Source organism: Prionailurus bengalensis, chromosome X (assembly GCF_016509475.1).
Source record: "Prionailurus bengalensis isolate Pbe53 chromosome X, Fcat_Pben_1.1_paternal_pri, whole genome shotgun sequence".
NCBI classification, from domain to species: Eukaryota; Metazoa; Chordata; class Mammalia; order Carnivora; family Felidae; genus Prionailurus; species Prionailurus bengalensis.
In genome coordinates this window covers 83903913-84048091 of record NC_057361.1, presented here as the reverse complement: position 1 = coordinate 84048091, position 144179 = coordinate 83903913, and the positions used below count along the sequence as shown (strand labels likewise).

Genomic DNA, 144179 nt, shown 5'->3' with positions numbered 1-144179 from the left:
TAATCTTTGATGAAGGATGCAATGGGAAAAAAAATTCTTCAACAAATGGTATTGAGAAAACTGGACTGCTACATGCGAAATAATAAAGCAGGACCACTGTCTTACACCATTCAAAAAATAAACTCAAAGCGGATTAAAGACCTAAATGTGAGACCTGAAACCATAAAAATCCTAGAAGAGATCACAGGCAGCTTTCTGTGACATCAGCTGTAGCAGCATTTTTCTAGATTTGTCTCATGAGGCAAGGGAAACAAAAGCAAAATAAACTATTGGGGCTAAATCAAAAAGCTTCTGCACAGCAAAGGAGACAATCAATAAAAAAAGAAAAGGCAACCTATTGAATGGAAGAAGATATTCACAAATGATATAACTGATAAGGTGTTAATATCATAAAGAACTTCTACAACTCAACACTACAAACAAAACAAAACAAAAGAATCTAATTTAAGTGGGCAGAGGACTTGAAAGGGCATTTTTCCAAAGAAGACATATAGATAGCCAACAGACACATGAAAAGATGTTCAGCACCACTAACCATCAGGAGAATGCAAATCAAAACCACAAACAGATATCACCTTACACCTGTCAGAATGGGTTGAATCAAAAATACAATAAATAACAAGTGTTGGCAAGGGTGTAGAGAAAAGGGAACCCTTGTGCCCTGTTGGTGAGAATGTAAATTGGTGCAGCCACGGTGGAAAATGGTATGGATATTGCTAAGAAAATTAAAAATACAAATACTTTATGATCTATTAATTCTACTAGGGGTTATTTACCCAAAGAAAATGAAATCACTGGGGCACCTGGGTGGCGCAGTCGGTTAAGCGTCCGACTTCAGCCAGGTCACGATCTCGCGGTTCGTGAGTTCGAGCCCCGCGTCAGGCTCTGGGCTGATGGCTCAGAGCCTGGAGCCTGTTTCCGATTCTGTGTCTCCCTCTCTCTCTGCCCCTGCCCCGTTCATGCTCTGTCTCTCTCTGTCCCAAAAATAAATAAACGTTGAAAAAAAAATTAATAAAAGAAAATGAAATCACTAATTCGAAAAGATATATGTCATTCTATGTTTACTTCAGCATCATTTACAATAGCCAAGGCATGGAAGCAACCCAAGGGTTAATCCATAGATGACTAGATAAGGAAGATGTGATACAGATAAAAATAGAATATTATTTAGCAATAAGAAACCAATGATATCTTTTGTGACAACATGGGTGGGCCTAGGTGGTATTATGCTAAGTGAAGTAAGTCAGAGAGAGAAAAATACCATCTGATTTTACTTATAAGTGGAATCTAAAAAAAAATAAACAAAAAGTTAAAACAAAACCATAAATACAGAGAACAAACTGTTTCCAAAGGGGGACTGGAGAAAGGGCAAAATGGGTGAAGGGGAGCAGGAGACACAGACTTTTAGTTGTGGAATGAATAAGTCACAGGGATGAAAGGTACAGCATAGGGACTACAATGAATGATAGTATAAGTGTTCTATGATGACAAATAGCTACACTGTGGTGAGCATAGCATAATGTATACATTTGGGCCATCACCATGCTGTATACCTGAAACTAATATAATACTGTGTGTCAACTTTTTTGGATAAAATAATCAATACTGAGGAATCTCATAATCATTGAAATTAACATTGTGTACTTCCATTTTTTTCTTAATGAATGTATGCACATGTATTATATATGCATTACATATACAATTCATATAACTATTCTTATACCATATGTGCAGATTAGATCCTGTGTTTTTGTTGGTTTTGGTTTTTCTTCTTTCTTAGCTTTTATCTAAAATACTAACAAGTAGATGAAGCCTCCTGATTAAGTGACAAGAATAAGATATGATTTAACTTTGCCTTTTAACAAACCCTTTACCATCTAACCAATTCTTATTCTTTATCAATGCATCTGATTGGAAATGCCATACCTGTACCTTATGAAATAATGTTATATGTGTGGGTCTGTTCATGAACTTATGTGTGGGTCTGTTCATGAACTTTCTATAGAACTCCCTTTATCTGTATGTCATCCACTCTATCCACAATTTATAAAATTATAGGCTCATGGAACATTGTAATACCTGGCAATGTAGTCCTCACTCCTAAAGCTTATACTTTTTATGAGTGATATAAATACTATTATAATTAATATAGGTGATAAAAGATACCAAAGATTATAGGGAGCATAGCAATTAAATTGATTGTGCCAGATCATGCAACCTGCATGCTTCCCCGTGTCAAATCCTCATCCTTCTGACCCCAAAGCCCACACCCCTTGCCACTGTTTCTATTGTGAGTATTCTGTGCTAGGCTGAAGGCCAACAAAAAAAAGGGGGGGAATCCATAAGGTTCTGTGGTCAGTTGAAGGTTCTGGCCACTGGGATATAGGTTTGATGACTACCATGTTATATATAGCTTACTCTTTATTATTCTTTGCTCTACTGAACTATTTCTTCTTCCTGAGGCTCAATAACAAATTTCTTCACCCATGTCAACCTACAAGGAAAGTAAGAGACCAGAAACTACGTGGAATGAAGGGAATGATTAAATAGGACCAAACTTCACCTCTTGCTGATACATTTGTACATGCATTCTGTTTCAAATATTCTACTTTATGGGACAGAAATATTTTCTCTTAGAATCAGGAATCTCTGTTCTAACAATCTACCCTAAGTTATCCTGTAAAAATAAAAGAAGTCATAAGCATAAAACCATTCCTAAGAGAACAAATCCTAACAGCAGACCAGAAATAAGATAGATGTCCAGCAATAAGGAACAGGTTGAATATTCTAAGGACATTTACATATTATATTACTACATACCTGCAAGAAGCAAGGAGGACTCCCTCCCTATATTACTATGGAGTTATCTCCAAGATATACTGTTCAGCTAAAAGCAAGGTACAGAAAAACGTGTAGCTGCTGTTGTCCAATACATAGGTACCAGACACACGTGGCTATTTACATTTATGTTAATTAAGTTTAGGTGAAATTAAAAATTCATTTCTTCAGTCCCACTCAGCACATTCCAGGTGTTCCACAGCCACAGGTAGCTAGTGGCTATTGCATTGGACAATGAAGACTGACAAAACCAGAACAAAATCTTTAATCACTATGGGATGACTACAAAAGGTGTAACTTATATGTCATGGAAATTCTATAAAGGGAAGGAAGAAATAGAAGACATATTTGACACAACTGAGAATTTACCCAACTTAATGTCAGACAAAAACCACATACCCAAGAGGAGCAGAGAATACCAACCTGGATATATGTTCAAAAATTGTACGTTGGCACCTCATTTTCAAACTATGGAAAATCAAAGATAAAGTCCTTAAAGAAGCGGTGGGGGGGAGTCCCTTACCTATAGAGGATCAAAGATAAGAATCATATCTGACTTCTCAAAAAACATGGAAGCAAGAAGATAATAGAATAAAATATTTAAATATTTAAAGTGTTAAGAGAAAAAATGAACCAACCTTGAATTCTATACTTGTCAAACTATCCTTTATAAGAGACAGAGATATAAAGATATTCTCAGACAAACAACAAAAGTGAGGAAATGTGTTGACAGTCAATTTGCATTGTAATAAGCTCTTTAGGGAATGAGTGAAAGTATTTTTTCCTATTCTTTTAAAATCTAATTTATTGCCAAATTGGTTTCCATACAATACCCAGTGCTCATCCCAACAACGTTGCTGCAGATTGCCAAGTAGTATTCCATTGTATATATAAACCACATCTTTACCCATTCATCAGGATCAGATAACTGGAAAACTATGTTTTATATAATGGGCTTTCAAATGAAGGACACATTTTTTCTGATAGGCCTCATACTTTTTGCTTCACTGAAAATTATTCCTGGGCAACCCTTAACTATGTGTCTGCCAGCAACTGTCCTCTCTTCCTTCTCATATAGATATGTGACTCTCATCCAGAAATGAGGTCTTTTTTTTTCAAATGAGTATACATACACAGTACAGCACCATTGATTTTTCAATAATTTTGATATATTTTGAATACCAGATAAAGACCTCACATTATTTAACCTGTCTTTCATGATCCTAAGGGCACTTGAGAACCTGGCAGTGTCTCAGAGTCACTGATTGTCACTAGACAGTATTAACTGACATAGAAGTTTTGCTAAGTCTGTGCTGCTCTAAGTATTCATTCTGAAAAGGGTTTATTGAATACAGTTTTGACACATTTATTCTTATGTTATTCTGTAGGTTCAAAATGAACAACACAGGGAGCTTCACTTTGCTCATCTATAGTTGCTACATTTTCAGTAATGAAAATGCATTATTTGGGTAAAGGAGTTATAAAAACACTAATAAAAATTAAAGGTAAAAGACAGGGCATTTGGATCTCAAGAAAACAAGAGTTTACCATAGTTAAAAGTAAGGTTGACTGCACATAGAATTTATGAATAATTGATAATGCTTTTTCCATAAACTAAAATTTTTCTAAGTTCTGTATATTATTAAGCCCCCATTTTTCTGATTTTCATTACTAGAGTCATAAGAAGGAGAATGTAAACTATTTTTTTTAAATAGCAATTTCAGGTAAGTTACTCTGCACATAGTCCTCATATTTTTTTTTTTCTAGATTCAAACATAAAGGGAATCCCAGCTCAAACAAGAACAATTTTTGATGCACACCCACCAAGTCATGCATCCTCATTTTCATTCTGGGAGGCTCCATCTCACATGAAACCTAAAATGTTAAGCACTATTCTGAACCTAGGAATTCAATGAGGCGGGTGGATTTGTTTGGGAATAACAGAAAATTCCACAATTAAATTCTAACCACACCAAAAAAAGTTGAAAGCTACTGAACTAGTTCATTTTAGTGACTGATTTTCTGAAGATAACATATAACATTTTCTATGGGACATTGTATGGCTTGAGATTAGTACATTGTCAATCACATCTAACAGCTAATAGAGAAATTTAGGCAAATAAATATCGTGATGATGTTTCCACTTGGCAGGGACATAGTACTCAGACATTTGATCAAACATTATTCTGGATGTTTCTGTGAGAATGTTTTTCAATGATATGTACATTAAAATAGGTAGATTTGGGGTAAAGCAATTAGTCCTCCATAAGGTTGGTTGGCCACATCTAATCAAGTGAAGACATGCATAGAACAAGGAACCATTTCCTCTTAGTGAGAGGGAATTCTTCCAGGAGACTGCCTTTGACTTCACTACAACATCAGTACCTCAAGAAGACCACCAAGCGGCCTCTGCCATCAGATTTTGCCAAGGCTCCCCACTCTCATAAGTCAATTCCTTAAAATATTTGTCTATCCACATATCAACATCTTATTGGTTCTGTTCTTCTGGAGAACCCTGAATAACATAGGTGTTAAGTTTCAAGTATCTTTTCTCACTTAGAATAACTTGTGCTTTCACCAAAAAGAATCCCCTGCAATATTTGGCTACTGATAGTTCAGTAAAAACTGTAATAAAAATACAGCCATTGACAATAGCAACAAAAAGTATGAACTATATACAGATAATATATGTAGCACATGTAGGTACACAGATGTGCAAGGCCTGTACTCTTAACACTGCAAAACATTGCTGTGAGAAATTCTCACACATATATATGCCATATCTTTATTCATCCATCAGTCGATGGACATTTGGGCTCTTCCCATAATTTGGCTATTGTTGATAGCGCTGCTATAAACATTGGGTTGCATGTGTCCCTTTGAAACAGCATACCTGTATCCCTTGGATAAATAAATACCTAGTAGTGCAATTGCTGGGTCACAGGGTGGTTGTTTTTTTTTTTTTAATTTTTTGAGAAACCTCCATACTGTTTTCCAGAGTGGCTGCATCTGATCACATTCCCACCACCAGTGCAAAATGGTTCCTCTTTTTCTGCATCCTCGACAAATCTGTTGCTTCCTGAGTTGTTTATTTCAGCTATTCTGATAGGTGTGAGGTAGTATCTCATTGTAGTTTTGATTTGTATTTCCGTGATGATGAGTGATATTGAGAAGTTTTTCATGTGTCTGTTAGCCATCTGGATTTCGTCTTTGGAAAAGTGTCTATTCATGTATTCTGCCCATTTCTTAACTGGTTTGTTTGTTTTTTGTGAGTTGAGTTTGGGAGTTTTGGGGAGTTGAGTTTGGTTAAGTTATTTATAGATTTTGAATACTAACTCTTTATCTGATATGTCACTTGCAACTATCTTCTCCCATTCCATCAGTTGCACTTTAGTTCCGCTGATTGTTTCCATCGCTGTGTGGAAGCATTTTTTATATTTATTAGGTCCCAATAGTTCATTTTTGCTTTTATTTCCCTTGCCTCCAGAGACATTTCTAGGAAAAAGTTGCTGCGGCTGAGGTCAAAGAAGTTGCTGCCTGTTTTCTCCTGTAGGATTTTGATGTTTTCCTGTATTATATTTAGGTCTTTCATCAATTTTGAATTTATTTTTGTTTATGGTGTAAGAAAGTTGTCCAGTTTCATTCTTCTGCATATTGCTGTCCAGTTCTCCCAGCACCATTGGCTAAAGAGAGTGTATTTTTCCATCGGATACTCTTTCCTGCTTTGTCAAAGATTAATTGGCCATACGTTTTTGGGTCCAATTCTGAGTTCTCTATTTTATTCCATTGGTCTATGTGTCTGTTTTTGTGCCAATATCATACTGTCTTGATGATTACAGCTTTGTAGTCCAGGTTAAAGTCTGAGATTGTGGTGTCCCAGCTTTGGTTTTCTTTTTCAACACTGTGGCTATTTAGGGTCTTTTGTGGTTCCATACAAATTTTAGAATTGTTTGTTCTAGCTTTGTGAGTAATGCTGGTGTTATTTTGAGAGGGATTGCTTTGAATGTATAGATTGGATACTATAGACATTTTAACAATTTTTGTCCTTCCAATCCATGAGCACGGAATGTTTTTCCCATTCTTTGTGTCTTATTCAGTTTCTTTCCTAAGCTTTCTATAGTTTTCAGCATACAGATCTTTTACCTCTTTGGTTAGGTTTATTCCTAGGTATCTTCTGGTTTCTCGTGCAATTGTAAATGGGATCAATTTCTTTATTTCTCTTTATGTTTCTTCATTATTGGTGTATAGAATTCCAACTGATTTCTGTACATTGATTTTATATCCTGTGATTTTGCTGAATTCATGTATTGGTTCTGTTTTAGTGGAGTCTTTTGATTTTTTCCACATAGAGTATCATGCTGTCTGTGAAGAGTGAAAGTTTTATGTTTTCCTTTCCTTATGCTTTCTTTTCTTTTTGTTTTCTGATTGCTGATGCTAAGACTTCCAACACTATGTTGAACAACAGTGGTGAGAGTGGACATCCTTGTCATGTTCCTGACCTTAAGGGGAAAGCTCTCAGTTTTTCCCCATTGAGGATATTAGCTGTGTGTCTTTCATATATGGTCTTTATGATGTGTTGGTATGTTCCTTCTAACCCTACTTTTTTAAAGGGTTTTTATCAAGAAAGGATGCTGTATTTTTTCAAATGCTTTTTCTGCATCTATTGAGGGAATCATGTGGTTCTTTTCCTTTTTTTAATTAATGCGATGTATCAAATTTGTTGATTTGCAGATACTGAATCAGTCCTGTAGCCCAGGAATAAATCCCACTTGATTGTGGTGAATAATTCTTTAATGTATAGTTGGATTTGATTTGCTAGTATTTTGTTGAGAATTTTTGCATCCATGTTCATCAGGGAAATTGGTCTGTAATTCTCCTTTTTAGTGGGTATTTTGTCTGGTTTTGCAATCAAGGTAATGCTGGCATCCAAAAATGAGATTGGAAGTCTTCATTAAATTTCTGTTTTTTGAAACAGCTTCAAAAAATGGGTATTAACTCTTCCTAAGCGTTTGGTAGAATTCCCCTGGGAAGTCATCCAGCCCTGGACTCTTGTTTGTTTGGGAGCTTTTTATGATTCAAATTATTTACTGGTTATTGGTCTGTTAAAATTTTCTATTTCTTCCTGTTTCAGTTTTGGTATTTTATGTTTCTAGGAATTTATCCTTTTCTTCCATATTGCCCAATTTATTGGCATATAATTACTCATAATATTCTTTTATTATTGTTTGTATTTCTGCAGTGTTGGTTGTGATCTCTCCTCTGTCATTCGTGTTTTTATTTGGGTCCTTTTTCATTTTTATTACTCTCACTAGGAGTTTATCAATTTTGTTAATTCTTTAAAACACTCAGCTCCCAGTTTCGTTGATCTGTTGTGCTGTTGTTGTTTTTTTATATATATCTTTGATTTCTTCTCTAATCTTTATTATTTCTTTTCTTCTGCTGGTTTTTGGCTGTATTTCCTGTTCTTTTTCCACGTCCTTTAGGTGTAAGGTTATGTTGTGTATTGGAGACATTCCTTCCTTTTTTAGGAAGGTATTGATAGCTAAATACTTCACTCTTATGACCGCCTTTACTGCATTGCAAAAGTTTTGGACTGTCATGTTTTCATTTTCCTTGGTTCCCAAGTAATCTTTAATTTCCTCTTTAATTCTTAGTTAGCTCATTCATTCTTTAGTAGGATGTTCTTTAATCTCCATGTATTTGTAGTCTTTCCAATTTTTTTCTCGTGGTTGTCATCAAGTTTCATAGCATTGCTGTCTGACATATGCATTGTATGATCTCAATCTTTTTGCACCTGTTGAGTGCTGATATAATCAATACTTTATCTATTCTGGAGAATGTTCCATGTATACTGGAGAAGAATCTGTATTCTGCTGCTTTAGGATGAAATGTTCTGAATATATCTGTTAAGTCCATCTAGACCGCTGTGTCACTCAAAGCCATTGTTTCCTTGTTGATTTTCTCCTTAGATGATCTGTCTGTTGCTGTAAGTGTGGTGTTAAAGTCCTCTACTTTTATTGTATTATTATAAATGATATTCTTTATGTTTGATATTAATTGATTTATATATTTGGGTACTCTCATGTTGGGGGCATAAATATTTACAATTAGAGCTTCTTGATGGATAAACCCCTTAATTATGATATAACGCCTTTCTTCATCTTTTGTTACAGTCTTTGTTTTAAAATCTCATTTGTCTGACATATATGGCTACTCCAGCTTTCTTTTAATGTCCATTTGCATGATAGGTGGTTTTCAATCCCCTTATAATTTGCAGGTGTCTTTAGTTCTAAAATGAGTGTCTTATAGGCAGCATATAGATGGGTCTTATTTTCTTATCCATTCTGATACCCTATGTCTTTTGATTGGAGCATTTAGTCCATTAACATTTGAGATGAGTACTGAAAGATATAAATTTGTGCCATTGTGTTGCCACTAGAGTTGGTGTTTCTGGTCATGTTCTCTGATCCTTCTTAATCTTTGTTGTTTTAGGTCAGTTTTGTTTTGTTTTGTTTCTACACTCAGAAAGTCCCCCTTAAAATTTCTACACTCAGAAAATTCCCCTTAAAATTTCTTTCAAGGCTGGTTTAATGGTCATGAACTCCTTTAGTTTTTGTTTGTATGGGGAAATCTTTATCTCTCCATCTATTCTGAATGACAGCCTTGGTGGATAAATAACTTTTCTTGCATATTTTTCAATTCAGCATGTTGAATATGTCCTGTCACTCCTTTATGGCCTGCCAAGTTTCTGTGAACAGATCTGCTGTGAACCTGATCTTTCTTCCCTTTTAGGTTGGGACTTTTTTTCCTTGCTGCTTTCATGATTCTTTCCTTGTCTGTGTATTTTTGTTTTTAAATTTGACTATGATATGCCTTGGTAATGGCTGGGTTCTGTTGAATCTGATGGGAGTTCTCTGTGCTTCTTGGCTTCTAATGGCTGTGTCCTTCCAAAGATTAGGGAAGTTTGCAGCTATAATTTGCTCACATAAATCTTCCCCTTTTTCTTTCTTTTCATCTTCTTGGACTTCTATGATACGAATGTTATTCATCTTTAATAAGCTGCTGAGTTCTTTAATTCTTGCATCATGATATTTTGTCTTTGTTTCCCTCTTCTTTCTGCTTCATTATTTTTCATAATTTTATCCTCTATATTACTGATTCACTGCTCTCTTTCATCCGTCTTTACTGTCATGGCATCTGTTCAGGATTGCATCTCAGTTACAGTACTCTTATTTTACATAATTAAAGTGACTCTCCGGTGTCTTTTTTTTCAACCCCAAATATTATTCTTATAATCATCGTTTTAAATTCTAGTTCAGACATCCTACTTATATCCGTGTTGGCTGTCATTTCTTTCTGTTCTTTCTTTTGGGGTGAATTCCTCCATCTTGTCATTTTTCAAGGAAAAAAATTATAGAATAAAAAAATCAAATAAAAGAAGCAAGATCCTATGTAGGTTTCAATGTGCTACTTGAGAGAAACTGGAAGATGTCTCCCTGAAATTATAGAAATTGTTACATTAATCCTCACAGCAATTTCCCAGGTGTTCAAAATTGTTTAATGCTGATGTAGGTGTGTTTTAAGGACTAGACAATCTCACTGTTCTGTTACTACTTTGCCATCTTAACTCCCAGGAACTTGGCAACATATTTGAAAAAATACCACACCTAGGACACCTGGGTGGCTCAGTCAGTTAATAGTCCAACTCTTGATTTTAAATCAGGCAATTATCTCACAGTTTGTAGGATCAGGGCCTAAAATTAGTCTCTTTGCTGACAGTGCATAACCTGCTTGTGATTCTCTCTCTCTTTCTCTCTCTGCTCCTCCTCCACTCACAATCTTTCTATAAAAATAAACTTAAGAAAATATACTACACCAAAATAGATATATACATGTTAAATAATCACATGAAAAGATGCAGACTATCATTAGTCATTAAAGAAATGTAATCCCACTACACTCCTCTGAGAATAGCTAAAATAAAAACACTGACAATACCAAATCTGGTGGGGTTGTATATAATGGAACTCTCATACACTCACTGTTGGTGGCAACATAAAATGGTGCAACCATTTTGGAAAAAGTTTGAGCACTTTCTTATAAGGTTAATTTTATAACTCTTCTGAGTATAAAGAATTCGAAAAAGAAACAATATGTCCAAGCAAAAACTTATACCTAAATGTTCATAGTAGCTTTATTTACAAGATCCCCAAATTGGAAACAACCCAAATATCTATCACCAGATGAATGGAAAAAATAAATTGTGGTATATCCACATAATGGAATATTAATCAATGATAAAAAAGGAAATATTATTACATGTAACAAATGTATATATCTAGAAATAATTAGGTTGAACAAAAGAAGATGGACAAACAAGAACACATTGTAGGATTCCATTCACATAAAATTATAAGAAAACTTACCCATAGTGACAAAAGATCAGTGATTACTTAATAAGGAGGTAAGGTGACATAGACAGGTACATTAGAAAGAGGCAGATGGGGATATTATAAAGGGGTTGAAGAAGCTTTTTGAGGTGACTGATACATTCATTATCTTGATGGTAGTACTAAATTCATAGATATATATATATATATATACACATATGTGTATATGTACACATGCATATATAAACTTATTAAAGCATATATACTTTAAATATTTACAGTGTATTACATGTCAACCATATGGTATAAATTATTTGACATATATTTCTATATCCATAATTCTTTGATGGATTTAAATCAATTGTGTAAAACTTAACACAATTGTGTTCTACTATTAACAAACCCACACTACTTCCAATAAAACTGGTCCACACTACATATAACCAAAGTAGAAACATTCATTTGCAATGAAATTTATCCAAATTTTTGGAGAAAATTGATTCCCAATTCCTTCCAAAGTGCTGAAATAATATTTATTAGGAAAATAAATCAAAGATATTTAAGAGAACTGGATATTTTATGGAAACAGGTTGAATATCATTATACTAGAGCAAACTCTGGGGAAATAGGTTTTTTTAATATTAAATTTCAAAAAGGCATGGGAGGTATAGGCTTCCATTGATGGAATAAATGTCATGAGGATGAAAGAACATAGGGAATATAGTCCATGGTATTATAATAGGGTTGCATGGTGGCAGAAAGTAGCTATACTTGTGGTAAATATGGTATAACTTACAGACTTGTGGAAACCCTATGCTGTACATTTGAAACTAATGGAATGTTGTTTGTTGACTACACCTCAATTAAAAATAAATTCTCGTCAGTGACATTTCAAACTAATATTTGGTAAATTATCTCGTTCTTTAAAAAACGTATTATATAATGGAAAAAAACTGCACTGGGGAAGAATCTATGTTACAATGTCAAATTGCCAGGATGATCTAACAACTACACATGCACACTCATCTATGAGATATATGGAAATTGCTGATTATTATTTATACTGCAAGAACAATTTAGGTATATTTCTTGTAAATGAATATTAAAGACCAACTTCATTCACAATTTAGACAATTTATTGCTTTTCAGTACAAATAGGTATCTCTAAGATGGGGCATATGTTTTTCTTCATATCTATGAACTCACTTGAGCCAGGATTCATATTCCACCAGGGATGTGAAATATTGGTATCTCCTGAGGATTACTGTCATTGAATCTGGAATAGAAGCTTCAGCAGCCATCAGGACACAGATCCTCAGAACCTCCTTCAGACACATGATATGAGCTCACCTACCAGCATGAAGATCTTCACAGGCAGCGACAGATCCATGAATCACTATGCTTTCCTTACACATATCTGCCTGGAACCATGCTAAGCACTAGGTTAGTAACAATGACAGTGGATACTATTGTGTCCTGGTTATGACATGTTACAATGGACTTCTCACAGGGATTTTTCTCCTCCTTACTTCCTTTATCCCTTGACGACAAGGAAAAGTTGTAAATAGCCTGAATTCATACAGACATTCATGATCCCACAGTAACCACAGGTTCATGGGCTTGCTCATGTGCATCACTGAATGTTCTGAGAGATCTTGTGGGTGAAGCATTCTCATCCTATTACTGAGGGGGAAGCTGGGGCTCAGAGTCGTTACCTGTCTTACCTCCTGCAAAGCTGCCTTTAGAGAACAGCAGCTACAAGACACGCCCCTGGAGCAGGACCCATACTCACCAGGGCTGGGGGAGGGACCTCAATGGCTTTACCTATGAGACAGGTGGGGCACCAAACCGCAAATTAGGAAAGAGGTGACCTGGATCTGGATCCTTTGTCTCCTCAAACCCAGAATGGTTCAGCTCCCACCGCGGGGACGCACACCCTTAGGTGAGTTCCAAACACCTGAAAACGGGACCCTGAAATCCCCCCCCCAAGTCATCTGTGCCTCTGTGGATGGAACTGGAGAGTGTTATGCAAAGTGAAATAAGCCATACAGAGAAAGATACCATATGTTTTCACTCTATGTGGATCCTGAGAAACTTAACACGAACCCATGGGGGAGGGGAAGGAAAAAAAAAAAAAGAGAGGTTAGAGTGGGAGAGAGCCAAAACATAAGAGACTCTTAAAAACTGAGAACAAACTGAGGGTTGATGGGGGGTGGGAGGGGGGGGGTGGGTGATGGGTATTGAAGAGGGCATCTTTTGGGATGAGCACTGGGTGTTGTATGGAAACCAATTTGACAACATATTTCATATATTAAAAAAAAAAGTTGTCACAATCACCCTGTTAACCTCCGGTTTCTATGGCAACCGGGACGCTTAAGGTGGTCCTCTATCCTGGAAATGCCAGAGCATAGTCATCCACCCCCTGCCTTTCCCCTAAAAGCAAAACACCTTTGCCCTTTAGGCTACCCATGAGAAAGCATAGTTATTAGAGGTTCAAGACTCAAACCTGATAATTGATGGAATTCTGCTCTTGTTGATGGAACAATGTCCCAGTGGTCAAAAATTGTCTTTGCCTTAAAGAGACAGTATTAAAGGGATATAAACAGCATGAAGCTGCCTCGGAGCCTCCAACTAACCTAGTAGTCTAAACTTTAGCAAACATATTTAGCGCATGTGTGGTGATTAACCTTCCTTTGTGTATCTATAGATCATGCATTCTTTCCTAAAAAGAACAGAGCACTCCTTCACATCAGGAAATAGGAACCCAACCCCCTTGCACAACTTCCTGGCACTGAGGATGCACCATTGAGTCTGCACATAATCAAGAAATGTTATGGGCCACAGGTTCCTGGGTGGCTCAGTTGGATAGGCCTCTGACTCTTGACATTGGCTCAGGTCATGCATGATCTCACCATTTGTGGGTTCAAGCCCCATATTGGGCTCTGCGGTGACAACATGGAACCTGCTTGGGATTCTCTCTCTCTTTCCCCCTCTCTCTCTGCTCCACCCCCCTCTTATGCTCTCTCTCTCTCTCAAAATAAATAAACATTAAAAAAAAGAAATGTTATGGACCACTGTACTCCCCTTACTGATCAACTATTCTAAACTCCTTTAAAAATTGTTGGGACAGACAAAAACTTCAGATTTGGACTTTGGACAAGAGTCTGCCTTTTCCCCAGGCAGCTAGCCTCCTGAATAAAGCTCATATCCTTTCCAATCAAAACTTGTCTCTTGAGTATTGGCTTTTCCAGTAATGGGTGGCAGAACTTGGGATTTTGTTACCAAGCACAAAGAGCCCCAGAGAGATATCTTAGGTTTCTTGGAGGTGAGCTAACCCTCCGAGGGTGAATATGTGAAATCAAGGCCATGTTAAGCAGTTAGCCATGTGTGGCAGAAAACAAAGATAATCATGTGACAAACATCTGGATATATACACAGAAAATGTCATTTAAGACGTCTCAGAATTATTTCAAGGATACAAGCCTAAACTATAGCCCTGGGTTCCAAGTATTTTTCAATATTCACAAATCAATCAACATACTACATCACATCAATAAGAGAAAGGATAAAAACCATATGATCATTTAAATAGATGCAGAAAAAGCATTTGACAAAGTACAACATCCATTCATGATAAAAACCTTTTGCAAAATAGGTCTGGGGGAACATACCTCAACACAATAAAAGCCTTATATGAAAAGCCCACAGCCATCATCATGAGAGTTTTTCCATAAGATCAGTAACAAGACAAGGATGTCTACTCTCACCACTTTTATTCAACATACTACTGTAAGTCCTAGCCACAGCAATTAGACAACATAAAAAAATAAAGTACATCTAAATTAATAAAGAAAAAATAAAACTCTCACTATTTTCAGATTCCACATAGATAATCCTAAAGACTCCACCAAAAAACTACTAGAATTTATAAACAAATTTAGTGAAGTTGCAGGATACAAAATCAATGTACAGAAATCTGTTGTATCCTTATACACTAACAATGAACAGTAGAAATAAAAAAATTAAGAAACCAATGCCATTTACAATTGCACCAAAAATAATAAAATACATAGGAATAAGCCTAACCAAAAAGGTAAGAGACCTATACTCTGAAAACTATAAAACTCTGATAAAAGAAATTGAAGAGGACACAAACAAATGGAAAAACATTCCATGCTCATGGATTAGAAGAACAAATATTGTTAAAATGCCTATGCTACACAAAGCAATCCACACATTTAATGCAATTGTTATCAAAATGCCACCAGCATTTTTCACAGAACTAGAACAAATAATCCTAAAATCTGTATGGAACTGCAAAAGACCCCAAATAGCAAAAGCAACCTTGAAAAAGAAAACCAAAACTGGAGACATCACAATTCCAGACCTCAAGTTATATTACAAAACCATTACGTAATAAAATGGTATGCTACTAGAATAAAATAGACACATAGATCAACAGGATAAAATAGACAATCCCAGAATAAATCCATAACCATATGGTCAACCTTAAACAAAAGAGGAATGAATATACAATGGGAAAAATATGGTCTGTTCAACAAATAGTGTTGGGAAAACTGGACAACTACATGCAAAAGAATGAAAATGAGCCACTTTCTTATACCATACACAAAAATAAACTCAAATTGGATTAAAGACCTAAGTGTGAGACCTAAAACAATAAAAATCCTTGGAGAGAACACAGATAGTAATTTCCCTGGCATGGGCTCATGCCACATTTTTCTAGTTATATCCTCTGAGGCAAGGGAAATAAAAGTAAAAAATAAACAACTGGGACTACTTCAAAATAAAAAGTTACCACACAGGGAAGGAAACAACCAACAAAACTAAAAGGCAACCTACTGAATGAGAGAAGATATTTGGAAATGATATATCTGATAATGGGTTAGTGTTTAAGTATATAAAAAACTGATACAACTCAACACCCAAAAAACAATCTAATTAAAAAATAGGCAGAATACATAAACAGACATTTCTCCAAAGAAGACATCCAGGTGGCCATCAGACACATGAAAAGATGGTCAACATCACTCATCATCAGGGAAAGGCAAATCAAAACTACAATGAGACATCACCTCACACCTGTCAGAATGGCTAAAATCAGTAATACAAGAAATGACAAGTGTTGGGGAGGATGTGGAGAGAAAGGAACACTCTTGCACTGCTAGTGGGAATGCAAACTGATGCAGCCACTATGGAAAGCAGTATGGAGGTTCCTCAAAAAATTAAAAATAGAACTACCCTATGATCCAGTAATTGCACTACTATTTTTACCCAAAAAAACACAAAAGCACTAATTCAATGAGCTACATGCACCCTTAATGTTTATTGCATCATTATTTATAATACACAAACTTTGGAAAGAGCCCAAGTGTCGATCAATATATGAATGGATAAAGAAGATGTGGCATGTATATATAATACAATGGAATATTATTCAGTCAGAGAAAAATAATGAAATCTTGCCTTTTGCAATGATATGGATAGAGCTACAGAGTATAATGCTAAGCGAATTAAGTCAGTCAGAGACAGACAAATACCATATAATCTCACTTATATGTGGAATTTAAGAAACAAAACAAATAAACAAAGGAAAAAGAGAGAGAAAAACAACCCAAGAAACAGACTCTTAACTATAGACAACAAACTGATGGTGACCTGTTGGGGGATGGGTGAAATAGGTAATTGGGATTAAAGAGTAAAGTTATGATGAGAAAAATGAAAATAATATAATTTTTTATTTAAAGAAAATTGTTTAAACTTCTCTTTTTTCACTCGTATGATAGCCCCAGATATTTATTTGCAGCCCTTTATGTTTTTAATGTGACATATTTTTAAAAGTATAATTAGCATGTATATTGCTTGTTATATGACTCATCTTCCCATATCATTGACCATTTCTCTATTCATTAGTAGGAGTTCATTCCATACAAGGATATTAAGTAAGGTATTTAAAGATTAGTATAAAAGCACCAGTAGAACAAAACCACTACTATTCTAAATACTAAATAAAAAGACATGGGAAATGAAACACATTGTCTATTGTAATAGTTTATTATTTCATGAGTTTGTAAACAATGTGACAGAACTGAACACATATGATAAAACAAATTGATCAGGTCAGTAAGAGTAAATGTGCTTAACTCCCCTAGTAAAAGTGTTTCCAAATTGCCTATTATAGAAAAATCAAAAACTATACTTTTTTTCAGAAATATAACTAACATAAGGGCATTCAGCTAGGTTAAAAATTATATAATAAGGAAAGTTATACCAGGTAATTTCCAATAAGAAATGAGGGGTTATAATCTTACTATCAGAGACAGTTGAATTGAGATAAAAATAGATTTACAAAGACAAAAAAAAGCAGTTTCTAAAGCTGAAGGCAAAAATTCACAAGGAATATGTGTGATATTAATACTTATACACCCAATCACACACCAAAAATATTCACAGAACAAAACTACAGTAAGTTCAAGGGGAAAAAAGAAGAAAATCACTAATAATAGATGATTCTAACACATTTCCCTTGATCCAAAAATGTTCAAGTAGAGACATATGTAGTTATTGTAAAGAAGACATAAAAAACAATCCCAAAAGTGATGTTATAAAGATATTCTGAATTGTAATTCTTAATAGACAAGACACTTATTTTTCAGGAGAATATGGAACATTCGTGACAATTGATTCTATCAGAGGCTGTTAAAAAAATCTTGAGCCCAAATGGAAATACAGATTAAAATTGCCAAATTTTATGAAGATAATGATAATGAAAACACAACATATCAGAATCTACCTAAAGCAACAGTCAGGGGATATTTTGAAGCATTAAATATCTATACGAGGGGTGGGGAGTAGGCAAAATGGCTGAAGAGAGTCAAAAAGTACACATTTCTATTTGTAAAATAAATAATTCATAAGGATATAATGTTGAGAATAGTGACTAAAATCAATAATCCTGTGTTGCATATTGAAAGTTACTAAGAGAGTAGAGCTTAAAATTCTCATCACAAAACCAATTTTGTACCTATGTATGGTGACAGCTGTTAATTAGACATACTGTGGTGGTCATTTCACAAAATAAATATAGAATCATTATGGTGTCCACATGAAACCAACATACTATTAAATATCAATTATATCTCAATAAAGAAGAAAGAAATGGGTAGACATGGTCAAAATTTATAAACTAATTATAAGATAAATCAGTTCTGGAAATGTAACGTATAGCATGGTGACTATAGCTAACAATAGCGTATTATGTATTTGAAAGTAGCTAAGAGAGTAGATCTTAAAAGTTCCTATCACAAGGAACAAAATAGTAACTATGTGAATTACTATGCTAATATTAGCAAAACTTTTGCTCTGTATATCAAATCATTATGTTGTGCTCCTTAAACTTTTACATTGTTACATGTCAATTATATCTTAATAAAACTAGAAAAATAAATCAAAAAAACATTTATAATTAGAAATGCAAATAAAGGAATTGAACATCCCATTAAAAAAGCATGACCAAATGAAGGAATTTAGCATTCCATTAAACAAGCATGATAGTCACAAACTAAACTATAGTAAGGAGATGAAAATAATAAAGGTAAAAACAGAAATTACTGGATTAAGAAACAATATCCCTGTTAAATCTCCATTTATATAAAGAGCCCAGAGAGACCCCATTAATATGCAGTACCCAAGGAATCCCCCATTTCCATTCTGACCTCCAGAAAGCTCCATCTGGAGGGTTTGGTCACAGCCTCTCCCTCTGAGTTCCCTTCCTTGTGATATTGAAGCTGCAGTTCATGCTTTTTTCAAAAGCATGTCAACATACCACCATCATCAAACTTCTCTCCTAGGAAGTGTCAACAAGGCATGAAAACATAACAATAATCTCTCTCAAACAGAGGAATTGAACCTCTAAAGAATGGTGCTAATTCTGTCTGAAAAACTTATAGGTATAAAAGAAGATTGTGAAATCACATACTCAGCGGCCAACAGACAAAAATCTGGTTGCAGTGGTCCACTTTGGCAGTCATTGGTGGGTTTGCAAAAGGCAGTGCAGGGCTGAACAGGGGGTAGGTTACTGGGAGAAAATGAGGCACACAGTGGGAGGGAGGTGAGAGAAGGTTTAGGTAGCCTATAAAAGGGTGGGATAATGGAGGGTGAATGCACTGTTCTCTAGTAGGGACTGTCTATACAATCCACAATGTACATTAGCTGACAGTGATGAGGGAAAAGATAAGTCAATGAACATAATGTAGTTTAAGGTCAACAAATAATGGATCTGCTTTATTTTTTTTTTTTACCACATCTTCTTTTTTTTTTTTAATGAAATTTATTGACAAATTGGTTTCCATACAACACCCAGTGCTCATCCCAAAAGGTGCCCTCCTCAATACCCATCACCCACCCTCTCCTCCCTCCCACCCCCCATCAACCCTCAGTTTGTTCTCAGTTTTTAACAGTCTCTTATGCTTTGGCTCTCTCCCATTCTAACCTCTTTTTTTTTTTCCTTCCCCTCCCCCATGGGTTCCTGTTAAGTTTCTCAGGATCCACATAAGAGTGAAACCATATGGTATCTGTCTTTCTCTGTATGGCTTATTTCACTTAGCATCACACTCTCCAGTTCCATCCACGTTGCTACAAAAGGCCATATTTCATTTTTTCTCATTGCCACGTAATATTCCATTGTGTATATAAACCACAATTTCTTTATCCATTCATCAGTTGATGGACATTTAGGCTCTTTCCATAATTTGGCTATTGTTGAGAGTGCTGCTATGAACATTGGGGTACAAGTGGCCCTATGCATCAGTGCTCCTGTATCCCTTGGATAAATTCCTAGCAGTGCTATTGCTGGGTCATAGGGTAGGTCTATTTTTAATTTTCTGAGAAACCTCCACACTGCTTTCCAGAGCGGCTGCACCAGTTTGCATTCCCACCAACAGTGCAAGAGGGTTCCCATTTCACCACATCCTCTCCAGCATCTATAGTCTCCTGATTTGTTCATTTTGGCCACTCTGACTGGCGTGAGGTGATACCTGAGTGTGGTTTTGATTTGTATTTCCCTGATAAGGAGGGACGCTGAACATCTTTTCATGTGCCTGTTGGCCATCCGGATGTCTTCTTTAGAAAAGTGTCTATTCATGTTTTCTGCCCATTTCTTCACTGGGTTATTTGTTTTTTGGGTGTGGAGTTTGGTGAGCTCTTTATAGATTTTGGATACTAGCCCTTTGTCCGATATGTCATTTGCGAATATCTTTTCCCATTCCGTTGGTTGCCTTTTAGTTTTGTTGGTTGTTTCCTTTGCTGTGCAGAAGCTTTTTATCTTCATAAGGTCCCAGTAATTCACTTTTGCTTTTAATTCCCTTGCCTTTGGGGATGTGTCGAGTAAGAGATTGCTACGGCTGAGGTCAGAGAGGTCTTTTCCTGCTTTCTCCTCTAAGGTTTTGATGGTTTCCTGTCTCACATTTAGGTCCTTTATCCATTTTGAGTTTATTTTTGTGAATGGTGTGAGAAAGTGATCTAGTTTCAACCTTCTGCATGTTGCTGTCCAGTTCTCCCAGCACCATTTGTTAAAGAGGCTGTCTTTTTTCCATTGGATGTTCTTTCCTGCTTTGTCAAAGATGAGTTGGCCATACGTTTGTGGGTCTAGTTCTGGGGTTTCTATTCTATTCCATTGGTCTATGTGTCTGTTTTGGTGCCAATACCATGCTGTCTTGATGATGACAGCTTTGTAGTAGAGGCTAAAGTCTGGGATTGTGATGCCTCCTGCTTTGGTCTTCTTCAAAATTCCTTTGGCTGAGAGTTGCGGCAAGATGGCGGCTTAGGAGGACGCTGGGCTCACCGCACGTCCTGCTGATCACTTAGATTCCATCTACACCTGCCTAAATAACCCAGAAAACCGCCAGAGGATTAGCAGAACGGAGTCGCCAGAGCCAAATGCAGACGAGAGGCCCACGGAAGAGGGTAGGAAGGGCGGCGAGGCGGTGCGCGCTCCACGGACTGGCGGGAGGGAGCCGGGGCAGAGGGGCGGCTCGCCGGCCAAGCAGAGCCCCCGAGTCTGGCTGCCAAAAGCGGAGGGGCCTGACGGACTGTGTTCTCACAACAAGCGCGACTTAGCATCTGGGAGGTCATAAGTTAACAGCTCTGCTCGGAAAGCGGGAAGGCTGGAGGACAAAGGGAGGGAGAGCTGCTGAGCCCCCTGAAAACAGAGCTCAGTTTGGTGGGGAACAAAGGCGCTCGCCAGCGCCATCTCCCCCGCCCATCCCCCAGCCGAAATCCCAAAGGGAACTGGTTCCTGCCAGGGAAATTGCTGGCTCCCCGCAAACACCCAACTCTGCGCTTCTGCGGAGCCAAACCTCCGGCAGCGGATCTGACTCCCTCCCGCTGCCACAGGGCCCCTCCTGAAGTGGATCACCTAAGGAGGAGCGATCTAAGCCTGCCCCTCCTGCCCCCGAGCACCTTGCCTACCCACCCCAGCTAATACGCCAGATCCCCAGCATCACAAGCCTGGCAGGGTGCAAGTAGCCCAGACGAGCCACACCACCCCACAGTGAATCCCGCCCCTAGGGGAGGGGAAGAGAAGGCACACACCAGTCTGACTGTGGCCCCAGCGGTGGGCTGGGGGCAGACATCAGGTCTGACTGCGGCCCCGCCCACCAACTCCAGTTATACACCACAGCACAGGGGAAGTGCCCTGCAGGTCCTCACCACACCAGGGACTGTCCAAAATGACCAAGCGGAAGAATCCCCTCAGAAGAATCTCCAGGAAATAACAACAGCTAATGAGCTGATCAAAAAGGACTTAACTAACATAACAGAAAGTGAATTTAGAATAATAGTCATAAAATTAATCGCTGGGCTTGAAAACAGTATACAGGACAGCAGAGAATCTCTTGCTACAGAGATCAAGGGACTAAGGAACAGTCACGAGGAGCTGAAAAACGCTTTAAACGAAATGCATAACAAAATGGAAACCACCACAGCTCGGCTTGAAGAGGCAGAGGAGAGAATAGGTGAACTAGAAGATAAAGTTATGGAAAAAGAGGAAGCTGAGAAAAAGAGAGATAAAAAAATCCAGGAGTATGAGGGGAAAATTAGAGAATTAAGTGATACACTAAAAAGAAATAATATACGCATAATTGGTATCCCAGAGGAGGAAGAGAGAGGGAAAGGTGCTGAAGGGGTACTTGAAGAAATCATAGCTGAGAACTTCCCTGAACTGGGGAAGGAAAAAGGCATTGAAATCCAAGAGGCACAGAGAACTCCCTTCAGACGTAACTTGAATCGATCTTCTGCATGACATATCATAGTGAAACTGGCAAAATACAAGGATAAAGAGAAAATTCTGAAAGCAGCGAGGGGTAAACGTGCCCTCACATATAAAGGGAGACCTATAAGATTCGTGACTGATCTCTCTTTTGAAACTTGGCAGGCCAGAAAGAATTGGCACGAGATTTTCAGGGTGCTAGACAGAAAAAATATGCAGCCAAGAATCCTTTATCCAGCAAGTCTGTCATTTAGAATAGAAGGAGAGATAAAGGTCTTCCCAAACAAACCAAAACTGAAGGAATTTGTCACCACTAAACCAGCCCTACAAGAGATCCTAAGGGGGACCCTGTGAGACAAAGTCCCAGAGACATCACTATAAGCATAAAACATACAGACATCACAATGACTCTAAACCCATATCTTTCTATAATAACACTGAATGTAAATGGATTAAATGCGCCTACCAAAAGACATACGGTATCAGAATGGATAAAAAAACAAGACCCATCTATTTGCTGTCTACAAGAGACTCATTTTAGACCTGAGGACACCTTTAGATTGAGAGTGAGGGGATGGAGAACTATTTATCATGCGACTGGAAGCCAAAAGAAAGCTGGAGTAGCCATACTTATATCAGACAAACTAGACTTTAAATTAAAGGCTGTAACAAGAGATGAAGAAGGACATTATATAATAGTTACAGGGTCTATCCATAAGGAAGAGCTAACAATTATAAATGTCTATGCACCGAATACCGGAGCCCCCAAATATATAAAACAATTACTCATAAACATAAGCAACCTTATTGATAAGAATGTGGTAATTGCAGGGGACTTTAACACCCCACTTACAGAAATGGATAGATCATCTAGACACACGGTCAGTAAAGACACAAGGGCCCTGAATGAGACATTGGATCAGATGGACGTGACAGATATATTTAGAACTCTGCATCCCAAAGCAACAGAATATACTTTCTTCTCGAGTGCACATGGAACATTCTCCAAGATAGATCATATACTGGGTCACAAAACAGCCCTTCATAAGTTTACAAGAATTGAAATTATACCATGCTTACTTTCAGACCACAATGCTATGAAGCTTGAAATCAGCCACAGAAAAAATTCTGGAAAACCTCCAAAAGCATGGAGGTTAAAGAACACCCTACTAACGAATGAGTGGGTCAACCAGGCAATTAGAGAAGAAATTAAAAAATATATGGAAACAAACGAAAATGAAAATACAACAATCCAAACGCTTTGGGACGCAGCAAAGGCAGTCCTGACAGGAAAATACATTGCAATCCAGGCCTATCTCAAGAAACAAGAAAAATCCCAAATACAAAATCTAACAGCACACCTAAAGGAACTAGAAGCAGAACAGCAAAGGCAGCCTAAGCCCAGCAGAAGAAGAGAAATAATAAAGATCAGAGCAGAAATAAACAATATAGAAACTAAAAAAACTGTAGAGCAGATCAACGAAACCAAGAGTTGGTTTTTTGAAAAAATAAACAAAATTGACAAACCTCTAGCCAGGCTTCTCAAAAAGAAAAGGGAGATGACCCAAATAGATAAAATCATGAATGAAAATGGAATGATTACAACCAATCCCTCAGAGATACAAACAATTATCAGGGAATACTATGAAAACTTATATGCCAACAAATTGGACAACCTGGAAGAAATGGACAAATTCCTGAACACCCACACTCTTCCCAAACTCAATCAGGAGGAAATAGAAAGCTTGAACAGACCCATAACCAGCGAAGAAATTGAATCGGTTATCAAAAATCTCCCAACAAATAAGAGTCCAGGACCAGATGGCTTCCCAGGGGAGTTCTACCAGACGTTTAAAGCAGAGATAATACCTATCCTTCTCAAGCTATTCCAAGAAATAGAAAGGGAAGGAAAACTTCCAGACTCATTCTATGAAGCCAGTATTACTTTGATTCCTAAACCAGACAGAGACCCAGTAAAAAAAGAGAACTACAGGCCAATATCCCTGATGAATATGGATGCAAAAATTCTCAATAAGGTACTAGCAAATCGAATTCAACGGCATATAAAAAGAATTATTCACCATGATCAAGTGGGATTCATTCCTGGGATGCAGGGCTGGTTCAACATTCACAAATCAATCAACGTGATACATCACATTAACAAAAAAAAGAGAAGAACCATATGATCCTGTCAATCGATGCAGAAAAGGCCTTCGACAAAATCCAGCACCCTTTCTTAATAAAAACCCTTGAGAAAGTCGGGATAGAAGGAACATACTTAAAGATCATAAAAGCCATTTATGAAAAGCCCACAGCTAACATCATCCTCAACGGGGAAAAACTGAGAGCTTTTTCCCTGAGATCAGGAACACGACAAGGATGCCCACTCTCACCGCTGCTGTTTAACATAGTGCTGGAAGTTCTAGCATCAGCAATCAGACAACAAAAGGAAATCAAAGGCATCAAAATTGGCAAAGATGAAGTCAAGCTTTCACTTTTTGCAGATGACATGATATTATACATGGAAAATCCGATAGACTCCACCAAATGTCTGCTAGAACTGATACAGGAATTCAGCAAAGTTGCAGGATACAAAATCAATGTACAGAAATCAGTTGCATTCTTATACACTAACAATGAAGCAACAGAAAGACAAATAAAGAAACTGATCCCATTCACAATTGCACCAAGAAGCATAAAACACCTAGGAATAAATCTAACCAAAGATGTAAAGGATCTGTATGCTGAAAATTATAGAAAGCTTATGAAGGAAATTGAAGAAGATTTAAAGAAATGGAAAGACATTCCCTGCTCATGGATTGGAAAAATAAATATTGTCAAAATGTCAATACTACCCAAAGCTATCTACACATTCAATGCAATCCCAATCAAAATTGCACCAGCATTCTTCTCGAAACTAGAACAAGCAATCCTAAAATTCATATGGAACCACAAAAGGCCCCGAATAGCCAAAGGAATTTTGAAGAAGAAGACCAAAGCAGGAGGCATCACAATCCCAGACTTTAACCTCTACTACAAAGCTGTCATCATCAAGACAGCATGGTATTGGCACCAAAACAGACACATAGACCAATGGAATAGAATAGAAACCCCAGAACTAGACCCACAAACGTATGGCCAACTCATCTTTGACAAAGCAGGAAAGAACATCCAATGGAAAAAAGACAGCCTCTTTAACAAATGGTGCTGGGAGAACTGGACAGCAACATGCAGAAGGTTGAAACTAGACCACTTTGTCACACCATTCACAAAAATAAACTCAAAATGGATAAAGGACCTAAATGTGAGACAGGAAACCATCAAAACCTTAGAGGAGAAAGCAGGAAAAGACCTCTCTGACCTCAGCCGTAGCAATCTCTTACTCGACACATCCCCAAAGGCAAGGGAATTAAAAGCAAAAGTGAATTACTGGGACCTTATGAAGATAAAAAGCTTCTGCACAGCAAAGGAAACAACCAACAAAACTAAAAGGCAACCAACGGAATGGGAAAAGATATTCGCAAATGACATATCGGACAAAGGGCTAGTATCCAAAATCTATAAAGAGCTCACCAAACTCCACACCCGAAAAACAAATAACCCAGTGAAGAAATGGGCAGAAAACATGAATAGACACTTTTCTAAAGAAGACATCCGGATGGCCAATAGGCACATGAAAAGATGTTCAGCGTCGCTCCTTATCAGGGAAATACAAATCAAAACCACACTCAGGTATCACCTCACGCCAGTCAGAGTGGCCAAAATGAACAAATCAGGAGACTATAGATGCTGGAGAGGATGTGGAGAAACAGGAACCCTCTTGCACTGTTGGTGGGAATGCAAACTGGTGCAGCCGCTCTGGAAAGCAGTGTGGAGGTTCCTCAGAAAATTAAAAATAGACCTACCCTATGACCCAGCAATAGCACTGCTAGGAATTTATCCAAGGGATACAGGAGCACTGATGCATAGGGCCACTTGTACCCCAATGTTCATAGCAGCACTCTCAACAATAGCCAAATTATGGAAAGAGCCTAAATGTCCATCAACTGATGAATGGATAAAGAAATTGTGGTTTATATACACAATGGAATATTACGTGGCAATGAGAAAAAATGAAATATGGCCTTTTGTAGCAACGTGGATGGAACTGGAGAGTGTGATGCTAAGTGAAATAAGCCATACAGAGAAAGACAGATACCATATGGTTTCACTCTTATGTGGATCCTAGAAACTTAACAGGAACCCATGGGGGAGGGGAAGGAAAAAAAAAAAAGAGGTTAGAATGGGAGAGAGCCAAAGCATAAGAGACTTAAAAACTGAGAACAAACTGAGGGTTGATGGGGGGTGGGAGGGAGGAGAGGGTGGGTGATGGGTATTGAGGAGGGCACCTTTTGGGATGAGCACTGGGTGTTGTATGGAAACCAATTTGTCAATAAATTTCATAAAAAAAAATTCCTTTGGCTATTCGGGGCCTTTTGTGGTTCCATATGAATTTTAGGATTGCTTGTTCTAGTTTCGAGAAGAATGCTGGTGCAATTTTGATTGGGATTGCATTGAATGTGTAGATAGCTTTGGGTAGTATTGACATTTTGACAATATTTATTTTTCCAATCCATGAGCAGGGAATGTCTTTCCATTTCTTTAAATCTTCTTCAATTTCCTTCAGAAGCTTTCTACAGTTTTCAGCATACAGATCCTTTACATCTTTGGTTAGATTTATTCCTAGGTATTTTATGCTTCTTGGTGCAATTGTGAATGGGATCAGTTTCTTTATTTGTCTTTCTGTTGCTTCATTGTTAGTGTATAAGAATGCAACTGATTTCTGTACATTGATTTTGTATCCTGCAACTTTGCTGAATTCCTGTATCAGTTCTAGCAGACATTTGGTGGAGTCTATCGGATTTTCCATGTATAATATCATGTCATCTGCAAAAAGTGAAAGCTTGACTTCATCTTTGCCAATTTTGATGCCTTTGATTTCCTTTTGTTGTCTGATTGCTGATGCTAGAACTTCCAGCACTATGTTAAACAGCAGCGGTGAGAGTGGGCATCCTTGTCGTGTTCCTGATCTCAGGGAAAAAGCTCTCAGTTTTTCCCCGTTGAGGATGATGTTAGCTGTGGGCTTTTCATAAATGGCTTTTATGATCTTTAAGTATGTTCCTTCTATCCCGACTTTCTCAAGGGTTTTTATTAAGAAAGGGTGCTGGATTTTGTCAAACGCCTTTTCTGCATCGATTGACAGGATCATATGGTTCTTCTCTTTTTTTTTGTTAATGTGATGTATCACGTTGATTGATTTGTGAATGTTGAACCAGCCCTGCATCCCAGGAATGAATCCCACTTGATCATGGTGAATAATTCTTTTTATATGCCGTTGAATTCGATTTGCTAGTACCTTATTGAGAATTTTTGCATCCATATTCATCAGGGATATTGGCCTGTAGTTCTCTTTTTTTACTGGGTCTCTGTCTGGTTTAGGAATCAAAGTAATACTGGCTTCATAGAATGAGTCTGGAAGTTGTCCTTCCCTTTCTATTTCTTGGAATAGCTTGAGAAGGATAGGTATTATCTCTGCTTTAAACGTCTGGTAGAACTCCCCTGGGAAGCCATCTGGTCCTGGACTCTTATTTGTTGGGAGATTTTTGATAACTGATTCAATTTCTTCACTGGTTATGGGTCTGTTCAAGCTTTCTATTTCTTCCTGATTGAGTTTGGGAAGAGTGTGGGTGTTCAGGAATTTGTCCATTTCTTCCAGGTTGTCCAATTTGTTGGCATATAAGTTTTCATAGTATTCCTTGATAATTGTTTGTATCTCTGAGGGATTGGTTGTAATCATTCCATTTTCATTCATGATTTTATCTATTTGGGTCATCTCCCTTTTCTTTTTGAGAAGCCTGGCTAGAGGTTTGTCAATTTTGTTTATTTTTCAAAAAACCAACTCTTGGTTTCGTTGATCTGCTCTACAGTTTTTTTAGTTTCTATATTGTTTATTTCTCCTCTGATCTTTATTATTTCTCTTCTTCTGCTGGGCTTAGGCTGCCTTTGCTGTTCTGCTTCTAGTTCCTTTAGGTGTGCTGTTAGATTTTGTATTTGGGATTTTCCTTGTTTCTTGAGATAGGCCTGGATTGCAATGTATTTTCCTGTCAGGACTGCCTTTGCTGCGTCCCAAAGCGTTTGGATTGTTGTATTTTCATTTTCGTTTGTTTCCATATATTTTTTAATTTCTTCTCTAATTGCCTGGTTGACCCACTCATTCGTTAGTAGGGTGTTCTTTAACCTCCATGCTTTTGGAGGTTTTCCAGAATTTTTTCTGTGGTTGATTTCAAGCTTCATAGCATTGTGGTCTGAAAGTAAGCATGGTATAATTTCAATTCTTGTAAACTTATGAAGGGCTGTTTTGTGACCCAGTATATGATCTATCTTGGAGAATGTTCCATGTGCACTCGAGAAGAAAGTATATTCTGTTGCTTTGGGATGCAGAGTTCTAAATATATCTGTCAAGTCCATCTGATCCAATGTCTCATTCAGGGCCCTTGTGTCTTTATTGACCGTGTGTCTAGATGATCTTTCCATTTCTGTAAGTGGTGTGTTAAAGTCCCCTGCAATTACCACATTCTTATCAATAAGGTTGCTTATGTTTATGAGTAATTGTTTTATATATTTGGGGGCTCCGGTATTCGGTGCATAGACATTTATAATTGTTAGCTCTTCCTGATGGATAGACCCTGTAACTATTATATAATGTCCTTCTTCATCTCTTGTTACAGCCTTTAATTTAAAGTCTAGTTTGTCTGATATAAGTATGGCTACTCCAGCTTTCTTTTGGCTTCCAGTCGCATGATAAATAGTTCTCCATCCCCTCACTCTCAATCTAAAGGTGTCCTCAGGTCTAAAATGAGTCTCTTGTAGACAGCAAATAGATGGGTCTTGTTTTTTTATCCATTCTGATACCCTATGTCTTTTGGTTGGCGCATTTAATCCATTTACATTCAGTGTTATTATAGAAAGATATGGGTTTAGAGTCATTGTGATGTCTGTATGTTTTATGCTTGTAGTGATGTCTCTGGGACTTTGTCTCACAGGGTCCCCCTTAGGATCTCTTGTAGGACTGGTTTAGTGGTGACAAATTCCTTCAGTTTCTGTTTGTTTGGGAAGACCTTTATCTCTCCTTCGATTCTAAATTACAGACTTGTTGGATAAAGGATTCTTGGCTGCATATTTTTTCTGTCTAGCACCCTGAAAATCTCGTGCCAATTCTTTCTGGCCTGCCAAGTTTCAAAAGAGAGATCAGTCACGTGTCTTATAGGTCTCCCTTTATATGGGAGGACACGTTTACCCCTTGCTGCTTTCAGAATTTTCTCTTTATCCTTGTATTTTGCCAGTTTCACTATGATATGTCATGCAGAAGATCGATTCAAGTTACATCTGAAGGGAGTTCTCTGTGCCTCTTGGATTTCAATGCCTTTTTCCTTCCCCAGTTCAGGGAAGTTCTCAGCTATGATTTCTTCAAGTACCCCTTCAGCACCTTTCCCTCTCCCTTCCTCCTTTGGGATACCAATTATGCGTATATTATTTCTTTTTAGTGTATCACTTAATTCTCTAATTTTCCCCTCATACTCCTGGATTTTTTTATGTCTCTTTTTCTCAGCTTCCTCTTTTTCCATAACTTTATCTTCTAGTTCACCTATTCTCTCCTCTGCCTCTTCAAGCCGAGCTGTGGTGGTTTCCATTTTGTTATGCATTTCGTTTAAAGCGTTTTTCAGCTCCTCGTGACTGTTCCTTAGTCCCTTGATCTCTGTAGCAAGAGATTCTCTGCTGTCCTGTATACTGTTTTCAAGCCCAGCGATTAATTTTATGACTATTATTCTAAATTCACTTTCTGTTATGTTAGTTAAGTCCTTTTTGATCAGCTCATTAGCTGTTGTTATTTCCTGGAGATTCTTCTGAGGGGAATTCTTCCGCTTGGTCATTTTGGATATTCCCTGGCGTGGTGAGGACCTGCAGGGCACTTCCCCTGTGCTGTGGTGTATAACTGGAGTTGGTGGGCGGGGCCGCAGTCAGACCTGATGTCTGCCCCCAGCCCACCGCTGGGGCCACAGTCAGACTGGTGTGTGCCTTCTCTTCCCCTCTCCTAGGGGCGGGATTCACTGTGGGGTGGTGTGGCTCGTCTGGGCTACTTGCACCCTGCCAGGCTTGTGATGCTGGGGATCTGGCGTATTAGCTGGGGTGGGTAGGCAAGGTGCTCGGGGGCAGGAGGGGCAGGCTTAGATCGCTCCTCCTTAGGTGATCCACCTCAGGAGGGGCCCTGTGGCAGCGGGACGAAGTCAGATCCGCTGCCCGAGGTTTGGCTCCGCCGAAGCTCAGAATTGGGTGTTTGCGCGGAGCGAGCAAGTTCCCTGGCAGGAACCAGTTCCCTTTGGGATTTCGGCTGGGGGATGGGCGGGGGAGATGGCGCTGGCGAGCGCCTTTGTTCCCCACCAAACTGAGCTCTGTTGTCAGGGGGCTCAGCAGCTCTCCCTCCCTCTGTCCTCCAGCCTTCCCGCTTTCCGAGCAGAGCTGTTAACTTATGACCTCCCAGATGCTAAGTCGCGCTTGTTGTGGGAACACAGTCCGTCAGGCCCCTCCGCTTTTGGCAGCCAGACTCGGGGGCTCTGCTTGGCCGGCGAGCCGCCCCTCTGCCCCGGCTCCCTCCCGCCAGTCCGTGGAGCGCGCACCGCCTCGCCGCCCTTCCTACCCTCTTCCGTGGGCCTCTCGTCTGCGTTTGGCTCTGGCGACTCCGTTCTGCTAATCCTCTGGCGGTTTTCTGGGTTATTTAGGCAGGTGTAGATGGAATCTAAGTGATCAGCAGGACGTGCAGTGAGCCCAGCGTCCTCCTAAGCCGCCATCTTGCCCCAGGATCCACTGGATCTGCTTTAATATACATATGAATTTTCCAAGCCAAATTGGTACAAGAGTAAGCAAAGCTTTTCTTGATATTGTTTACCCTTTGCACAATGTCCTTTTCACTAAAAAAATTAACAAAATAAAAAATGGAGATAAATGTGATATCACCTGGAGGTTAAATCCAAGATGGCAGCTCTGAGAGTTTGAGACCAGTGGGCTCCACAAGAGGGAGAGAAGATGGAGGTTGGGAGCTTGACCTCATGGGATCAGCCAGCTTTCTGGATTTTCACTTAACTGGAGAAAATCTTTTGTATCCATCACTTTTCTAAGATATTAAAAAAACACATTTTCTGGGATATCTTAACCTGAGATTGGAAGTCCAGCTCCAGTCTCAAATGACAGTGAAGGTATATCTATGATCACATATTGGAGGTGGTAGAGCTGAAATGGACAGAGAAACACACACGCACACACGCACACACACACACACACACATTAACACAACAAACACACATACACAGAGTAATCTCAGATTTTAAAAAAAAGCAAATCAGGATGGTTTTATAGAGTCAAGTGTCTTTTCTTTCTTGATTACAGGAATCAATAGGAAAATTAGTATCAACCCTTGGTTTAAAAACAGCACCCTACCACTTCCTTGGGACAGTTGATCCAGATGGAATTATTCCTGGTCATCCCTCAACTATGTGTCTGCCAATAATTGCCCTCTCTTATTCATAATAACTGGAAATTGGTCATATAATTCAACTGAGAAGCCATATACAGTACAACACAACATTTTGCCAATGGATTTGATATATTCTGAACCCCAGATCATAAACTCACATGATTTAACCTGTCTTTGATGATCCCAAAGGCACCTGAGAATATAGCGGTGTCTCAGAGTCACTGATTATTGCTAGACAATACTAGGAGATACAGCAGGTTTGGTAAGTCTATCCTGGATCTGGGTATTCACTCTGAAAATACTTTATTTGAATAAGACTTACAACATATTTGCTCTGCATGTCATTCTGCAAACACAAAATGAACAATACAGGGAGCTTCACTTTGTTCATCCATAGTTACTACATTTTTGATAATGAAAATGCATTATTTGTATAAATGAAGTTATAAAAACACTAACAAAAAATTAAAGGTAAAATTCAGGGTGTTTGTATCCAAAGAAAACAAGAGTTTACTGTGGTGAGAAATCAGCAAAACTTCCCATAATAGTGAGGAATAGTTAACATGTATAGCTCATGTATCCTCCTTTTTATTCTGAGAGGCTCCAGCTCACATGATAGCTACAGGGTTATGCAGTACTCCAAGTTTCTGACAAAGTTGATCCCTTTGGCCTTCAAAAAGTATAAGTCTGTAATTCCTTTCTGAATATGGCTTCAAAGTGGATGTCTTGGCCATGAGCTCCTCTTCAACATTATCTAGTGCCCACTGGTGATCCATAGATTCCCATTCCATCTTGAAAGCTTTGTTGGTGTCTGTGAACATGTCTATGGTGGCTCCACACTTCTGCTCCTGCAACATTCACTAACCATTCAGTCAGTGGCATTATCCTGGCCCAGAATCAGAGCAAATACTCTGAGGCCTGAAGACATTGAGGAAGTACCAGGATGAATAACTCACCTAGGATTCATCTAATGTGAATAAATTCCTTGCTGTAGCATAGGCTTAAAGAGAGAAACAGTGGATCTTGTTTCTGATGAAGCCTGAAGTGACATGTTGATCCATTTACAAATAAGAAACATACAAAGCAGATGGGGTGTGTATGTGTGTGTGTGAGTGTGTGTGTGTGTGTGTAGAATATGGAATATTACTCAGCCATAAAAAACGAGATCTTATCATTGTGACAACATGGAGGGACCTGGGGGTATAATGGTAATTGAAATATCTCAGACAGAAAGATGAATACCAGGGGCGCCTGGTTAAGCGTCCAACTTCGGCCCAGGTCATGACCTCGCAGTCCATGAGTTTGAGCCCCACGTTGAGCTCTGTGCTGACGGCTTGGAGCCTGGAGCCTGCTTTGGGTTCTGTGTCTCCCTCTCTCTCTGCCTCTCCTGAGCTCATGCTCGCACTCTGTCTCTGTCAAAAATAAAGAAACTTAAACAAAATTAAAAAAACAAAAGAAAGATGAATACCATATGATTTCAGTCACGTTTAGAATCTTAAAAATAAACAAAACAAAGGAACAAGCAAAAATCAGACTCAATATAGAGGAGAAACAGTGATTGCCAGAGGGGAAGTGGGTGGAGAAATGGGAAAAACAGATAAAAGGGATTAAGAGGAACAAGCTTCCAGTTATAAAAAAAAAAATAGATCACAGAGATGGAAAACACAGCATAGGGAATATTGTCAATAATATTGCATTAATGTCATATGGTGGCTACACTTACCCTGGTGAACATTGAGTAATGCATAGAACTGTCAAATAAATATGTTGCACATATGAATGTAATATAACATTGTATGATAATTATACTTCAATTTAAAAATAAATAAATACATAAGAAAGAAAGAATCATAGAGAGGCTGTCTGTAACATTACATTTCATCATGTCTGTGAGCATTGTGGGATGAGTCAGAGAAGAAGTAAGGTACTACATTCCTTTTAGATTTTTTTTGAAAAATCAACTTCCAGTTTGTTGAAGAAATATTTTCTGACTGGTTAAGTGGGAAAAATAATCACTGTACCTGTTATTTAGTTGTACTGCCAAAAGTACGTTCAAGTTTTAAACCCAGATACCTATGAATGAGGACTTGGAAAGAGGGTCTTTGAAGATGTAATCAGGTAAAGTAAAATGAGGTCATTAGTGCAGGCCCTAATCCAATACAATTTATGGCATTATAAGGAACTGGAAATGCCATTGAAGACAAGAATATGTGGGCAGAACATGTGATGACAAAAGCAAAGTCTACAGTGACATTGCTGCAAGCAAGGAACATCAGGGATTGATGGTCACCACCAGAAGCCAGGAAGAGGCATGGATTCTCCCTAGTGTACCAATGTGCAAGGCCTTACTGGCACCTTGATTTCAAACTTTTATCACCCAGAACTGTGAGAAACTCAATTTCTGTTATGTTAAGCTACTAGCTTGTATATTTTATTGCATATGGAAACTAATAGAGAACCTTAGTTTTTGTTTCTTTTTTGGATTTGTTGCTTTGCTGTGATTAACAATAAGGCTCTATCTTATGACAGGAGCAGCAGTAGCAGTAGCATTTACTGGTTACATGCACTTACTAAGAAGCTACACAGCGTCAGTTCACATCTAAACCTTAAAACTTATCAGCGCTATCAACAATAGCCAAATTATGGACAGGGCATAAATGTCCATCAGCTGATGAATGCATAAAGAAGACGTGGTTTTATATACAATGGAATTCAACTTGCTAATGAGAAAGAATGAAATGATGCCATTTGCAGCAACATAGAACTGGAAGGTATTATGCTAAGTGAAATAAGTCAGTCATAGAAGGACATATATGTTTTCACTCATATGTGGAAGTTGAGAAACTTAGCAGAAGACCATGGAGGAAGGAGGGGTAAAAATAGTTACAGAGAGGGAGGGAGGCAAACCATAAGAGACCCTTAAATACAGAAAACAAACTGAGGGTTGATGAGGGGCAGGTAGGGGAGAGGGGAAAATGGGTGATGGGCATTGAGGAGGGCACTTGTTGGGATGAGCACTGGGTGTTGTGTGTGAGCAATGAATCACGGTAGTCTAACCCCGAAACCAGGAGTACACTGTACACACTGTATGTTAGCCAACTTGACGATAAATTATATTATAAAAAATGTAAAGTGAAAAAATAACTTGCCAGCCCTGCCTGTGCTGTACCTCAGTTCCCAGATTTTGAAAGTTGGGCAAAAAAAAAAAATAGTTGTTCCTCATAAATTGTTGTGAAGCTTAATGAGTAAGTATAGCTTTAGCACTAATGCCAGTTTTGGGCAAGGAAAAAGCAACAATAAATGTAAATCATGCTATCATCAATACCACATCAGAATGGACAATTAAAGTTTTGACTGCCATTTTTATTATTGTGTGCATTTATGTTGTATGGCATGGATTGACCTTCATAATATAACATTTATGATAAAAAATGTTTACAAGGCTGTAGGTAAGATATATGTATGTTCTTTTGCAGAACTTCTAACATGGTAACACCATTTTCTCACTTTACATGCTGTAGGAAGCACTCATATAATCAGCAGATACTATGTTCAGTCACTTTTTTATCATCTGTGTTCAGTCTTAGAGTTCCCAGGCTCCACCAACCCAAAACAGTGTTTCAGTGTTTCTTGACTATGAAACATCTTCCCTTTGGGAATAGTTTTCTGGCTTTCATTCACAATGTTACTCATCTAGGCCTAAATATCCAGACCCTAATCTGGACCATCCTGGTAAGATAAGGCAGTGATTGTAGGAAGTGCCATTTTCTGTGTCTAGACTAACACCCAAAACCTTAGATCGGTTTAAAGATGCCTCCTAATTTGAACTTGAGCTGATTACTATTAAAAGTGCTGTGCATGTAAATATTTTCCTTTCCTTTTACTATTTTGGTTGCACAAGTAAGATACTTTAAATTAATATTTTAATTCACCTGTGTTGGTTGCTCTAGGCCCTGGGCTAAAGAAGTCTGTGACTAAACTTCCCCCTGAATCCTGCTGTTAAAGCATCCCCCGTCTAGAAGCTGTGGGCTGAGTCCTGGGCCATCTCAGGCACTTGCCTCCCATTCCCTCCTCTGTGGGTTCCCTGCTTGACTAACTGGGAGGTTAAACCCATGAACCTGATTATTTGAAGAGAACAGAAAGAATCATGTTGTGAAAGTACTTTTGTCTTATGACCTTCACTAAACCCTGGGGAGTGGAGACATCCTAGGACTGAGGCATGTAAGGTTTATTTGAGAGACATAATTATTCTTCCTTAGACATCTGTAGTGTCCCTGAAGCCACTCACTGGAACTGTTATGTCATAGATTCATAACTTAATGCTGTGGCTACTGTATTACCTAATTCCTTGCTTTAGGAATATTCTATATCTGACCACATTCTTATTGGCATGGATGGGAATATTTATTTTTTTCTTGTTATTTTTTGCTTCTAAACCCAAGTGCTTTTATTACAAATAAAAATGGAAAAGATAGGGGAGGAAAAAAATCATTAGAACCCTTAATGTCTATTACTTACGGATAAGCATTTTTCATTGCAAATTTTTTTAGAAATTTTACTATGTAAATGTAATTATATTTGATTACGGTAATGAAGAAATATCCTACTGACAGTTTTGTAAACGGCTTTTTATGGTGAGGAAAACAGGCCCCATCTTCAGATGTTTGGGACTCAGCTAAGAATGTGGGTCCCCGTGAAGGGGGCTGAACTACCCTGGGCTGTTGGGAGACTAAGGGATCCAGATTCAAGTCACTTCTTTCCTGTTGTGGGGCTCAATGACCCACCTATCTCATAAGTCAAACCATTGGCATCAGTCTGGCCACAATGAGCATGGGTCCTGCTTGAAGAGTGTCCTGGAGCTGCTTTCCTCTAAAGGCAGGGGTGCAGGAGTGAAGGCAAGTAAAAACTCTTGAGTCCCAGCCTCTCCCTCTGTAAAATGGGGGTGATAATGCTTCACAAACAGGATCACTAAGAACAGTCAGTGATACACATGAGCAAGCCCGTGGCCCTGTGGTTACTGCAGGATTGTGAATGTCTATATGAATTCAGGCCACTTCTTTTTCCTTTTCAACTTTGTTGTTAAGGTGTAGATGAGGACAAGAAGAGAAAAAGGCCCTGGTGGTCCCATGACATGTGGCCCTGGTGGTCCCAGGTCCATTATGACATGCAGCTGTTATAATCACTACTTAATTGTATCAATGTCATTGTCACTAACCTAGTGCCTGGCACATCAGGGAAATACAGTTACACCAGGAAAACGTAGTGATAGCTGGATTTATCACCCCTTGTTCAGCTCTTCATGCTGATAGCCAAACTCATATCAGGTGCTTGATGGAGGCTGATTCTGAGGATCTGTGTCCTGATGGCTGCTGAAGCTTCTACTCCAGATTCAAGGGCAACAGTCCTCGGGAGAACCCAACCCTTCACATACCTGGTGGGATATGAATCCTAGCTCAAGTGAGTTCATAGATATGAATAAAAGTATGCTCTGGAACAGCTCCTTTGAGTTTCACTAACTAGCCTAAAAGTAGAGAAGCTACCTTGATCTCATCATGCGAAAAGAGGTTTAGCAGTTGGAATATCATTCCTCAGCATCTACATGGTTTGTAGTAGCCCTTAAGGCTCATCTCAGAGAAGTCTGCCATTGTCTAAAAGCAATGAATGGCTTCCCCCTGCAAGAAATATTCAACAGGACTCTTTGAGTGTAAAGAAAAGACCAAAAGTGATGGTATGAAAGTAGGAATCACAAAGCAGTAAAAATAAATATTTTATAAAATAATTAGTTAAGGAAGTACCAAAATAAAAGGATGCAAAATATCACACCATATACCTAAAATGTGGGAAGGAAAGGATTAAGAGTGGGGTAAAGCTAAAATGACCATCAATTTAATATATACTTTATGTAGAAGAGGTTATATACAAACCTAATAGTGACCACAAATCAAAACCACTAGTATATATGCAAAGAATGAAAAGAAATCCAAATATATCACTAAAGAAAACCAGCAAACCCTGAAACAAAGAAAGAGAATAAAGGATCAGAGAAAGAGAAGAAACAACCACAACACAGGTGATCAAATGGCAATAAATATGTATCTATCAATAATTACTTTGAATGTAAATGGAATAAATGCTCCAATAAAAAACATAAAGTGAAAGAATGGATAAAAAAAAACAAGACTTATCTATATGCTGCCTATAGGAGACTAATTTTAGACCTAGAGACAGCTAAAGATTGAAATATATCATGCAAATGGATGTCAAAAGAAATGCTGAATAGCAATACTTATATTAGACAAAAGAGATTTTAAAACAAAGACTATAACAAGAGACAAAGAAGGACATTGTATAATAAAAAAGAGGACAACCCAACAAGAGAATATAACAATTGTAAATATTTATGCATTGAACATGGAGCACCCAAATACATAAAACAGTTAATAATATGCATAAAGTAACTAATCCATAGTAATATAATAATAATAGGGGACTTTAACATTCCAATTACAACAATGGACAAATCATCCAAACAGAATATCAAAAAGGAAACTATGGCTTCGAATGACACACTGGACCAGATGGATTTATTTAGAACATTCCATCCTAAAACAGCAGAATACACATTCTTTTCAAGTGCACAAGGAACATTCTCCAGAATAGATTACATATTAGGCCACAAAACATGTCTCAACAATTTTAAAAAGATCCAAGTTATATAGGACATGGATCTTTTCTGCCACAATGCTATGAAACTAGAAATCAACCATATGAAAAAATCTGGAAAGAACACAAACACATGGAGGTTAAATAACATGCTACTAAACAATGAATGGGTCAAGCAGGAAATCAAAGAAGAAATCCAAAAGTACATGGAAAAGAATGAAAATACAATAGTCCAAAACATTTAGGATGCAGCAAAAGTGGTTCTAAAAAGGATAGTTTATCACAATACTTTGCCCACCTCAAAAAGCAGGAAAAATATCAAATAAACAACCTAACTTTACACCTTAAGGAGCTAGAAAGAGAACAACAAAGCCCAAAAACAGCAGAAGGAAGGGAAGGAAATAATAAAGATTAGAGCATAAATAAATTATATAGAAACAAACAAACCAAACAGAACAGATCAATGAAATCAGGAGTTGGTTCTTTGAAAAGATCAACAACATTAATAAACCTCTAGTCAGACTCATTAAGAAACAAAGAGAAAGATCTCAAATAAATAAAATTACATGCAAAAGAGGATAAATAACAACCTAGACCATGGAAATACAAACAATTAAAACAGAATATTATAAAAACCTATATGCCAACAAACTGGACAACCTAGAGGAAATGGATAAATTCCTAGAAACATATAACCGACCAAAACTAAAGCAGGAAAAAATAGAAATTTGAATAGACAAATTACAGGCAGAGAGATTGAATCAATATTCAAAAACCTTCCAACGAACAAAAGTCCAGGACCAGAAAGCTTCAGAGGCAAATTCTAGCAAACATTCAAAGAAGAGTTAATACCTATTCTTCTCAAACTATTTCAAAAAAATAGAAAAGGAAGGCAAACTTCCAATTTCATTATATGAGGCCAGCATTACACTGATACCAAAACGAGATAAAGACACCACAAAGAAAGAGAACTACAGGACAATATCTTTGATGTACATAGATGCAAAAATCCTCAATGAAATACTAGCAAACCAAAGTCAACAATATATTTTAAAAAATCATTCACCACAATCAAGTGGGATTTATTCCTGGTATGTCAGGGTGGCTCAATATTCACAAATCAATCAACGTTATACATCACATGATTAAGAAAAAGGATGAAACCCATATGATCATTTCAATAGATGCAAAGTACAACATTTGACAAAGCATGGACAAAGTACAACATCAACTCATTATAAAAGCCCTCAACAAAGTAGGTTTAGAGGAACGTACCTCAACATAAAAAAGGCCATATATGAAAAACCCACAGCCATCATCACACTCAATGGGGAAAAACTGAGAGCTTTCCCCATAAGGTTAGGAGCAAGACAAGAATGTCCACTCTCACCATAAGAAACAAGTGTTGGAGAGGATGTGGGGAAAAAGGAACCCTCCTCCACTGTTGAGAATGCAAACTGATGCAGCTACTGCATAAAACAGTATGGAGTTTCCTCAAAAGGTTAAAAATAGGACTACTGTATGATCCAGTAATTGCATTTCTGGATATCTATCTCCAAAATACAAAACACTAATTCAAAGTGATACATGCACCCCTATGTTTATAGAGGCATTATTTACAATAGCCAAATTATTTAAGCAGTCCAAGTGTCCATTGATAGGAATGGATAAAGATGTGGTATATATACACAATGGAATATTATTCAGCCATAAAAAGAATGAAAACTTGCCATTTGCAAGGACATGGATGGAGCTAGTGAGTACAATGCTAAGTGAAATGTCAGACAGAGAAAGAAAAATACTATATGATTTCACTCATATGTGGCATTTAAGAAACAAAACAAATGAGCAGAGAGAGAGAAACCAAGAAACTTAACTATAGACAACAAACTGATGTTTACCAGAGGGGAAGTAGGAGGGAAAATGGGTGAAATAGGTGATGGGGATTAAGGAGTACACTTGTTGTGATGAGCACTGGGTGACGTATGGAATTGTTGAATTATGATACACCTGAAACTAATATAACACTGTATGTTAATTAAATAAATTAAATAAAATTAAACTTTTAAACCAGGAATGACGTACTGATTATGTTTGAACCTTGAAAATGTCAAGCCAAGAGAAAGAAGCTGAATATTGAAAAGATAGCATATTGTATGATTCCATTTATATGAAATGCCTAGAGAATTCCATCAATATGCCCAATATACCCAAGGAATTCCACCCTTTCCATCCAGACTTCTAGAAAGCTCAGTCTGAGGTGTTTAGGTCACAGCCCCTCCCTCCCACTTTCCTTCCTTGAGATGTTCAAGCTGCAGTTCAGACTTTTATCACAAGGTGGCACCAAAGCACCATTACCATCAAATATTTCCTTGGTGTCTGCAAATAGTAATACTAAACACAATAATCTCCCCAAACTCCAGGCTTTGAACCTACACAATATGACTCTACTTCTGTCTGAAATAAACTGGTAGGTGTAAAATAAAATTATGAAAGCATATATTTCAGGGCCTGGCTACATTGAAAAGCTTGATGGCAGTGATGTGATTTGCCCCACTGTGGCAGGTATTCCAGGGGTGGTGCAGTAAGAGGGGGTAGGTGATGAAAGAGAATGGGGCATAAGATTGGGGTCTGGGCAGCCGTCTCTTGTGTCATTGACAGAGGATGAAAGACAGAGAGCGGGAAGAAGGTATGTGCAGCTTATATAAGGGTGGGGTAATAGAGGGTGAACATGCCATTCTCTGGTAAGGACCCTCTGTACAGTCCACACTGTACCTCAGCAGAAAGTGATGAAGAAAGAAGGAAATCAATGAACACCATGTAGTCTTGGGTCAACAGCAAATGGATCCGCTAATATATTTATGAATTTTCCTTGTAAAATTGGTATCACAGTATACAAACTTTCATATTTTCATAGTCTTTGCAAAATGTACTCTTCATTAAAAGAGAGCTACAGAAATGGAAATAAGTGTGATGTTACTCAGTGTTGAGATCCAGGATGGCAACTCTGAAGTCTCAGCAAAGGAGACTCTGCAAGGGGAGGGAGGATGGAGGTTGGGAGCTTAACTTCATGGAATCAGGCAGCTCTTTGGAATTTCACTCAACTCAAACAATCCCTCTGTATCTATCACTTTTCTGATACTAAAAAAATACCCACATTTTATGGGATATCTAATCCTGATATTGGAGGTCCAGCTCTGGTCTGAACTGACAGTAAGCTATAACTGTAAGCGTGTTTTGGAGGTGGTAGAGCTGTAGGGGACAAAGAAAGACACACAGTCAATTAAAAAAAATTAAAACGAACACAGTATTGTTTAATTTGTAGAGTCAACAGTTGTTTGTTCTTGATTACAGCATTCAACAGGGAAATTACATTCACCTCTTGGTACATAAATGGCATCTGCCACTCCCTTGGGACAGTTGATCCAAAAGGCATTATTCCTGGGAAAGCCTTAACTATATGTTTGCCAGTTTGCTCTCTCTCCCTTCTCACTTAGATATGGAAACTCTCTTACAAAAAATAAAATCATATCTTCAACCAAGTAGATATATACAGTACAGCACCACTGACTTGTCAATGGATTTGATATATTCTGAACTCCAGATGAAGATCTTGCATTGTTGAATGTTTCTTTGATGATTCCCAAAGCACTTGAAATGTGGCATGTCTCAGGGTCACTGATTTTCACTGAACATTGTTAAACAATATAGCTTTACTAAGTCTGTGCTGACTCGGGGTATTTACTCTGAAAAGAACTTATTTGAAAAAGGTTTTGACACATTTGCTCTGTATGTCATTCTGTAGGCTCAAAATGAACAACATAGGGAGCTTCAATTTGTTCATCCATAACTGCTACATTTTCAGCAATGAAATGCATCATTTGTCTAAAGAAAGAATTAAAAACACTAACAAAAAATTAAAGGTTAAATGCGTGTTTTGATCCCAAGGAAAGAAAAGAGTTTTTTGTGTTTAGAAGGCAGGCCGAAAGTACATAATAATTAGATATAATTGGCAAGGCTTTTTCCACCAATGGAGTTTTTGCTAAGTTTTGTATATTTTCCCTACCTTTGGGTTTCCCCTTTCTCTTATTTTCACTACTGGACTCACCAGTCTTCATCCATGAGCTCATCTTTGATATCACTTAGTACCCACTAGTGATGTGTCAGTTCTGAAACTTCCTACTCTGTCTTGAAACCTGTGTTGGTGCCTGGGCATGGCCATGGTGGCTCCAGGTATCTGTTCCTGCATCATTTGTGATTGGTCAGCAGCATTATCCTGACCCAGAATAAGAGTAAATGCTCTGAAACCCAAAGATACTGAGGAAGTAACAGGATGGAGAACTCACCCAGGGTGCCTCTAATGTAAGTGGTTGAATTCCTTCTTGTCACATAGTCTTAAAAGACAGTTTCTGGGGAAACAGTACCTTGCTTGCGACAAAGCCTGAAAATATCATATTGATCCATTTACCAATAAGATTCATAGTGAGTATATGTGGTATATACATAAAATGTAATATTACTCAGCCATAACAAAGGTGAGATATTGCTATTTGTGAGAACATGAATGGACCTAAAGGGAATTATGTTAAGGGAAATAAGTCAGACAGAGAAAGATAAATACCACATGATTTCAATTATATGAATTATATGTGAAAACTAGAAGAACAAATGAACAAGCAAAGAAACAATAACAACAAAAAGTAGACTCTTAAGTACCAAGTATAAACTGGTGGTTGCCAGAGGGGGTGGGGTAGGTGAGAGGATAGGTGAAATACGTAAAAGGAATGAAGAGTTACCAACTTCCAGTTAAAAAATGAATAAGTCATGGAGAAGAAAAGAACAGCATAAAGAATATAATCAACAATGTTGTAATAATGTGGTATGGTGACTATATTCACCAGGGTGAGCATTGTGTCATGTATAGAATTGTCTAATCAATATGTTGTAAAACTGAAACTAATATAACATTCTATGTCAAATATACTTAAATAAAACAAATAAATAAAATTAATTAATAAAAGAATCATAAGAAGGACCTTTCCTACATTGTCTTTCATCATGTCTATGAGCATAATGGGATGAGTCAGAGGAGAATAGGTACTCTTAGTTTGGTTTTTTTTTTTTTAATCCCATCCTCTGGTTATTGAAATAATATTTTCTGCCTAGTTAGATGGGAAAAATCATTGTACCTGCTATATTATTGTATTTGCTCACAAAAGTTGCTGAGGTTCTAAAACTTATGAATAAGATCCTATTTGGAAATAGTGTCCTTGCAAATGCATCAGGTTAACGTGAGTTCATTCGGTCAGGCCCAATCCAACATGACTTATGGCATTATAAGAAGGTGAAAATGCCATTGAAGAACAAGAATGGGACACACAGGGAAAACATGCAATAACAGAGGTAGAGGTTGGAATATTATTGCCGCAAGCAATGAACATCAAGGACTAATGTTCACCACGAGAGGCCAGAAAGAGGCAAGGAGGATTGTCTCTAATGTCTCAATGTGCAAGACCCCACTGACACTGGATTTCAGACTTTCAGCTTCCAGAACTGCAAGAAAGTCAATTTCTGTTGTTTTAAGTCACCAGTCTGTATACTTTATTACAGAAGTCCATGTAAACTAATACAGTACCTTAGTTTTGTTTCTTTATTTCTGGATTTGTTGCCTTGGTGTGATTAAAATAAGGTGGTATCTTATGATATGAGCAGCAATATCATATACTGATAAGACGTATTTACTCAGGAGCCACACAGCCTGTTTTTGAATTTATGTCTTGAATCTTACCAGGCCTGCTCTTACCGTGCTTCAGTTCCTTGATATTTAAAGTCAGGCAACTGGGGCGCCTGGGTGGCGCAGTTGGTTAGGCGTCCGACTTCAGCCAGGTCACGATCTCGCGGTCCGGGAGTTCGAGCCCCGCGTCAGGCTCTGGGCTGATGGCTCGGAGCCTGGAGCCTGTTTCCGATTCTGTCTCCCTCTCTCTCTGCCCCTCCCCCGTTCATGCTCTGTCTCTCTCTGTCCCAAAAATAAATAAATGTTAAAAAAATAAAATAAAATAAAATAAAGTCAGGCAACAATAGCTCCTCCTGATAGGTTGTAGTAAGAATTAATGAGTAAGTATAGGTTTAGCATTTACAGCAGTATTGGACAGGGGACAGCAACAATGAATATTAATCATATTAGTAATATCATTTCAGAATGGACCATTAAAGTTTCAACTGCCATTTTTATTATGTGCATTCACATTGTATGGCATTCATTGACTTTCATAATATAATATTTATCATAAAAATCAGTTTACAAAACTGTAGGTAGGATATTATCTCATTTATTTTCTTAAGTATAGTTATATTTGCATAGTAAAATCTCTGAAAAATATACATATGCAAATGGAAACGGTGCTTATCCCTGAGTAATAGACTTTTAAGGGTTTCCAATGATTTATTTTTCCTCATGTCCTGTATTTTACATTTTTATTTACAACAAAAGCACTTGGGTTTAGAAGCGAAAAAATAAGAGAAAAATAAATATCCTCAGCCATTCCCACTGGAGAGTGAGTCTGCATCAGATGTAGAAAATCTCTAAAGCAAGGGTATAGTGTAATAAGGTGTCATAAAATTAATTTTTGAATCTACCACATGACAGTCTTAATTAGGTGGCTTTAGGGACACAACAGATGCCTAAGGGAAAGGCAAGCATGTCTTTCAAATAAACCCTTACATTTCACAGTCCTATGATGTTTCCACTTCCCAGGATTTAGTGAAGGTTATGAGAGAAAATTACTATCAAAATGCTTCTTTCTGTTCTCTACAAATAAAAGTCCCTTGAACTAAAATCAGGCTCATAGGTTTAAACTTCCAGTTAGCCAATCAGGGAACCCACAGAGGAGGGAAAGGGGGAGGGTGCATGATGGCCCAGCTTCCAGAGGGGAGATGCTTCAACATAGAGATTCAGGGAGAAGTCTGAACAAAAGCTCCTTTAGCCCAGGGTGCAAGTAAGCAAACACACATAGATTGAAACACTTCTGAAGTACCCTCATTGTGTAACTAAAATAGTAAACATAAATTAAAATATTAATGTGCCCAGCAGTTGTAATACAAATCAGCTCAAAACCAAAATGGTATGCATCCCTAAACCAAACTAAGGATTTGGGCGTTAGTCTGGACACAGGAGAATTAACTCCCTACAATCACTGTCCAACCTCACCAGGATATTCCAGAGTAGCTCCACGTGTACAGGCCTAGGTAAGTAACAGTGTGAATGAAAGCCAGAAAATTCGGTCTGAACAAATGAAGATGTTTCAGGTTCAGGAAACGTTGAGACACAATTTGGGGCTAGCTGGAGCTTGGGAACTCTAAGTGTGAACACAGGTGATTTAAGTGAGTGAACATAGTATCTGCTCATTCTGTAAGTGTTCCCTACAGCATGTAAAGTGAGAAAATGGGTGTGTCCATGTTAGAAGCTCTGAAAGAGAACACATGTGTCAAGGAGGCAGAAATGGAGATCACTTTTTTGAGATGTGAATTTGTTCTTTTTATATTTCTTCCTTCCTCCTTTTCGATTAAATAGCCAGGCATCTATAAATAACACTTGTAATAAAACAATGTAATATTTCATTCACTGAAGGAGAAATGATAAAGATTTCAAGAGCAAAATCCCCAATTATTGGAACTGGTCATATCTGGGACATCATAGAAGAAGGCAAAGTGAGTGTCACTTCTGTATGTAGTGTTTACTTATGAATATTAGGGCAGAGAAGTCTGATATACTTTTTTTTTTCTATAACTATCTTAAATCTGTAATATTTCAAAACAACCATGGTTTCAATTCTGATTTTGAAAAATCATCTATAGTAATTTAGAGAAAGTGAAAACTATAGCTAATTCCAGGTAAAAATAAATAAACTGCAACCCCACCACTCATTAATTTTTTTTAAGTATCATATTTGTGCATTTCCTTCCTTTATTAGTTTGCTAGGGCTTTCATAACAAAATTACACAGATTACTGGCTAACTTAAACCATAGAAATAAATGTTCTCAAAATTGTGAAAGCTAAAAGTCCAACGTCAAAGTGTCAGCAAATTTGGTTTCTTCTGAGGCTTTTCTTCTTGGCTTGTAGATGGTTGCCTATTCACTGTATCCTCACATAGATACCACTAAATCTGTCTTTCTGTGACCTATTCTCCTTTTTATAAAGGCACCATTTATATTGGTATAGGGCCCACGCATACAATTTCATTTTATCTTAATTTCCCTTTGAATGTCTTGTCTCCAAAAACTATCACATTTTACGGTACTGGGTGTTAGGATTTCAATGCATGAATTTTGTGTGGACACAATTCAGTCCATTACATACCCATAATATTTTCCATGTATGCAAATGTAATGCATATACATTACATGTATGTCTCATATATCTGAAGACTCAAAATTTGCTAAAGATTATGAAACCAGTAATTAAATGTGCCCAATTTTCTCCCACTCTAACCATTGGGATATGCAGTCTTTCTCTGTAAGGCCTGAGGCCAGCACAGCGGAAGTCACTACCCACAGACCTGTAGGTAAGGACCAATCCAGTATTTGAGACTCATGTCTCCATTTTTCAGTCTGTTGTACAGCAGACCCATCTTCACACTCTGTTATTCTGTATGGTCTCCTTTCCGGCAGTCAATGGGAGACTGCTATTGCAATTTCAAAATGGAAATTAAAAAAGAAGACCAGAGGGGCGCCTGGGTGGCGCAGTCGGTTAAGCGTCCGACTTCAGCCAGGTCACGATCTCGCGGTCCGTGAGTTCGAGCCCCGCATCAGGCTCTGGGCTGATGGCTCAGAGCCTGGAGCCTGTTTCCGATTCTGTGTCTCCCTCTCTCTGTGCCCCTCCCCCGTTCATGCTCTGTCTCTCTCTCTCCCAAAAATAAATAAACGTTGAAAAAAAAAATTAAAAAAAAAAAAAAGACCAGAAATAAAATCAAATAGCTATAATATCTGATAAGAGGTTTATACCCAAATATATATACAAATGCATGCAACTCAATAGCAAAAAGGAAAAAAAAAACAAACAAACAATGCAATCTACAAATGGACATTAGGTCTGAATAGGCAGTATTCCAAGGAGACATAGAGATGGTAAACAATACATAAAAATATCTCACATCACTAATCATCAGAGAAATGCAAAACAAAACCATAATGAGATTTATCTCTCCCATGTTTAGAATGGCTATCATGAAAACAAAAACAGATAACAAGTGTTGAAGAATGTGAGGAAAATGGCACCCTTGTGTCCTGTTACTAGAAATGGAAACTGGTGTAGCCACTATAAAATACCATTATAGAAGTTCATCAAAAAACAAAACAAAAACAAAAACAAAAATAGAACTACCATATGATCCAGCAATTCTACTTCTGGGTACTTATCTGATGAAAACAAAAACACTAACTTGAAAAGATATATGCACCCTCCACGTTAATTGCAGCATTATTAACAACAGCCATGATATAGAAACAACCTAAGTGTCAAAAGACGAGAATGGATTAAAAAAATGTGCTTTATATATACACAAAAGAGTATTATTCAGCCATAAAAAAAGAATAAAATCTTGCCATTTGTGGCAACATGGATGGACTTCCAGCCTAGTGTATTAAATGAGGTAAGTCAGGCAACCACAAATACCATATGACCTCAGGTACAGAATCTAAACAAACAAACTAAAAACCTGAGCATATAGATATAGAAGAGACATTGCTGGTTTCCTGAAGCCATGGCTGAGGGGTGGGCAAAATGGGTGAGGTGGGTCAAAGGGTACAAACTTCTATTCATACAATAAACAACCCATGAGGACGTCATGTACAGCATGGTGATATAATTAATAATATTTGTATTGCATATTTGAAAGTTGTCAAAATACTAGATCTAAAAAGTCCTCATCACACACACAAAAATCTGTAACTATGTAAGGTGATAAATATTAACAACACTTACTGTGATGATCATTCCATGATATAGATACAAATAAATTATTATGTTGTGTACACACACACACACACACACACACCAGTAATGAGGGGGTGATTTGCTTCCTCATTATCCTAATCAGGTAACTCATCTACAAAGAAATGGCACTAAAGCTAATCCAATGTATAAATATGTGTACATTTCCTTTTCTGCTGTGTCAAAGCCCAATGAAATCTATGAGTTGCTTATGGTTAAGTCATCTCTTTTGTTGAGGGGAGAACACAGGAGACACCATACATATGTGTGTGGAAGTTTTACAGTATTATGTTTCAAATATGTCCTATTAGTTATTCATTTCTTCTCACAACTCTGTGAGGTAAGTATCAACCTACCCATTTTACAGATGACCTACCACAGGGTCCACAAATCTACATAGACACATCATTTTCAATTTCTATAGGTTATCTATTCTAATGAAAAGACATAATTTTTAGAAATGGAAACAAAATGTTTTCTTCAAACCAGATTATTAAACAATAACTGCTATGTGGTCCCAATGTTCCTTGAAAAATTCATATGTGTATTAAAATAATGAAAGAACATATACACACTTTCAGATCCTACTTATCTATATCTTCATATCATGCTTATTAAATGTGAATTAAATGTTTACTATGTGCCAGGCAAAGTCATTCCAATTCCACATCTGCATCCACATCTTCCTTCTCTTAGCATCTAGACTGGATAACTAGAAACGTCTACAAGCAGCAAGATGGTTGTTAGTGCCCACCCCGTGGGGTGGTGGTGAGGTTTAACCTCAAAAAGACTCCATTCCAAGCAACATTCATCCAAGCTTGACCCTGAGTCCTGGAAACATGGCATCTAAACAGGAAACAATGTGATTGTAAGGGGAGAGGTTGTACTTGGGAAACTGAGCCAACTTGGAACCCATACCTCCATCCTCTTCAATAGCACTAAGAGGCTACAACCGTCTCCTGAGGAGAACTTACTGCCAGATAGAGAGTGAAGGACAAGGTAACACTTGTATGGTTTCAGTCTTTGTTCTTTCATGGGTACAAACTAGAGGTTTTACTTTCACATTAGTGCAAAGACTGATGGTGTGGTAGATTTTGGAAATGATTTTGTCCCTATCTTATCCCCTCCTCTTCAGTTATGTGAGGGGACCTATGGCATGGCATGGAGTTTCTATTTCATTGAAGAGCTCATGTCCCACTTGTGGAAACCTGAATCCACATCCACAGGGGAAAGAGGAGAGACTGAATTTTCAAAGATAAGCAGAAGATCAAGACCCTAATCTCAACATCAAATTCTTCTGACTTGGTGACATGGTTTTCACAGATTGCTCACAACATGGTCACATCTCCACTGTTCTTCTTATTCCTAACACCCCAAAATGATCCATCTCTTTCTCATCTCTCTCCTGTCCACAGAAGTACATATAGTAAAATTCCTCTATAACTTGGTGGTATAGGAAACTTTTCCAACTATGACTAAAATTCCAGAAGCATTTAGAGAAAACAGTGATGCATTTAATTTTATTTAAAAATTGCATGGCAAAAGCAAAAAAAAAAAAAAACACATAAGCACAGTAAAATGAAAGGTTACAAATTGGGGAAAATATTTACAACTTACATCACAAAGGTTGTATTCCTGATATATCAAGAATCATGAAAAAGTAAAGGGAACAACACCAGGGAAGAAAAAGGGGTGATGAATACAAACAGGTATTTTATCAGAAAAAAAAGACTCTAAAACATGTAAAAATTGCTCAACCTAACTCATGATAAGACATGCCAAGAAAAAAAAATTACTTCTTCTTAATTAGGTATTCTGTGAAGAAATGGGAATTTCCATGCATCACTGGAGGAAATGTAAATTGGTAGAACCCCAGTGGATGGGATTTGATGGCTGTCTAGTAAAATCACATATCTGTTTCCTCTTGGAACCAGTAACCTCTCTTTTAAGAATCTATTCCAAAGAAGCAATGCAAAAAATAAAATAGCCAAAGTGTAAAGATATTCATTTATAGAAAAATTCATAACAGCAGAAGACTAGAAAAAAGACAGCTGTCTACTAATAAGGGCCTAAATTAAGAAGCTATGACACATCTATGTCTTGGTGTACCATTCAGCTAGAAAACCAATGAAGACTTCACCTCTGTACTGCTATGGAATGATATCCAGGATAATTGTTTGGGAAAAAAGCAAAGTGCAGAAAAATGTGTGGAGCTTCTGTCATCCAATAGCATACCCTCTAGTCATACAGGGCTATTTAAATTTAAGTGAAATTAAACATTAGTTTCTCAGTGGTAGTAGCCATATTTTAGAACCTTAACACCCATGGTAGCTAGTGGCTACCATATTCAGCAGCATGGACACAGAATATTTTCATTTCTGCAGAAATGTCTATTTTACAACACTGGTGTAGAATATGCCACCTTTTACCTATGAACAGGGGATAAAACTAAAATACATATTGTATTTTATTGTATTTTCTTAACTGGAGGGTTAAAACAAAAACTGAGAAAAATGATTACCTATAACATCACAGAGGAGCAGATCAGGGTTGACAAGGATGAGATGTATTTTCATAAAAATTACAATTCATATCTACAGGCTCCAACGCAAGAAACAGTGACCAAACAAATAGCAATGAGCATTTTTAGTTTCCAGATTGAATCCTCTAAAAACATTTCCCTCTAGATGGAACCAGGATTTCTTGGAGAAATGCCTGATTGCAGAGCTGGATAGGGATTGTACCAAGTGAATCTGGACCAAACTCTCATACCAGAAAGCATATGAAAGACATAAAAGCCAACCCAAAGGAACTCCCACAGGCCAAAGACAGGAAAGTTTAAATATCAAAACTTTTAATGTCTGCAATAAGTTAATTACAATCTCAAATATATAAGCATTTAAAGCTCATTATGACACTATAAAAGAACAACAAAAAGCATAAAACAAACTCACTGTTTACCTTTGAAGTATTCTGGAAAAACAACACATTGTTTTGAAAAGTGGAAATACTGCAAAAGAAGTAAGCATTCATCCTTCCCTTCTATATGGACTATTCTTCAGTATAACCATGTAGTCGCTGAGGGGTACTTTGTTTCACAGAAGAATTCTACCTAATATAAGTGCAGATGAAATTAAAAAATTAAAACATTACTCTTTGTATATGTTAATGAAATGTAGATCTAGGCAACAATCTTTAAGAAGCTACAAAAAACCTGAGTTAAAAAGTGAATGGGAAATTTCATAATGGATGAATCAGGCTGACAAAATCTGAACCCAATGATAAATCTCAACAACACAGGAGGAGAGATAACCAGACATGACAAAGCTCCTGATTTAACACTACAGGAAGTACAACACCATATCTGAGGTACTCTTTCCTAAAAAACAAAATCTGAACAAGACTCTATATCTTACTACCAATTTAAAAGACCTAAGAGGGGCCAAAGGACCAGAATAAACAACACACTAGAGATACAATCACATCATTCAGAATGGAAAACCATGGGACAAAGATCCAGTTTGTGAATCTAGTCAATGGAACATGAAAGCAATAGGACATTTGAATGAAAAAAAAAAACTTAAGAGTTCACAGAAAGTAACTTAAAACCATAATGAGATACCACCACAAGCCTAGAAGAACAAAGTGAACAAAGATAAAAAATAGTAAGTTGTCTAGTATGTAGTAACTGTGAGGATTATTGCATTTTGGTTGTTATAATTATCTTCTCATTTTTATTAAACAATACCCTCTTTATATGGATAAATGTGTACTAAAGCATAGTTTCCACTGTAAATATCAAAAATTTGACTGAGTAAATCCATATATGTAATTGGATTTTTAAAGTAATTTATGAATCTGATAGCATCCCATCTAACAAGTAGGGAGAGGCTCCAGACAGGGCTAGAGGAAAGAAAAAGATTTTAAAGGAGGACAAGGAAGTCTTTAACAGAAAATAGGATTATTTCAGGAGAGGTCACCTTCATTTTGGTACAAACAGGTTTAATAGGTGGATTACCTCTTCTTCCTTTGGGGGATCCAGAGGCCCATGTGATGGATTATTTTATTGGTTTAGACCAGAATCGTCCTGACTGGCGAGTCAAGATGAAATTTTGGGGGAGGTTAAAAATGTAATTAGGTTAGGTATTAAGCCCAAGTTTAGTGACTTGGCCTAGCATAAGTGACTCCATTTTGACCTGTAGTTTTCTTTTTGACACTACCGAAAGAGATATGGGTCTGGTCTAACATCACCCACCATGGGCTGCCACAGTTCAACAAATGTCTCTTCTTTGTAACTGAACTGGTCAGGAGTATGGACTCTGGAGACAGACTGGTTATAAACCATAGTCCTCTGCTTACAGATGATGTGAGTTTGATTACTTTTACTTCACGTTAGAGTCACTCAATTGCCTGACTTGCAAAATTGCAATTATACAATACTTACCGAAGAATAAAAAAGCTTAAAACAAAAATATATCCTCATGTTTTGCTTTTTACAAGAATAAATAATCATAAATCATATCATTTAAGAACTTCTACTGCAGAGACATTGGGAAATCTAGCTTTCTCTGAACCCTGGGAGAGTGAAAGAAACTCTCTGTGCCTCAGTTTCCTCTTCTGTAAATGAGGAAACAATCTGCCCTTCCTCAAGAATTGTCATTGTAATGACTTAATACGCGAACACAATTAGAGTGAGACACACAGTAACAGTTCAATAAATGTTATAACTTTTATAAATATATGCAAGTACAGATTCTAACAGTTTTGGTAGCTTTATAAAAACTTTTCATGTGTTTTTAATGAAGGGCAATAAACTTAAAACTGAATCCTATCAACTGGTATATGTGTTTTAAATCACTAAATTTCACTATAACCACTATTGGGTGCCTAAATAATTATCATTATAACATCTAAAAAGGGCTTGTAGGGGCGCCTGGGTGGCGCAGTCGGTTAAGCATCAGACTTCAGCCAGGTCACAATCTCGCGGTCCGTGAGTTCGAGCCCCGCGTCAGGCTCTGGGCTGATGGCTCAGAGCCTGGAGCCTGTTTCTGATTCTGTGTCTCCTTCTCTCTCTGCCCCTCCCCCGTTCATGCTCTATCTCTCTCTGTCCCAAAAATAAATAAACGTTGAAAAAAAATTAAAAAAAAATAAAAAAAATAAATAAAAAGAGCTTGTAGTAACTGATCTCAGGAAACAGTACCACCATTTCTGCACAAATCTGAACAAATAGTCACAGGCTCATCAAAGATCCTGGATTATCCTTGTATACCCTCACCCACAGCCACTACAGGTCCCAAGTGTCCTACCCCCAACATGCCCTGCCCACAGCCACCCTTGCCCCCTGCACACTGCAGCACCATTGGACCAAGCTACCCTCATCCCTCTGCTGGATAGCTGCAAGATTATCTTGATAATCCCCACAGACATCTTGTCCCTGTCAAGAACATTCTCATCACAATAGGAGAGCCACCTTGTGACTCATATGTTGTTGAGCACATGAATCAGATTATGTCATTCTAATACTGTAACTCTCCATTCTCAGAATGACTCCAAATTCCTTACATGACCCAACCACTCTCAGAATGACTCCAATCTCCTTACATGGCCCAAATGATGTAGCTCCTTTCTGCCCTTTTACCTCATGTCCTACCACCCACACTTTGTCTGCCAGGCTCCATGCACTTGAGCTTGTTGTTTGCTCCTGAAACAGCTGGTGCCACACATATCACAAACCAAAAGGCCAGCCCCATCCTGGCTTCCTCTTGTTTTTCAGGACTCAGCTCAAATATCACTTTCTGAGATAGTTTCATGAATCACCCCATCTATAATAATCCCTGTCCCATCATTTTTTTGAGGAAAATATTTTATTTTATTTTATTTTATTTATTTTATCTTATCTTATTTTACCTCACTTTATTTTATATTATTTTCTTTTCTTTTCTTTTCTTTTTAGAACGTAAAGTGTCTATTTTATTTTAGAGTTCAGTTCTAGACATGTAATCCATTATAAGTTTTAAAACATTATCCACTTTGGCTTATCATATTCAACAGTCATAAAAAGACTCTTTAATTTTTAAATTTAGAACAATTTTGCCTCATTAATAAGCATCCTGAATTTACAAGAGATAATACTATTCCACCCCATCCATCACGTAATCCCTCACTACAGTTTATAATGTCAAAAATGCTACTTCCTCTAAACTCTTCCATAGATTTCTTTCTTTCTTTCTTTCTTTCTTTCTTTCTTTCTTTCTTTCTTTCTTAATATGAAATTTATTGCCAGATTGGTTTCCATGCAACACCCAGTGCTCATCCCAACAGGTGTCCTCCTCAACAGGTGTCCTCCTCAATACCCATCACCCATCCTCCCCTCCCTCCCACCCCCCATCAGCCCTCAGTTTATTCTCAGTTTTTAAGAGTCTCTTATGGTTTGCCTCCCTCCCTCTCTAACTTTTTTTTCATTTTCTATTCAAAAAAATGTTTTTGAAACATTCTCTTTTTGAAATCGTTAATTCCAATATGAAATTGTCGTGCTTATTCATTTCCTTTCCTGCTTATTACAAGTTTTTTCAAGCTACATACAAAGCACTAGGGACACTCATTCATCTTGTTTGGTGTGTTGCATTCACAGCAGTGCCTGATATGGGGTTGAGGTGTGTCACCACAAAAAAAGATATGTTGAAATCTTAACACTCAGTACCTCAATGTAACCATATTTGAAGTATGGTTGTTGTAGATATAATTAGTTGAGATGAGATCATACTAGAATATAGTCTGTCCCCAAATCAATCAATGTGATCAGAATCTTTATAAGAAGACAGCCATATGAAGACAGAACAGGGATAATACCATGAAAGCAGAGTTTGGAGTCATACAACTGCAAGCCAAAATATGCAGTTTGCCAACAAACCACGAAAAGATATAAAGAGGCATGGGTAGAGTCCCCAAAAGGACGTTGAGGGAACCTGGCTCTGGGAACACCTTAATTACAGGCTTTAGCCCCCAGAAGTATGAAACTATAAATTTCTATAATTTAAGCCATTCAGTTTGTGGTACTTTGTTATGGTACCCTTAGGAAACTACTGTAGCCTCCCTCACATGAAACATTGAATAAGAATGACTGAAGATAAAAAAAACTGTTCCTTTTTAATACACTGGGAGCAGACACAGATACAAAAAGCTCTGTTGCAGGACAAATCTATACTAAAATAAGACATGAAAGGATTCAAAATTTTAAGAACACCTTGTTGCAATTCACAGTAGTGACTTTCTAACTTGGATAAATACCACAATATACAAAAGAAGCTATTTAAAATTTAGACACCTCCCAACCCACCTTACTCGTTTGGGTACAACAGACCTAGGGTGGACCTATTTACCTGCTCTTTTAGCAATCACCTGTTCCAATTTTGATGGACAATACTTGGAAAACTCCTGACATAAACATCTGACGTTTGTGTATCATTAGTTTAATGTTGAGTTCTGTGATATGTGGGATGTCTCTGTTAATAGAATTTACTCAAAAGGGCACCAGTTTTTCCCTTACAACTATGACCACACATTCCTTTCCTACATGGGTTCACACTTAATAATACTCCTGGATGGCTGGGAACATTGAATATTGTTACCTTTGTACAGAAGACACTGCAGGAAGGGCAGTGACTTACCTAAAATGTCTCAGTGATGGGATCCTGTTCTCTTCACTCTTGCTCCAGGAAATTGTCAAGCACACTGAACATCCTATTTGGTTTTTCTCTTTCAACTCTTCTTTCTGGGGTCAGAGTACACACACTGCTTTGATGTTCAACTAGAAGGGACAGTCAGGGGATCAGATAGCACATGGAATAGAGAGGAAAGGGAGAGGAAGAGAGAGCACATGAAAGGCAAGGGAAATGGGACAGGATGTGGTTGCCAGTCCCTACTCAGGTCACTGGAAGCTTTGAAATGATGCTGTGCTTCTTCCCCAGCTCCATCCCCTAGACCCCTCCCTCACATAGCAGTGACCCTGAAGCTCTCACATCATGGAAATGTTGGCCCATTCCTGCTTGCTGCTCTCTGTCCAAGTATTCTTTCTAGTAGTCATATTATGATGTTCATATCCAAAGCATCACTTCAACAGAATGAAATAAGCATTGCTAAACTTTTTGTCTTTAAATCCTCAGAGGATTGCTCTGAGGTGAAATATTACTTTCTTATTTTAGGGGCGTCTGGGTGGCTCAGTCAGTTGAGTGTTTGACTTCAGTTCAGGTCATGATATCGCAGTTTGTGAGTTCAAGCCCGGCGTCAGGTTCTATGCTGACAGCTAAGAGCCTGGAGCCTGCTTGGGGATCTGTGTCTCCCTCCTTTCTGCCCCTCACCTGCTTGCTTGCTCGCTCTTTCTCTCTCTCTCTCTCTCTCAAAAATAAATAAAACTTCAAAAATTTAAAAAATAAACAATAAAAATTAATTTAAAAATAAAGTTTATTTGTTTTTTTAACATTTTTTATTTGTTTTGAGTGAGAGAGAGAGAGAGAGAGCACAAGTGGGAGAGGGACAGTGAGAGGGAGAAAGAGAGAGAATCCCAAGTAGGCTCTACACTGTCAGTACAGAGCCCAATGCGGGGCTCAAACCAACAAAGCATGAGATCATGACCTGAACCATAATCAAGAGTTGGACACTTAACCAACTAAGCCACCCAGGCACCCCTAAAAACATTATAGTAAAACCTTGGTTTGTGAGCATAATTTGTTCTGGAAACATGTTTATAATCCAAAGCATTTGTATATCAAAGTGAATTCCCCCATAAGAAATAATGGAAACTCTGATAATTCATTACAAAACCCAAAAATATTCACATAAAAATTATTACAAGACTGTAACATAATACAAAATAATAAAGAAAATACAAAATATAAAGAAAAATAAACAAATTAACATGCACTTACCTTTGAAAACCTCCGTGGCTGGTGTGAGGGAGACAAGAGAGGAGGGTCATTGTGTAGGACAATTTTCACTATCACTAATGAAATCACTGCTATCTCTTGGCTCAATAGAATCTTTTTATTCATGGGGGCCATTGTATACACTCATACAGATGTTGACTACAGTACAGTATTGATAAACTCTTGTCATATACTGGATTTAATGTAACTGGCAATAAGGCAGCAGAGGTAAAGGTCTATACATACAAGCAGCCTAACCTAGAATGAAGCAAAGCATTCCTAAGCTTACTCTTGTGTGGAAAAGAAAAGGACTGTCCATGGGTGCTTTGAAGTGACAAAAAATACACTAGTACCAGTTGTGGGCACCTTCCAACATTCTGAAAACTCACTGATTTCTGCCAAACACCGCGGCCTGAGCCTGAGCATCCGAGCATGGGAGACGATCACCCACAATCTTGCAGACAGAGAGAGAAAGAGAGAGAGAGAACCATTGGCTCAGTTGTGATCATGTGACATTTGGCTTCAAATACTACTCATATTGCAAGACATCACTCATTTATCAAGTTAAAATTTATTAGAAATGTTTGCACATCTTGTGGAACACTCACAGAACAAGTTACTAGCAATCCAAGGTTTTAGTGTACTTTCTTTCTACAGATTGGGAGGTAATCAGACTCACACAGCAAAGCTCATGTTCAGAGAATTCACAGGAGGCAGCAAGTGGACACAGAAGCCAATTTGAATGGGCTAGCACTGCCCAATTCTGTGACAGTGTGACACTCAAAATACATAATTATAATGTCAAAGGGTAACTATTTGAGTAAAATACAAAAATATGATTCATACTAATAAAATAAATACATGACTAAATAGGTCAATGATAGGGGAAAAGGGAAAAGCTCTATCTAAATTTTGAATGTCAATTTCTAAATCTACAAGAAATTACAACATTATAAAAGTGACAGTTAACAAATATCATAGTGATGAGTGCTTTAAGCAAAAATCATAAATGCATTTCAGTCTGTACAAAACCCAACAGCAGTTACTGGATCACCATGGTAACCAAGCTGGCCAAAGAGAACTAGGAAAAAACAAACAGCAACCAACCTGACTTGACTCCTAACATGTGCTAGGAACTGAGGAAGATTGACATAACCCACAGTAATTCGTCTCACCCATTCCTCACACTAAATATTCCTCACAGCTTCAAAAATACACACACACACACACACACACACACATACACACACACAAACACACACACACACACACTCATACATGATCTCTCCCTGTTTTTTACCACCCAAGAAACCAGGAATTCATCAAGGTGAAACCCCAAGAAACTCCATAATTCAATTTGAACCACACAAATAAAGTTGAAAAACACTAAACTATTTTATTTTAGTGAATGATTTTCTGATGAACTGTAGTTTTTTTATAGGGGACATTTTACTCCCTAGGTTCAGTACATTGCTAATCACATCTCAAATCTAATATGGAAATCTAGGCAAATTAATAATTGTGATGATAGATTGTATGTATCAATTTGGTGGAGCCACAGTGCCCAGATATTTGATCAAACATTATTCTGGATATTTCTGTGAAAGTGTTTTGGATAATATTTACATTTAAGGGGTAGAATTTGAATAAGGCAGTTAGCTTCCCATTGAGTGGGCCTCATCTAGTCAGGTGAAGGACTGAATAGGACAAAGGGCTGATCTTCCCTGAGCCAGAAGGAGTTTTGCTAGAAAATTCCCCTTGACTTCATTAAAACATCAGTACCTCATGTTTCTCTAGTAGACTCCTTTCAGATTCCAACTGTAACTCTTTCCTGCTGAAACTTCCTTCTATAAAAACTTTCCCTCTTGTGTATCTCCTAAGACCACCTTTCTATTTCTTTGATGGGATGCTTCCATAATAATGAATCATTTTAAAAATCCAACTAGATATTTACAGTTTACACAGCTTATTGAGTTTTTGTTATTTCACTCCCTGATTGTTTCTGGGTTGTTAGTTATAGCTGGAAAAATTTCCTTCACCACTGGTTTATTGAGGAATTTCACTCGGTGTACTTCTGTAGACAGGAGAAAGAGGTGAGTTATACTGGTGTGTCAGGCATAAGTGGAACAGTTGTGGAGGTGACTATGTTGTAACCAAACCCATGTCTGTATACCTAAAGCACAGGAAAGCCAATCACTGAGACATCAGGTATGCAGCAGGGAAGAGTTTATTTGAGAGGCAGACAAATGAAGAGATGGGAAGACAAGCCTCAAGCCAGCCTCCACAAAGGGATGAGAATCAGTATTTTATAATCACAGGAGTTGAGATTACATATATTTTGATGGGAAGGATGAGGAAAAATGACTATTCATGAGGAAATATGGAGCATGTGCATCAAGCAAACATATATGTAACATATATCCAATTTTCACTTCTTAATGGAGACTTAACATCAAAATGAGGCAAAATTCAGACCCTGGCATCAGAAGGTTATCTTAGGACAAGATGAAGGAGCTGTGGACATGCTTTGAGAGCCAGTATAAACTTGATAGTGTCTTGGCCTTTTTATCTCTGGTAAAGAATTCAGTCCTGCTTGTTCCTAGGCTGGAGCCATATCAGTTGACATTGAGTCCAGGCTTCTGTAGACACAGCTAATGCGTTTGTTAGTGGAGTCTAAGAAGACACAATAGCTGATTACAGAGAAATGGTTCCCTGATACACAAGCTTTAAATTTTGTGCGAGTTTCAGCCTCATTAACCCTATGAAACATGGTTTCAACTCCCCCCGAGTTAAGATAATTCCACAATCTTGAGGAATTGAGATGATTACTACTCTTGCTACTTACTTATCTCCTTGGGTGAGGTAGGTTTTGAATAAAGAGTGGTTTTTGTGAATCTTAGCTGCAAGCAAAATTCCTTCAATTACTAACATGCCTACATGCAGGGCTAAGCAGAAATTTCTAACCTATAGGTCACAGCAGCAAGGGAAATAGAAGGAATAGGAAGTCAGACATGTTAAGTTTCTCTTTGTTATATCGTGAGAGACATATGAAAACTGTGTCACCAAGTCAGGAGATTTAGATGTTGATATCAGGGCTCCAGTCTTATGCTCCAGTCTTTGAGAACTCTATCTCTCCTCTTCCTCCTGTGGATCTGGTCCCACAACTAGGAGACAAGGTCTTAAATGAAGTGGAAACTCCATGTCACCTCAGATGGACCCTCCCCCCATAGGGCTGAATGGGAGGGGCCACCATCCTAGGGATAAGGCAGACACAAACTAATTTCTGAAATCTACCACACAACCTGGCCATGGACTAAAGAGAAAGTAAAACCTCTAGTTTGCACCCATGAGAGATCTAGGACTGAAACCACACAAGTGTTTGCACTCATGAGAGGTCTAGGACTGAAACCACACAAGTGTTACCTCATCCTTCACTCTCCATCTGGGTGTGAGTCTCCATAGGAGAAGACTGTAGCCTCTCAATGCCAGTTTCCCAGGTACTACCTCCCTCCTCAACCAAATTATTTCCTGTTGAGATACTGGGTTTCCAAGACACAGTGTTAAGCTTTGATAAAATTTGCTTGGAATGGAGTCCATTTGAGGTCAAACCTCAGCACACCATGGGATGGGCACTAACATCCACCGTGCTGCCTATGGAAATTTCCAGTTATCCAGTCTCACTATCAAGACAGGGAAGATATGGATATAGATATAGAATTGGACTGACAGTTACAGCTGACATCTAATTTACATTTAATAAACATGAGATAAAGATGTAGGTATATGTAAGACATAAACTATGTTTTATACGTATTTGTTTTTTTTTTTCAGAGATACCTGACTACCTACTGGAAAGGAGGAAAGAAGAAACATAAGGAAAACATATCCACATTCACATCTCAACAGATGATCTGTCATTTATTTCTCCTTGCCATGTGTACTCTCTTTCAGAGCTTCTGACATGGACATGCCCATTTTCTCACTTTACATGCTTTAGGAGCACTAACAGAATCAGCAGATGTGATACTGTTTTCAGTCATGTTATTAATCAGCTATGTTATGTCTTACAGTTAGTTCCCAGGCTCCAGTCATAATAAATTATTGTCAGGTACATCCTGAACATGAAACATCTTCCTTTCCCCCAGGCCTAATTTTCTGGCTTTCATTCACACTGTTATTCATCTGGACCTATACCTCCAGAACCTAATCTGAGCCAAACTGGTGAAAGATAACAGTAATTACAGGGAGTTCATTTTCCAGTGTCCAGACTAACACTCAAATCCCTAGGATGGGTAAGGCATGCATCTGGTTTTAAACTTGAACTTCTTTGTATGGTATGTGCTGGGCATATATATATATTTTTCCTTTCATTTTACTATTTTAGTTGCACAAGGAAGGTGCTTCAAACCTGTTTTAATTCCCATGTGTTGGTTGCCCTGGGCCCTGGGCTGAGGGAGCCTGTGACTGAAGTTCCCCTTGAATCTCACTGTTGAAGCATCTGCCCTCTGGAAGCTCTGGGGCTAAGCTCTGGGCAGTGTCCTGCAGTCTCCCTCTTTGCCTCCCTTGCGGGTTCCCTGTTTGGCTAACTGGAAGGTTAAACCCATGAGACTGCTTTCGGTTCAAAGGGCTTTATTTGGAAACAAGAGAAAAGTGTTTTCCCCTCATGACCTTCACTAATTCCTGGGAAGTAGAGATACCAGAGGTTTTCTTAATGTAATATTTATTTGTGGGACTTGCTTTCACTTTCCCTGAGTATCTGTATTGACCCTGAGCCACCCAAGTAGGGTTGTCATGAGTAGATTCTAACATTAATATTGTAACCACCTTATTACCTTATATCCTTTCTTTAGGGATATTCTGCATCTGATGCAGACTCACTATCCTACAGGAATGGTGGAGGATATTTATTTTTTCTTGTTCTTTTTTCACTTCTAAACCCATGTACTTTTGTTGTAAAGAGAAATGGAAAATACAGGGCAGGAAAAAAATCATTGGAAACCCTTAAAAGTCTTTTACTCAGGGATAAGCACTGTTTCCATTTGCATATATTTTTTCAGAAATTTTACTTTGAAAATGTAACTATATTTAAGAAAAGAAATGATAAAATCTACTTTCAGCTTTGTAAGCTGCTTTTTATGATAAATATTATATTGTGAAAGTCGATGCAAACCATATAATATAAATGCACATAATACAAATGGCAGTTGAAAATTAATGGTCCATTCTGTCATGATATTAATAGTAACATGATTAATATTTATTGTTGCCCAATACTGTTTTTTTAGAGACAGAGAGCTGAGGAGAGGGGCAGAGGGAGGCAGAGAGAGAGAGAGAGAGAGAGAGAGAGAGAGAGAGAATCTCAAGGAGGCTCCATGCTGAGCAACTAGGATCATGACCCAAGCCAAAATCAAGAGTCAGACACTTAATGTACTGAGCCACCCAAACACCCTGCCCAATACTGATGTGAGGGCTAAATCTATCCTTACTCATTAATCCTCACCACAACTTATGAGAAGGAACAGTTTCAATATCAGGAAACTGAGGCACAGCAAGGACAGGGTTAGGACATTTCAAGGCTTATATTTGAACACAAAGTGTGGCTCCTGTGTAAAATCATCTAACCAGCACGTGCTACTGCTGCTCACATCATAAGATACCACCTTATTGTTAATCACACCAGTGCAACAAATCTAAGAGAAAGAAACAAAACTAAAGTACTATATTAGTTTCCATGGACTGTTATAATAAAATACACAAACTAGTAGCTTTACATAACAGAAATTGAGTTTCTCATAGTTTTGGATTCTGAAAGTCTGAAACCAAGGTGTCAGTAGGGCCTTGTACCTTAAGACACTAGGAAGAATCCTCCTTGTTCTTCCTGGCCTCTGGTGGTGACCATCAGTCCTTGGTGTTCACTGCTTGCAGCAACATTAGTCTCTGCCTCTGTCAATCACATGTTTTCCCTTAGTGTCCTTGCCTTCAGTGGCATTTTCACCTTCTTATAATGCCATAAATTATATAGATTAGGAGCCACTCTAACGACCTTATCTTAATTTGATTGTGTTTGCAAAGACCCTATTTCTGAATAAAGCCCCATTCATAGGTACCTGGAGTTAGAACCTCAACATGCTTTCAGAGAACATTACAATCAAATAATAGGCACAATATTTTTTTACAATTAACAATACAGAAAATATTACTTCAACAACATGAGAATGGATTATTTAAAAAAAAAGTAAAATGAAGGTCTCATCCCAGTATCCTCATAGACACAATGAACCAAATGCCCTCCCTATGATTCTTATTGGTTAATGGATCAGCATTATATTTTCAGGCTCTATCACAAGGCAAGATCTCTTTTTCACTGACCCATCATTTTAAATCTAGACTACAGCAATGAATCAAGCTATTTTCATTAGATGCATTCTGGATTAGTTCTGCATCCTGGTATTTCCCCAATGTATTTGGGCTTCAGAGCATTTACTCTGATTTTGGGCCAAGATGCTGCTGCTGGCCAATCACATTTGACTCAGCAGCAGAAAACTAGAGCCACCAAGAACATGCCCACAGACAACAACAAAGCTTTCAAGACAGAGTAGGAACCTATAGAACTGGCACATCACCAGCAGGCACTAGATAATGTTGAAGAGGAGCTCATGACCAAAGACCTCCACTTTGAAGGCATGTTCAAAAAGGAATCATAGACCTCTATTTTTGAAGAAAAGGAGTGATTAGTTATATTAGAAACTTGGAGAAATATTTACCTTGTAATTTTCATGTAAACTGGAGCCTTTCAGAATAAAGAGGAGGATGCATGAGCTGGTGGCTGTATGGCAAAGATCCTTCTTGTCTGAGCTGAGATCTCTTTCATATTTGAAACCAGAGGAAATATAAGGAGTGTGTGCTGGGAAATAGCTGTTACTTGGAATAGTGTTACTTGGAAATAGCTGTTTTTGAGATGTTTTAAATTTTCCTCATAGTGATGGTAGTAATGAAAATCAGAGAAAAGGGGAAAACTTAAGCTACTGAAAATATACAAACTTGGCAAAAAAAATCTGTGGAAAAGGCATTGTCAATTATACCTAATTATTATGTGCAGTCAGCCTGATTTCTGCCAGAGGAAACTCTTGTTTTCTTGGGATCCAATACCCTGTATTTTACTTTTAATTTTTGGTTAGGGTTTTATAGCTTTCTTTACTCAAATAATGCATTTTCATTACCAAAAATGTAAACCCTAGATGAGCAAATTTAAACTCCTGTGTTTTTTTTTATTTTAAGCCTACAAAATGACATACAGAGCAAATGTTCAAAACCTTATTCAAATAAACTGTGTTCAAAGTAAATACCCAGAGCCAGCATAAAATTAGCAAACCCTTTCCATGGCTTAATAACTCTTCAGTGAAAATTGGTGACACTGAGACCCTGCTGGATTCTAAACTTCCCTTTGGATCATAAAAGACAAGGTTAAATAATGTGAAATCTTGATCTGGGGTTCATAACATATCAAATCCATTGACAAATCCGTGGTGCTCTACTGTATATGGCTATTGAATTGAAGAAAATACATTTACCAGAAATTCTTTTTTAAAAACTTTTTTTTCAACGTTTATTTATTTTTGGGACAGAGAGAGACAGAGCATGAACGGGGGAGGGGCAGAGAGAGAGGGAGACACAGAATCGGAAGCAGGCTCCAGGCTCTGAGCCATCAGCCCAGAGCCCGACGCGGGGCTGGAACTCACGGACCGCAAGATCGTGACCTGGCTGAAGTCGGACGCTTCACCGACTGCACCACCCAGGCGCCCCGACGAATTCTTGATAAGAGAGAGTTTACATGTCTATTCAAGGGACAGAGGGAAATTTCTGGCAGACACATAGGTAAGTGTTGGCCAGGAATAATTCTATCTGGATCAACTGTCTCAAGGAAGTGGCAGGGTACCACTTATGTACCAAGATGTGAATGTGATTTACCTGTTGAATGCTGTAATCAAGAACAAACAACTGTTGACTCCACAAATTAAACCATTCAATTTCCTCTTAAAAAATTGAATTGTAGGGTGCCTGGATGGCTCAGTTCATTAAGGATCCAACTGTTGATATTGGCTCAGTTCGTGATCTCACAGTTGTGAGGTGGAGTCCAGAGTTGGTCTGAGCATGGAGGCTGTTTGGGATTCTTTTTCTCCCTCTCTCTCTGCCTCTCCCCTACTCACATGCTTTATCTCTCAAAATAAATAAATAAACTTAAAAAATGAATTTATTCTGTGTGTGTGTATGTTTCTATATCCCCTCTAGCTCTATCACCTCCATATACTCTCACAGTTGTGGCTTTCCTTTCTACTCAGACTGGAGATGGATCTCCAATCTCAGGTATGGATATTCCAGAAAATCTATTTTTTTTTATATCCTAGAAAAGTGATGGATACAGACAGAGTGTTCCAGGTAGGTGAAAATCCAGAAATATGGCTGATCCCATGAAGTCAAGCTCCCAACCTCCATCCTCCCTCCCCTTTGTGGAGCCCCCTGGTCTCACTCTCAGAGCTGTCATCCTGGATATGACTTCCAAAGACATCACATTTATTTTTATTAATTAAAATGAGTACATTTTACATACAGTAAAAAATATGAAATGGTTGTGTTTACTATGATTTCAATTCTACTTATAAAATTCACATGTATATTAAAGCAAATCCATTCACTGCAGACCCCAAACTTCAACTTGTTCATTGATCTGTCTCTTCCACATCACTATCTGCTGATGTACAGTGTGGACTGTACAGAGGGTCCCTACTAGAGAACAAGGTGCTCACCCTCCATTGCTCCATTGTTGAGCAGGCTGCCCAGATCTTCTCCCACCTGGTTTGTCATCCTTTTTCCATAACACAGGGCACTGCTGCCCACTCTTCATTCTGATGCTCATTCTCTGTCAGTCACAGCCCTTCTGTTCTGACTTGTACTGAGCTTGCACACAGGCCAGACTGCCAATGTGTGCTAGTGTCACCTGGTGTTTTATCATCTGCAGACACAAGACTACATATTTTCACAATCTTATTTTATACCTATCAATTTCATCAGACAGGATTAGAACCATTCTTTATATGTTCAAAGCCAGGGTGTTCCAGAGATTTTTTTTTTTTCTCTTTGCAGACCATTCTCAGTAGAGAACTTTGATGATGCTGGTAAGTTGGTGTCATCTAGTGACAAAAACCTGAACTGCAGCTTGAACATTATGGGTCAGGAAAGTGGGTGGGGCTGTTACCCAAATCCACCAGAAAGAGCTTTCAGCAAGTCAGAATGTAAAGAACAGAATGGTTCTCTCTGGACACTTCATGTAAAAGGAACCATATAACATGTGGTCTTTTACATATTAGACTTCTTTCACTAGGCTTAACATTTTCAAGGTTCATCCATATTGTGGTATGTATTCATTCCTACATCATTCCTTTTAATTGCCAAATATTATATGACAATTTATATTATATGACAATTTATCCATGTATTAACTGATGGACATTTGAGTTGTTTCCACTTTTGACTTTATGAATGATGCTATGTACATTCATGTACAACTTTTTATGTTGACATATGTTGGTATTTCTCCTGGCTGTGTACCTAGGAGTGGAATATCTGGGTCACATGGTAACTCTATGGGGAACATTTTGAGGAAGTACCAGATTGTTTTCATGACCTGATGGTGTTGAAGAGTGCAGGCATACTCTGTTATTTTTATGATTAGTCTGTGGAATAAATTTTGGGAAAGAAAGCCTTTCCCCAATGGTCAGGAACAAGACAAAGATGTCCACTCTCATCATTACTATTTGACATAGCACTGGAAGTCTTAGCCTCAAAAATCAGACAGCAAAAAAAGATAAAAGGCGTCCAAATTGGAAAGGAAGAAGTTAAGCTTCCACTATTTGTAAATGACACAATACTCTATATAGAAAACCCAAAAGACTCAAGCAAAAAATTTCCTAGAACTAATACATGAATTCAGCAAAGTCACAGAATTCAAAATCAATATGCAGAAATCTGTTGCAATTACAAAATAACCAAGCAGCAAAGAAATCAAGTAATCAATCCCATTTGCAATTGCATCAAAAACAATAAGATATCTAGGAATAAACCTAACCAAAGATGTAAAAGACCTGTACTCTGAAAACTATAGAACACTTATGAAAGAAATGTTATGAAAGAAACACTTATGAAAGAAATATATATAATGGAATATTACTCAGCCATCAAAAAGCATGAAATCTTGCCATTTGAAATGATGTGGATGGAGCTAGAGTGTACTTTGTATTCACTCATATGTGGAATTTAAGAAACAGATGATAACATGGGAAGGGGAAAAAAAGAGAAAGGGAAACAAACCATGAGAAATTCTTAAAGTTAGAGAACAAACTGAGGGCTCATGGAGGGAGTGAGGTGGGGTATGGGCTAGATGAGTGATGGGCACTTAGGAGGGCATTTGTTATGATGAGCAATGGGTGATATATGTATGTGATGAATTACTGAATTCTAATCCTAAAACCAGTATTGTGCTGTATGTTAACTAACTGGAATTTAGATAAAAATTTGAAAAAAAAAAAGGGCTTTACTTCAAGCAGTGGACTTTGAGGTATTATGATTTCCCTTTCCATGTCATCTACTTTTAATTGTAATAAACACCCATTGCTCTTGCAATTACACAAAATATTGAAACGGCTGAAAAACATAAGTATTTTCTGCCCCAACCACAGGTAAGCCATTCACTTTAGAATCAGAATATCCCTCGGTCCGAGGAAAGGAGACAAGATACTGGAGGAGGATTTTCCATGGTATAAGACGATACCATTTTCCAAATTCCAAGCCACACTAATGATCAATATTTTAAATGTTTTCCTAGTTAACTGAAAAAAAAAAAAACATAGGACCTTAATTAGTTTTCTTTTGCTGTACCCTGTCAACAGTAAGTTTGAGAGTCTTATAAAATGAAAAGGAGCAGTGGACACTGGCTAAATGTAGGTGCTTAGCAGCCCCAAAAAATCTGTTGAAATCTTAATTTTGTGACTTTCTAGCCCTGACTTCACTGTGCCTCAGTTCCCTGCTGTGTAAATTTGAGCAACAACAGCTCCTTGTCATAGGTTGAAATGAGTAGGTATGGATTTAGCACTTACAACAGTGTGGGACATGGGGAAATCACCAATAATATTAACTTTTCTTATCATTATTATCATACCAGACCATTAGTGTTTCTACTACCATTTTTATTATACGGGCTTATATTAAATGGCATGGATTGACCTTCATAGTATGTTTGTTGTAAAAAAGTTTACAAAGTTGTAAGTAGGATATCATTTCATTGCTATTAAATATACATGGCTATATTTTCATGGTAAATTTATGAAAATTACAAATTTATTCAACTGTTAGTACCTATCCATAAATAATAGACTTTTAAACATTTGTAATGAGTTTTATTTTGTTTTCATGTATTTTCTGTTTTTATCTACAATGAAAGTGCCTTGGATTTGAAACTTAAAAAAAGTAATCAGAAAACTTAAATATCCCCAGCCTTTCCTATAGGAAATGGGCTCAGTGTTAGAATGGGGACATCCCTAAATCAAAGAAATTAGATAATAGGATGGTTCCAGAACTAATTTATGAATCTACCACATGACAGTCTTAACTCAGCAGCTACAGGGACATACAAATGCCTAGGGGAAGGACAAGCATATCTCTCAAATAAACCTTATATTCTGTAGTGCTATGATTTCTCTACTTCCTAGGATTTAGTGAAGGTTATGAGACAAAAGTATTTTCACAATATGCTTTTTTTTGTTCTCTCCAAATAAATGTACCTTGACCTTTAACTGAAAGCAGGCTTATGGGTTTAACCTCCCAGTTAGCCAAGCAGAGACCCATCTGAGAGAGAAAGGTAAAAGCTGCATGAGGTTGCCCAGCACTCAGCCCACAGCAGCCAGAGGGGAAAATGCTTCAACGCTTGGATTCAGGGAGAACTTCAGTCACAGGCTCCTTCATACCAGGGCCCAGGGTAATCAACACACGTGGATTAAAACAGCTTTGAAGTATTTTCCTTGTACAACTAAAATAGTAAAAGGAAAGGAAAATATACATGTGCAGAGTACTTATAATACAAATCAGCTAACAATAACATGGATGGACCTTGAAGGCATTATCCTAAATTAAATAAGACACAAAAAGACAAATACTGTATGATTTCATTTATATACAGAATCTAAACAAATAAACAAAATAAAACCTACAGAAAAAGAGATCAGATTTTTGGTTACCAAGGATGGAGGCTACGGGGAGGGGGAACTGGATAAAATTACAAACTTCCAGTTATAAGATAGGGAAGTAGTGGTGACAGATGGTAGCTATACTTCTGGTCAGTACAGCATAATATATACAATTTTGAATCACTATGTTCTATACCTGAAACTAATGTTACATTGTATATCAACTATACACAAATTAAAAAAAAATAGATTAAGTGGGGCATCTGGGGTGGCTTAGTCTGTTAAGCATCAGACTCTTGACCTCGGCTCAGGTCATGATCTCACCATTCATGGGTTTGAGCCCCACACGGAGCTGTGTGTTGATGGTGTGGAGTCTGCTTGGGATTCTGTCTCTCCTTCTCTCTGCCCCTCCCCTGTTTGTGTGCTCTCACTCTCTTGCTCTCTCTCTCTCTCTCACTCTATTTTTCTCTGTCAAAATAAATAAACTTAAAAAAACTAAAAATAGATAAGTAGTAGGGATGTAATGTACAAAATGATGACTATAGTTAACGTTGTACGGTATATTTGAAAGTTGTTAATAGAATAGATCCTAAAACTTTTCATCACAATGAAAAAACTTTTCTTTTTTTGTGTGTCTTTTTGAGATGATAGATCTTAACTAAAATTATTGTAACTGTTTCACAATATATATAAATCAATCATTATGCTGTATTACCCTTAAACCTATACAGTACTGTATGTCAATTGTATATCAATAAAACTAGAACAAAAATTTAAAAAGAAAAAAAGTATAAAAAATCAGCTCAACTTCAAAATGGAATGCATGCCTAAACCAACCTAGGGATTTGGATGTTAGTCTGGACACAGGACAACAAAATCTCTGCAATCACTGTCATCTTCACCAGGATGGCCCATATTAGCACATAAAAATCAATCATGAACTTATAGTTTATTCTAAAAATGCAAAGGTGTTTCAATATCAAGAAACTTATTGAATATAACCTAGTGTATTCACAGAGCCAAGGAAACAATTACATGACACATTCATATGAGGGAAGGTATTTAATAGCATCAACACTCATGTTTTTAAAAAACTCAATAAAATTGGATTTGGTAGGTAATTTCTTAATGTGAAAATATGTGTACATGCCTCAGACAAAAAACTAACATTCTACTAAATGGAGAAACACTAAAGGCATTCCTACTAAAGCCCAAGAAACTAAAAACAAATAATAATAATGATCTTGGAATCAAAGAAAGAATGCATTACTTACAGGATGTATATGGTATGAAGGACAGCATATTTCTTTGAAAAATTGTGAAGCCCAGAAGGAAATGGCACATTTTTCAAGTGCTGAAATAAAGGAACTGTCAACCTCAAATTCTATCTCCAATTGAATTATCCTTGAAAAATTAATAGCAGTAAAAAAGACATTCTTTTTTTGGCAATTCACAATTTTATTTTATTTTATTTTATTTTATTTTATTTTATTTATATTTTAATTTTTAAAATTTACATCCAAATTAGTTAGCATATAGTGCAACAATGATTTGAGGAGTAGATTCCTTAATGCCCTTTACCCATTTAGCTCATCCCCCCTCCTAAACAACCCTTCCAGTAACCTTTTGTTTGTTCTTCATATTTATGAGTCTCTTATGCTTTGCCCCCCTCCCTGTTTTTATATTATTTTTGTTTCCCTTCCATTATGTTCATCTCTTTTGTCTCTTAAAGTCCTCATATGAGTGAAGTCATGTGATATTTGTCTTTCTCTAGTTTCACTTAGCATAATACCCTCCAGTTCCATCCACGTTGTTGCAAATGGCAAGATTTCATTCTTTTTGATTGCCAAGTAATACTCCATTGTATGTATATACCACATCTTCTTTATCCATACATCCATCGATGGACATTTGGGCTCTTTCCATACTGTGGCTATTGTTGATAATGCTGCTATAAACATTGGGGTGCATGTGTCCCTTTGAAACAGCACACCTGTATCCCTTGGATAAATTCCTAGTAGTGCAATTGCTGGGTGATAGGGTAGTTCTATTTTTAGTTTTTTGAGGAACCTCCATACTGTTTTCCAGAGTGGCTGCACCAGCTTGCATTCCCACCAGCAATGCAAAAGAGATCCTCTTTCTCCGCATCCTTGCCAACATCTATTGTTGCTTGAGTTGTTAATGTTAGCCATTCTGACAGGTGTGAGGTGGTATCTCATGGTGGAATAGCAGTAAAAAAGACATTCTTAAATGAAGTAAAACTAAAATAATTTGCCACCATCAGATACACCCTAAAGAATGGGTAAAAGAAACAGAAAGGCATCGATATAAGAAGAAATCTAGAAAAATATGGAAGGACAAAAAAACAACAGAAAGCACAAAGTATGGTTAAATATTTTCCTTTTCCTCTTGACATTTCCAAATTTTGTTTGCTGGTTGAAACAAAAAGTATAACACTATTTGATGTGGTTCTAAATATATGTAGAAGAAATACTGAAGACTATACCACTATAAATGGTAGGTGGCAGCAGGATTTTATTGACCACACCAATGGAAAGTGCTGAGCATGCAGGTATTTACCAATAGGTTTGGGGCACCTATTATTCATGAATGTATAAATCAATGAATGAATGGCAGATATACTGAGATAAGGGTACACATTTCCCCCATATTTTAAATAGATGGTTAAGAACTAAATATCACTTCTTAAGGTATTTGGCTACTTTGGCCTCAGTGATCTTTTCTCTTTCCTTAAAAGTATCTTTATTGGAATGCAATGCTTCCCAGATGTTCCAAATTGTGCAAATGTACCTATCTTATTTCATCAGATCCATTCCTTGGTTATTAGATACTTCTGCTGTAAGGTAAAAGGACTCAAGACAGACTAGGAATCATCCTTTGTATCTTTGTTAATCTCAACCTTTGGTAAATTGGCAGAAATATGAATTTAGAGATAAATGAAAGGAGCATTGTGGGTCCACATAATAAAACACTGAAACTACCCAAAAAGAATAAAGTGATAGAGCCAATTATGTATGTGGCAACATGTGCAGATAACATGATTAAAATCCAGAAACAAACCATCACATACCAGGTGAAATCCTGTGCAGAGATTCTACTGAACACAATTAAAAAGATCAGGTAGTGTGAACACATTTGAAAAGGTCAGATAGTATGGACAACAGTAAAATGCACATTTGAGTAAAGTATTCAGAGCTATGTGTCTACCACAACACAGTGACCCAACAATAAGTGGGTGTTTGGTCAAAAAATCCATTCCAGTTGTGGTCATGGTACCACATTTAACCCTGCAGAAATAAGTGTGCAAAGTGTCTTTCACATGTAAAAGACTGAAGGTAAATGCTAAATTTTGCCTAAACTTGTCCAGTGTTGTGCTCTGATATAACCCACTGAACTCATGAAAGGAGTTGAGGCAACAAAAGAGGAGAAAAGTCTCACTGAGTGATCTCTGGTAGGATGCAGAGATGAAACAAATGAAAGCATGGAGAGAGAGCTAACAGGTGGAGAAAATGTTCTGGTTAAGAATGCGACTGCAGGGGGCACCTGGGTGGCTCAGTCAGTTGAGTGTCTGATACTTGATTTCAGCTCAGGTCATGATCCCAGGGTCGTGGGATAGAGCCAGCATTGGGCTCTGCACTGAACGTGGAGCCAGTTTGAGATTCTCTCTCTCTCCACCCCTCCGCCCCCCATCCCTCTCACCTGCTGGAAGTCTCTCAAAAAAAAAAAAAAAGAATGACACTGAAGAAGCAGGCAGAAACTTGCTGACAAGATGGGATTCTATAGAATGTGGGGTCAGTGAGAATATTATTCCCAGACACCGTAGGGATCCATTAACAGTAAATCCTTCCCCTTGATATCTGCTTCTGCTTTAATGAAGGTTTAGGGAGCTAAACATCAACTCAGCTTTACTACTGTCAGTGATCCTGGTTCTTTCCTGCCCCCACGGACTAGTGAGACATGTACTTTACTTCTTACCAACAGTTGTGTCATTTCAGTGTGTAAGGGGGCTATGTAGCATCCCATTGAAGTAAATGTGTCCTTTTAATATCTCTAATCGATACCAAACCAGAATGGCCTCAGCCCCCTGGAGTATCCAATCAGTTACCTCTGAGGCCTGTCTGCTCACCTGGGAGCCCCCACACTTCACCAGTTACTCTGGACTCCTTGTCACTTCTCTCCTATTCATAATCCACAAGTCCTGATCACTGTGCCAGGCTCACCTCCTCTTTGAAGAGTCTCTGACTACTCCAGTGAGCCATTCCTTCTCTTTATACATTAAGAAGATTCTACAAGGTTCACTATAACTTCTAAAGGACGAGGACCCTGTGAAACCATTACCATGACCTCTGTAGCCCCTGGGCCACTGAAGGTATAAAGAGTGATGGATGCTCAGTGAACACCTGCATCATGGTGCAGGTCACAGCAGAGGAAGGAACTCACCCTGGGATGGCTCCAGTACTGAGACCCAGGAAGAGCTCCTGACTCTCACTGCAGTATCGCTCCTTGCCAACCCCCAACCACCTCTTCCTAGAGCTTCCAATAGGTACCAGACTCAAGATTACATGCAATTCTGATGTGAGTAAAGAGGGCATCAACAGAGAAGAAACGCACAATTGTTCCCATATGAGGGGTGAGGAATTTTCCCTCAGCCCAGCTCCTTTACACTGCATATCACAGAGATGGCACCAAATTTCCCATAAAATATGTGTTTGTGTGTGTGTGTGTATGTTTCCCTTCTTACATTCCCAAATGCTCACTAAAATATAGTAATTTTATTGAAACTAAGAAACAACTTCCCTGTTAAAGATCAGAAGAGCTGGAATGGGAAGGCTGCAAACATTGGCATTATGCATGATGTACCAAATACTGCACTGGAATCTTGAAGAGCTTTTCTTCTTGAATTCCTCACAATACTCCCTGAGTGTAAGGACCAGGAGGGACATATGCAACATGTAATTTTAATAAACAGGTATAAAGTTAGATTATATACATATGTAATAATTAATATATAGTAAACACATTACATATTATAATATTCATTTAAATTACATAACATATATCATCATATATATTTATTAATTGTATATAGTTATTGCATAATATTCTATATTATAAGTAATTATGTATAATAAATATATAGAATATTAGATATATTTAATGTATAATATATTATGTAAAATATATATGACATATTATGTATATATTAAGCAAGCTGGAAAACAGCTGTGTGTTTATATAGTTAAAATGTGTAAAACAATATTTTATTTTGTTCAGGGAAGCTAAGAGAATATATATTAAAAGTTCTCATCACAAGAAAAAAAATTTGTACTTATGTGTGGTGATCAATGCTAACTAGACTTATTGTAGTGATCATTTTGTAATATATACAGGTATTGAATTATTATTTTGTATACCTGAAACTAATATAATGTTATATATCAACTATATCTCAATAGAAAAAAAAGAGAGAGAATGCACATAAAAAACAATACAAATCCCCAACAAATACTTAGAAACACACCACAAATAAATAAATAAGATGAAAAAAGAATCATCTTTAATCAGTCAGACAAGTCAAAAATATAATGTAGGGGGTGCCTGGCTGGCTCAGTTGGTAGAGCATGTGACTCTTGATCTTAGGGTTGTGAGTTCAAGCCCCACGTTGGGCTTAGAGCTTATCTTTAAAAAATAATAAAAATGAAGACAGTCAAAAAAAGAAAAATATAAAAAATAATATAGAATATGGGTCTCATTATGCAAAGAATATATCAACATGGGTTTATAGATATCTGTGTGTGGTTAAAATTAGTGTATTAGATATAGAGAAAAAGAATCTGAGAATAGTTTTGAATAAACTAACAGTGACTATCTTTGTATTATGTGGGTGGAGAAAGTGGAGACAGAAAGAACATACAGAATAATTTTAATTTCTAATGCAAATTTTGATATTGCTTTATGTATCTTAAACAACAAAACCATTAACTGGTGATGTGACAAATACCGAAAGGTGGGGGTGTGCCTAAGGGCCATTGCCAAACAATCTTAAGCAAAACAAAGGAGTACTGACTGAATCTGAAACAGAGAAAGATAGTCCCACACAAGGCAAAAACCCAGCACAGGCTATGTGCACTCTTTATCTCTTGATAGATATGTGTTCCAGGCCCAAGGCCCACTCTTATGTGACTGAGTGGGGTTAAAAGACTGTGCACATAAGAATTCCTTTATCAACAACAAAGAATACAGCAGAATCACAACTAGTGTGTAGAAAATTCCAGAAAGCTTTGCCTATACAATAAAATCCATACACAAGCCTCACTCTCTCCCATTACCTCATCCTTTTCCAAGTTCCCTAGAAGAGGCTTTTACACCTGCAACTCTGACTCTGATCGCTAGGTGGCATCTTTCTCCATTTTCTACACGTTATTTTTACCAATGAAAAAGCATAATTTTTTATAATCAGACATAAAATGTTTCCTCAAAGGAGATTATTAAACAGTAAGTACTTAGTGATCACAACTCTCTTTTTAAAATTCATATGTTTATAAAAAATATTGAGAGAACATATACATAATTTCCTATTCTGCTTATTCCTACATCTACATCTCATTAATTTATTAATGTGTATTGGGTGTTTACTTTGCGCCAGGCACTGTCAGTTCAATTCAATATCTGTATCCTACACTTTTTCTCCCTTGATCTCCATACCTGCATAAGTAGAAAGGTCCACAGGCAGCAAAATGGATGTTAATGCTCACCCTATGAGGTGTTGAGGCTTGACCTCAAATGGACTCCATTTCAAGCAAGTTTAGTCCAATTTTCATCCTGAGTCCCAGAAATTCAGCATCTAAACAGAAAATCACAGTGTTTAGAGGTCAGAATTTTAACCCTAGAAGACGGTTGCACCTTGTAACTGACACCTTTTTTGCATATTGCGAACAGGCTCCTACTTCCTTCTCCAAGGTCTCACTCACAGAAAGTAGAGAACAACGTCAATCTTGTTTCTCCTCATAAAACTACCTATAGATTTTGCTTTCTCCTCTAGCCTTTTGTTAGGTGAGTATGATTTATTTCTTAACTGGATTTTTTGCCTGCCTTATCACTAAAGGGAAGATCTTCCATTTAGTATTCTCAGATAAACATGAAGTTTCTGCTTCATGTTAAGGCCTCCTCTGTCAGTTGGAGGAGCCTGGACCTAGAACCATAGGAGACAAAAAAGGATAGAGCAAGAGTATCAAAGACAAGGAGGACTAAGATCCTTGTCCAAACATCTAATTTTCCTGATTTGTGAAATAGTTTTCATAGATTTCTCACATCATATTCACCTTCCCTCAGAGTTCATCTTAGATACTCTGTGAGGAAACAGGATTCTGATGCATTGCTAGAGATAATGTAAAATCTCTGTGGTGGGGATTTGATGCTATCTAGTAAAATTACACAGGTATTTATTCTTGGAACCAGAAATCATTCTTCTAAGAATCTACCCCAAAGAAAAAAATGCAAAAAGACAAAAAAGCATAAGCATAAAACCATCCCTTGAAGAACAATTCATAGTAGCATAACACTAGACACATGACAGATGTCAATCAATAAGGTATTGGTTGAATAATCTAAGGTAAACCTACATCCTAGAGTACTATACAGCTATAAAAACCAGTGGGTGCTCCCTTTCTATACTACTATGAAGTGATCTCCAGGATACATTGTTCGGTGAAAAACAAGGTGTAGAAAAGTATGTAAAGTATTCAAAGTTGCTCCTGCCCAATACAGAAACCACTAGCCACACATGGCATTTAAACTTAATAAACCATATTTAAATAACACTATAAACTCAGTTCCTCACTAACATTCACTGTGTTAATATTGAGCAACAGAGATACAGAAAATTTTCATTTCCACAGCAATTTCTATTGGACTGCACTGTTGTAGAATAAGCCACATTTTACCTATGAACAGGGGTAAAAACTAACATACATGTTAAATTTGCTTATATTTTTAAAAACTGAAAGGATAGGGGTGCCTGGGTGGTTCAGTCGATTAAGTGTCCTACTTTGGCTCAGGTCATGATTTCACAGTTTGTGAGCTCGAGCCCTGCATCAGGTTCTGTGTTGACAGCTCAGAGCCTGGAGCCTGCTTCAGATCCTGTGTCTCCCTCTCTCTCTGCCCCTCCCCCACTCCCACTCTGTCTCTGTCTCTCAAAAATAAATAAAATGATAAAAAAAATTTTAAAAAGAAGTTCGAAGTTACTACTCCATTCTTAAAAGTTAAAAAGCTGAATGAACTGAAAAAAAATCAAGAACTCTTCTTAGATCCATAAGAGATATGAGATACTAACTACCAACCTAGAATTCTGTACCTTGTAAAATTATCCTTCAAAAACTGAATAAGGACTTCCTCAGAAATAGAAAATGAAGGAATTTGTTGCCAGTAGATGTGCCTTGCATTAAGTGTTAGAAGTTCTTTAGAGACAGGGAAAATGCTATAGGTAGAAAACTCAGATCTACGTAAAAAAGGAAGATCATTAAAGGAATAAGTGAAGGTAAAATAAAAACTTTTCTTTCTTTATTCTTAATTGATCTAACAAGTTTATTCAAATTAATGATAGCAATACTGTCTTTGACTATCTATATGCTTATGCCTAAGTAAAATGAATGCCAGCAATGAGACTAGGATATGAGGGAGGAATTAGGATTATTTGGTTATTATTAAGTACTTACATTACTCATGAAGCTGTATAATGTTATTGGAATGTAGATTTGGATTAAATATAAATATAGGGATTGTAGATTTGGATTAAATATAAATATTGCAACTTCTAGAACAACCACTAAGCAAAGTTTTTTTGCTGTTTTTTTTTAATGTAATGGAAAGGGGTGCCTAGTTGGCTCAGTCAGTAGACTTGCAACTCTTGATCTCAGGCTTGTGAGTTTGAGCCCCACATTGGGTGTAAAAGTTACTTTAAAAATATAAAATCTTTAAAAAAATTATAATTGATATACTCCAAGAAAGAAGAGAAAATGGAGTCATATAAAATTCTCAATTAAAACTACAAAATGCAGGGGCACCTGGGTGGTTCACTTGGTTGAGCATCTGACTTCAGCTCAGCTCATGATATCACAGTTGTGAGTTCGAACTCCGCATTGGTCTCTGTGCTGACAGCTCAGAGCCTAGGGCCTGCTTCAGATTCTGTCTCCCTCTCTCTGCCTTTCCCATGCTCATGCTCTCGCTCTCTCTCAAAACTAAACTTTAAAAAATTAAAAAAAAATATAAAATTAAAAAATACAGAAAAAGGATAGGAGAAAAACAGAAGTAGAGAACAAGGGCAATAAACAGAAAGCAGTGCCAACTATACTAGATATTAATCTAACTATATCAATAATCACTAAATGTATCAATTAAAAGACAGAGATTATCAAAGCAGACCAAAAAGTAAGCCCCAAGAATATATCTACAAGAAACCCTCTTTATGTATAATGACATAATATGATACCTACAAGAAACCCTGTTTAAGTATAATGACACATATAGATTAAAAGTAAATGGATGGACACCCCATGTTCATTGAAGAATTATTTACAAAAGCCAAAATATAAAAGCAACCTAAGTGTCCACTGGTAGATGAATGGATAAAAAAGATTTGCTATATATGTGTTTGCATGTGTGTATGTGTGTAATGAAATATTACTTAGACATAAAAAAGAATGAAACCTTGCCACTTATGACAACATGAATGGACACAGAAATTATTATGCTAAGTGAAATAGGTCAGTCAGAAAAAGACAAATACCATATGATTTCACTTATACTTGGAATCCAAAAATAAAACAAACATAAAGATAGAAATAGACTCATAAACATGGAGAACAAACTGGTAGTTGCCACATAGGAGGAGAGTGGGGGGATGGGCAAAGTAGGTGAAAGGGATAAAGAGGTACAAACTTCCAGTTATAAAATAAGCAAGTCATGGGGATGAAAAGTACAGCATAGAGAATATACTCAATAATATTGCAATAATTCTATATGGAGACAGATGATAACTACACTTATTGTGGTGAGCATTTTGTAATGTATATAACTGACAAATCACTATGTTGTACACCTGAAACTAATATAATATTGTGTGTCAACTATACTTAAATAAAAAAAATTGAAAAAGTAAATGGATGGAGAAAGACATACCATACTAACACTAATCAAAAGAAAGCAGGAATGGCTATATTAATATTAAACATAGTACACATCAAAGTAGAGGAAGTTATTATGAATAAAAAAAGGGCATCATATAATGATAAAGGGATCAGTTCACCAAGAAGACATAATGATTCTTAACATGTATGTGCCTAACAACATAGTGTCACAACATATAAAGCAGAGGTGCCTGGGTGGCTCAGTCGGTTGAGTGTCTGACTCTTGACTTTGGCTCAGGTCATGATCTTACAGTTCATGAGTTCAAGCCCTACACTGGGCTTGGCGCTGCCAGTGCAGAGCCTGCTTGGGATTCTCTGTCTCTTCCCCTCTCTCAACTCCTCCCCTGCTCACTCACTCTCTCTCAAAATAAATAAGTAAACTTAAAAATATTTTTTAAAAGTATATAAAGCAAAAACTGATAAAACTGCAAAACTTTGAGAAATATATAAATTTATTATAGTTGGACATTTCAACAGCCCTCTATCAAAAATTGGCATATCTAGCAAGCAAAAAAATTAGTAAAACAAGTTTAACTCAACAGCACCATCAATCAATTGGATATAATGGACATCTATAGACTACTTCATCTAACAACAGCAGGGTACACAGTCTTCTTAAACTCACATGTAACATTCACCAAGACAGATCACATTCTGGGCCATAAAACATGCTGAACAAATTTTAAAAGAGAGAAATCATGCAATGTCTGCTCTCAGACCACAATGGGATTGAAGAGAAATCGATAAAGAAAGATAGCTGGAAAATACCACAATACTTGGAGGTTAAATGACACATCTATAAATAAAGTATGAGTCAAAAAAGAAATCTCAAGAGATTTTTTAAAATTTTTAACGTTTATTTATTATTTAGAGACAGAGAGACACAGAGCATGAGCAGTGGAGGGGCAGAGAGAGAGAGACAGAATCTGAAGCAGGCTCCAGGCTCTGAGCTGTCAGCACAGAGCCCGACACGGGGCTCGAACTCACGAGCTGCGAGATCATGACCTGAGCCGAAGTCGGTCGCTTAACCAACTGAGCCACCCAGGTGCTCCGAGAGACATTTTTAAATATTTAAAAACTAAACAAACATTACAACTTACCAGGATTTGTAGGATGCAATGAAATCAGTGCTTAGAAAGAAATATATAGCAGCTAATGAATATATTAGAAAGAAGAAAGATCCAAAATCAATAATATAAGCTTCTGCCTTAGAAAATTAGAAAAAAATAAGGGCACCTGGGTCGCTCAGTCAGTTGAGAACCCGACACTTGGTTTCAGCTCCGGTCACAATCCCAGGGTTGTGGGATTGAGCCCCATGTCAAACCCAGCACTGAGTGTGGAGCCTGCTTAGGATTCTCAATCTCTCTCTCTCTCTCTCTCTCCCTCTCTCGCTCTGTCCCTCTCACCTGCTTGTGTAATCTCTCTAAAAAAAAAAAAATAGAAAAAAGAAGAGCAAATTAAATCCAAAGTGAAAGAAAAGAAATAATAAAGTTTAGAGCAGAAATCCATGAAATTAAAACCAAGAAATCAATACAGAAAATCGATGAAACAAAAAGCTGGTTCTTTGAGAAGACCCCTCACAAAAAATAACTTTAGGTGGATGATAAACCTAAATGAAAAGAAGGTGACACAGGAAAAAATCAAGATGACCTTGGATATAACTGTTTAGATACAACACCAAAAGCATGATCCATGAAAGAAATAATTGATAAGCTGATTTCATTAAAATAAAAATCTTCTGCTCTAAGAAAAACAGCATCAAGAGGATGAAAAGACAAGACATGGACTGGGAAAAAAATATTTGTAGAAGACATATCTAATAAAGAACTATTATCAAAAATACAAAAGGAACTCTTTTAACAATAAATTTAACAATAAGAAAACAAGCAACCCAATTAAAAAATGTGCCAAAGACCTTAACAGACACCTCACCAAAGAAGATATACAGATGTAAAGTAGGCATATGAAAAAATGCTCTATGAGTTTAGTTTAAAATGGCAGAGTAGCAAGGGGGTCCTATGCTTGCCTCATCCCTTCAACTCAGCCAGATAAATATCAAATCATTCTGAACAACCAAGAAATTGATCTGAGGACTGAGAGAACAAACTACATAACTAGAAGGAGACAAGAGGTCCCACATCCTGGAAGGAAGGAGGTGCAGAGATGTGATTTGGGGGAGAAAAGGATCATTGGTGCTGCGGAGGGGAGAAGGCCCTCATCACAGAGAAATGTGAGAGAGAGAGAGAGAGAGAGAGCAGCACACAGGGGATCGCACAAGAAAAACACTTCCCCAAAACCATTGGGAAAATAAGAGGGGATGATTATCTTGAGTTTTTACAACCAGTAGAGCTCGAAAACTGGAGTTCTAGATGTCTGCACCATGGTTGGTATGGAGCCTAGTGGATGCAGCAGTGCTTCTGTGGAGAACGAGGGCAGAGGACCAGAAGAAGAGTGTGCAATCTGAGGATACCCTGGGATGCACTGGAATAGAAAGTTTTTTATTATTGGAGAGCCTCTGAGGGAGGTAGCATTACCCCTCAGGGGACAAAAGATTCAACAGGAACTATCGCTGCCTCATTTCTTAGCAGAGGGGTAAAGACACCTGCTGAGGGCACCTAACATGGTTGCCAGCTTTTTGCTACACTCTACTCTGAACTCGAAGCTCCTGAACCTTAGTGTGACTGCCCTTCTGAACAAATGGCACCCGCCCCAATGAAGCAAGACCCTCCCCCAGAAGACCAGCTTGGGTCCACGGCCCATCAGTCCTTAAAGTTTGGATTTTTGAAACTCAGCTGCATGTCTAAGATAAAAAACAAGAACACTGCACCACCAGGGAGGCATATGGCCTGGACACAGACAAGGTGAAGGTATGGATCTGTGGGATGTCTGGGACACACAAATGGAGATTGTTCACTATTCTGTGAGGGTTTCTGGGAAGAAGTGGTGTGAACTCCCCTCTCTGGGGATGAAGGAGATAGCTGGCACCATTATTTTTCTCCCCCTCTCCCCCACCCATCACCACGGACTGACTTCAGTGAGCAGAACACCACAAACACTGAAGGCCTCACCACCTACACCAAGCCCTGCCCCCCCCCCCCCGTGCTCTGCAGGTGCTTCTTTACTAGTACAAGTGTGCCCAAGAACTACGGTGGTAGCAGGCTCCTCCCCTAGAAGACCAGCACAAACACCTGCACACACCAAACCTACTGACCATAGAGTGCTATCAAGCTTCACCTCTAGTGGAAATAGGATCTGGTCTCTTTTAACAAGCAGACCAGAGCACATCTAGTTAAAACTCTCCTCTCTCTGGACAAGGTGAAAACACTCCCCACTGCAGACAAGGAGAAACTCTGAAGGGGATTAACCTCAGGGAAAGAGCACCCAAAACACACAAGCAGAGTGCATACAACATACACCAGAAACACTTCCTGAAGCACCAGATCCTAGATAGTATAAGACCACGTCTTCATAAAGTCACTACTGTCAGGAGCAGTAAACATAGCAAGATTTCCTAACACACAGAAGACAGAGACATGACAAAATGCCAAGATGGAAAAATTAATCCCAAAAGAAAGAACGAGAAAAGATCACAGCCAGGGATCTAATTGAAACAAATATAAGTAATATGCCTGATCTAGAATTTAAAACAACAATCATAAGGATACTGTCCAGGCTTGAGAAAACCATAGAAGTCAGCAGGGAGTCCTTTACCACCAAGACAAAAGACCTAAAAACTAGCCAGGTTGAAATAAAAAATGGTATAACCACCATGTGAAACCAGTTGTATGTAATGACCACAAGGATGGAAAAAGCAGAAAAGCACATAAGTGATAGATATATAGAAGATAAAATGATGGAAAATAGTGAAGCTGAAAAGGAGAGAGAAAGAAACATATTGGATCATAACGTAGACTTAAGGAACTCAGTTATTCCATAAGGTGTAATAGCATTTATATCATAGGAGTCCCAGAATAAGAAGAGAGGGTAAAGGGGGCAGAAGGTTTATTTCAGCAAATTATACCTGAAAACTTCCCTAATTGGGGGAAGGAACCAGATAACCAAATGCAGGATGCACAGAGACCACACATCAAAATCAACAAAAGTCAGGCAACCAAGACATATTGTAGTAAAATTTTCCAAATACAGAGATAAGGAAAAAGTCTTAAAAGCAGCAAGTGAAAAGAAATCCTTCACTTACAAGGGAAGACAAAGTGGAAAGAAATCCTTGACTTACAAGGGAAGACAAATCAGGTTAGCAGAATCCACAGAAACTTAGTAACCAAGAAAGGAATGGCAAGATATATTCAACATGCTGAATGGGAAAAATATGTAGCCAAGAATACTTCAAACCAGCAAGGCTGTCATTAAGATTAGAAGAAAAGAGAAAGAGTTTCCCAGGCAAACAAACTAAAGGAACTCATGACCATTAAACCAACATTGCAAGAAGTATTAAAGGGGACTCTGAGTAGAAAGGAGAGACCAAAAGTGACAAAAACTAGAAAGAAACAGAGAAAATCTCCAGAAATAACAACTTAACAGGTAATGCAATGGAATTAAATTCATATCTACTAATAATCACTTTGACTGTAAAATGGATTAAATGCTCCAATCAAAAGGCATAGGATATCAAGATGGATAAAAAAAAAAGAACTTTCTATATGTTGCCTACAAAAAAGATTCATTTTAGACATAAAGACACATGCAGATTGAAAGTGAGGGGATGAAGAACCATTTACCATGCTAAAGGACATCAAAAGTAAGCCAGAATAGCCATAATTACATCAAACTAGAATTTAAACTAAAGACTGTAACAAAAGATGAAGAAGGGCACTATATTATAATGAAGGAGTCTATCCATCAAGAAGATCTAACAGTTGTAAACATTTATGCCCACAACTTGAAGCACACAAATATATAAAACAATTAATAACAAAGATAAAGAAACCCATTGTGAACAATACAGTAATAGTAGTGGACTTTTATCCCCACTTTCAGCAATGGACAGATCATCTAAGTAGAAAATCAACAAGAAAACAATGGGTTTCAATGACACACTGGCCCAGATGGACTTACCAGATATATTCAGAACATTTCATCATACAGCAACAGAATACACATTCTTTCTGAGTGCACATGGGACATTCTCCAGAATATATCAGATACAGGTCAAAACTCAGGCCTCAACAAACACAAAAAGATTGAGATCATACCATGCATAATTTCCAACTACAATGCTATGAAACTAGAATGCAACCACAAGAAAAAAAATTGCAAACACCACGAATATATGAAGGTGAGAGACATCTTACTAAAGAAAGAAAGGATTGACCAGGAAATCAAAGATGAAATTAAAATTACATGGAAATATGGGGGCCTGGGTGGCTCAGTTGGTTAAGGGTCAAACTCTTAATTTCAGCTCAGGTCATGATCTCACAGTTTGTGGGTTCGAGCACCACATTGAGCTCTGCACTGGCAGCACAGCGTCTGCTTGGGATTCTCTGTCTCCCTGTCTCTTTCCCTCCCCTGCTCTTGCTCTCACTCTATCTCTCATAAATAAATAAATAAATAAACATTTAAAAAAAAATACATGAAGCTTTCCCCCTAATGTCAGGAACAAGACAGGGATGTCCACTCTCACCACTGTTACTCAACATAGTATTGGAAGTGTTAGCTTCTGCAATCAGAAAACACAAAGAAATAAAAGGCATCCAAATCAGCCAGGAGGAGGTCAAACACTCACTCTTCGCAGATGACATGATACTCCACGTGGAAAACCCAAATGATTACACCAAAACTGCTAGAACTGATACATGAATTCAGCAAAGTTGCAGGATATAAAATCACATAGAAATCGGTTGCATTCCTATACACCAACAATGAAGCAACAGAAAGAGAAATCAAGGAATTGATCCCATTTATAATTGCACCAAAACCCATAAAATATCTAGGAATAAATCTAACCAAAGAAGTGAAACATCTATCCACTGAAATCCATAGAAAGCTTATGAAAGAAATTAAAGAAGACACACAAAAAATGGAAAAAGATTCCATGCTCCTGTATAGGAAGAACAAATATTGACAAAATGTCAATACTACCCAAAGCAATCTAAATATTCAATGCAATCCTTATCAAAATAACACCAGCATTCTTCACAGAGCCAGAACAAAGATTCCTAAAATTTGTATGGAACCAGAAAAGACCCCGAATAGCCAAAGCAATCTTGAAAAAGAAAACCAAAGCAGGAGGCATCACAATCCCAGACTTCAAGCTACACTACAAAGCTGTAAGCATCAAGACAGTATGGTACTGGCACAAGAACAGACACTGAGATCAAAGTAACAGAATAGAGAACCCAGAAATGGACGCACAAACGTATGGCCAACTAATTTTTGACAAAGCAGGAAAGAATATCCAGTGGAATAAAGACAGTCTCTTCAGCAAGTGGTGCTGGTAAAACTGGACAGCGACATGCAGAAGAATGAACCTGGACCACTTTCTTACACCATACACAAAAATAAACTCAAAATGGATGAGTGAAAGACCTCAGTGTAAGACAGGAAGCCATAAAAATCCTCGAGGAGAAAGCAGACAAAAACCTCTTTGATCTTGCCCACAGCAACTTCTAACACAACACGTCTCTGGAGGCAAGGGGAGTAAAGAAAAAATGAACTACTGGGACCTCATCAAAATAAAAACTTCTGCACAGCAAAGGAAACAATCAGCAAAACTAAAAGGCAACCAACAGAATGGTAGAACATATTTGCAAACGAGATATCAGATAAAGGGTTAGTATCCAAAACTATAAAGAACTTATCAAACTCAACAACCAAAAATCATCATCATCATCATCATCATCATCATCATCCAGTGAAGAAATGGGCAAAAGACATGAATAGACACTTCTCCAAAGAAGACACCCAGATGGCCAATTGACATGAAAAAATGCACATCACTCATCGTCAGGGAAATACAAATGAAAACCACAATGAGATACCACCTTACACCTGTCAGAATGGCTAACAACTCAGGCAACAACAGATGTTGCCAAGAATGTGGAGAAAGAGGATCTCTTTTGCATTGTTGGTGGGAAAGCACACTGGTGCAGCCACTCTGGAAAACAGTATGGAGGTTCCTCAAAAAACTAAAAATAGAACTACCCTATCACCCAGCAATTGCACTACTAGGTATTTATCCAAGGGATACAGGTATGCTGTTTCGAAGGGACACATGCACCCCCATGTTTATAGCAGCACTATCAACAATAGCCACAGTATGGAAAGAGCTCAAATGTCCTTCCATGGATGAATGGATAAAGAAAATGTGGTACATATATACAATGGAGTATTACTCAGCAATCAAAAAGAATGAAATCTTGCCATTTGCAACAATGTGGATGGAACCAGAGGGTATCATGCTAAGTGAAATTAGTCAGAGAAAGACAAATATCATATGACTTCACTCATATGAGGACTTTAAGAGACAAAGCAGATGAACATAAGGGAAGGGAAGCAAAAATAATATAAAAGAGGGAGGGGAACGAAGCACAAGAGACTCACAAATATGGAGAACAAAACAGAGGGTTACTGGAGGGGTTCTGGGAGGGGGGGATGGGCTAAATGCATAGGGGGCATTAGGGAATCTACTCCTGAAATCATTGTTGCACTATACGCTAACTAATTTGGATGTAAATTTTTAAAAAGACACTAAAAAATACATGAAGCAAATGAAAATATGGCAGTCTAAAATCTTTGGGATGCCACAAAACACTCATAGGAGGAAAGTATATACAATACAGGCCTACTTCAAGAAGCAAGAAAAATTTCAAATACATGTGGGAGATGCAGGAGAGAAGCATCAAAGGAAAATACTTCAAAAGGGAAGGGCTGGAGAAGGTTCAAGGCCTTAGGACATGTTTGCACAGCTGAACAGCTGGGCTGAGGCTCATAAGGACTGCATAGAGCCATTAACATTGTCCAAGGCCAGATCCTCCTTCACACTCTGACCCTTCCTAGTGTTATAGAAACGAATTAACTCAAAATTCAACCTTGAAAAGCTAAACTATTAGATTGATTAACACACTTGCTTAGCTAAATTTATACACGTAGTCTTTAGCAATTATCCTAACAAAAAGAAGCTTCATTCAGGAGTCAGGGCCTCATTTGGACTCGAGTATGAGGACCTTCACTTACTGCACTTTGTTTGCAGACTCATCTTATGCAACTCCCGCCATACTCCCTGCAACAAATACACAACCTAAATTTACACCTAACAGAGCTAGAAAAAAGATAACAAATGAAGCCTAAAGCCATCATAAGGGAAATAATAAAGATTAGAGCAGAAGGGAACCTGGGTGGCTCAATTAAGCATCTGACTTCATTTTGGCTAAGGTCATAATCTTGCAGTCCGTGGTAATAAATCTTGTGTCAGGCTCCTCACTGAAAGCACGGAGCCTGCTTGAGACTCTCTCTGCCCCTCCCCTGTGCATACTCTCTCTCTCAAAACAAATAAATAAACTTAAAAAAAGGTTAGAGCAGAAATAAACGACACAGAAACAGGAAACAAACAAATAAACAAAAAACTCAGTAGAAGAGAGCAATGAAACAAGGAGCTGCTTCTTTAAAAGAATTAATAAAATTGATAAACCCTTAGCCAGACTTATCAAAAAGAAAAGGGAAAGGACCTTAATAAATAAAATCACAAATAAAAGGGGAGAGATCACAGCCAACACCACAGAAATACAAACAATTATGAGAATATTGTGAAATAACACGTGCCAAAAAATTGGGCAATCTGGAAGAAATGCATAAATTCCTAGAAATGTATAAACTACCAAAACTGAAACAGGAAGAAATAGAAAATTTTTACAGATTCATAACCACCAAAGAAATTGAATCAGTAATCAAAAATCTCCCAACACACAAATTTCCAGAGCCAGAAGGCTTCCCAAAAAAATTCTACCAAACATTTGAAGAAGAGTTCATAACTATACTTCTCAAATTGTGCCAAAAACGAGGAATGGAAAGAAAACTTCCAAACTCATCCTACAAGGGCAGCATTACTTTGATTCCAAAACTAGACAAAGACGCCACTAAAAAGGAGAATTACAGGCCAATATCCCTGATGAACATGGATGCAAAAATTCTCAACAAGATACTAGTAAATCTATTTTCAACAGTATATTAAAAAAATTATTCACCATGATCAAGTGGGATTTATTCTTGGGCTGCAGAGCTCGTTCAATTTTCACAAATCAACGTAATGCACCATGTTAATAAAAGAAAGTGTAAGAACCATATGATCCTGTCAATAGATGCAGAAAAAGCATGTGACAAAATACAGGATCCATTCTTGATAAAAAACCCTCCACACAAAAAAGTTAAAAAATAAAAAAAATTTAAAAAAAACTTTCCACAAAGTAAAGATAGATGGGACATACCTCAACATCATAAAGGACATATAAGAAAGACCCACAGTTAATATCATCCTCAATGGAGAACAACTGAGAGCTTTTTGCCTAAGGTCGGGAACAGGACAGGGATGTCCACTCTCACTACTGTTGTTAAACATAGTACTGGAAGTCCTAGCCTCAGCAATCAGACAACAAAAGAAATAAAAAGCATCCAAAATGGCAAAGAAGAGGTAAAACTTTCACTATTCATAGATGCCATGATTTTTTATGTAGAAAACCCACAAGACTCCACCATAATATTGCTAGAACTAATACATAAATTCAGTAAAGTCTCAGGTTACAAAATCAACATACAGAAATCTGTTGCAATTCTATATGACAACAAAGAAGCAGCAGAAAGAGAAATCAAAGAACCAATCCCATTTACAATTGCACCAAAAAACATAAGATACATAGGAATAAACCTAACCAAAGAGGTAAAAACCTGTACTCTGAAAACTATAGAACACTTACGAAAGAAATTGAAGGGGACACAAAGAAATGGAAATACATTCCATACTCGTGAATTGGAAGAACAAACATTGTTAAAATGTCTATACTATCCAAAGCAATCTACACATTTAATGTAATCCCCATCAAAATACCGCCAGCATTTTTTTACAGAGCTAGAAGAAACAGTGCTAAAGTCTGTATGGAACCACAAAAGACCTCGAATAGCCAAAGCAATCTTGAAAAAGGAAACCAAAGCTGGAGGCATCACAATTTTGGACCTCAAGCTATATTACAAAGCTGCAGTCATCAAGACAGTATGGTACTGGCACAACAGACACAAGGATCAATGGAACAGAATAGAAAACCCAGAAATGGACCCACAATTTATATGGTCAACGCATCTTCAAGAAAGCTGAAAGAATATCCAATGGAAAAAAGACAGTCTCTTCAACAAATGGTGCTGAGAAAACTGAACAGCAACATGCAGAAGAATGAAACTGGACCACCTTTTCACCCTATACACAAAACTAAGTTTTAAATGGATGAAAGACCTAAATGTGAGACAGGAAACCATAAAAATCCTAGAGGACAACATAGGCAGCAACCACTTTGACCTCAGCCATACCAACTACTTACTAGATACATCTCTGGAGGTAAGGGAAACAAAAGCAAAAATAAACTATTGGGACTTCAAGATAAAAATCTCCACAGGGAAGGAAACAATCAACAAAACTAAAAGGCATTCTACAGAATGGGAGAAGATATTTGCAAATAACATATCTGATAAAGGGTTAGTATCTAAAATCTATAAAGAACTTCTCAAACTCAACACCCAAACAACAAATAAGCCAATTAAGAAATGGGAGGAAGAGGAGTCTAGGGAAGATGGAGGCGAAGGAGGACGCTGGGCTCACCTCGTCCTGCTGATCACTAGGAATCCACCCACACCTGCCTAAACAACCCAGAAAACCATCAGAAGACTAGCAGAACAGATTCTATGGAGCCAAGCATAAATGAGAGGCCCACAGAAGAGGGTAGGAAGGGCGAAGAGGTGGTGCATGCTACACGGACTGGTGGGAGGGAGCCAGGGCAGAGGGGCACCCTGCATGCAAAGCAGAGCCCCCAAGTCTGGCTTGCAAAAGCAGAGGGGCCAGAGGGAGTGAGTTCTTTTTTTTTTTATGAAATTTATTGACAAATTGGTTTCCATACAACACCAAGTGCTCATCCCAAAAGGTGCCCTCCTCAATACCCATCACCCACCATCTCCTCCCTCCCACCCCCCATCAACCCTCAGTTTGTTCTCAGTTTTTAACAGTCTCTTATGCTTTGGCTCTCTCCCATTCTAACCTCTTTTTTTTTTTTCCTTCCCCTCCCCCATGGGTTCCTGTTAAGTTTCTCAGGATCCACATAAGAGTGAAACCATATGGTATCTGTCTTTCTCTGTATGGCTTATTTCACTTAGCATCACACTCTCCAGTTCCATCCACGTTGCTACAAAAGGCCATATTTCATTTTTTCTCATTGCCACGTAATATTCCATTGTGTATATAAACCACAATTTCTTTATCCATTCATCAGTTGATGGACATTTAGGCTCTTTCCATAATTTGGCTATTGTTGAGAGTGCTGCTATGAACATTGGGGTACAAGTGGCCCTATGCATCAGTGCTCCTGTATCCCTTGGATAAATTCCTAGCAGTGCTATTGCTGGGTCATAGGGTAGGTCTATTTTTAATTTTCTGAGGAACCTCCACACTGCTTTCCAGAGCGGCTGCACCAATTTGCATTCCCACCAACAGTGCAAGAGGGTTCCCGTTTCTCCACATCCTCTCCAGCATCTATAGTCTCCTGAGTTGTTCATTTTGGCCACTCTGACTGGCGTGAGGTGATACCTGAGTGTGGTTTTGATTTGTATTTCCCTGATAAGGAGGGACGCTGAACATCTTTTCATATGCCTGTTGGCCATCCGGATGTCTTCTTTAGAGAAGTGTCTATTCATGTTTTCTGCCCATTTCTTCACTGGGTTATTTGTTTTTTGGGTGTGGAGTTTGGTGAGCTCTTTAGAGATTTTGGATACTAGCCCTTTGTCCGATATGTCATTTGCGAATATCTTTTCCCATTCCGTTGGTTGCCTTTTAGTTTTGTTGGTTGTTTCCTTTGCTGTGCAGAAGCTTTTTATCTTCATAAGGTCCCAGTAATTCACTTTTGCTTTTAATTCCCTTGCCTTTGGGGATGTGTCGAGTAAGAGATTGCTACGGCTGAGGTCAGAGAGGTCTTTTCCTGCTTTCTCCTCTAAGGTTTTGATGGTTTCCTGCCTCACATTTAGGTCCTTTATCCATTTTGAGTTTATCTTTGTGAATGGTGTGAGACAGTGGTCTAGTTTCAACCTTCTGCATGTTGCTGTCCAGTTCTCCCAGCACCATTTGTTAAAGAGGCTGTCTTTTTTCCATTGGATGTTCTTTCCTGCTTTGTCAAAGATGAGTTGCCCATACGTTTGTGGGTCTAGTTCTGGGGTTTCTATTCTATTCCATTGGTCTATGTGTCTGTTTTGGTGCCAATACCATGCTGTCTTGATGATGACAGCTTTGTAGTAGAGGCTAAAGTCTGGGATTGTGATGCCTCCTGCTTTGGTCTTCTTCTTCAAAATTCCATTGGCTATTCGGGGCCTTTTGTGGTTCCATATGAATTTTAGGATTGCTTGTTCTAGTTTCAAGAAGAATGCTGGTGCAATTTTGAATGGGATTACATTGAATGTGTAGATCGCTTTGGGTAGTATTGACATTTTGACAATATTTATTTTTCCAATCCATGAGCAGGGAATGTCTTTCCATTTCTTTAAATCTTCTTCAATTTCCTTCATAAGCTTTCTATAGTTTTCAGCATACAGATCCTTTACATCTTTGGTTAGATTTATTCCTAGGTATTTTATGCTTCTTGGTGCAATTGTGAATGGGATCAGTTTCTTTATTTGTCTTTCTGTTGCTTCATTGTTAGTGTATAAGAATGCAACTGATTTCTGTACATTGATTTTGTATCCTGCAACTTTGCTGAATTCCTGTATCAGTTCTAGCAGACATTTGGTGGAGTCTATCGGATTTTCCATGTATAATATCATGTCATCTGCAAAAAGCGAAAGCCTGACTTTATCTTTGCCAATTTTGATGCCTTGGATTTCCTTTTGTTGTCTGATTGCTGATGCTAGAACTTCCAGCACTATGTTAAACAGCAGCGGTGAGAGTGGGCATCCCTGTCGTGTTCCTGATCTCAGGGAAAAAGCTCTCAGTTTTTCCCCGTTGAGGATGATGTTAGCTGTGGGCTTTTCATAAATGGCTTTTATGATCTTTAAGTATGTTCCTTCTATCCCGACTTTCTCAAGGGTTTTTATTAAGAAAGGGTGCTGGATTTTGTCGAAGGCCTTTTCTGCATCGATTGACAGGATCATATGGTTCTTCTCTTTTTTTTGTTAATGTGATGTATCACGTTGATTGATTTGCGAATGTTGAACCAGCCCTGCATCCCAGGAATGAATCCCACTTGATCATGGTGAATAATTCTTTTTATATGCCGTTGAATTCGATTTGCTAGTACCTTATTGAGAATTTTTGCATCCATATTCATCAGGGATATTGGCCTGTAGTTCTCTTTTTTTACTGGGTCTCTGTCTGGTTTAGGAATCAAAGTAATACTGGCTTCATAGAATGAGTCTGGAAGTTTTCCTTCTCTTTCTATTTCTTGGAATAGCTTGAGAAGGATAGGTATTATCTCTGCTTTAAACGTCTGGTAGAACTCCCCTGGGAAGCCATCTGGTCCTGGACTTTTATTTGTTGGGAGATTTGTGATAACTGATTCAATTTCTTCACTGGTTATGGGTCTGTTCAAGCTTTCTATTTCCTCCTGATTGAGTTTTGGAAGAGTGTGGGTGTTCAGGAATTTGTCCATTTCTTCCAGGTTGTCCAATTTGTTGGAATATAATTTTTCATAGTATTCCCTGATAATTGTTTGCATCTCTGAGGGATTGGTTGTAATAATTCCATTTTCATTCATGATTTTATCTATTTGGGTCATCTCCCTTTTCTTTTTGAGAAGCCTGGCTAGAGGTTTGTCAATTTTGTTTATTTTTTCAAAAAACCAACTCTTGGTTTCGTTGATCTGCTCTACAGTTTTTTTTAGTTTCTATATTGTTCATTTCTCCTGTGATCTTTATTATTTCTCTTCTTCTGCTGGGCTTAGGCTGCCTTTGCTGTTCTGCTTCTAGTTCCTTTAGGTGTGCTGTTAGATTTTGCATTTGGGATTTTTCTTGTTCTTGAGATAGGACTGGATGGCAATGTATTTTCCTGTCAGGACTGCCTTTGCTGCGTCCCAAAGCGTTTGGATTGTTGTATTTTCATTTTCGTTTGTTTCCATATATTTTCTAATTTCTTCTCTAATTGTCTGGTTGACCCACTCATTCGTTACTAGGGTGTTCTTTAACCTCCATGCTTTTGGAGGTTTTCCAGACTTTTTCCTGTGGTTGATTTCAAGCTTCATAGCATTGTGGTCTGAAAGTAAGCATGGTATAATTTCAATTCTTGTAAACTTATGAAGGGCTGTTTTGTGACCCAGTATATGATCTATCTTGGAGAATGTTCCATGTGCACTCGAGAAGAAAGTATATTCTGTTGCTTTGGGATGCAGAGTTCTAAATATATCTGTCAAGTCCATCTCATCCAATGTCTCATTCAGGGCCCTTGTGTCTTTATTGACCGTGTGTCTAGATGATCTATCCATTTCTGTAAGTGGTGTATTAAAGTCCCCTGCAATTACCACATTCTTATCAATAAGGTTGCTTATGTTTATGAGTAATTGTTTTATATATTTGGGGGCTCCGGTATTCGGTGCATAGACATTTATAATTGTTAGCTCTTCCTGATGGATAGACCCTGTAACTATTATATAATGTCCTTGTTCATCTCTTGTTACAGCCTTTAATTTAAAGTCTAGTTTGTCTGATATAAGTATGGCTACTCCAGCTTTCTTTTGGCTTCCAGTCGCATGATAAATAGTTCTCCATCCCCTCACTCTCAATCTAAAGGTGTCCTCAGGTCTAAAATGAGTCTCTTGTAGACAGCAAATAGATGGGTCTTGTTTTTTTATCCATTCTGATACCCTATGTCTTTTGGTTGGCGCATTTAATCCATTTACATTCAGTGTTATTATAGAAAGATACGGGTTTAGAGTCATTGTGATGTCTGTACGTTTTATGCTTATAGTGATGTCTCTGGGACTTTGTCTCACAGGGTCCCCCTTAGGATCTCTTGTAGGGCTGGTTTAGTGCTGACAAATTCCTTCAGTTTCTGTTTGTTTGGGAAGACCTTTATCTCTCCTTCTATTCTAAATGACAGACTTGCTGGATAAAGGATTCTTGGCTGCATATTTTTTCTGTCTAGCACCCTGAAAATCTCGTGCCAATTCTTTCTGGCCTGCCAAGTTTCAAAAGAGAGATCAGTCATGAGTCTTATAGGTCTCCCTTTATATGTGAGGGCAAGTTTACCCCTTGCTGCTTTCAGAATTTTCTCTTTATCCTTGTATTTTGCCAGTTTCACTATGATATGTCGTGCAGAAGATCGATTCAAGTTACGTCTGAAGGGAGTTCTCTGTGCCTGTTGGATTTCAATGCCTTTTTCCTTCCCCAGTTCAGGGAAGTTCTCAGCTATGATTTCTTCAAGTACCCCTTCAGCACCTTTCCCTCTCTCTTCCTCCTCTGGGATACCAATTATGCGTATATTATTTCTTTTTAGTGTATCACTTAATTCTCTAATTTTCCCCTCATACTCCTGGATTTTTTTATGTCTCTTTTTCTCAGCTTCCTCTTTTTCCATAACTTTATCTTCTAGTTCACCTATTCTCTCCTCTGCCTCTTCAAGCCGAGCTGTGGTGGTTTCCATTTTGTTATGCATTTCGTTTAAAGCGTTTTTCAGCTCCTCGTGACTGTTCCTTAGTCCCTTGATTTCTGTAGCAAGAGATTCTCTGCTGTCCTGTATACTGTTTTCAAGCCCAGCGATTAATTTTATGACTATTATTCTAAATTCACTTTCTGTTATGTTAGTTAAGTCCTTTTTGATCAGCTCATTAGCTTTGTTATTTCCTGGAGATTCTTCTGAGGGGAATTCTTCCGCTTGGTCATTTTGGATAGTCCCTGGCGTGGTGAGGACCTGCAGGGCACTTCCCCTGTGCTGTGGTGTATAACTGGAGTTGGTGGGCGGGGCCGCAGTCAGACCTGATGTCTGCCCCCAGCCCACCGCTGGGGCCACAGTCAGACTGGTGTGTGCCTTCTCTTCCCCTCTCCTAGGGGCGGGATTCACTGTGGGGTGGTGTGGCTCGTCTGGGCTACTTGCACCCTGCCAGGCTTGTGATGCTGGGGATCTGGCGTATTAGCTGGGGTGGGTAGGCAAGGTGCTCGGGGGCAGGAGGGGCAGGCTTAGATCGCTTCTCCTTAGGTGATCCACTTCAGGAGGGGCCCTATGGCAGCAGGAGGGAGTCAGATCCGCTGCCGGAGGTTTGGCTCCGCCGAAGCGCAGAGTTGGGTGTTTGCGCGGAGCGAGTAAGTTCCCTGGCAGGAAACAGTTCCCTTTGGGATTTCGGCTGGGGGATGGGCGGGGGAGATGGCGCTGGCGAGCGCCCTTGTTCCCCACCAAACTGAGCTCTGTTGTCAGGGGGCTCAGCAGCTCTCCCTCCCTTTGTCCTCCAGCCTTCCCGCTTTCCGAGCAGAGCTGTTAACTTATGACCTCCCAGATGCTAAGTCGCGCTTGTTGTGGGAACACAGTCCATCAGGCCCCTCCGCTTTTGCAAGCCCGACTCGGGGGCTCTGCTTGGCCGGCGAGCCGCCCCTCCACCCCGGCTCCCTCCCGCCAGTCCGTGGAGCGCGCACCACCTCGCCGCCCTTCCTACCCTCTTCCGTGGGCCTCTCGTCTGCGTTTTGGCTCTGGCGACTCCGTTCTGCTAATCCTCTGGCGGTTTTCTGGGTTATTTAGGCAGGTGTAGATGGAATCTAAGTGATCAGCAGGACGTGCGGTGAGCCCAGCGTCCTCCTAAGCCGCCATCTTGCCGCAACCTTCCCCAGACGGAGTGTGTTCTGACAGCAAGCGGGACTTAACATCTGGAAGATATAAGTTAACAGCTCTTCTCAGAGAGCAGGAAGGCTGGAGGACAACGGGAGGGAGAGTTGTTGAGCCCTGGACAACAGAGTTCAGCTTGGCAGGGAACAAAGGCGCTTGCCATCTCCATCTCCCTCGCCCACCACCCAGCCAAAATCCCAAAGGGAACCAGTTCCTGCCAAGGAACTTGCTTGCACTGAACAAACACCCAATGCTGTGCTTCTGAGGATCCATTCCTCTAGCAGCGGGTCTGACTACCTCCAGGTGCCGCAGGGCCCCACCCAAAGCAGATCACCAAAGGAAAAGTGACCTGAGCCTACCCCTCCAACCCCTGTGCACCTCACGGATCCACCCTTTTATGGAAAAAGAGGAAGCTGAGAAAAAGAGAGATTAAAAAAGCCAGGAGTATGAGGAGAGAATTAGAGAAGTGAGTGATGCAATCAAACGGAACACTATCTGTATCATAGGAATTCCAGAAGAAGAAGAAGAAGAGAGAGAGAGAGAGAAAGGGGCTGAAGGTGTAATTGAAGAAATAATAGTTGAGAACTTCCCTGAACTGGGGAAGGAAAAAGGCATTGAAATCCAAGAGGCACAGACAACTCCGTTCAGACATAACTTGAATCGATCTTCTGCACGACATATCATAGTGAAACTGTCAAAATACAAGGATAAAGAGAAAATTCTGAAAGCAGCTAGGGATAAACGTGGTCTAACTTATAAAGGGAGAGCGATAAGACCCGTGATGGATCTCTCTACTGAAACTTGGCAGGCCAGAAAGGAATGGCAGGAAATCTTCAATGTGATGAACAGAAAAAATATGCAGCCAAGAATCCTTTCTCCAGCAAGTCTGTCATTTAGAATAGAAGGAGAGAGAAAGGTCTTCCCAAACAAACAAAAACTGAAGGAATTCGTCACCACTAAACCAGCTCTACAAGAGAACCTAAGGGGGATCCTGTGAGACAAAGTACCAGAGACATCGCTACAAGCATGAAACCTACAGACATCACAATGACTCTAAACCCATATCTTTCTATAATAACACTGAATGTAAATGGACTAAATGCTCCAACCAAAAGACATAGGGTATCAGAATGGATAAAAAAAATAATAAGACCCATCTATTTGCTGTTTACAAAAGACTCATTTTAGACGTGAGGACACCTTCAGATTTAAAGTGAAGGGATGGAGAACTATTTATCATGCTCCTGGAAGTCAAAAGAAAGCTGGAGTAGCCATACTTATATCAGACAAACTAGACTTTAAATTAAAGGCTGGAACAAGAGATGAAGAAGGGCATTATATAACCATTTACAGGGTCTATCAATCAGGAAGAGCTAACAATTATAAACGTCTATGCACCGAATACGGAAGCCCCCAAATATATAAAACAATTAGTCACAAACATAAGCAACCTTATTGATAAGAATGTGGTAATTCCAGGGGACTTTAATACTCCACTTACAACAATGGATAGATCATCAAGACACATGGTCAATACAGAAACAAGGGCCCTGAATGATACGTTGGATCAGATGGACTTGACGGATACATTTAGAACTCTGCATCCCAAAGCAACAGAATATACTTTCTTCTCGAGTGCACATGGAACATTCTCCAAGATAGATCACATACTGGGTCACAAAACAGCCCTTCATAAGTATACAAGAATTGAGATCAAAACATGCATACTTTCAGACCACAAGGCTATGAAGCTTGAAATCAACCACAGGAAAAAGTCTGGAAAACCTCCAAAAACATGGAGGTTAAAGAACACCCCACTAAAGAATGAATGGGTCAACCAGGCAATTAGAGAAGAAATTTAAAAATATATGGAAACAAATGAAAATGAAAATACAACAATCCAAACGCTTTGGGATACAGCGAAGGCAGTCCTGAGAGGAAAATACATTGCAATTCAGGCCTATCTCAAGTAACAAGAAAAATCCCAAATACAAAACCTAACAGCACACCTAAAGGAAATAGAAGCAGAACAGCAAAGACACGCTAAACCAGCAGAAGAAGAAAATAATAAACATCAGAACAGAAATAAACAATATAGAATCTAAAAAAACTGTAGAGCAGATCAATGAAACCAAGAGTTGGATTTTTTGAAAAAAGAAACAAAATTGATAAATCTCTAGCCAGGCATCTCAAAAAGAAAAGGGAGATAACCCAAATAGATAAAATCATGAATGAAAATGGAAGTATTACAACCAATCCCTCAGAAATACAAGCAATTATCAGGGAATACTATGAAAAATTATATTCCAAAAAATTGGACAACCTGGAAGAAATAGACAAATTCCTAAACACCCACACACTTCCAAAACTCAAACAGGAGGAAATAGAAAGCTTGAACAGACCCATAACCAGTGAAGAAATTGAATCAGTTATCAAAAATCTCCCAACAAATAAGAGTCCAGGACCAGATGGATTCCCAGGGGAGTTCTACCAGATGTTTAAAGCAGAGATAATACCTATCCTTCTCAAGCTATTCCAAAAAATAGAAAGGGAATGAAAACTTCCAAACTCATTCTAGGAAGCCAGTATTACTTTGATTCCTAAACCAGACAGAGACCCAGTAAAAAAAGAGAATTACAGGCCAATGTCCCTGATGAATATGGACGCAAAAATTCTCAGTAAGGAACTCGCAAATCGAATTCAACGGCATATGAAAAGAATTATTCACCATGATCAAGTGGGATTCATTCCTGGGCTGCAGGGCTGGTTCAACATTCGCAAATCAATCAACGCGATACATCACATTAATAAAAGAAAAGATAAGAACCATATGATCCTGTCAATCGATGCCAAAAAAGCATTTGACAAAATTTGACAAAATTCAGCATGCATTCTTAATAAAAACCCTGGAGAAAGTCAGGCTAGAAGGAATATACTAACGCCATTATAAACGCCATTTATGAAACGCCCACAGCTAACATCATCCTCAATGGGGAAAAACAGAGCTTTTTCCCTGAGGTCAGGAACTCGACAGGGATGTCCACTATCACTGCTGTTGTTTAACATAGTGTTGGAAGTTCTAGCTTCAGCAGACAACAAAAGGAAATCAAAGGCATCAAAATTAGCAGTGATGATGTCAACCTTTCACTTTTTGCAGATGACGTGATATTATACATGGAAAATCTGATAGACTCCACCATAAGTCTGCTAGAACTGATACATGAATTCACCAAAGTCGCAGGATACAAAATCAATGTACAGAAATCAGTTGCATTCTTATACACTAATAATGAAGCAACAGAAAGACAAATAAAGAAACTGATCCCATTCACAATTGCACCAAGAAGCATAAAATACCTAGGAATAAATCTAACCAAAGATGTAAAAGATCTGTATGCTGAAAACTATGGAAAGCTCATGAAGGAAATTGACGAAGATATAAAGAAATGGAAAAACATTCCGTGCTCATGGATTGGAAGAATACATATTGTTAAAATGTCAATACTACCCAAAGCTATCTACACATTCAATGCAATCCCAATCAAAATTGCACCAGCATTCTTCTCGAAGCTAGAACAAGCAATCCTAAAATTTGTATGGAACCACAAAAGGCCCCGAATAGCCAATAGAATTTTGAAGAGAAGACCAAAGCAGGAGGCATCACAATCCCAGACTTTAGCCTCTACTACAAAGCTGTAATCATCAAGACAGCATGGTATTGGCACAAAAACAGACACACAGACCAATGGAAGAGAATAGAAACCCCAGAACTAGACCCACAAACATATGGCCAACTCATCTTTGACAAAGCAGGAAAGAATATCCAATGGAAAAAAGACAGTCTCTTTAACAAATGGTGCTGGGAGAACTGGACAGCAACATGCAGAAGATTGAAACTAGACCGCTTTCTCACACCATTCACAAAAAAAAACCTGAAAATGGATAAAGGACCTGAATATGAGATAGGAAACCATCAAAACCCTAGAGGAGAAAGCAGGAAAAGACCTCTCTGACCTCAGCCGTAGCAATCTCTTACTTGACACATCCCCAAAGGCAAGGGAATTAAAAGCCAAAATGAACTATTGGGACCTCATGAAGATAAAAAGCTTCTACACAGCAAAGGAAACAATCAACAAAACTAATAGGCAACCAATGGAATGGGAAAAGATATTTGCAAATGACATTGGACAAAGGGCGAATATCCAAAATCTATAAAGAGCTCACCAAACTCCACACCTTAAAAACAAATAACCCAGTGAAGAAATGGGCAGAAAACATGAATAGACACTTCTCTAAAGAAGACATCTGGATGGCCAACAGGTACATGAAAAGATGCTCAACGTCGCTCCTCATCAGCGAGATAGAAATCAAAACCACACTCAGATATCACCTCACGCCAATCAGAGTGGCCAAAATGAACAAATCGGGAGGCTATAGATGATGGAGAGGATGTGGAGAAACAGGAACCCTCTTATACTGTTGGTGGGAATGCAAATTGGTGCAGCCACTCTGGAAAACAGTATGGAGGTTCCTCAAAAAATTAAAAATAGACCTACCCTATGACCCAGCAATAGCATTGCTAGGAATTTACCCAAGGGATACAGGAGTACTGATGCATAGGGGCACTTGTACCCCAATGTTGATAGCAGCACTCTCAACAATAGCCCAATTATGGAAAGAGCCTAAATGTCCATCAACCAATGAATGGATAAAGAAATTGTGGTTTGTATACACAATGGAGTACTACGTGGCCATGAGAAAGAATGAAATATGGTCCTTTGTAGCAACGTGGATGGAACTGGAGAGTGTGATGCTAAGTGAAATAAGCCATACAGAGAAAGACAGATACCATATGGTTTCACTCTGATGTGGATCCTGAGAAACTTAACAGAAACCCATGGGGGAGGAGACGGAAAAAAAAAAAAAAGAGGTTAGAGTGGGAGAGAGCCAAAGCATAAGAGACTGTTAAAAACTGAGAACAAACTGAGGGTTGATGGGGGGTGGGAGGGAGGGGAGGGTGGGTGATGGGTATTGAAGAGGGCACCTTTTGGGATGAGCACTGGGTGTTGTATGGAAACCAATTTGACAATAAATTTCATATATTAAAAAAATGGGAAGAAGACATTAATAGACAATTTTTCAAAGAAGACATACAGATGGCTAACAGACCCATGAGGAAAAAAAAAAGCTCAATATCACTCATCATCAGGGAAATACAAATTAAAACCATGATGATGAGATATCACCTCACACTTGTCAGTATGACTAAAATTAAGAACACAGGAAACAACAGATATTGGGGAAGATGTGGAGAAAGGAGAGCCCTCTTACACTGTTTATGGGAGTGCAAACTGGTGCAACCCCTCTGGAAAAAAGTATACTGTTTCCTCAAATAGTTAAAAATAAAACTACCCTATGACCCAGCAATTACACCACTGGGTATTTCCCATAAGATACAAAAATACTGACCAAAGGGGCATGTGGACCCCGATATTTATAGCAGCATTATCACCATTAGCCAAATTACAGAAATATCCCAGATGCCCATCAACTGATGAATGGATAAAGAAGATATGATAGATGTATATACACATACATATACATACCAATATATAATGGGGTATTACTCAGCCATGAAAAAGAATGAAATCTTGCCATTTGCAAAGAAGTGGATGGAGCTTGAGTGTGTTATGCTAAGCAAAATAAGTCAGTCAGAGAAAGACAAATATCATATGTGGATTTTAAGAAACAAAAGAGATGAACGTAGGGGAAAGAAAAAAAAGAGTGGGAAGCAAATCATAACAGACTCGGTTTTCTTTTTTTAACTATTTATTTTTGGGAGAGCTCCAGTGACAGAGAGGCAGAAAGAGAGGGGTAAATATGATCCAAACTGGGCTCTGCACTGACAGCAGGGAGCCCAATGTAGGGCTCAAACTTGCGAACCATGAGATCATGACCTGAGCTGACGTTGGATGCCCAACTGACTGAGCCAGCAGGCGCCCCAAGAGACTCTTAAGTATAGAGAAAAAACTGAGGGGATATGGGCAGGGGGATTGGCTAAATGGGTGTGGGGTATTAAGGAGGGCACTTGTGATGAGCACTATGTCTTATATGTAAGTGTTGAATCACTAAACTATACTCCTGAAACTAATATTATACTATATGTTAACCAACTAGAATTTAAAATGAAACTTGAAACATTAAAAAAAAGATGCTCCACATCATATGTCACCAAAGAAATGCAAACTAAAACAAGAAACCACTACACACCTATTAGAATGACCAAAATCCAGAACACTGATAACACCAAAAGATGTCATGAATGTAGCACATAAGAATTCTCATTCATTGGTAATGGGAATACAAAATAGTACAGTCACTTTTGTATACAGTTTGGCAGTTTCTTACAAAACTAAACATCCTCTTACCATGTGATCCAACAATCATGCTCCCCACTGTGTACTCAAAGGAGTTGAAAAGTTTTGTACTCACAAAAACCTGCACACAAATGTTTACAGCAGCTTTATTCATAATGGCCAAAACCTGAAATAATCCAAGATGTCCTTACAAAATAATGGATAAATAAACTGTGGTACATAAAGACAATGGAATATTTTCAGTGATAACAAGCAATGAAGAATCAAGGCATGAAAACACGGAAGAACCTTAAATACATGTTATTAGGTGTAAGAAGCGAATCTGAAAAAGCTACACACTATATGATTCCAACCATATGACATTTTGAAATAGGCAAAACTATGGTGACAGTAAAAGATCAGTGGTTGCCAGGGATTAGAGTGGGAAAAGTGATGAATTCATGAAACACAGAGGATTTTTAGGGCAGTGAAAGTACAGAGTACTTTCTGTGTAGATACAGATAGATACATATCATTATACACTTTCCAAACCCATAAAATGCACAACACCAAGAATGAACCATATAGTAAACTGTGGACTTTGGGTGATAATGACGTGTTAAAATAGCTTCACCAATGATAACAAATGTACTACTTTGATAATGGGAGACGCTATGTATGTGCAGGGCAAGGCATATATGGGAAATCTCTATACTTTCCACTCAGTTTTGCTATGTGCCTAAAACTGCTCTATAAAATAACATCTATTTTAAAATAATATCTTAAAATATATATATAAGTATTTACAGGCTGCATGCATTAAAATGGTCAAGAAACAATGGCTAATCAAGTGGCAATGAGCACCTCTAGTACCCTGATTGAACCCTCTAAAATCATTTCCCACTAAAAGGAACCAGGCTTCCTTGGCAAAATGGCTGATTCCAGGTCTGCGGTAGGAGTTGTATCAGATGAATTATGCCAAACTATATTACCAGAAAGCATGTTAAATAAGTCTCAGAAGCCAGTGGTATCTGGGTGGCTCAGTCAGTTAAGTGTCTAACTCTTAATTTTGGCTCAGGTCATGATCTCACAGTCATGAGATTAAGCTGTAAGATTGGAGCTGTATGCTGAGCATGGAGCCTGCTTGAGATTCTCTTCTCCCTCTGTGCCTTTCCCCCACTCGTGCACTCTCTCTCTCTCTCAAAAATAAAAAAAAAAAGAAAAAAAAGAAAAGAAAGGAAAAGACTCAAAAGTCAATCTGAAGGAAGCTCCACTGGCCAAACATAGAACATTTTGAAGATCAAAATGATTCATGACCATAATGGATTAAAACATATCAAATATAAAGATCTATGAGTTCATGATGACACTGTAACCAAAATGCAAAACAAAATAAAATGAACTCACTGCTCACCTTTGGAGGATTCTAGTGAAACAAATCATTATTTTGAAAAGTGGAAATAGGTGCACCTGGGTGGCTCAGTCAGTTGAGCGTCTGACTTTGGCTCAGGTCATGTTCTCACTGTCCCTGAGTTCGAGCCTCACATCGGGCTCTGTGCTGACAGCTCAGAGCCTGGAGCTTGCTTTGTATTCTGTGTCTCCCTCTCTCTCTTCCCCTGCCCCATTCATACTCTGTCTCTCTCTCTCTGTCAAAAATAAATAAACATTAAAAATAATAAAAAAAAAAGAAAAGTGGAAATACTGCAAAAGAATTACACATTCATCCTTGTCTTCATGTGCAAACGAAGCTCAGCACAACCTAAAGGTTAATTATGTTAGGGTTTTTTTTTTTCAATAAAAAAATTTTAGCTAATGAATGCAGAAGAAATCAGAATTAGAACACTATTTTGTAGTCTTTAATGAAATGCAGACCCAGGCAACAATCTTCAAAAATTGTATAAACCATAAGGTGAAAAGCACATGGGTTATTTTATACTCAATGGATTAGGTTAAGAATACTCAAATTAAGTGATCAATCTTAGTGTCACAACAGGAGACAACTAGACAAAATCAGCTTCATGGTGTAATACTATAGAACTAAACAACACCACATCTAAGGTACTCTTGCAAAAAACCTGAATCTTAACAAGCCTCTAAACCTAATTATCAACTTAAAGTCAATAGAAAGGGGGAACCTAGATGGCTTAGTCGGTTAGGAATCCAACTCTTGATTTTGGCTTGGGTCATAATCTCAGGGTCGTGAGATTGAGCCCAACATTGAATTATGAGCTGGGTGTGGAGTCTGTTTTAGATTCTCTCTCTCCCTCTCCTTCTGCCCCTCTGCTGCTTGTGCTCTCTAAAAAAATAATAAATAAATAAACAAATAAGTAAGTAAATAAAGGCATAAATAAATAAAGGCAATGGGAGGAGACGGAGGAATATAACAACACAATAAGGATATAATTAGCAAAACCCAAAATTTAAGCTCCACAGGACAAATGATCCAGTTTTTTCAGCAAATAAATTAGAAGGTTAAGAAAATGGACCTTCTTTAGATTAAAAAAATTAAATATTTTAGAGACAGTTAAAGAAAAATTAAAACAGAGAAATTAAAGTTAAAATCAAAATGACATAACACTACATGCCCACCAGAATAACAAAATGAAAAAGGTGGAATATACCAAGTATTGTCGAAAATTTGGAAAAAGTGGGACTCTCACATACTGCTGGTAGGAACATAGACTGGAACAACCACTTGAAAAACTGCTTGGCACTGTCTGATGTACTCAACATATGCATACTCTATGACTTAGAAGTGCCACTCTTTGGTATATGTCCAAGAGAAATGAAAATATATATCCATCAAAAAATATGTAGAAGAACATTCATAGTACCATTACTCAAAATAAGTCAAAAATGTAAAAATACATAAATTCCCAAAACAGATACATATATTGTAAAATACCCACATAATGTACTACTTGCTATACAACCAATGAAAATGAAAAATCTAAAACTATGGACAATGATAATGTAAATATACTTTATGTTGACTGAAAGAAGCCAGACACAGAAAAGTACATGCTGCATGTATGATTCCAGGAATTTTTCTTCTAACCTCCCAATAGAGATTAGGGAAGGAGAGGATAATCAATACTCTATTTCTTTTTATTTGAAGAGACTCAGTGTCTTTGTATATTACTTGCAGGTTAACTTTAAAGAGAACATATCCTGTGAGCTCTTAAAGTGATTCACTACGTATAAGAACAAGGCTAGTGCTATATTTGATGTACAGAAAACTGAGTACCAGTCAAGAGACATACTTGGATCCATAGGCGAACCTAACCCACTAACTCTAGGTGACCCTGGGTAAAATACCACACCTCCTCTGGCCTCACCAATCAAGAGTGGTCACATCAGCCCTGCCTCCCATCCAACAAAGCCTAGAACACAGAGCAATGTGATTCCCATCTGAAAAGCACTTTGGGTTCATAAGAGGGAAAAAAATTACCATGAAAGTCCAAGGAATTATTTTAACAGAATTTGTCTAATTCATAGTAATTTTCATGATTATTCTCTTTTTTATAATTATCACCTTTGACGAAGATTCTCTCCTGGACAAAACTCTAGGCATAGTCCTCTTAGCACTCTTCTTGACTACACCTCAACCCTGGACAATTAAGTCTTGATCTAAACACTACCATAGTTTCTAACAGCTGAAGGCTGCATCTGTAAGATGAGCCTAAACCCCTTTAAAGTGATCGCCTGAGAAAACGCAAGGCTTCCAGAACAATTTACTGTTTGTTCCAGCTAGCACCTGAAGATACGGCCCCTGCCTCTAGCCTCTGTGGGAGAATAGAAATCTAACTTGAATAAAAGCCAGTTAACAAACTCCGATGGGTTTCACCTGGATGAAACCTACTTCATTATTTTTGTAATTTTTCACTTCCTTGAATCTACTTAACTCCTACTCACTCCTCTCCCTATTCCCTCATGTTCCCTTTAAACTTCTCAGTCACCTCTAGACAAATTAAAGTTGAGATGAGTTCATACTGGACTCTTCCCTGTCGCAAAAGTATATTGCTGATTAAAATCTGTCCTTACCACTTTAACCAGGGTCTAGCTTTTTTCATCTTTGACACATTTTTTTGTCTATAATTACTACCTTTTCGTTTTTCTTAAATAAATACCATTTGGTACACTGCAAACGCCTACTGAAACATAGTTTCCACCCAAAGAGATACAGATGGTCCTGACCTAACATCACCCATAGTAGGCTGACATAGTGCAACAAATGTCTTTTTCTTCCTACCTAAGGGTACTGGTTAGGAATGTGGCTTCTGGAGACAGACCAGGTCCAAATCCTAGTTCTGTATGAGTCTGAATTCTTTTTCTTCACCTTACAGTCACTCAATTGCCTCATGTAGAAAATTGGGGTTGTGCGTTACTATAGAAGACACAGCAGTTTTAAATAAACATTGCTTTGAATTTTGGTCTTTACAAGAATAAATAGTCCACAATCCTATTATTTAAAAAATTCTGCAAAGACTTTGGGATACCTAGCTCTCTGTGATCTTTGGAGATTAAAAAACCTGTGCCTCAGTTTCCTCTTCTGTAAAATGGAAAATACAATCACCCCTATGTCATGGGTTATTATTTTGAGAATTGAGTTAATACACTATTAGAACACTGCTGGGTGCACAGTAAAAGCTCAAAAATGCTAGCTACTTTAAATAAATACTTACAATATGATATTTATATAGTTTTATAGTCTGCATGTGTGTTTAATAAAGTGTAATAGTTTTACAACTAAATCCTATTCATTAAATGATCCATTTTGTAAATCGCTTTTACCATAACCACTTTGCTTACCTAATTATCATGAGAATGTCTCAAAAGCGCATGGAACAACCGATCTCAGGAAACACCACCACCGTGTCTGCACTTGGCTGAACAAAAGCCAAGTGCTCATCCTTCATTCAGACTTATCCTCATGTACCCCCACGCACAATCATCTCAGGCCCCACCTGTCCTATCACCAACACATCCTGTCCAAGGCTATCCCTTGTCATTTGCACACTGGCAGTACTGGGTCAATCCACCCTCATCCCTCCCCTGGACTTCTGCAAGACTACATTTGGAGAAATCCTGACCTAAGCATCTGATGTTTGTGTACCATTAATTTTATGTCTCCCATTCAGAGTTCAATGATATCTGTGGTGTCTCTGTTAATGTAATTACTCAAAAGCACACTGGTCCTTCCCTCACACATATGACCACAGATTGCTTTCCCACATGGGATCACACTTAAATTTCATAATACTCCCAGGTGGTTGGGAGAATTGGATACTGTTATCCTGTTGTATAGACAAGGCTGGTGGAAGCATAGTGACTTACCTAAAGTGTCCCAATGATGGGACCCTGATCTCTTCATTCTTGCTCTAGGAACCAGTCTAGCACACTCTACATCACACTTTGTTCTTCTCTATCGGTTCCTGTTTTCAGGGCTCAGAATTCACATGCCTGTCTGTTGTTCCACTAGAAAGGAAGAGTCAGGTGTTCAGACATCACATGGAATAGAACAGAAAGTGAAAGGAAGGGAAAACACATGAAACACAACAGCAGTTAGTGAGCTTGTGCTTGCCTGTCCCCACCCAGTTCACAGGAAGCTGTGCAATGACGCTGTGCCTCTTCTCTACCTCCATCCCACAGCCTCCTTACACACACAGCAGTGACACTGAAGCTCTCACATCATGTGAATGGGGGCTCATCCCTGCTTGCTGTTCCATGTCCAAATATTCTCTCTGGTATTCCTGCTATCATGTTCATGTCAGAGGTAACATATTGACAGAGTGAAGAAGGCAAAATTGGAATGGAGAATTAGCACCCACTGAGAGCCTACTAGATGCCACATACAGGAGGTTGTTATTTTCAGACTTTTTCTCTTCAATTCCTCAAAATGATTATCTGAGGTGATTTCCATTCTATAGATTAGAAGATAGCCTCAGGAGACAAAGTAAATATTGAAAGAATTCTAAGCAGTTGTCAAGTAGACATAGAAGTCAACTTGAAGGGGCTTCCATTGGTCAATTCTGAGACATTTAAGCATAAAAATAAATAATTGTAGCATCAAATGGTAACTCTTTCTGCAAAATAGAAATCTATTATTCATACTGATGTAAATTTTAAAAACATATAAAACAAGGAGAAGAGAAATCTCTACCTTCAGTCAAATTTCAATGGATAATGCAGGAAGGAATGAGGAAATCAGAAAATCAACACTTGACAACCATGTTACTAATAAGCAATTTGGGCTATAATTATAAAACAACGCTCAATCTGCACCAAATCTCACAGCAGTCACAGAGTCACCATGGTAACCATGCTGGCCAACTAAAGCTGGAGAAAAAACAACCACTGTGATTTACTTCCTATTATATGCTAGGAAGTGAACAGGACTGACACAACCACAGTAAAGTAATTAACCTGAAGTATTCTTCACAATAAAGATTCCTGGCAGCTTCAGCAACACACACATACATACAAACATACATACTCATATATGTACATGCTCTCTCCTTCCCCTGTCTCACCATTCAAGTACCCAGAATTCATCAATTCAAGGGACAAAAAAAAAAAACACCCACAATTTAACTGGTTCAATTCTAACCACACATAACTACTTCATTTTAGTGACTGATTTTTCTGGAGATGACCTGTAGAGTTGTCTCTGTGACATTTTTCTCCCTAGTTTCAGTACATTGCCAATGATGTCAAAAAGCTGATATAGAAACAGTCAAATGCATGTTATCCATCAGGTAACTTTTTCATCCTAGAGTGGTCTGTGCTTTCAACCAAAAAGATCCTGTAACAGTTATTATTAAATATTTGGCTGCTGACAGCTTAGTGAAAATAAAATAATTGGGAATAATATTTATAAAACAATGTATTTTACAATAACATCAAAAAGTATGAAATAGTTATGGATCATCTGTCCACATATGTGCAAAGCTTGTTCACTGAACACTAAAAAATATTGCTTAGAAAAATTAAAGACCTAAATGAATGGAGAGACAACTATCTTCACAGGTTGGAAGATTCAGTATTATTTCAATGTTACTTCTCCTTAAATACATCCATATATTCAATGCAATCCAAATAAAAATACTAGCAAATATTTTTAAAGAAATTGGCAGGCCAATTCTGAAGTTTATATGGAAATTCAGAGGATCTAGACCATGAAAGACAACTGAAAAAGAATCAAGTTGGAGGATGAACACTCTCAGATTTTAAGACTCATTTAAAACTTATAGTAATCAAGCAGTATGGTATTAGAATCAAGGTAGACAAGTAGATTGAAGAAAAAGATTAAAGAGTCCAGAAACAGACCCACACATATATGGACAACTGATGTTTGAAAAGTGAGGGGCGCCTGGGTGGCGCAGTCGGTTAAGCGTCCGACTTCAGCCAGGTCAGGATCTCGCGGTCCGTGAGTTTGAGCCCCGCGTCAGGCTCTGGGCTGTTTCCCTGGAGCCTGTTTCCGATTCTGTGTCTCCCTCTCTCTCTGCCCCTCCCCCGTTCATGCTCTGTCTCTCTCTGTCCCAAAAATAAATAAACGTTGAAAAAAAATTTATAAAAAAAAAAAAAAGAAAAGTGGGCAAAAACAATTTAGTGAAGAAATGGGAGTCTTATCAACAAATGGTACTAGGACAAGTGCATATCATATACACAAATATAAATTGTTACCCATGTATCACACTATATACAAAAGTCCACTCAAAATGGATCACAGACTTAAGTATATAACCTAAAGCTATCAATCTTTTAGAAGAAACATAGGAAAAAGTCCTTGTGACCTTGGATTAGGTGAAGATTTCATACAGGAGATACCAAAACTATAATCTGTAAGTGAAGTAATATATAAATTGGACTTCCTCCAAGTCAAAAACTGCTCTTCTTAAGACACTGTTAAAATAATTAAAAAACAAGGCGCTTATTGGCAGAATATACATGCAAATTACATATCTGACAAAGGACCTGTATCTAGAATATAGAAAATCTATAAAGTCAATTAGAAAAAAAAATGACACTACAATAAAAAAATGGAGGAAAATTTTGAATAGACACTTCATCAAAGATGTAGAAATGGCAAAAAAAAAACACATGCAAATATGCTCAACATCATTAGGGAATTGTAAATTAAAACTATAATTTCATACCACTACATCCTCATGAGAATGGCTATAATTAAAAAGATTGACCATACCATTCATTAGCAGGGTTGTAGAGGACACTCCCATACACTGCTGGTGACAAGGGAAAAATGGTACAACCAGTTTGGTAGTTTCTTAACAATGTTAGTCTTACATCTACTACATGATCCAGCCATTGCATTCTTAAGTATATACTCTGGGGAAATACTAGAGAAAGAAAGCATATATCTATGCAAAAAGTTATACACAAATGTTCATTGGAGGTTTAATTTAAAAAAAAAACAAATTTCAAACAAATTGTAACATATCCATATACTAGGATGCTACTCATCAATTAAAAAAGTATAAACTATTTAGTCGCCTGGGTGGCTCAGTCAGTTAAGAGCCTGACTTCAGCTCAGGTCATGATCTCAAGGTTCATGAGTTTGAGCCTCCCATCCCAATCCCTCCTTGGGATTCTTTCTCTCTGCCCTGTCCCCACCACCTCAAAATAAATAAACTTAAAAAAAGAGAATGAATTATTGATACATGCAAAAAAAAAAAAGGTAAATCTAAATAAATAGGCTCAGTGAATGAAGCCAGACCAAAACCAAAAAAGCAAAAAAACCCTTTATGATTCTATTCAAACAAAATTCTAGGACATGAAAACTAATCTACAGTGAGAGAAGATAAGTGCTTGCCTGGATACATAGTGGGCAGGGGGTGGGGTAGAGGCCAGGTAACAAAGAACTGAAACTGTTATATACTGGGAAAGTAAACATAACTATATTTAAGAGTACCTGGTTATTATAGGATATAAGGCTCAGTATAATAAGTATATAATAATAAAACACAGAAGTATTTTTTTAAATATAAATTCTTATAACTGACATGTTTAATATTTGTAAAATTTCTGGTTTCCTAAAATGTTTCATTATAAAATGGATAAAAACACAGCAGCCAGGGAACTATATTACATTCTCAAATTACTAGGAATACTTTAACCAAATGCATTTTCAACACACATCTGTGAGAAATATGAGAATCACTGAATAATATTTACCCAGGGAGAACAACTTAGGTAAATTTATTCCAAATGCATGTTAAAGATCACATTCCTTCCTCAAGCTGGATAATTCAGTGCTTTCAGACAAAACACTTCCCTAAAATGAGCCTCAGGGGCTACTACAAACCATATAGCTACTGAAGGAATGACATTCCACCTGGTAAACCTCTTCTCTCAAGATGAGATCAACGCAGCTTCTCTACTTTTAGGCTAGTTTGTGAACTTCATAGGAGCTATTCTAAAACATGCTTTTGTTCAGATCAATAAAGTTATTGATCCAGGCCTCATATTCCACCAGGAATGCAAGGTTTTGGGCTCTCCTGAGGACTGCTGCCCTTGAACCTGAAGTAGAAACTTCAGTAGCCATCAGGACTCAGATCCTCAAAACCTGCCTTCTTCAGGCACCTGATATGAGCTGGGCCGCTGGTATGAAGAGCTCCACAGGAAAAGACAGATCCAGCTATCACAATCCCTTACTGGTGTGACTATGTGGCCAGTACCAAGCCAGGCACTAGGTTACTGACAATGACATACAACCAGGTGGTGGTCATAGCAACTACATGTTTTAATGGGCTTCTCACCAGAGCCTTTTTTCTCCTCTTTATCTCCTAACAACAAAATTGGAAAGGGATAAGAAATGGCCTGAATTCATGCAGGCATTTATGACCCCGCAATAACCACAGGGATATGGGTTTGCTCAGTCCAATTGCTGACTGTTCTCAGCGACCCTGAGTGAAGCATTCTCATATCCACTGTACAGAGGGGGGAAGCTGGTGCACAGAGAGGTTAAGTTACCTGTCTTAACCTCCCGCATCCTTGTCTTTAGAGGAAAGCAGCTCCAGGACACCCCAGCAGGAACGCTTACACTCACTGGAGCTGGGAGGGACCACAATGGCTTTACATACAAGACAGCCGGGGCACCGAGGCCCAAAGCGGGAAAAGCTGGATCTGGATTCTTCTGTCTCCTCACACTCCAAGGCGGTTCAGCCCTCTCAGCGGGACCCCACACTCTCAGCTGAGTCCCAAACTTCTGAGGTCGAGACCTGCTCTCCAAACCAGGGCTTATTAAAAATTCGTCGCGGTCGCCCTATGACGTCAGGTTTCTACGGCAACTGCGAAGCATAGGCTTTTTTAGTCCATACTAGAAATGCTTCTGCAAGACTCACGCACCCCTTGGAATCTCGCTGAACGCAAAATACCTTTGCTCTTCAGGCCACCACAAGAGAAATCATAGTAATTAGAGGCTCTAGACTGAAACTAGGACAGTTGTTGGAACTTGGCCTAGGTTGATGGAACAAAGATTTCCCCTACTGTGAGGATTTTTGTTTGCTTTAAAGAGACAGTAGGGGAGTATTATCAGTACATTCAGCCCCAGGGAAGTGTCCTAGAGTTCTTGAAGATGAGCTAGCACTGAGAGGGTGGACATGTAAAATTCCACACCATGCTAAGCAGTTAACCATCTGTAGTGAAAACTAAAAGAACATCTATAATCATGTGACTGAATGATCTAGATACATACACGAAATGTCATTTCAGCAATTTGTAATTATTTCAAGGAAGCAGGCCTAGAATATTATAGTAATTTAGTAGGCAGAAACTTAGTCAGTTGAACAGTACATTTGTTTGTACTTGAGGATTCTGATCATTCATTCCTGATAATTTCTTCCATATGGAGCGGCATCGATACGTAACCAAAATACTTCTATCTTCTCTATATACCAGGCCTTGTCCCTTAAAACCTTTGGTGGTAAATTGCTCTCATGAAGCAAATTTTCTGCTCTTCCCTCAGGAGTGGGTCCTACAATTATCCCACAGCTCTTCTCCCCTTTCTGTGACTTGCTAGCTCTCAGCTATTTCTATGGTCTTGATCCAAAATGCTTGAGCTTTTAAGCCCCCACCCACCCACCATACATCCCTGCTCCACATCTGAGCTGTAAAACAACTAAAAATATGAAAAAAAAAGATAATGAGGAGAACAATATATCAACTTTCTATAAAAGTTGTATTAGAGAAAGGGCTTAGAATCTGCAGGAAAGGCCTTTACTATTAATAAACCCCAGAGTTGGACACAGTTATCCACTCAGCAGTGCTGCATTGACACAATAGCAAAGGCCAAGGGCTGTAATGTTTATCTATCTGCTGTCTTGTCAAATATCCCTGTCCACATGTATCCAAAAGAAGTTCCCTTTCAATAGACATTTTTATCTCTCAGGATTCTGTGGGTTAACTGGGCTCCACTGGGTATCTTTCTGCTCTATTTGGTATCTCCCACCTGGGGCTGCAGTCATCTGGAAGCTCCACTTAGCTGGAACATCCAAGAGAGCTCGCTCAACATGGATGATGATCCATGTGGCATCTGCTGGGGGGTTGGCTGAGGCTATTGACTGGAGCATCTTGGTTCTACCCCACAGAGCCCCCCATATGTAACATTGCCAAACTAAATTTAACTCATATATATTTGAATTTCAGATAAACACCAAAAACTTTCTAGTGTAAATACATCTTATGCAATATTATTTTGTTTGTCGGAAATTCAAATTCACCTGGGCGTCCTGTATGTTTATTTACTAAATCTGACAACTCTAGGGGACAAGCCTGTGAATCTGTAAGTTTAACAACCATCTGAGAAGACTCTTCCAATGGTGAAAGTCTGGGGAACACAAATAGATTGAAAATAGAGATAAGATCATAATACCTGGTATTGTGGAATGAAAGGGCAACAGATATTCACATATACCGTTGGTGCTAAATAGGGTATCTGTTTTCTGAGACCTGTATTATTATAACTTAATCATTTGAATGGCCTTTGATAGAAGCCCTATTTCTACCAACAAGAAAATTTCAGGTGAGGGTTTAGAAAAGGATCCCGAAGTTGATTCTGACCTGCATTCAGGTTAACATATATATTAGGATATATGCTAAGGGAGCAATTCAAGGAGCTGTATGAGTTTCCTCCTCTGGGGAGGAAAGACAGCTATAATTTATGGATCAGATGGTTGAGCTGAGCCCAAGTCCAATGTTCTTCACTTAGTGGCTGGATTTAATCCTCATGACAACCCCGGTAGTGAGGTATCACTATCCTCTCTTCATGAATATATATTAGTACAAAGCACGTGCTCCTGAACACAGACACAGACAGAAAAGAGGTTTCTCCCCACACCCACTGGCAGAGCCAGGGATGGACCTGGGCATTCTGGGCACCTTTAGTTGCTGGTGGCAGAGCTTTAGCAAAGGAATCAGGACACATACTGCTGAGGTGATTAATCACTGTTCTTTTTTACCCTCCCTGCACCAGGGAGACAGGCTTGGTGCTTCGTCCTCTTACCTCAGGGGAGGTTTGTGCCAGGGTGGGAAGTAAAAGATGTCTGAAGCCCATGTTTCTTCCATGCTTTGTGAAAAGTTAAACTTGTGGAAAAGATTGGGCTTCTTGTACCTAGTAGGGAGAGGAGGGCATCTGAGGACCCAAGGGTAAGAGGATGGAAGATTTTACTTAGGGGTTAGATCAGAGGTCAATACATTATTCCAGGAGGAACCGGAGTGCTGTTCCATATCAATGCTTGAGATGGCTCCATGGATGGTCCATCAAGGCTGCATCCAGCTATAAGACAGATTTTCCTGTTTCAATTGAAGGCTGGATAGCACAGGGTCTGGACGACTGAAGATACAGAACCAGCTAGGGCAATGCACAGCTCAGCCCTGAGCAGTGTGGATAGATGAGTAATGATGTAGGGGCCTCACCAACTGCATCAGGAGGATAGATAGCATAAGTGAGACTCCTTTGTCAAAGAGCATGAGCATCTAATATTTTTTAGTACTATCTGGCTTAACTTTGAAATTTCTTTACTAATGTGTATCTCAACCCACAACAAGATGAGAACACTCATCTTTCCAGATCTGTGCAAACAATGAGTTTCATGGCATTTTTAATATTTGCTAATCGGATACCTTGTTAGAATGTTGATGACACTTTTTCTCTATTTCTCTATAAATGGTACATTTCACCTGTCCATTTCTAAATGTTCAGCTTTATGTTAACTTTATGCTTCAGAATATATATTGAAATAATTATTAAGTTTCAAAAGAAAACTTGGTCATTGGCTTTGTATTTATTCTGCACACTGCTTCCATACACTGCTGGGGGAGGACACATTGTTGCAACCTCTTTACAGAGACATTTGGCAATATCTATGACAAAAGGAGATAAGGTGAGGCACCTGGGTGGCTCAGTCAGTTAAGCGTCTGACTCATGATTTCAGCTCAGATCATGATCTCATGGCTCATGATATCAAGCCCCATGTTCAACTCTGTTGCAGTGCAGAGCCTGCTTGGGATCCTCTCTCTCCTTCTCTCTTTACCCCTCCCTCACTTTTGCACTCTTTCTCTCTCTCTCTCTCTCAAAATAAATAAACATTTTTTTTTAAAAAAAGAAAAAGTCATGAGGTCCTGTCAGTTGCTACACTCTTAAGTCTGTACTGCAGAGTCCTGGGCACAAGTGCAAGTATGCTCATAGCAGCATGCCTAAAAATATGACCAGTCCCAAGGTCACTTCATTAGAGAAATCTTAGAAAACCTATTTTCAGAGAGAAAATTTTCAATAAGAAATATATAAATATATTACTTACATAATTAGAACTAAAAATACATAAAGCAGCCATGTGTTTTGTTTAGGGATATATTCACATCCCTAGATAGTGGGTCTCTCTAGGGGTAACGCATTCAGAGTAACACGGAGGCATCTACTTTCTGTAATGTTTTACTTCATAACTTTGGTTATGTACATGTTTGCCTATTGTAGTATTTACTATAACTTTTTAAAAGTCTGAAATATAACATATTTTACATGAATAAATTCTAAGGGCTTTATTTCTAATTAGCAAGTAACCCATAATCCATTTAGAAATGTAGAAAGTACATCGAAATGCTAGTGTGAATATATTCATAACCTTCAACCCCACCATGCACTATAAATACTGTTATCATGGTAATGCATTTTCTCTAGTTACCATCTACACCCAAACTTCATGGCTGAAAGCTATACCCATGTATCATAAGGTCAGAAGTCTAGCACAGCATGATCATGTTCTCTCCTCAGGAGTTCACAAGGCTGGAATCAAGGTGTCCATGTAGGTTGGATTGAGGTCTTTGGAGATTCTGGGGCAAATCTGCTTCCAAGATTATTCTTGTTCCTCGTGAGTGTTGGACTACAGTCCCAATTTCCTTGATGGCTGTCAGCTAGGGGTGCTCTCAGATCCTAGAGGTGCTCTCCGATCCTACTCTAATTTCTTGCCACGTGGACTCATCCATCTTTGACCCAGCAATAGTGAAGTTAATTTTTCTTGTGCCTTGAGTCTCTCACTTCCTCTTCTGTAAACAAAGAAAATTCCATGATTTTAAATAACTTGTTTGATTAGGTGAGGCCCACGTAGATACTATCCATTTTATCATATAACATAATTACAGAAGTGATATCTCTTCATATTCATTGGTTCCACCTACACTCAAAGGGGGAGAGAATTATCCAAGGATGAAGATCATTGGAGATTGTCTTAGAATTCTGCCTAGCACATGTAGTTTCAGACCAAAAACAAAACAAAACAAAACAAAAAAATCTCTCAACCTTCAACTAATGATATCCATGTTTAAACTGAATTTTCTGACCCAAATCTCAGGCCACTGTTATAGAGCATCATTGTGTTAGGGCTGAGGTCAGCACAAGGGGAGTGATTTATCCAACGTTCTATAGTTGGGGATGTGTCTTTGTCCTGATTCCAGTTTTCCATCTGGTATCCATGTTATTTTGTTGTGTACTGTCTCTTCTGCCTGAGGATCAATGGGAACTTCCTCCAGTATCAAACTAGATGACAAACTAAAGGGACAGGAAAGCATATGCTTTAACAGGAAATGGTGTAGTGATATTTTTCTCTCTCCCCAACTTCCACTGGAAACTCATCCCATAAACTCAGAACTGACATCAAAGCAAATACATTATGGGGACATATTTCAGCTCTTGCTACTACCTTTCCAGATGCTCTCTATGCCAATAATGTTCTTTGATTAGGCCAACATCATCTCCTCTCTGGGAGGAAGGAGGAAGGTGGGCCAAGAATAATATGTGTTGAAGTCCTACTACAGCTCATATGTATTTGACAGGTTTTCTCATTCGTTCCTCAAGACAGCATTGTGAGAAAGATATCATGGGTTCCACATCACAGATAACCAAGTTCAGACTCATAGAGTCTAAGTTACCTCTCCAGATAAGTAACAGGATTGGATGAGGTTCTATCCCTTGCCCTCCCACAATATAACCAGCAGCTTCCCATTTAGAAAATATTAGATTTACACTTCCCCAGTATTTTGCCCTCATGTGTATGTACTCAACAACCTCTCTTGTTGACGAAGCTGAGGGTGATTAAATTCTGCTCTTTAGGGTAGAAGTATAGCTATGGGGTCACAAGGATTAGCTGGTCCCTGATGTCCCTCCCAGGGCCACTGATCCCACTCCATTGACATCAGGCTTGGCCATGTGACTGGATGTGGCCACTGAAATATAAGAGGAAATTGAATATGTCCCTTCCAAGAAGAAGTGTTAAGAACAACTGAAGGGCTCCACCAGTACTTTTTTTCCCTCTGCTTCAGAAATGCCACAGATTATTTACAAGTTTAGTTTAATTCACCTCATTTTCCAGTAACACTAGAATGTGAGAATTTAAATAACAGGAATGCTTGGGAATGGAAATTAAATAGCTTATACACAAATTTGGCCTTCTGGATGACCAATTCAAATCTCATGCTCTAAAACTGAGTCAGTAGTCAAGAGAAAGTACACATCTTACCCAACATCATGCAGAAAACAGTCAGTTGGAGACAAACAGTTCCTTCCTTTTGCTCCATTGCATTCTTCAGAGGACCCATCATCATTCTTTGTGCTTCTCTGGGAATTTGTCTTTACTGAGTGACAAGATGAATGCAGATACCCAGTTAGTGGGCACCCCTGATGTTAACTCTCCAAAAGGACCCCGAAGAGGTCAGTAAAGGTACATTGATTTTATTAAAATGAGATAACAAGTTTTCCCCTGTCCCACCTCCACCAAACAATTCTACAACACAGAGGTGGCATTGACTCTTACACACAATGTGGGTCTGTGTGAATTTAATTTCCTTCATCACATTTTCAGAAGCTCTTTAGGGCACATTTATGCTGTTTAGGATTATGTAGTTTAGGTTAAAGTCATGTCAGAAGCAGGAGCTAAGAAGTGGGGTTGGAAAGGAAACTAACACTTCAATGTCCTGTTACTTTTTAGATATTGTGTTAGGAATGTTACATGCTGTTTCTCTAACTCCTTACAGATGTTGTAAAGTTAGCTGTCATTATTCCTGTTATAGCTCATTCCTCCTCTAGCACATGCTCTACTAAGGGTCATAGGGGTTAAATACATTTTGCAAGGTCATATGCCTGGTAAGAGGCAGCATGGTTATTCTAATCGAGGGTTGTTGGACTCCAAAGTTGGGTCCTACCATAAATCTATACATATAGGATGGGTATTAACGTTTACTTTACTCTAGGACAGGTTTTCTCAAACTCAGCACTACTGACATTGTGGCTCTTTGTTATGAAAGTTATTCTATGCATTGTGGGGTGTTTAGCCACTACCCACAAGATTTTAGTAGTACTCCCAGTTGTGACTACCAAAAATGTCTCCAGACATTTCTACATGTCTCCTGATGTGGGAAGAAAAATCACCACCATTTGAAAACCACTGCTCTAGATATACATTTCTGACAGGCAGTTGAATACACAGGTCTGGAGTCTAGGAGAAAGTTCTCAGATGAATATACGTTTTGTGGGCTTCTGGCACCTGGCATGCAATAGATGTCCCATAAATATTTGTTAAATAAATGCAATTGGCTTATAGAATTTAGAGCCATCAATTCTTTTTCCATCTTTATATCAGTTCTACAAACTGAAGTAGAGTCATTCTTATAAACTTTATCAAAATCTGCATTTTCAACACAACTTATTAATGCTTAGGTTTTGCTTCCCTTCATAAAAGGAATGCATTTGTTTTTTGTTGTTGCTGGTTTTTTTTATTTATTTTTTTAATACGAAATTTATTATCAAGTTGGTTTCCATACAACACCCAGTGCTCATCCCAACAGGTGCCCTCCTCAATACCCATCACCCACCCACCCCTCTCTCCCACCCCCCCCATCAACCCTCAGTTTGTTCTCAGTTTTTAAGAGTCTCTTATGTTTTGACTCCCTCCATCTCTAACCTATTTTTTTTTCCTTCCCCTCCCCCATGGTCTTCTGTTAAGTTCCTCAGGATCCACATAAGAGTGAAAACATATGGTATCTGTCTTTCTCTGTATGACTTATTTCACTTAGCATAACACTCTCCATTTCCATCCATGTTGCTACAAAAGGCCATATTTCATTCTTTCTCATTGCCAAGTGTATTCCACTGTGTATATAAACCACAATTTCTTTATCCATTCATCAGTTGATGGACATTTAGGCTGTTAAGGAATACATTTGAAATGGTAGAACATGTTGATACTGATTACACTACCACCAGGTATAGCCAGAACCAGAGTAGTTTCAACATCAAGATGGCTGAATAAAAAGAGTGAAGGTCCATTGTAGCTTGCATTTCTATGCCAGATACCATACTAAGTACTTCAATGACATTGACATATTTGATTTTCACAAGAGCCCTTTAAGGTTTTTATCATCATTTATGTACCAGAAATTTAAGGTACGGAAAGGTTAAGAAAGCTGTCAAGTGTTACAAGGCTAGTAGGTAGCAGAGGCAGAACCCTACCCAGGACTGTGTGGTATCAAAGTCCACTGGTACTCACCATGAAGGTATCCTACTATGTAACAACAAATATCTCTAGAGCCCACACAAAGCCTGGAACTCAGTGAACTTTTGTTTAACTGAATTATAGTGATTGAAGGAAGAATACTAGTGAGCCTGAAGCATGACACTTAAAATTATTCCTTGGACTTACATGGAAATGTATTTCCCTTCTAGAAACTCAGTGTTTTTCTGGATGGAGATGGCTTTATTCTATGGCCAAAATACATCCAGTCTAGCTGGGTGGGAGAAAAGGCCTCTGACAGGAAAGGCCACATAGAGTGAGGTCACTAATATAAGGTCATCCCAGAGTAATCAAATGCAGTCTGCCACCAAGACCCAAGAAGATCTGACTGGTACTGCAGGGTCCTGTCCAAAAGACACAGAAATAGCTTTTTTGTTTGCTTATTGTTTTTTTTTTAAATGTTTATTTATTTTTGAGAGAGAGGTAGAGAGCAAGCAGGGGGAGGGGCAGAGAGAGGAAGATAGAGTCCCAAGCAGACTCTGCACCATCATCACAGAGCATGACACAGGGCTCAAACTCACAAACCAGGAGACCATGACCTAAGCCGAAACCAAGAGTTCAATGCTTAACCAACTGAGCCATCAGGCGCCCCCACAGAAATAACTTTTGATACTATGTAGTACCTCATCTTTCAAGTATTCAATGGACAAGTGCTCCTCTGAAGCTATCTACAGGGAAAAGGAAGGGAACATGACCACGTGGAACAAGAAAAAACAGGGTGATTATTTTCTTCCTTTTCCCCAGTTCCTCCAGGGGAATAAAGTAGAAAACAGTGGGTTTTCCAGGGTTCCCTCTCTTTGTCCCCTTTCCTACCCTTTTGCCCCCATGCTTTGAGATAATAGAGATATGTAAACAACAGTCAGGAATATGGGGTGCCCTGAGAGGGTCACAGAAAGATGGGAGGTGCCTGACAACCAGAATGCTAAATCAGGAAACACAAGCTCTCAGTCCCCATCTGTTTCCATTTGCCGGGTCATCACTCTACCACATAGCAATGAAGTGCACACATGACACAAATATCTATTTTCAAGAGAGGCTAAGAGGGGTGAGGAGACTGATCCTTGAGAGGTAAACATCACAGAATTACTATTTTGAGTCTGGCATCGGGAACCCTGGAGATCTGTCTTTCTTGCTCCAGTGTCCTAACACAGTATTAGGCTTTGATCTTGCCCATTCAGGAGCTCAAAGGAAACACTCTTATTTAAAACAAGAGGGTAAGATAAGGGACTAAGAAAACACTGGGATGGAGTGGGTGGTGACTTCATTTCCTTACCCTAAATTCCATGTATGGTGTACATGACTCAATTGAATGAAAATGTTGTAATTGTCTTATTCCCTTCCCCCAACCCCATCAGAGCACTCATTCTACCACATAGAAATGACATGGACTTACAGTCAAAATAGAAACATGCATGTATTTTTCTTCTTTTCTCCATATTCTCCACATTATGCTGCCCCTCAAATATATTCACACCTGTAGTTCACAGTCTCTTGTCTTCTCCACTGCCAGTGGTGTAAATCTCTGCCAGATTCCTGATTCTCAGCAGATCCACCCTCAGAAAATATGAGTCCCTCTTCCTTTTCCTTTCCAGTGTACCAATCAGCTTCTGTATTCACTGGCCTACTAAGGCTAGAAGGGAAAGTGGTTAAGGCCCCAAGTCAGAAAGTGACTGCACCATCCCCACTGGACCACAGGAAGACATTGGGTGCTTCCTGATGAGCATTGTTCTGAATCTGGTGAGACAATCCAGAAGAGCACGGAGGTGGAAGAATCCACCTTTGGGAGAAGGCTGTTTCTGGGAAAGAAGTAGAAATCACAAGTTCTGTTTAGTCCAACAGTTTGAGATATGGAAAGAGTTAGTCATAGAGTAAGGTGATTCGTGGGGTAGATTGTTTTTTTTTCTAAAAGAATTAATTTAAGGCCTTTAAGATCCTAAAAGAATTAATTTAAGGACTCCTGGAAAAGTGAGGGGAGTTGTCCTTATTGAGGGATGGGCAAAGGACTTCTGAGAAATTACTCCCTGCTCCCTATGAATAGTTGGGAAAGAGGATGGAAAGAGGGCCCTTGGATGAAGTCTCTCCTGGAAGATCCTGGGGCAAGAGGAACCCCCACACACATCTGGCCAGCATAATCTGCCCAAATCGAGTGTAAGAATTTGTGGTAAAAGCCCATAATGAGATACACATGTGGTAAAAGCAGTGGCTGGACACTTTTTTTAATATTTGTTTTTGAGAGAGCATGAGCAGAGGAGGGAGAGAAAGGGACAGAGGATCTGAAGCAGGCTCTACGTGGACAGCAGCAAGCCTGATGTGGGGCTTGAACTCACAAACTGCCAGATCATGACCTGAGCTGAAGCTGAATGCTCAAACCAACTGAGCCACCCCAGTGGCTAGACACTTTTGATGAAAGCTGCAGTACTTCTCTTCCCTCCTGATGTGCTGGCAGAAAAGAATCACAACTCATTTCTCATTGCAAAATTAGGAACATTGGGGTGCCTGGGTGGCTCAGTTGGTTAAGCATTTGATTTAGGCTCAGGTCATGATCTCATGGTTCCTGAGTTTGAGGCCCTCTCCCCCTTTGGTCTCTGTGCTGACAGCTCAGAGCCTGGATCCTGCTTCGGATTCTGTGTCTCCCCCTCTCACTGCCCTTCCCCCATTCACGCTCTCTCTCTCTCTCAAAAATAATAAATAAAAATCATCCAGTGAACAAATATCCTAGGAAAACTAACAGTATCTCCTCCACCCAAGACTTAACTGTAAGCCCAGACTCTTAGACTAGGCCTGAATGCTAGGGTAATAATGGAGGTTTCAGAGTGAACACTATAAGCAGGTAATGAGCTGCCACACTGCCAGGCCAACAGACATTGAACTTCTCTAGTTAGACTCTCTTTAAACCTCTGGCCCAAGTCACCCATCACTGTGAATTTAGACTGAGTGAAAGGAGACAACAACCTGGAGGGCTTGTGGCTGTGGGGAGGCTCCTCTTCCAACACAAAATGATGAACTCTCTGATGTTGGCAAAGTGAAGAGAGCACTCTCTTTGAAAGACCCGTCCATCACAATGGGTGGTTGGTCAGATATGATTCCCTATCACTGTTTCATGTTGCAACTAATTCTCTCTTCTGCTCCTCATCACATTAGCATCACGCATGGTCTTTCATATTTGGAAACAACTTTGGACAACTTAATTCAAGGAGATGCAGCCTCTCTAAGATGAAAGATTCTCAAACTCAGTTGTTATCTCCAGCTCTCAGAAGAAAAGAACAAAGAACATGCTACAAGGGAGAAGATTATATATTTCATTACCGTCACCTTTTGGTATTCTGGCTTTGCTCATAGAACCATGAATCTCCATGCCATTTTACATAAGAGCAGAAAACATAAAGGTACAGCAAATTTCTTTGTCTCTGCCTCTGCGTATTTTTGTCATGATTTTCCTAAAAGTTTCTCATTTTGTACAGGTTTTGTAAGTAACTTTTATAGTAAAAAGTAAGTAATAGAGCAAAATTATTTATACTGTGTGACAAAGATTGTGTTAAATGCTCTTCTTGCATCATCTAATCCTCACCACAAACCTATGAGGTAGGTACCACTTTTATGCCTACTTTACCAAAGAGTAAATGGAGGCTGCTGGGGTTTGTTCACAACACCAGCTAATTTTAAGTGGCAAGGCTGGGACTCATACCCAGGCCATATAACCCCCAGACACAAACTGCAATCCTTAGGATATTCCCTAGTGGACAGAGAATGTGACAGTCTTCTTTAGTCCTGGGTGTACAACTTGGGGACATGGGATGATTTCTCTGGTTGCCTCTACTTTCCCTTAGCTTAACATGAACTCCTTTGGGGCTATAGCCTGGTGCAGTCAACACAACCAAGCCTCTTAGCATTTCATAAGTAGCCTCATGACACTTACAGATAAAACTATACTCAATGGTAAAAGACTGAATGCTGTCTGTCTCTCTAAGATAGGGAGCAAGACAACGTCTGCTCTCTTAACTCTTATTCAACATAGTGTTGGAAGGTCTAGCCATTGCAGGAAGGCAAGACCATGAAATGAAAGGCATACAAATTGGAAAAGAAGAAATAGAGGAAGAAAGAAAACTGTCCCTATTTGCAGATGAGATGATTGCCTATGTAGAAAATCCCCAAAACCTACATTTTGTTATCTTTTAAATAACTCCCACAGGAACTTGCAAAGGAATGTGCCCCAAAGAACATCTTATAAAACTAATAAAATAAAACATCATTTGCTAACATGTAAAGGATTCCTCTGCTGTATATGTTTCTCCAATAGATATTCAAGTTTGTCTTAAGAGGAAAATAAATCTGGGTTCCTGGGTGACACAGTCGGTTAAGCGTCTGAGGTTAAGCATCTGAGTCTTGATTTCCGCTCAGGTCATGATCTCAGGTTCTCGTGAGGTCGAGCCCCGCATTGAACGTGGGATTCTCATTCTCTCCCTCTCTCTCTCTCTTCCTCCACCTGAATATAAATAAGTATATTTAAAAAAAAAGTTTAAATAAATAAAGAGGAAAATAAATCCAGTCATTATTTTTAAAACAAGTTAGGAGACATTATTTACCACATAATACCTATTCATTTTGAAAATGTGTATGGATCAAAAACATTGAAGGGAATCCGCTTGTCTTTTTTCTTTCCCATAAAATATGCATTCATACAGCAAATGCCTATCTTCTCCCATTACTGAGAGGTGTGTTAATTTTCTACTGGATAGCTTTTCTCTGTGTTTTTACTTCTTCTTCAGAGTTTCTGCTCCCTCCTAATTTCAACTTTTTCATAAAAGATGGATTTACTATGATGACCTCTCAAGTCCTTAATATCAGAGACTACATTTTTTTTTCCTTCGCTTCTTTCCTTTTTGGTTTCCAACATCAATTGCCTGATTTTGTCTATTATGCTCAGTTTTATTTAGTTTGAGAGAAAATATTTCCTTTTAGGAGAAACAATGGGTTTGGGATTTGCCACTACTAAAATATCTAGAAAAAACACATAATTTTTAAATTATATTTCAGAACATAGGTAACTGCCTCCAGTTGTTCCAATGAAAATTTTAATGGATTTATTACTTGTTTTGTTAAGAGGCTGAGAGCACTGATTCTAGAGCCCAAGAGTTTTGGCTATCTCCAGGTTTTGCAACTTACTAAATGTACAATCAGGGAATTTGCTTCATCTCCATGTGCCTTAATTCCCTCCTATATAAAGTGGGGACATTAGTGGTATAGCCCTCACAGGTTCTTTGGGGGAATAAAGTGATTAGCACCTATAAACAGCTTAGAACACTCTGGAATATGGTGCACACTAAAAGTATGTTATGAGTATTGTTATTATTACCATTATTTTCTGCATATTCTGCATTAACATGATGACATATATATTCAGAATTGTTTTAGTGGCAATAAGATGGAAGTGTAAAAAAATTTAAAATAACAGACATCGAAGTAAATAACAAAAAAATCGTTTTAAATCACACAATCATTTTCAAAATCTATCAGTGATGAATTCTTTTATGTCTTTTCTATTTGTATATGCACATTCCCATATATATTTATACACCTTTACTTACTTGATCAGATTACAACATCTGTAACATACACCGTTCTGCTCCTGACCAGGATAGAGTAACAGAGACTAGAATTACCTTCCAATCTGAAATAACTAAAAAGCTGAATAAAAATCTATGAACCAACTATTCTGAAGTCAGTGGACACTGAGCAACAAGATCTATGATCCCTGAGAGACTGGGAAGAAATGAGGTTATTCTTATGATTGCTCCAGCCTACTTCCTAGAGAAAGTTTTCAGGCCACAGTGCAAGGAGTGAGAATCCAGGGAGAGCCCAGGGGTATTCCATAGATTAGGAGAAGAAATTAGGACCTAGGGAGGCCAAGGCAGCTAGAGTTTTCAGGTAAGAGTACCAAAAAAAAAAAAAAGAGCTCACAGAGAAAGAATTTTGATGACCTGAAGAGGGTCCTCTTTGAATAATTATCTGAATAGTCTATGGCCATACCACCCAGAGCACACCTGATCTCATATGAATAATTATCTGAGTACTGAGTACTGATCATTAAATGCTTGTGAGGAAACTACCCCAGACCAAGAAAAGAACACCACAAAAGGATTAAAGGGAACAATTTAAGTTTACACATGTTTAGGAATAATAGCTAGAGTTGAAGACCTCATAATTCATGGGATATCAGAAAGAGTACTCAGGAGGATTTTTCCTCATTAGTGGAGTACAATTAACCCTAAACTAAACACTTCTATGGTCCAGTCTTACAAAGATTAAAATCAAGAACCTAAAATATCAAACTGTTTATATGTAACTTAACTGTGTCCCAGAATAAAAACCAATATATTTACAGGGATCCCCAAATATCTAGCACTCAAAAGTTAAAATTAACAATGTGTGGCATCCAAACAACAATTATGAGGCCTGCAAAGAAGCAGGAAAATCTAACCCACCATGAGGAGAAAAATTAATCAAAACTGACCAAGATATGAAAAAGATGGTAGAATTAGAGAAGGACATTAAAACAAACAGTATAACTGCATTGCATACATTCAAGAAGCTGAAGGAAAGACTGAACATGTTTAGTAGAGACATGGAATATAAAAAATTTGAGATACCCAAATTGAACAACTAGAGATAACAATTACAATGTCTGAAATGAAATACATGTTAGACAGGGTTAATGGCATATTAGACATTACAGAAGAAAAGAGTAGTGAACATGAAGACATAGCAATAGAAATAATTCAAAATGAAATACACAGGGGAAAAAAGACTGGAAAAATGAAGAGAGGATTACCAAGTTGTTGGACAACAATATTAATATTTACTTTAAATGGAAATGGTCTAAGCCCTCTAATCACATGACAGAAATCATCAGAATAGATAAAAATCAAGACTCAGGCCCTAATATCTGAATATTATGGAGAAAAGAGGGCTGGCTGCACACAAAACCACAAACAAACACTGGAAAAAAGGCCTCTTTGCTAAAAATATAAACATAACATAGTCCAAGAATCACCAAAATAGGACCTACATAAACTAGTGCTCTAAATCAGGTAGAAGGTCTTCATGCAAACCTCTGTAGTAGACAAACTGGAACACTGGCACATTTAGGTGTCCGGAGAAATCTGTAGTGATGTGGCAGGTGGGGCGGGGGGTTGGTTCACCACAGTAGAGGAATGAAGTTGGCTTGTGGCATAGTTTGTATGCTACTTCCAACAACTGAGGGGAATCCGAAGGCCTTTTATCCTGCATGTGCTGATGAACATAAACAATTAAAACACAGCTTACGTGTTCTTTACCTCTTTTAGTTCTCACAGCAGCCCTGGAAATTATCTCCATTTTACCAATGAATAGAGTAAAATGAACTGAGGCATTGTCATGATAATAGCTACTAAGTTTATATTACTAGCTAAATAATTCCAAAGTAATTTGAAATTTATTGTTTTTTCAACAAGTTTTCATAAAGTTCTTCACTGTCTTTGACACATTTAGTTTGTTTCCTCTTTTAAAAATCAAACTTTAATATAAAAGGAAATTAAGTAATACTTATGAAATTAGGAGAAATACATAAAAAATCTAAAATTAATTTATACTCATGTGAGCTCAGTAAAGGAAACAGGGTGTTGAAAATAAGATTAAAATTTTTCTTAAGGGGGAGCCTGGGTGGCCCAGCCAGTTGAGCATCTGACTCTTGATTGACTCAGGTCATGATCTCACAGTTGTGAGATTAACCCCTGCGTGGGGGCTCCACACTGGGCAGGGAGACTGCTTGAGAATCTCTCTCCCTTTGCCTCTGCTTCTCCCCCACTCATACTCCTTCCCTCTAAATTTTTTTCTTAATACATTTTTTCTTCTGTTCCAAAGCAACAACAAATGCCACTTTAGCATGCATAATTTACAATTAAACTCAATAACGTTCTTTTCATTTGTGCGAAAATGATTATTTTTAATTGTCATATATCTGAGGATTTCTCTCTTCAGATGAAATTCACTAAATAAAAAATATTTTCTGTCAGCTTCTAAGAGTAAATCTCTAAACAGGAAATAATTGAATTGATAGGGATGCCTATACATATTTGCTTATGTAGATTTATATCACTTAGAAAGCATTACAACTGCTCACACATGAGATAGCAACTACATTACACGCAATCTGCTTGAAAATTTTAAAATGGAGTATTTCTAATCAAAATCAGCATGTTTATTACATGATATATGTGATGTCAGGAAAGGTGACAGAAAACAGTCATGGTATTTTGTCCATTTCATTCATGCAATCTAGTCCTTTTTCTACTTATGAGACTTTTAAGTTTCATAAACAAATAATTCTGTTCAGTTTTATTAAATGTATTCACTTAATGGTCCCAATCTGCCAACTGAGAATTGACCTTAGAAAACATGAAGACTTATTTTCACAGTTTTAAAAAACAGAAGCTAATTGAAAGTTGTTCAAATGTGATCCAATTAGTTTTGATGAGAGAAGATTAAAAAAATAAACATAACAAACTAAATGTGTTTCACTGGAGGGTTTTGAAAAAGGAAGTATTCCTCCTAAGAAGCTGAGCTTGGCTTTATCATAATTAAATATAATAGTAAAAAAAAAAATACAAGTATTTTCTTTGGACAATTAACTTATGGTTTTGTTTATATTCTTCCTTATATTTTCTGCATAACCCAAATATGTGTAATAACCTTGTATTACAAAAATAATTATGGAAGTATTACACTTTTAAATGTCCCACACAGAAACTTTTAAAATGTGAGGGTGTAAAGGAATAAACCACCCACAAGGGTGCCTGGGTGGCTCAGTTGGTTAGGCATCCAACTTTGGCTCAGGTCAGGATCGAGTTCAGCCGACGACGTCCAGCTCTGTGCTAACAGCTCAGAGCCTGGAGCCTGCTTCAGATTCTGTGTCTCCTCCTCTCTTCGCCCCTCCCATGCTCATGCTCTGTCTCTGTCTCTCAATAATAAATAAATGGTAAAAAGATAAATAAATAAATAAATAAATAAATAAGTAAATCACCCACAAAGACCCACTAATTGTTGCTACATATTATTTTAGGTAAATTACAGTTGTTAAGAAATTTAATATTAATAATTAACAAAAGCATAAATGATTGTTATTGAATATTTACTGTACCAGGTACTGTACTAGAAACTGAGCTCCAGGGTGATTAAAATGAAATCATTGGTGTAAAAGGGTACAGGCTTGCATAGAAATGATAATGCCTAACTTATTTAATTAATAATTATTACATAATTATTAGTAATAGATTCATGATAATGCATTAGCTTTATAAGATATTTGGAAAGATAAAAAGCAGTATTGGTTTATAAATATATATTGATGTTTTAATGCAATCTAATTTTAGAAATACTATATTTTGGAAAAGAATATTTATTGTATTATCAAATAAGCAAGGTAATTGAGATGATACTGTAAAATGGTGTAAATTACCATTATGCCTATGTTGTCATAACTCAGATGCATCAGAATCACCTCAGGAACTGTCACAACAGTAGTAGTTCCTGATCAGGTGATTCAAGAGATGATAAGGGGAAGGGGGTTAAAAGTGGGAAGAGTATGCAAGTGTCACCATTTTTAACATTTTCCCTAGGTAATTATGCAAATAAGGGATCTGTGTTTACATAAGCACTGATACATTCCAGGTCTAAAAAAAAATTAGATTTTGGGTTAGAGACTTGCCATGTTCCTTTGGAAATTAAAATACTTTCCAAATAAACAGTTACTTGCCTTAGGACATTTAATTAAGGACAGGAACAATATTAAGCTGGGTTTGTAACTCCATTATAGTTAATTAACCAATGAAAATGATTACTAATTGAATATCTACTATGTCAGGCACTACACTAGAAACTAAGCTCCAAGATGATTAAGACAAAATTAGTCACAAGAAGGGCATACACTCACGTAAAAATTATGCCAAATATTTAATATAGTTTTTAAGAATTTACAAAGCAATTTCATTTTTCCAGGGTGGAAGGGATATAAACGGAAGTGTGTTTTAGGTTTAAAATGTGTCCCCCTAATGTGATTTAGAGGTCTTCCGGGTAAGTCTGTTAAACTGGTTGAGTTGGCCTTCCCAGGCTCTCTTTTGAGAAAATCCCCACGAAGGGTAGAAACACAGGCAAAACAAAGCTTTTGATCTGTTTTGGAGGTTTGAAGCAGTGCAATTCTGGACACACTGTGGTGAGACATCTAGATATGTCTCCTGAGGTAGGCCCTAGTTTATTCATGTCTGAGTCCTTGGAAGAAGATCATGAAAATAATACCAAAAAGGGCTATTTTGTTAAGAACCAACAAAAGACCATGAACCATTGAATCGTACTCACTTGGATAAATATAACTTTAAAGTGGGGAGAAAGACATTCTTCAGACTTTTATAGGAGTCAAGAGGGCAGGGATTAGCAGCACACTGGGGACTGGAGAGAAATCAGTGGGATTCTGTTACCTTGAGGACACACATCAGCAACAGAAACAGAATCAGGACCCAGCAGGAAGGAAAGTATACCCAACAGGAATGGCAGTGATCAGGGGAGCAGTATTGCAAATATCAGAGGAATGACAAGGTGGAAGCCACCTATTTTTGCCCTCTGGACTTGTGAGCATAGGTGAACACTCCCTTTAGTCCTTCCCAAGTACCAGATCGAGTTCCATAGGAGCAGCCCAAGTTTCACACCTCATCTATTCCACTCAAAAGCCCTGTAAGCCAAGCATTATTCCCCATTCCACAGAAGAGAAAACTGACTCTTTAAAGGAATACATCTGTAATAAAGAGAGGCTTTATACTTCCAGGTAAAACTGGAAAATACTTAAGAGTTTACTTTAAGGTTTGTTGAACCAGTATTACATACCTGTACTACATTCAGACTCATTGAAAAACTGTTTTCACTTCTAAAACTCCAGGTAATAAAAGGAAAAAAGTCACATATTACCCAACTACAGAGAAATGTGACCCAATTAACACCATGGGACATCTGATTTCTGTTTTTTTTGTATGGGGGGGGGTCATATAATATATACATATGCTTTTAAATGAGACAATAATGAATGTATAGATTGCTTTTTAATTGCTTTATTACTTTATACTTTTCCATGCAAATAGGTGATTCTACTGTTGACAGAAACTTAGACTGGGTGCCAAGGCAATTACCAATTGGAATCTGGTAACACAGAACCCACCTGACACATGGAAATTATGTAAGGTTCACAGCAAACGGATCAGTAAAGGTGTTATCAGGAAAATGCAAGAAGAAAACAGTGTGAATCACAGTATTAATCTCACGGAAAATGGCAGGAGTCAAGGCATAAGGCAAAATTCATCATGATGGTCATGGTGATTAGAGAGCTCCCCCATCAGGATACGCAGACAATTCCTCAACTGCAGCTCCCTAAGTTTTCTCCTGATTTCTCTCATCTCCTCCATGAACATTTCCATATCATCTCCATCTCCACCCATCCCATCATTGACCTGCCTATTGGGTATGGCCCATCGAAAATTAGGAGCAAGTCGGCGAGCCTGTCCCCGTCTATTATTTCCTGCAGGTTGGTGGCCTTCGCCCCCTCCCAAAGGGCGGTCTTCCTCTCCATTCTGCATGGGCTGCTCCATTTCTTGGTTTTCCTGGTGGATATTTGCCATGAGATTTTTTTCCTGGTTGTTTTTCTTTGAACACAAGTAAAACAAAGGCAAGGAGAGAGACTGAATGCTTGGTGTACTGACCAGCAGGATTCAGAGCTCTGATAGCAAAGGTGTTTTTTGTTTTGTTTTGGTTTTGTTTTTGTTAATTTCCCCCACCTTAGGAGCTTCAGGCGTCCTCTAGGGGGCCTCCAATTCGAGCCTCTCCCTCCAGCTCTCTCCTTTCTCCCTCCCTCCCCTAAAGCCCACCATTTTTCCTTTCCCAGGATTCTTTCCCCGAGCTCCGCAGGCACCAAAATGGAGGACAGGGGACAGGGATGGGGGAATTGGGAGGGGATCTCAAACTGGGCTCTGCACCCGCCCCCCCACGCTGTGCCCCCGCACCGACCTGGGCCTATCCTTGCAGTCTCCTCTTTCACCCGATTCTCGCCGTGCGTGCGCCGCCGCGACACTTGACACCTAGACCCTCAGACCTGCAGAGGGCCGGGGTGGAGGGATCCTGGACTGTGGCGAAGCGTTTGGCGCCGACCAGCCACCACCTGGTCCCTTCAGGGTCCCGGACCGCCTGGCCAGCCCCCATCCGCATCTCCAGCCCCAACCCCTAGCCTCCCCCAGCCCGCCTCAGAGGTTCACCATTTTCCTGTACGAACTCGGAGGTGATTTCCCATCACTCTTAGTGGCTTGGCTGCCCTCCCGGCCGCTCCAGCACCCCCACCCCAGGGAGCCACTACTGATGTTCCCAAGAATGCTGGGTGTGGAGAAACCTGGCCAGGACCCGCTGCGCTGATCCTTTACGCCTCCCTGAGGGGTAGGCCTGCTGTTGTCGCCCTGGCGTTAGCGCGCGGGCCCTGGAGCCCTCACCTGCTCCGCTTTCCTTGGGCCCAGTGCCAGCCAGTCCGGCGCAGGGCAGCGGGGAGCTGGTACCCAGGTGGGAGTGACGACTGCACCGAAATCTGCGTCGCTCTGCAGCTCCAGGTCACGTGAGGGCCCCGCGTCACCTATGAGCTACCCCCTCCCCCCAACTCCGGCGGCTAGTGAGGCGGGAGTGCCCGCCCCCACCCCTCGCCGAGTGCACACGCACACGCAATCCCCTCCGTCTGCTTGTGCGCAGAGCCCCAACGCGCACCTTCCTGTCGCTCAGCTTGGTCCTCTCCAATCTGAAGGCCCACTAGTGCCTCATCTTCCAGCGGTTGGAGTCAACCATTCTCAGGTTACCCTGGCAGGTCTGCAACACTCTCGCCCTTCCCACTCCCGACTTGGCCAGGATTTATGCCCTTTCTGCCTGTTCCCTTCCCCTCACTGACCACGCCCCCACTTCCCCCACCTGCATCCCAGCAGTTGCAACTCCGCCGGGGGCCATCGCGCCCCCTGAATTCACACCTTTCCAGGAAATTTAGAAAGTGGGCTGGGGTGGGGAGGGAGCAAGGGACTTGTCAGAAAGAGAGGCAAAGAGTGAATTCTTCGGGAGAATTTCTCCTTATTTCCATTTGTAAAAAGTCGGCATACCACAAAAAATTAAAAATTGTAAGATTTCAGTTTTGGAAAAAAAAATGCTTCATCGTGCAGAATGAAAAAGCCCCATTCATTATATTCACCTGCATCACACAAAATATTTTATCTGCGTTCCATACAACATTAACATCCGCTTTGAAACATACTACCTTGTTTCAAATTTTTACTTTGAAAAAAGTGGCATCAGTTGGTATTTTCAAAATGATCTGTAAATATTTAGGGAGAAGTCCAGTTGTCAGATATTGGTCATTTAATGTAAATTTGTGACGTTTTTGATACCATAGTCTTTGGAGAAAAGAAGCCTTTTAACTCCTTTCTTTTCTTTACAAACTTTCCAAACCATCCCTACAAATATCTCCTTAGAATAATCAGTAGTATACAATATGCAGAAACTACTTCCAAAGCCATCTGCCTTTTGATGTAAGTGTTTCAAAAAATATTAGAAATAAACAAAGGGTATGTGAAGCAACTAAACTTTAGACTGAAACTCACCTTGAGTGTAAATGTTCCTTTCTCTACCTTGAAGTAACTAAATAAATTTTATCACAGATATCTTTAGGAAAGCTGCATTTATTATAAAAAATATTTAGTAGGTGTTAGTTGTGATAAAGGAACCAAAAGTTATGTGCATTGACGCAAGACAGGTCAGACAAGTGCTTACTGCCTCTGGTTTTGGTTCCAAACTCCTATGTAATCTCCTAGCCTGCTAAGCTAGTTGGGATATTGAATAAAGGAAGAGTATATGCCTAGTGCATACATAGTTTGAGGTTTTAGAGATATATACAATTACACATATGTACTTTTGGAGATATTTTTATATATAGCTTGTTGAAAAACAAAATTCAACCAAGTACATTTGAAGATTTAATTGGTTTTATTAAATAATTAAGAAGCATCTCAGCTAGCAAACAGAGGGGGGCTCCAATAGGCTACAGGAAAAGAAAGGTTTTTGAGGGCAGGATGGGGAAGTCCTAAACAGAAAAGAGGATTATTTTACTTGAAGCCACCTTCATTTGGAGACAAAAGGGTCTTAGTATGTGGATTATCTGATTTTACTTTGGGAGGATGAAGAGGGTCCATGTGATGGATTACCTTATTGGTACTCACCAGAAAATTCCTGACAGACTGGTTAAAGGTTACATTCCTAGGGAGTCAAAACTGCAGTTAGGTTAGGTATTAATTCTTGGTTTACTGACTTGGGGCCTTAATCTAAGTGATGCCATTTGTGGCTTGTGGTTTTCTTTTTAACAAGTTCCAAAAGCTTAAATTACATAATCACACCCAAAAATGTCTTTTAAAGGAATGCTAGTGATTCCTGGATTCTGTTTAACAGTTCATAACTCTTCATACAGATAGGTCTATTAACGACATTGGCTGAATTGATGCTGATTGAAAACATGAGCTGTGTGGTAAATCATATCTGCTACTTACTTGAAGTGTGACTTTTGATCAATTACTTATTAAGGTCTCTGTGCTTCCTCTGTGAAACAGGGATTGTTGAAAGTAAATCACATATATCAAGTACTTACACAGAGCCTAATAAATCTTCAATAAAATTTGGCTTTTTTTTTTTTACCATTATTAGATAGTTTCTAACAAGATTTGAAGAGTAGGCAGAGCATAATTCTTTCCTTAGCTAAATCCACTTGTCTTTAAAATCCACGAAGGCCCAAAACATGTCTTGCTTTATTCTACTTTGCATACCCAATGGCTTATAGGGTTCCTTGTACAAAGTAGGTGATTAGTGAATATTTGCTGACTGAATGCATCCACTACTGAGGCTAAGTAGTTGTTTTTCATTCGGGGGACTGTATTTAGAGCAATACAAAAAAGCTTTTATGAAAATTAGGAATTACCTAGAATGAATTCCTTGAAATAACTATTGACAATAAAGTTTAAAAAGAGGATTTTTATTTATCTCAGTGGCTAAATGCTGTGCTGTTGTCTTTTTGATCCATCTTGAATGCCTTTTGTTTTAAACTACCAAATTTTCTTAGATGAAAATATACATTTATGTATTTTTCCAGATCAGATTAAGCTACATGGGAGATTGGTTATAATGAAGTGATTTTTTTTAAACAATGCTTTTTTTTAAGTTTATTTATTTATTTTGGTGGGGAGGGATAGGAAGGGAGGGGGAGAGAGAGAGAATCCCAAGCAGTGACAATGCAGAGCCTGATGCAGGGCTCGAACTCCTAAACCATGAGATCATGACCTGAGCCAAAATCAAGAGTCAGACGCTTAACCCCTAACCGACTGATCCACCCAGCGCCCCATAATGAACTGATGTTTTAAAGATAGGTGAAAAATGTCCTGGAAATGATGTTATCTTTACTAACATGTTGTGAGGTGTTGATTGAGATCTTTTCTTGTCCTTGGAATTGTCTTAGAATTTGGAGATAGCTAACAGCCTGCTGAGAACAAAATTTAAAATTTCCCAAGGCTGAGTTAGAAGGACACAAGAGTCTTAGTTAGAGACTCATGTGCCCTCAAAGACAGAGGGAGAATGAACTAGTTTTATCGCTCTTACCCTGAAATAATAGGTAGTATTGTGCTGGGAAAGAGGAGACTGTGTTCACATTTTGGGAAGTGCAATGTTTGTGGAAAGAACCTATCCCCTCTCCTTATCTCCTGTGATTATGGTAGATGGTAAGGGAATGGAATCCCAAAAGAATTGCACATAAAGTTTAGGGATATCTACAAAATGGTAAGGTTTATTTCTCATTCCTCTGCTTTACCACTGGGATTTTGAGCTACCTACAAGCTACAAGGATACTGGAAATAACATTTTGGAAAGATGATGTGGTGGTATTGCCAGGTAGAAAAAGAGCTAAGATTGACCCCCTACCTAACTTCTCAATTTTGGAGAGGCATGAGAAATAAATCCTATCATGCCTACAGGCTCTGGGATTGGAACTAGGGAGGGGAATTATTTAGATAAAGGCTTACCATAAACTGTTACAGAGTAGGGCAAAGAGACCTATGAATCACAGTAATGCCTTTCCAGGGTCATGAGCTAGGAGTCACATGCAAAGTGTGTCCCAGTCTTCCAAGGTGCCAACAAAACCTAAGGAAGCTGCTTGGGTGTGAGTCCTCATCATAAGGCTCTATGGAAATTAAACTTGAGGGGCACCGGGGTGACTCAGTCACTTAATTGTCAAACTCTTGATTTCGGCTCAGGTCATGATCTCACAGTTAGTGAGTTCAAGCCCCAGTTCATTGTGCTGACAGTGCAGAGCCTGCTTGGGATTCTGTCTCTCTCCCTCTCTCTCCACCCATCCGTCACTGTTTGTGCACCTGTGTACTCTCTCTCTCTCTCTCTCTCTCTCTCAAAATAAACAAACTTAAGAAAAAAACCTTGAACCTCAGTGATGATTAATCACATAGGGACAGCAGTCTTACTAACTAGGTAGCCAGATAAAGAGTTGTCTTTGTATCCCCATCCTTCAAACTCATCTGAGTAAACACAAGGAAGGAGGGAGGGTGGTGATGGTTAATTTTATGTGTCATGACTAAGCCACAGGATGTCCATATACCTGGTTAAACATTACTTCTGGGCATGTCTGTGAGGGTGTTTCTGGAAGAGGTTTGTAATTGAACTGGTGAACTGAGTAAAGCAGGTGGCCCTCCCCAATGTGGGTGAGGACCAGCCAATCCACTGAGAGCCTGAATAGAACAGAAAGGAAGAGGAAGATTGAATTTGTTCTCTATCTGAATGCTTGAGCTGTGACACTGATCTTCTGCCCTTGGTATTCCTGGTTCTGAGGACTTCTAATTCAGACTGGTATCTACACCTCAGCTCTCCAGATCTCAGGCCTTTGAACTACACTATTGGCTTTCCTGGCTCTCCAGGTTACAGACAGCACACTGTGGGACTTCACAGCCTCCATAATCGTTGGAGTCAAGAACTTGTAATCAATCAATCAATCTCTATATCTACAGATATAACTGTAGATAGATATAGAAGATATAGATAGATAGATAGATAGATAGATAGATCTCCTACAGGGATGAGAAGGATTCTGAATTAAAACTGAGATTGGTATTTTAAAATACTTAGAGCCAAATTTAAAAAAAATTTTAATGTTTGTTTATTTTTGAGACAGCAAGAGACAGAGTGCGAGTGGGGGAGGGGAAGAGAGAGAGGGAGACAGAATCTGAAGCAGGATCCAGGCTCTGAGCTGTCAGCAGAGAACCTGACACAGGGCTGGAACTCACAAAGAATGAGATCGTGACATAAACTGAAGTTGGACGCTTAACCAACCGAGCCACCCACACACTCCAAATTTTTAACAGTCCAACTGAGACTATTTTAGTAAGTAAAAGTGACTAAGAAGTTGGGGAACAGGATTAAGATGTAGTTAAAGAAGCCCATTGCCCAGTAGAAAGAGGGGAAGGGCTTGACAGAAAGAGCACGATTGAGACAGCTATTGGGGGGAACAAACCTTGTTGTGTGATTTTGCCTTAAATAGTTTTCCTTTAATCAAATTGTGGAGATATTGGATTAGTATCCCATCAGAGAAAACTCTTTGCTGAAATCTTTTTGCATGTTGCCATGATACAGCTCACATGTATTTGGCTGGAAATGCACCCAGTTGGATTGTAGTTAGTATCCTATTGTTCTCTCCTGAGTGAATTCCACACTTGGGAGATGGTAGTCTGAGACCTGGTGGACTCTGTGGGTATGGGTATCTCTGTTCCAGCCTAGAATAGTTCTATCTTCCTGATGCTTCATTGCTGCAATCTTATTGTAGTTCTCTCATTTTCTCTAAATTTAAGCACTTATTGGGGTGCCTGGATGGCTCAGTGGGTTAATCGTCCTACTTTGGTTCAGGTCATGATCTCGTGATTTGTGAGTTTGAGCCCTGCATCAGTCTCTGTGCTGACAGCTCAGAGCCTGGAGCCTGCTTCAGATTCTCTTCCCCTTCCAGCTCATGCTCTGTCTTTCTCTCTCTCTCAAAAATAAATAAACATTAAAAAATTTTTTAAATAAATAAATTTAAGCACTTATTAAATTGAAACTAAGTATTAAATATATGGGAAATTATGCCTACTCTATCTCTAACATCTCTATAAGTTATGGCCATTATAACTTTGATGCCAATAACTTTGAAGAATTGAGAATGGACCTGATGAAATTTTAAGGGTGCTACTGTAAGAATTTGGAACATTTGATAGGTAATGTATTCCATTCAAGAGATCTAATCTGAAATAATAAAGCTTTAAGGCTGAGATTTCTGAATGTGAAAGCAACAAATATACAGAACATCATTATCTATTAGACAGCTGAGTTATATTATTCTTTTTATTTCAGAGACTGCAGATGATATCTTGAAACACCAAAGACCCATGGCCACTCACTCCTCTTGTTTAAGACTCTGGTGGAAAATAAGTTATGTCCCAAATAGTTTCCTAAACTGATTAATTGAACTGGACTATGTGTGGGCCAGGAGAATTCCCTTGACCCTTCTAGTTTCAGACTTCAGCTAGCATCATTCCTACTTTCCCCTAGACTTGTGGATGAACTTAGAGGAGTATCAGGAAACTTATACATCAATGTTCATGAGGTGAATTTACCTTGCCTTACTGTTGATAGTCCTGTGTAAATTCTGCTCATGATACAATTTTAGCACCTAGCAAGGTCATAGTGCCCAGTAGACGCTTTTGGTTCAGGGGTTGTAACTCATATGGTCACAGGTAAGTGAAGCCAGCTGAGCAGGAATCTGGTTAAACTGGAGAAAAAAAATTCTTTTTTTTTTCCCATGAGATATGAGAAATACAAAAATTTACATGAATTCCCACCCCCTCCCCCCACCAAATGAACTGCTAAGTTAAAACTCTGCATTTGTTTTATCACCTTTTCTCACACTTGCCCAATTCCATTTGACTGACTTGAATAACACATTGGCTTCTTTACTATTGTGTGCCTGTGGCTATCATGTGCAGCAGGACACGTATCTCTTCCAATTTGCTATTGATAGGTAACAACTTCCCCAACATTCACTGGTGTAAACTATAACTGATGTTTATGCTCACAGATACTGTGAGTCAGAAGTTCAGAAAATACATATCAGGGACTACTCTGCTTTAGGACGTCTGTGGCCTCAACTAGGATGGCTTGGCTGAGGGTAACTTGAAAGGCTGTAGATGACTCAAACAGCTGGATCCTGGAACAGCTGAGACTGAGATGGCTTAAGGACAGGTTCAAGTGGGACTGTCAACCAAAGTTTCCACATACAGCCTATCCAACATGGCCATCTCAGGGCTTTTAAAGCAAATCTTCCCTGTAAACAAGGTGGAAGCTATGTGGCCTTTTATGACCTAAACTTGGAAGTCACATAGGATCAAATTCTGTACTCCACTGGTTAAAACAATCATAAATCCTCTTGTCAGATTCAATAGGAGGGACTATAGATTCCAACTTTTGATAGGAGGGATGCCAAATAATCTGTAGCCATGTTCTAAAACCATCACATACCTTACTGATATGTGGCTCTTACAATCCCTTTCTTACGCTCCAGCTAGACAAGGCAGTCAATGTGTTAAGTGACACTTGTTTGATTACAATTATTAAGTACAAAATAAGTTTTGTGTAGGACCTAAAATGGAATTTCCACACCTTGTTCTACCCATATTTTTCTTGTCTTAAGGATTTCTAAGAAATTAATTTTTACAAGAAAAAAAGTTTAGGATGTTTGCCCACAATTATTCACCTGTGTGCCAATTAGGTACTGATGTACAATGTCATCAGAAAGGATTGGAAATAGAATGAAATAAACTGTAAGGCCAAAAGAATGGATTAGCAGACTTATAGAACATTGGATTTTATAGTCATGTCTTCTATGCTTTTGCCCAATTTTGGAATTACAGAGTATGATTTACAGTATCACTAGCAGTCCTAAGCTTTCACAAATTATGTATTGTCAAAACTGTAACAACTTTAGAATTATTTTCATCCAAGAGCCTATTTTAGAAATTGGGAAACAGAAAAATTAAGAGGCTTGCCTCGGTTTACCAAAGAAAATAGTGGCAGAACTAGAAATAGAGCCACCTATGATTTCTTGGCTAATACTATTTGTTTCTACACACACACACACACACACACACACAAAATCACATACACACATATCACATATCTTACAGGTTTATACCTAATGTATATAAAATCAAAGGAAATACACTAATATTTTATTTATAATTGCTTTTGGCTTTTGTGGTGATGGGTGATAAGCCAAAGTCCTAAATATTCTAATTTATGATTATCCACATTTTCCAAATATTCTATAATAAATCAGGTAGATATGAGAATAAGCAAGACATTCTTTTTAAAGACTAGTAAAACCGGTAATTTTTATGTGTTGGTAGTTGATTTTTTTATATATCTCTAATTAAAGAGTAAACTCTCTCTTTATCACACACATGCAGGCACACCTCTTCTTACCCTCCCTTTCTCCTCCCTCCTTTATACCCGTACCCTAGCTCCTGAGTCAGGGGTTACACTTCCCATCATGAATCTGACACTCAGGAATTAGTAGCATGACAGTATCTTTCTTGTACTATATTTTATACTTAGAAACCTATGCCTAGCGACTTGGTGCCTCTACTCCTCCCTCATCCCCAACCATTTAATTGTCCTCGTCTTTGAGATTAAAGGTGTAATTCTGATGCTGGTCGTCAGGTGTTGATTACTCCTATCTTCTAAATTATCTTCAAGGAAAATGTAACCTTTTTATGAGTAGAATAAAATATCATTAATTATTTTTCTTTTAAATTTAGGTTTAGAAATAGCATGTATAGAATTATCCTAGTTTTCTCAAACATACATAGTGTGAAAATAAACAGTACTTCTATAAATGTTGATATATGCCAGGGATTGTTGTGTGTGTATATATATATATATATATATATATATATTCATTATTTTATTCTCCCCCAAATCCTATGAGGTAGGTGCTAATACTATCCTCCATTTTATAAATAAGAGAATTTCAGGACAGCAAGGCTAAACAACAGATAAGAAATACTAGAGAAGGAATTCAAATTCATATAGCCTATTTCCTAAATCCATGCTGTTAACCTCTACTCAGTTTCATTTACTAATAAATCCCAAATCTATATCTCATTCATTCTTTTATCCGTCTATTGTTTGAGGCTTTTTCTATGCTAGACACTGCCTGCCCATTTCATGTCTCAATCTCAGTACCATATTTAGGAGTACTGATTCCCGGGACTTAGCACTTTCCACGTAAGAAAAATATAAGAACAAGGGGCATCTGGGTGGCTTCCAACGGTTGAGCATCCTATTCTTGATTTTGGCTCAGGTCATGATCTCGCAGTTCTGGGAGTTCAAGCACCACTTCAGGCTCCATGCTGACAGTGTGGAGACTGCTTGGGATTCTCTCTCTCTCTCTCTCTCTCTCTCTCTCTCTCTCTCTCTCCCTTTCTGTCCCTTCCCTGCTTGCGCACACAAGCACTCTTTCTCTCTCAAAATAAATAAACTTTTAAAAGTAAAACTTTAAAAATATAAGAACTATACTTTCAGTTCAACCATCATTTTAAAAATATTTATTTATTTATTTTGAGAAAGAGTGAGATAGAGAGTGAGCAAGGGAGGGGCAGAGAGAGATCGAGACAGAGAATCCCAAGCAGGCTCTGCACTGCCATCGTGGGGCTGGACACAGGGCTCAAACTCACCAACCATGAGATCATGACCTGAGCCAAGATAAAGAGTTGGTCAATTAACCAACTGAGCCACCCAGGCACCCCAGTGCAACCATAATTTATTGAGCATCTACTATGTGCTAGGCAAGGCCCTGGAGATATAAAAGAGAACACAGTAGATATAGCCTTTATATTCTTTTGGAGTTCATGATTTAATGGGAGGAAGCCAGAGGAAGAGTGTAGTAAGTACTGAAGGGGCAGTTGGAGCCCTGAGTATGAGGACTTAATCCAGTTCCCAGGGAAGTTTTCCAGGAAGAAGCAATGTGTAGAAGGTCAGTTTCTGGCATGACAGCATGAAGAGCTCTGGTGACCTACTCTCCAGTGAAACTGGTGAAAATTATAAAAAGGGGATATTCTAGAGTGTTCACTGTGAGAATCTCCAGGTGAGTGCAGTTGAGAGGGGAGTGCTCTCTCCTTCCAACCAGCCCTCACTGATGGAATGGGGGTTGTCCCGTGGATGTGACACGATTGAGAATACAGGTGCCATATTTGTTTTTGGCTTGGCTCAAGGTATGGTTTCACACTATGAAAAGTAAGCCTCAGGCTGCTGAGAGAACCTCAGGCTGCTGTTTCCTTTCTATCTCCACTGAGACATTAGCTCCTAAAGCAGAAGTGTCATTCTGAAAGAAGAATGCCATTGTCCTCACTCCCAGATCCAGAGTCCAGGTGCAGAGATTTTGCCTGGGAAGAGAAAAAAATCATAAAGCTTATAGGTTCTAACATT

General features: G+C 38.4%; 1 protein-coding gene, 1 long non-coding RNA gene and 1 other non-coding gene across 4 annotated transcripts; 1 reads left to right on the top strand and 2 right to left on the bottom strand.

Annotated features, from left to right (window-relative positions):
* Positions 1-69166: 69166 nt before the first annotated feature.
* On the bottom strand, positions 69167-113938 carry LOC122477801. The gene is made up of 4 exons (XR_006295765.1): positions 113443-113938; positions 108787-108927; positions 76669-76757; positions 69167-69735 (listed from the first exon to the last, which is right to left on the bottom strand). It is a non-coding gene; the product is annotated as an uncharacterized LOC122477801 (long non-coding RNA).
* Positions 75510-75582, top strand: TRNAK-CUU. The gene has a single exon. It is a non-coding gene; the product is annotated as a tRNA-Lys (tRNA).
* An 18707-nt stretch (positions 113939-132645) lies between the features above and the next one.
* BEX3 (brain expressed X-linked 3) lies at positions 132646-134219 on the bottom strand. 2 transcript variants are annotated; one of them, XM_043571198.1, is made up of 3 exons: positions 134084-134219; positions 133611-133695; positions 132646-133249 (listed from the first exon to the last, which is right to left on the bottom strand). In XM_043571198.1, exon 3 carries the CDS (start codon positions 133223-133225, stop codon positions 132887-132889), a length of 339 nt encoding a protein of 112 aa, XP_043427133.1. In that variant the 5' UTR covers positions 133226-133249; positions 133611-133695; positions 134084-134219; the 3' UTR covers positions 132646-132886. The 2 variants fall into 2 exon arrangements, with proteins under 2 accessions (XP_043427133.1, XP_043427134.1); XM_043571199.1 differs by having other exon boundaries at positions 132646-133207.
* Between the last annotated feature and the right edge of the window lie 9960 nt (positions 134220-144179).

What these genes read in the sequence shown, in the direction of transcription:
- BEX3 (XM_043571198.1), bottom strand. Translation starts at nt 133,225, where the DNA reads ATGGCAAATATCCACCAGGAAAACCAAGAAATGGAGCAGCCCATGCAG.